General features: G+C 41.9%; 4 protein-coding genes across 7 annotated transcripts; 1 reads left to right on the plus strand and 3 right to left on the minus strand.

Annotated features, from left to right (window-relative positions):
* Positions 1-11,720: 11,720 nt before the first annotated feature.
* On the minus strand, positions 11,721-27,998 carry wapla (WAPL cohesin release factor a). The gene is made up of 20 exons (XM_041947790.1): positions 27,740-27,998; positions 26,671-27,051; positions 25,764-26,463; positions 24,365-24,672; positions 23,775-23,905; positions 22,703-22,798; positions 21,893-22,054; positions 21,089-21,225; positions 20,007-20,118; positions 18,879-19,109; positions 18,090-18,201; positions 17,824-17,921; positions 17,464-17,540; positions 16,791-16,966; positions 16,387-16,502; positions 16,056-16,292; positions 15,059-15,275; positions 14,283-14,371; positions 14,086-14,181; positions 11,721-12,667 (listed from the first exon to the last, which is right to left on the minus strand). Exons 2-20 carry the CDS (start codon positions 27,023-27,025, stop codon positions 12,602-12,604), a joined length of 3,516 nt encoding a protein of 1,171 aa, XP_041803724.1. The 5' UTR covers positions 27,026-27,051; positions 27,740-27,998; the 3' UTR covers positions 11,721-12,601.
* Positions 27,999-30,863: 2,865 nt separating this feature from the next.
* LOC121613791 (serine protease HTRA1A-like) lies at positions 30,864-56,075 on the minus strand. The gene is made up of 9 exons (XM_041947421.1): positions 55,489-56,075; positions 47,919-48,018; positions 46,851-47,055; positions 35,309-35,503; positions 35,184-35,216; positions 34,962-35,076; positions 33,841-33,898; positions 33,575-33,670; positions 30,864-31,500 (listed from the first exon to the last, which is right to left on the minus strand). The coding sequence occupies exons 1-9, from the start codon at positions 55,949-55,951 to the stop codon at positions 31,332-31,334; spliced, it is 1,434 nt and encodes a 477-aa protein (XP_041803355.1). The 5' UTR covers positions 55,952-56,075; the 3' UTR covers positions 30,864-31,331.
* Positions 56,076-59,421: 3,346 nt separating this feature from the next.
* Positions 59,422-77,066, minus strand: LOC121613700 (pleckstrin homology domain-containing family A member 1-like). Of its 4 annotated transcripts, none has more exons than XM_041947289.1 (13): positions 76,939-77,066; positions 72,000-72,218; positions 71,005-71,061; positions 70,834-70,879; positions 68,096-68,193; positions 67,503-67,634; positions 66,637-66,777; positions 66,046-66,114; positions 65,440-65,504; positions 65,240-65,303; positions 64,946-65,035; positions 63,527-63,600; positions 61,168-61,534 (listed from the first exon to the last, which is right to left on the minus strand). In XM_041947289.1, the coding sequence occupies exons 2-13, from the start codon at positions 72,138-72,140 to the stop codon at positions 61,303-61,305; spliced, it is 1,209 nt and encodes a 402-aa protein (XP_041803223.1). In that variant the 5' UTR covers positions 72,141-72,218; positions 76,939-77,066; the 3' UTR covers positions 61,168-61,302. The 4 variants fall into 4 exon arrangements, with proteins under 4 accessions (XP_041803221.1, XP_041803222.1, XP_041803223.1 ...); XM_041947290.1 differs by lacking the exon at positions 76,939-77,066 and adding an exon at positions 62,636-62,710 and having other exon boundaries at positions 72,000-72,445; XM_041947287.1 differs by lacking the exon at positions 63,527-63,600 and having other exon boundaries at positions 59,422-61,534.
* A 20,803-nt stretch (positions 77,067-97,869) lies between these two features.
* Positions 97,870-122,831, plus strand: phactr2 (phosphatase and actin regulator 2). Its single transcript, XM_041947374.1, has 12 exons — positions 97,870-98,126; positions 105,884-106,069; positions 107,071-107,145; positions 107,619-107,759; positions 111,185-111,716; positions 111,944-112,122; positions 113,084-113,240; positions 113,623-113,678; positions 116,552-116,613; positions 117,037-117,174; positions 118,883-118,959; positions 119,412-122,831. Exons 1-12 carry the CDS (start codon positions 98,084-98,086, stop codon positions 119,425-119,427), a joined length of 1,662 nt encoding a protein of 553 aa, XP_041803308.1. The 5' UTR covers positions 97,870-98,083; the 3' UTR covers positions 119,428-122,831.
* The last annotated feature ends 9,109 nt before the right edge of the window (positions 122,832-131,940 follow it).

Here is a 131,940-nt window from a genome sequence, read left to right on the forward strand (position 1 = left end):
AAAAGAGTTATGAGGGTAAAAAAAAATGATTATGTATTCTTCCCCCAGTGCATATTTATTGAGGACAGAATTTTTTTTTTTTTTTGGGGGGGTAGGGGGGTTCAGGTGTAGCTCTGCCTGGACAAGTGAGGATAATCAGAGCAGAGATGCAGAAACTCTAAGTGAACTTTGCAAAGTCTACCAGACTCATTCAGTGCGAGCAGGGGCTTAGGGAGAGCAAGGGAGGCACACATTGTTGCTCTGGATTTACCATGCAAATGTTTTTAGCCATGCATGGATTAAGAACAACAAAGCCACTTTAACACCGGCAACCTCAGTTTGAAATGTCTTCACGCCCGGCAGACTCACCTCAGCTTTTAAAAAGGTACAGAAAAATAGGTGTCAGCGAGGATTATGCTGCCCTGTGCTGATCAATAAAGGAAATACTCTGACGTTGGATAGATAGGTTTAGCTTTACAAAAGAAAAGACCTCCTTCAGGTTGATGTTCACATTCAGTGCAAAGGTTCGTGATCTCCAGAGCTGTTGTCTCTCTGGTGTAGCATTTTTTGCAATAAGGTGAACAGAGACTCTCCACTAAGCTTTAAAGGAAATCACAAATTGTCAATCGCTCACAGAAACCATGCAGATGTATTTGAAATGAACATGCGTGCATCAGGCTGTTCATCACTCTGTGCAGCAGCCACCAAAATCAAATGTGATTCAGCATTGTCTGCTTTTCTGAACTCATTTGTTTCTTTTCCTGCTGCTGCACAGAAACATCCTGATATGTTTTGTGAGTGTGGACGCTTCATCTTTCAAATGTTTTGGGTTCACCAGGCCGTCTTTATTTAATGTGATCATTCGTCAGCCTTTATGCCCGTTGGTCTTCAGTCCAACAGGCATAAAGGTCCCTTCTAAACTGCCGGTTTGGCCCAGAAAAAGCAGTTTTTTGGCCACACTAGCAGCATTCCTCCAGGGACGGCAATGTCTGTCTGTCACCCGGTCCACCACTTTGGTCCAGACTGAAATATCTCTTTAACCGCTGGGATGGACTGCTAGGAAAGTTTGTACAAACATTCAAGGTCTCCCAATGAACACTTCATACAGGTGTTTACTTGACAGTTTATTTTCTCAAACTTTTGAACCATCATAAACATTGTGACAATGTTAGCGCCTTAACCTTGTGCAGAGTCCATCTTAATTTCCGAAGAAAGGCACAGCAGTGCACAAGAGTCTTCAGTATCTGCCCCACACTTTCCCCATAATCCTCTGTTCATTACATCCATCCCACTTTTACCGCTTTGCATAGAGATCATGTGTTTTTAACAGTATAAAATAATTTCCTTTTAGAACAACATATTATAAATGCAAGACTAAAATGACAACAATGTCTGCAAGATAGCTACACTTAGTTTCTCATTATGCTCAATAACACACTTATGGATGCCAATAAAGTCTGTTCAGAACAGTCAACAAACTGGAAATAACAAGTTTTGTACCATGTTTGATGACAGTCTTCGCCTCAACCATCCACAACGCTTCAATTTTTAGTAAAGCGTGAACATTATTTCTATTATCCCTCACTGCCGCAGAGGATGAGAGTGTCCAGAGAGTACCACATGTCACAAATGCTCAGCATATTATAGGTTGTACTTAACTTTTTTCACACTTTCCCCGAAAAATTTCTTGAAGACATTTTTACTTCAGACTTTCTTAGAATGACTTTCAATAACTTGTAGGAAAAAAATGTTGAATTTAGCTGTGGGTTATCATGGAGAAAGAAGAAGGGATATAGACAGTTATAGCACTAATATAATGAGACCAAGACAGTGACAGCTTCTTTCCAATAAAGAAAAGTGAGACTTGTTTTAGTCAAACACTGCATGTCTTCTCAATTGCATCATGGTCCATTAGAGGTGCTGCTGCAGGAGGAGAAACTGGCATCTCTGTTTCTATTATGATGTATTATATACAGTCTGTGGTTGTGATAGATTTCTCCCTGTATGATTGTTGACTGTTGGTGCAAACTGTTGAGTCTAAAAAGAAAATTGTGTTTAAATAACCCTTAAACCTTATGATTATGTTGCTTTAGATGACGGCGAATGCTTTTTCGTCAGTATTATGGCTGCAAACAAAATGTCGCACATTCAAAATCAAGTTAAATTACAATAAAAATGGACTCAGAACTGCAAGCGCATGGACAACAGTTTTGTTTTATAACACCATTAAGGGTACATTTTCCCAGAAGCACACATTTTCATTTGTTTTGCTATTTCCTGCACATGAACTGTGTTTTCGCTCAAAGAATTCAACATCCAGGTGATTTTTTCCCCCCAATACGTTCTCAAGTTTAAATTTTGATGCTACTGTGTCTAAAGAATATGAATAACTAGGTCCAAAACATAAATCTATACAAAATCAGCCTCTGTATGATTTGATTAATTGAGGAGAATCATGTTTTTGCCTCTCGGCGCCTGTATATTAAAACGTCAAATCTTTCTGTATCCTTGAGGAAAGACAGTCGTGTTTGCAAATTTAAATATATAGCTGCTCAATGTTACAAAATAAACATGAATCACTCTTATGTATAATGGGTCTGTGCTTTAATTTTGATGGTGGAGGAACTGTCTCCGGCAAATGCTGAATTTCAAATTACATAATGTGCTCCTGAGCATCCGGTGAAGACTTGGAAATGAGTTACGTGCAGACACAGAAGGTAACAATGCTGAACTGAGGAGGATAACATGCCTAGAGGGCGTTTTATCATCTGTTGACTCCACTCCGGCTCTGGAGAACACACCAGTCTTGTACTTTATACAACTTGTCAGTGTATAATTTGCACAGAAACAAGTTTGTGCTAATTAAAAAACAGCTTCTATACTTTCTTTTCTTTTTCTATACACCTGGAAGACATCTGGATTTTGAAAATAAACCTTAACTCATAAATACACTTATGTAGAGATTGCACTTACTTACAATATAGACAAAAAACACTGTAGATATACTATCTTAGAAATACTGTACTGTAGAAATCAGAATAAGTTCCAGTGTTGTCATGAAGCTGGAAATTGTAATCAGTGCGGCTAAAAGCACAATGCTACACTTGGGAGATAGCGGGCTGAAAGTTTGCCTCGCTCTAAACTGTTAACACTCTCGCGGGGAATTAACTGCTTGTGTGCAAGTGTCATCGGCTTAAAGGAAAATCCAAAATCCAAAACAGGGTCCTGAAAGAGAAAAAAAGTTTCTCAGAGTAAAAGCTCTTAGCAGGTTAGTTCAGTTTAGAGTGTGAAGAAAATCCTAAGCAGTCCAGCAGCGAATCCATTCAGGCAAAATAAACTGCAAAGGAGACCAAACAGTCCCAGATCGATGCTTTCCTTTGTTGAAAGTGTAACCACAAACTGTGCCTCACCCTTGAGGGCTAAACTGTTTTTATTTTATTTTCTAACTGTGAAAAAGTTTCACACTTCCTTTCTTCCTCATTTCCTCCTCTTTCTTGTTCCTCTACCTTTGTAGCCGCGAAGATGCATCTCAGGAGCATCGCAGTCATCCACCAACAAGGAATAGGTTTACCTATATTTCCATTCCATTATGTTCCATAGACAGATTAGAAATGCTAAATAGCAGGTTAAAGTAAAGTGTGAGGTAAAAACAACTAACATTAATAGAAAGCAGGTATCAAAAAAGTAAAATCTCCATGGTTTGAGCTCCCAGACTCGTAGCTCCTGCTCCTTTCCTTTACACATTTTACATTGAAAGGATTCAGCAAATCTACTCCCTCTGTAGTCCTGAGGAGTGCTGCAGTATTCACAACATCTACTTCACTGTATGTGAACGCCTCACATCTGTAGCCTGCATTTCATATTGCATGTTTCCCTGACATGTGGTAACGTAGACTTACTGCTGCTGTTTTCTGAGCCGCGTGTAAGAGTAACCTAACAACGCTGTGGATTTGGAGGAGGGTGTGAAGTTCTGCTTTATTACACCTCCCCTCCATAGTGCCCAGGGTCTCAAGGGCTCTTAAGCCAAACCCTACAAAGCACCATTTAACCACCTTCCCCATGATGCTGAATATTTTACTTGAAGAGGATCTTGGCGTGTTCTCCCCAGCGTGTCTCTGTGTACCTCCCCAGGCGCTACAGCCTTACAGGGCACCCTGCCACAGGAAAGGATTAATATTAATTCCTTCCAAATTACTCAGAGATTCAATTATGCAAGATAATGCAAATACTGAGTCTTTCAGGTCTGTTTTACTTCCTACAGACACACAAAAGACAAAAAAAAAAAAAAAAAAAAAAAAAAAATCTGCCAATTATAGCGGCATTGACACAGCTATTTTGTCTTTTCTACTTAAGTGTTCCCTCAGTGAGCAGGCTTTCTCTTTGTGTTATCTGGGTGTAAGGGTAATGACATCTGGGAGATATTGCCACTGCTAATGTGTAATACAACCAGAACTTTGCCATCAAATGCAGCTTCAGTATCAAAAGCCCTTTTCACCCCAGTGTAGTGCTGCATTGAAGGTTTTGCCTAGCTGAACGCCAGCCTCCAGGGGAGTATCACAGGGGCTATTAGATTGGAAAAAAGCAGGTCTTCAAACTCTTTAAAGAGGCTTGTGCTGCTGATGTTTTGGTTTGCTTTTCTGAAGCCACGGGGGTCTCCGCTCGTTGGGCAGGCGTGCCCTCAAATGCTTCATACTGGCTGATGAAAAGAAGTAAAGGAAAGAGAAGGGAAGTAATGGTGCGAAAACGTGGCTACTGCAAACAAATTTTCTCCATCAATTGTCACTTTTACCAATCTATTATAGTCTGAATATGAGAACTGACCATTTTATTGGTACAGATTGTAGTAGTAGGCCACACAGGCAGCACCAAAAACCTGACAACCGTGCTGTTGGTGTTGAATGGGCCCCTCGCTTGACACCCTTTCTTTCAACTAGCAGGAAAAACAACAGACGATCCCTCATCTCGCTGCTTTTGAACACAAATTCAGAGGAAGCTGAAATTACTTCACACCAGATTAGCTGGCGCCATGTTTACTGACACCCTGGAAATTACAGTTGCGCTTCTAACACTGTTTTATCCTAGCTTATCCTTAGCTCTCTGACTGAACTAGCGTCTCTGAACACTGACACTCATAATAGCAATGATGAACTATGTCGCCCAGTCTGTCACAGTGTGCAACACAGTTTCTTGGAAGGAAAAAGTCATAAAAAAGACATTTACAGAAGAGCAACTGTTTGTTAGTGCAGATAGCTGTTTTGTTATCGACGCTAGTGACAAACTAACAATCTTGCGAAGCAATTTGTACTGTGAGCGACTAAGCTGTCGGCTTGTGGACGCACCCTTAGCAACTAAGATAATTAGCTTGTGAGCTTCGTTTTCCCACATTAGCAACTAAGCTAACAAGCTTGTTAGCTGACGGTCAGCTTATTAACATATTAATGCCATTAGCGACTAAGCTAGTGAGCGTGTAAATACATTTTGTCCTGTGTTTAGCAACTAAGATAAGGAGCTAGCAAATCGTCATTGAATGAAATTGATGTATAATCCTGAGAGGGGAGATTCAAGTGGCTAAAACTGTTATGACTGACTAGCGTGAGAATATTCTGGAAAGGTTAGCATGTTAGCAGTTAGCTCTCCAACTACAGCAGTTCATTAATAGCACAAAGATGGGTGAATGCATTTTGCTTCACCACTCTGGTGTGAATAAAGGCTTTTTTCCTTATCACTTGAACGTCTCTGTTTGCTCTTGCTGTCGGTTGCATTTTAGTCAGTGTTGTATCCGGTGTTTTTGGATCTTAATGCATAGGGACTAAAGGTCAGGATATATTGACCTCTGCATCGATTTTTACAACTCTTTTTAAAACATATGTCTCCTGTGTTTCCCTCAACTCTATAGAAGTGCAGTTCTGTATCACTGGATTACCCCTTTAAAAAAAAGGTTTGCCCCGGTAGACAAAAATAATCTTCCCCCGAAGAAAACCTGGAACTGTGCTGTAGCCTATTATCTACTATCTCCTGTGAAAACAAATGTGTTTCGGTTAAACATGGCAGGATAAATTATGAGTGCAGGGCTGGAGATCTAAGATACCTTGAAGATTACAATATCTAAGATAAGATAGGAACTGCCTGATTCAAATTAGAGCAGCAGCCAGGGCTCTTTGTTGCATGTCGTCCACCTCCTCCTGTAACTATGTTTCCTGCATGTCTGCATGATCACTAGACAAATAAAGGCAAAATCGCACAAAAATAAGCTCAGGCATTGACCGTGTGCAAACATGTGCATAGCTTTGCTTGCTCTAATTTTTTTGTATCTAACAGTCAGGATGCATACAGCGAGATAAATCTTTGCATGTCTCCATAATTGATATTTTTATATTCCATATGTTTCACTACTGTCCTTCCCTTATTATCTTATTATCAACACACATACAGATGCTGTGAATGAGCAAGTGACCATGAGTTTTTTATAACACTCTTACAACCCAGAAAAGAAAAAGGAAAATTCAAAACATCAGAGATAAGTCATTTACCGAACGGCTAATTTGCGAATGTGTGTTGGTGTTTGGCCGTGCTGTGGGGATTCCTCGTGAATGTGTGTGTGATTTGTGCTGCGCATCGAAATGAAACTTCTCGCTGCTCGCCAAAGAGCTTCCACTCGGCATCAGCTGAAGGAGGTTGCAATGATGTCCGCCTCAAATGAACAACACAGACACACACTGCTTCCAGGCCTGATGCACACACACACACACGCAGATGGACAGACATAAGCAGACACATGAAAACAGCCTCCACCCTCCTCGCCACAGACAGAAAGAAGGCTGACTGAGCCTGGGGGTGGAGAATAGCAAAGGGCAGAAGTAGTGTGGGGCAGTAATACTACCACTCTGCTCTGCTCCTCATCTGGCTCGCCCGTGGACAAAGCCCATCCGTTAGAGTGCAGGTCACGCACACCCAGGAATACAGATGGGCTGGTGAGTCTTTCTGCCCTGCCACTCAATGATTTAAGGGGTGAGATTAAACAAGAGGAGCTACCTGCACGTGTATGAGCAGAGAGGGATGTGCACTGGCTTCATTTTGTTAGGATGGGAATGTATTTATGGCAGTGTGTTGCACATGTACCTACTGTTGTGCCTTTGTTCATTTTTTTTTTTTTTTGCACGCAGTTTGCAGGCTTGTGTGTATTTTTTTTGTACACGCCTGACTGACTGTGCGTATACCTGCAAATGTGCATGCGCGTGTGTGCAAACAAGACGAGTGAAAGCATCCATTTAGGCAGCAGAGCACAGTGTGCTGTGGCAGCAGAATGGGGCAGCAGCGGTGGACAAACTGTTTGAATAAATCCTTTGTTGCAAAAGCAAAAATAATCTAAGGCTTGCAGTGTGGTCAAGAGCAAAGTTCCTCATTCCATTGACAGTGTGGTGCTCACGGTTAGCTCTGGGTTCTTCTGCAGTTTCAAGATAATACGCTCAGTTCAGCTTCACCGTTTACCCTCTGACTAAATCTGTCTTGACATACAAATTGAAGAGCACAAGTTGGAGGGAAAGGAGTTGTTCTTGGTTTAACAGCAGCGGTGGACAGTACAATTACTCAAGCACTGATGTTAAGCAGTTACTTGTACTTGAGTACAAATATCTCCTGATGCTACTTTACACTTCATTACTTGATCACATTTCAGAGGTCAATATTGAACAACATTTGACAGCTGGGTGCCAACACAATCCAAAATTGGCTTATTAGCTCCACCCTGACCTGCTACAATATTAAAATACTGCATATATGTTAACACATAAGTAATAATAAGACAACAAAGGATAAGTCTGGCGATTTTCTATGTTTTTCTTATTGTCAAAAAGAGTAAAAGCAACCATGAATTGATCCTCGTCTCTGTAGCCAAAGCCTGATTAAAAGGAGTAAAGGAAAGAGAAGGGAAGAAATGGTGTGAAAACGTGGCTACTGCAAACAGATTTTCTCCATCAGTTGTGAGCTACATCGCAGACAGAACTATTAAAAACACATCAGCTAGCGATACAGCTGCACCGGGTTACTCAATCACCTAGAATATGGCATCAGCAACATAAAAAAGTCCCCAACAATTCAACATTTCCCCTTGTTTGAACATTTGCAAACTGCAACAACAGAAGCCTGGTTGTTTAGAAATGTGTCCTTTTTTTTTTAAATAATTTTAGTAGTTATTAAATATATACAGTATGTTCTCAATAGGAACCAATGGGCTAGAGTTGGAGTTTATGCAGCATTTATGTCATGTTATGCCACTGTGAATTGTAAACAGCAGTCACACCAAGTTGTAGTTGTGAAAAGCTTTTTTTCTGAAAGCTCCAATATCCGAGTTGGACTAAATGCCAAGCAAACACCTCACACCAGCCAAAGTGCCTCACTCAGTGCAATTAAACCAAAATATAGTGGATATAGTGTTAACACACACTATCTTTATCTCTCACATGAGCCGCTCTACAGTCTCAAAACTGTCCTGAGTTGACCTGTGAGTCACTGACATGGGAGCCCATCTTTCCCAGCCATCTGACGTCATTTGAACGCAACATTGAGCAAGAGACAGAAAAGTCTGAAAGTATTGAGACACTTTTGGTTTTGGTCTTTTTGATGACAGTGTGACCAATACATACAGTATACTGTCAGCCTCATCCATTATTCATGTTTTGCTGACAATGCTTGTGGACATTTTCCATAGTACAATTTTGAATTCAGGACTTTTAGTTTTGCTTTTTAGTCAAGAAAGTGCCGTTTAAAAACCTGATTTTCTCCACACCGAAGCACTCCAGTGGATCTTCTAACAGAGGATGGAAAAGTGGGGTGTATCCTTGAAGAATTGCATCTGTTAAACACACATTAGAAATGCTGTAATATGACTAAAGCTTCTCTGTATGGGTGCTTCTGTCATCAAAAGCACCCAGAGCTCTACAGTTGTCAGAGATGAATGGTTCTGCACGCTCCCCTCTCGTTTCATGACTCGGCACGTGCAGGCAGTGAAATGCCTCCATCGTGTGACAGCTTGATTTAAATTTACCGAATAAGGAGTGTTGATGGTCAGCGAAGTAACTATCCAGCCTCTTGCACCGCTCTCGGGGGCATGTGTGTGCGTCTGCATCAGTGAGACGAGGGCATTTATCTCTCCAAAGACAGCAGAGTTCTTACAGCTTGAGGGGAAATCAGTAGGCAACACCACTGATGAGAAGATACTCATGTGTGTGTGCACAGTACACAGAAACGTGTGGGTGTGTGCACTTCACTTCAGCTGTTCAGGCTCTGCGGTCAGAGGCTGAGTGCTCACACCACCTAGTGGCACTCAGGCTTTGTATTGCTCTGCCTTCAGAGAAGACAGCAGGAAGCTGGAAAAGACAAACAAAACAATATGTACACCTGTAGACTAATCTCCCATTCAATCTTTCTATTCACGACGACGCCAAGCATCGAATGGAGTCACTCGGTGTTAAATAGATCATTTTTGCAGGGGTGGATCTCATATAAACAACGCCGCGGGAAGCAAGGAGGTTATGAAAAAGTAAAACAGCATGAGCACAGGGGAGAGGCGAGGCTGAAGTGACAAATGAGTTGAGCCAGGGAGAAGTGTGGACGGACGCAGGCGGAGATGAAAGGATGAATGCCGGGGGAAGCTGCAAAATTCAGCTGCTGTTCTCCCCCTTAGGCTGTGCAGCTTCACTGAGAGGCTTTTGATTGACAGGTGGGCAGCGTTAATCCCCAGTGCTCTGCATCCTTTTCTCCCTCGTTCTTCCCTCTGCCCTCTCTCTCAGCGGAGGACATCCTTTCAATCTTGTTAACATATCGGAAATGCTGCGTTTTTCCCCTCTTCCTGTTTGCTCTCGTCCACACTCTCGCCAACGATCATCACAGGGTGGATGCTCGCCTGCTCTCCGCCTTTGACTTCGTACAACTGAGGGACTGTCATGTATAATGTATAGAGGTAGATGAAAGGCAGATGTGGCTGTCATCTACATACAGGATTCCTGCTCTTTAGAATTCAAATCTGCACGACCTCCGCAGCGTAATCACATATTTGCATGTTGTGCAGTGAGACGTAAAGACATAATTACATGTTATTTGTGCACTGTTTACTTAACGTGTTACCGCGTCTTTCAGATTTAAAGCCCGCATTTTGTCCCCACTTGTTGTATCACGGTTGACACAGCTGTCGCCTGCATGGAATCAGCGTTGCCAGATAGTATTTTCACCACATTCCCCAGGCCCCCCGAGCTATTTGTAAGTTTGACTCTCGGCTAGCAACTGCAACAAGAATCTTTTGTTTCCATTATGCAGCAGTCAGTCAAGCTGAGGGGCCGTGTCCACAAACTGTCACCGCTGAGTGCTGTTAAGTATACCGACCACACTTTGGACTCGCACTCCATCCCAGCCAGTTTGTCAGGGAGACAGATATCTCTCACCACACACACACACACACACACTCCACTTACAGCCTTGTAGGGTTACAGACACAGAGACAAGCCAGAATACAAAGTTAAGCATTCAGAGGCTGCTGCACACATGAATACCAAAAGGAAACTAAGCATCACTTCTGTTTGGTAAAGTGTTTCCCTCCCGTAGCTCTGAATGCATTAAAAGGTTCAACTTTCAAGTCGTGAAATGAAAGAAAACACGTAGGGAATGTACTGAAAGTAGCAACTTTTTTTTTTTTTTTTTTTTCCTTTTTGAGATACAACTATTTACATGTAACCAAAGACAATGTCCTTGAAACGGGTACAAACATTTTTTTTCCTCTTCCTGCGATTTTTCTTTTTCCAAATGACAACTCAGAAATATTGTATAAAATAAAAATATCAGCTTCAGGGAAAAAAGTAGTCTAAGCATTTTAAATGTCCATTAACCGCTATGTACAGGAGTATTTACATTCTAAAATTCCATTCAGACCAGAATTTTGCAAAGTAATTAACAGTAAACACAGTTGCAGTCATGTTCACTGCAGCCCTACAAACCAGATAAAACTAATCTGCTTATACAGGTATGGCTGTCATTCAAATCAGTGATCGTACATGTGAGCAGTACAAGGCGGAGGCAAAGGTTCATGTGCATCATTACAGGTCAAACGACACCACAAAAGAATAAATAAATGGGAGCTTAATGTATGAAACATCATGATACAATGAGTAAAAACATGAAGCTACATGTGGCTGGACATGATGCAATCAGGAAACCCCCCACGTTAATAGAGGCATACAACGGATTATTCCCATTTTATTTAATGCATCAATTATTGATGACATTTTGCAGAAGTTTAAGCCGAAACCATAATTCAAAGCAACATCTGTCAGGTACACGTATTATGTCCAGCCACTGAGCTGTGTCACATGGGATATATTTTAATGAAACATGATGAGAACCCTTAGACACAAATGGCATCTCGCGTGGTGAAGACTTTGCATTTACAGAGGAGAAAGCGTTAAATTAAATAAATCTTTAGAAATTAACTTCATTACAAATTTAAAAGGAAGCACAACCATTTGTTTTTTGAATAATCCATTACATCTGTTATACCTGCCAGGTTAAATGCATAATGCAATTTCATTCGGTTGAATTAACTGAAATTAAATTATCTAAATGAACTAAAACACGACCAAATTGATAATGGGTAAAAAGGAAATCCAAAGTTCACAATGTGTAATTTCCAAGTGCCACTATCAGTGAAAAAAGGACAACATAACGATGTGGGCGTGTCACGCAGTCTTGATGTCTTTAAAAAGTAATTCATAACTTGTTTTTTTTTGTTTGTTTTTTTAGAATGCCCTCAAGAACGAAAAAAAACTAAAAACATGAGAACGTCTACGCAAGTTGCTAAATCGCAGTTTGCTAAATTAACGGGCACAATAAGAACATAAAAATCAAAGCTTAAAAATACTCTTTCCCTTAAACATTCAAGCCAACTGCAAACATGTAAGTAAATGGATGTATGCATTCAAAATTCATTCCACACAAGTTTACACATAGAGACATCATTCTAACATCCATAAAAATGATTGCTTTTTCATGCTGATCAATGATTTCACCCTTGGCTTTGATGTGGATGTGTAGAGACTAAAATGTAATGATCCATAAAATTTGATTCAGAGGTTCACACTCCAGCTAAGCGACCGGGAATCGAGACCAGACAGCAGACAGGAGCTATCGAACCTATTGAGGACATTTCCAGAAGAGATCGTCCTGTGGGACATTCCACTGAGGGTTTTGAAAGTTGACCTCTGCCCGATTCCCAGTAACCTGAGGATGGATCTCGATCGGACTCTGAATGTGGCGTTAGTTGAGTGGAACTGAAGGAACTGCATGTCCGTCAGCTAGCAGGGCTTTGGTTCAGGATGTGCTCCAGAAAGGGAGTGAAACTTTTCTATTTGTGTGTTCACTAACACACACACACACACATCAGCGTACACCTTTATCTGTGAAATTCAGAGTGATCACAGCATCCGGTGATCTGGTGTATCAAGGGAATGCTGCCGAGTCTCTGATGACCCCTTGCAGCTCCTGTCAGGTGGGGGGGGGGGGGGGGGGGGGGGGGGGCACCAGAATAGCTTGGGATCCCTTTAATGTGCAGAGTGTGAGTTCACCGTCTGGCTGTCTGTTAACAGTGCTCCAGGTATTCGATGACCCGCGAGATGGACTTCTGTCCTGTGGTGCCCATTGCACACTGTGTGTGGAGACAAGACCAGGAAAACAAAAACAAGAGTGTGAGAGTGCTAACATGTACAGATGCACAGACAGTGGGTGTTTTTGTGGATGTTTGAGCTTCTGTTCACTTGAAAAGGATATTCATGAAACAGATGGTTCCAGTCTTCAGTGACAGGATGAGTCGCATTCAAAGCTGCTGCAAAATGCACATCTGTGACTCTGTAAATGCTCATTTCACTACTTGAATTATGCTGCTTTGATACACAAGAATCACATTTAATTGATAACAGTACAGAATTTTATAATAGTCCCACTAGAGGCTGCGCAAGTGATATTAGCCTGGCTGAGAAGCTACGGAGGCATATTTTAAATTAGCAACAATAAGAGAGCTTTTTTAGACATTAAGCATTCCTCCATCTGTTTCTATTTTAATATTGTCAAACTGTAGTGACTTGAGATCGCCAATCTGATCATCAGTAGGAGGAGGAGGTGGTGGTGGTGGTGGTGGTGGTGGTGGGGGGTTACGTCACAGCATGCCAGTGAAATGTCAGCATGGACTACTTAGCGTAAGTGTCAAATAAAAATGTAGCATCTTGTGTTTGTGCATCAATATCACAGCATCATGTTCTGTTAAACATTATTATCTATCTTCAATGTCACAATCCAAATCGTATCATAACGTTAACTACTGTTATGGAATAGAGGAGAGCAAAGTCTTGGTGAGAACACCCATGAAAAAGAGACGGCAAACTGCTTTGTAATTTAAAATTCAGTAATCACTCTCGACTGAGTAACGGCACTCAGCGGGCGAGTGTGTCACCAGAAACTTCTCCAAATGCACAGTAGGTTGCAGATTCTGGAGGTAATTTTTATAAAATCTAGTTCCAATCGCTTTAATATCAGCAAAGGGAAACCAATCGTCGATCATCCCTTCAATTGATGCTATACGATTCGATAAGCAATTGCCGCATGCTAATCTGTGTTAATGAATTAAACAGAAATAAAAGCTGACTTTTTCATTCAAATTCTAGGATATTCTCAAAAAGGAGGTGCATGAAGGTGCAGAAGGAGTACAAAAAATGTAATTATATTGAAATTAAAGGGAAATCTGCTGTCAGTGGTTTATTTGATCCAGGCCATAACACTGAACACAAATGGGGCTTTTGCTCTGTGGGTCCAATTAAAGGGCTTTTTGTAACTTCAATACAATTTGCCTCCAGCTAAGGATCACATCAGCATTTTTAGGTGCTTACAAAAAATATGAATTCAGTCAGTATTCACGGTATTTTATCCCATGAAAATTTCCAGAAAAAAATCAATTTGATTTGTCACTATAGTTTTATTTTGATGTAAATGTCTCATTTCTTTTATCAAAACGGAGACAGCGTCATTATGAAATGCAGATGACAGAAGGTGATTCTTGACGCTCATACTCACAGTGAGGTTCATGAAACTCAAGAACTTCTTCAGCATTTCTGTCATGATGGAGAAATCCCCTTTAGGTAGATGCTTTCTCACAGTAGTCACATTTATCTGAGAGGGACAAAAACATGGGTGAGCAACGACATGAATATCTGTGAGTGGGAAAAAGACTCCCCAATCATATTGTGCATGTGTGTGTCTGATTTTCTCACCTGGCTGCCCTGGCAGAGGCAGCCCAGCAGCAGAGCAGTGTAGGAGGCAACAATGCTGTCCTCCATATGCTTGCCTGCATGCTGCAGAGCTACAGTAAAACAAGGGAGACAGAAAAAGATTTGCATTTAGAGAGGCTTTCAAACTCTCAGGGCAGGAAGTGCTGAACAGATCCAAATTTTGGCTGGAAACCTCCCTGTGAGAAGGACTTTATAGCTGTAGTTCACTGCTCGATTACCAACAGGCTGCACCGTTGCTGAGACATTCAGTGACAGTTCCTAACAGTGTCATTAAGTCCTAATTGTTTTACTGTGCTTATTGGAGACAAGATTCAACCACCTGAACAAACGTAGCTATGCAGTACTTGAACTGTTTTACTGTGAATTCATCATTTTATCACAGGTACATAAAAATAAGGACAATCTTTATGTAGATGAGTGTGGTCATTTTGCGTGAAAAATTACAATGAAGCGATTATAAATATAGTTGCAGATTTAATTTTTTTCCATCACTAATCGTCTTATCGTTTCAGCTCTAGCGGGTACGCAAAGCACATACTGAGTTTACAGGCTAAGAATCTAGACCCTGAACTTCCAAATGTATAAAAACACATTCTCCTTGCTCCATCGTTAATTAGTTAAAAAGCTGTTGTCACGCAGTAATCACTGCAACATGAACCACATTTATCAGGATTATGATTTTAGCCAAAGCTAAAAAAAAAAAAAAAAAAAAAAAGAAAATTCAGCAAATAGAACTTCAAACATGCACAAACGTCTACCTTTATTTAGGTCCAACTCTTCATCCTCCTCCTCTTTCTTTTCACCGTCTTTCTTCTCAGTTTGGCTGTCGTTGGTTTCGGCTGCCACCCACTGGATCTCTCCTGACGTCTCCTGCCACTCTCCACTTTGGTCCAGTGCCGGCTTGGGCGCCTCGCTGATGAGGTCGTCAGTTTTAGCCTCGGCCAGGATGGCAGCTCGCTCCCTCTCCAGGAAGAGCTAGGATTTAGAAAGAAATAAACAGCTGAGAACTCCAAACACAAACAAGATTAAATAATTCAAAGGGAAATAAAGAATAGCATTTAAGCATGACCGCCGAAGTATTTCTGCATGGCAAGGTCAGAAAGCAACTGGGTTTACCTAAAACTTTGAAATAAGCCTTTAAGTCTTGAAGGTGAAAGGTAATTCTGAAGTTAATCACTCATTTATTCTCAAAGGTTCCTTTCAGGCTTCCAGAAAACTTTGCACTAATGAGTCAGTTGGAGCGAAGAGTTTAGTTAAAGTAATATCAATAATAAAACCACACATGAATAAAAAGACATTTTTATTCATGAAAATTCAAACCCACAAATGAGTGTGCGATTTACTCCTGCTTATTAGTAAGGGTTCAAGCTGTCAAATGTGAGCAACTTCAGACTTATTTACTTTAAATGCACTGAAGGGTACATCTTATGGTTGTGTGGCGGGGTATGTAGCACAGAGGGCAAATTTGAAATGATGATAAAGCAGTATAGCATCATTCATATTCATGAAAATACCAGAGTGATGTTTCATCTCTCTCCCTGAGAAAACAGGTGAATCGGTGGTTCACCTGTTCATACAATACAAAGTGTTCTTTGAACAGTAAAAACAGATTTTTCCCCTCATGACTGCTCATCACTAACCGTTTCTGCTCACATCCTTGCTTCAAAACTCCCCTGGAGCCAAGACAACCCCCGCCCACCCCCCCCAACAATGACGGCTGAAATATTTATTAATGAGTCTTGGCACAGTTCCTACCTTCACCAGGGCAGCCAAAGCACCGGAGGACTTGGGCTTGTCATCCCCGTCTCCCTGAGTCTCAGCTGTGCTCGGCGGTGCTGACGCTGACGTTGCAACCGTGTCAGATTGTGTTGGGTCAGCAGGCTGCATCAGGCTGTCTTCCAGACAGGTGTCGTCGACACTGTACTCCATGTCAACCAGGCCGTGGCGGTTTCTGGAGCTGTACTCCACAAGGTTAATTAGTAGACCAAGACCCTGGTATACAGAACACACAGAGAGGAAACTAAGTACAGACACAGTGCAAATACAGGTTGAATGATTTGCTTTGTTTTCTTCAAGAGTGCCTTACCAGTACTCGCACGTCAAAGCGCTGCTCCTGGGGAATGTAGCGCGGAACTCGAAGGACGCAATTCAGAGCACTTACTATTAGCTGCTCCTGCTCACCTGTCTTAGTACTTCCCCACTCTGCAGACAAAAATAGCATCGTTAACCTTTGTTAACCAACCATATGGTTAAAGCCTATATGCGCACAATAATAAGAATTTATTCCAATAGAAATAATATATAATCCAACTTATGCTAAATGCAATGAACTGCGCTTTATTGTTATGAATTACATAAGACAAACAATGAGCCATAATACTGAATTATTGCTTTCCTCTAAATAAATATAAATAAAAAGGCTGGATAAAAGCGACAAAGAATAAAAGGTAAAACTAAAGGGAAAAAATGTTTGGTTGTAAATGAGAGTACCATTGTCATGGGTAAGGTTGAGCAGCACTCCTATGACAGCCCTCATGCAGTCCTCCACCGCCTTGCCCACGTTACTGAAGCTGCAGTGGGGCAACGCTGCACCCGACAACGACAGAGAGCTGTTGTTTAACGCCCTGCTGTACCGCTGGATCATATCCTCGCAGTAACGCAAAGCTCTGATGAAAGAAAGATGTCAGAAAAACATACTGATGAGAGAAAGTGAAGAGCAAAGTGAAATTTCAGAAATGAGGCATTTTTAAGGAAACAAGCTCAAGGGTGTAGAAGAGGAGGAAAACCAGAAAAGGAGCAGGAGATTTAAAAACACAGATACTGGGTGTCCTTCAATACAGATAGATTTACACAAGCTTAATTAGATGCAAATTTGCTGACATTACCGCAGCATACAAATCTTTATTGGCTCTGATGCTGATAATTATGGTAAACATTACTGTTCATTTCTTTCAGGTCTATGCTTTATTTATTCTTTTGCTTAAATAAGGCGAAGATGCAAATTAAATGCCAATAATAACCCTGAGGACACTCCTTCATATGATCAGTAAAACGGTGTTACAAGTACAAAGGTAAACTGAATGAACTGCTGTTATCATAGTCGGCGCCTCAGCATGTGTCTGTATCCAGTCAATAATAGCTCCAAGCTGGATCTGATGCTCACCTGGCAGAGGAGACAATGAGTTGTGAGTCTTTGTAGGCAATCAAGTAACCCTGGTTTTCTGGGTTCTGCACTGTCACCTGTTGGCAGAAGATGAAAGTGAAATAAAAATCGATGGAGAGGAAAGTACACTGAAAGGCTCAAAAAGTCATCAAGAAACAGAAAATGCGGGGAGACACTTCAGACTTTGATCAGTGACATTAAGTGAGACAGTTGATTCAGTGTTTTAAACAAAGCCTTTTATCAGGTAACAATAAAAGTTAGCAACCAATTCACAGCTCTCACTGAACGACTCTTGTCCTTGAGGGTCACTTGTGCGACTTTGGTGAAAGAGAGGACCCAACTCGACAGAACAGTACTTACACTTTCAAGCACTCTCAGACACCTCTCAGCCCCCCATAAAGACGCCACGAGGTTCTCCTTGTCGTCCTCTTGGCTCAGGTTCTGCACACACTCTTTCACTGTGGCAACACAACACACACAAGGCACATGACTATCACACATCCTGAAAGCTACATGACAGGCAATAGCTGTGACCCTTGAATGTGGGAAGCAGATCTTTGCACAGATAAGTAAGTGTAGAGTCCTGCAAACCACCGATCAGTCCATGTACTCTGCCTCTCACCTACCTTTGTCTACAATATGGTCCAAACCTCCCAGTAGCCGCAGTTCTTCTTTGAACCAGTCCCCAGCTCTCTTAGAGGTTAGCGAGAGCAATGTCTCCATGGCAAGGTGGCCCGTCTGCAACAGAAAATAACCGCATGTAAAATCTGCAATATCCTTGCAGTGGCTTTCCAAATTTGCATACACTTCTATATTTGGCATGACACCTTTTTTCCCCACTGGGAAACCTGATGTACAATGAGGACATTCCTAATAGTCATTTAATAATACTGCCCTTCATACCTGCATAACAAGTCCACTGTTTCATAATTATCCTCTACATCTAGAATATAAGATAGCTGTTCAAATGCGAATAATGCAATCACTTCAACACAACAATGCCATGCAAAGAGACTTAATTGAACCAATTAATTTGTGGCTCTAAAACCATCAGCACAGTTCAACAGAATATTATTCATGGAAACACCTGCCATTCTTCATAACTTCAAAAATGTGACATTCAAAGATCACAATCGATAGGATAAGTGCATCTCACAAAAATCTTCCACAAACAGGTGCTTAGTAAATTCTTTAACACAAATCAGGAAAAAGTGAAGAGTAAAAGAGAGTGAGGAGCATTAAAACCAAATCAGAATGACATCTTGTGGCTTTTACCAAAAGCAATTTCATTGAAGCTGCTTACGTATTCATGATGTTTAGCTTGTTGGAGAATTATTTAAAAAAAAAAAAAAAAACCCAGAGAAGGTGGTCACTTGTTTGAACTAAGGTACACCCATCATTTCAGTACAACCCACCGTGATGTTCTCCAAGTCGAGGTGCTTGTTGTGCACGGTCTCACACAGCTTCCTGATTTTCTCCTTGACCTTTTCCACCTCCTTTGCAGTGAGCTGATCCTGGTGGGCCGAGTAGTCCTGGTCCAACTCCAGCAGCTTGATCATAAGCTCCAGGCAGGCTCTGTCCAGATCCATGTTAAGACGATCTCGACTCAGAATGTACATCAGGGCAGCCGTGCACAGAGCGAGGTTCTGATAGAATGATAGAGGCCAGCTTTTACCAGGAGGTGTAGGTGTTGAGCATACAGAGGTGGTCTAAGGCTTGAACAGTGTGAAAAATGTCCCGTCCTTTATCACTACAGTGTTCTCTAAGTTGGGGTAACAACTTTGTGTCTCGACAACCAAAGACAGTTCTCACTGGATATTCTGCACATTAAGAAATTGTTGCACTGAAAGGCTTGGACCTGAATATAATAAGAGGAAATGATGTTAAATAACTGCATGCATGCAGGAATTAAACATCCTCTTCAGTCAAATACTGCAGAGATTTTGATCATGATATCAAAACAAACATTATGCTTGTCAAGTTAAATTTAGGAATGTGGTTTCTATCAAGCTGCTCTGTAGCACGCAGGTCACATTGCCATTGGTAGATACTTGGTTAGTCAAAAATACAAAAATACACAGTACAGACTAAAAATGCAGATGTGCATGTCTTGTAAAAAAAAACCCCAACAACTATATTAGGCTGTGCTATAAGAGAGTGAACAATACATTGAAGTGTATATTTGCAGCAGTGATTTGCATAAAAGTGTGAACCTAACAGAAAACACTACATTCAAAACAAAACATACATTAACAAGCGTACTGTGGGGTAGTAGTAGTAGTAGTTGTTATCAGGTGAGCCATTTCTATTCTAACTGTGGAGTCTCCTTATTCGAGTCAGTGGGCAGTCTCCCTGCACTTTCATTACTTTTGAGTTATTCAGTAGCACCAGCTAAGGTTCAACCACATTCAAACCTCTTGAACTGAACCTTAATGAGAATACATTTCCATCTAGGACAAAGTAACCTGCAAAACCAGTCATTTCTCTGAAGAGGCTCAAATATAATAATTTCTGACTACATTTCTCTGCAGAGCTTTACTGACCGGGTGTTGAGGAGCATCACTGAGCATTTTGAAGACCTGTGCCACTTTCCCTCGGGCCCGCAGGTGCATCCTGAAACTGGGCATGGCACACCGTGTGGCCAAGCTGATTATACTGGAGCAGTGAGAGGGAAGAGAAAGAGAAGGAAAGGATTACATAAATGTTGGGTGAAATATTGATCAGTCTTGTGCTAAAAACTGCAATGAATGAGAGAGTGTGGCATATCCTACATCCAAGTCAGTAAAATCATTCGTGATTTCCATGTGCAACAAGTTGTGTTTTGTATTTCTAGTCCGCCTTTTCACCTTCTTCTGTTTACACATGTAAAAACTGAAAAACAACCAAAAAGAGGAGGCTGGACTCCCTGCAGCTTCTTCTGAAGTCAAGGCTGTCTCTCTTGAGTGGATTCCATTTTCACAACAGAACAGCTATATGCTTTATCAGACTACAGAAAAACATGCTTTATCTTGGCATACGATCCCAACAGACGGTGGAAATGGAAGTGAGACGAATAAATAGGAAAAGACAGAGAGCAGATAGAAAGGCTGTCTCTACTGGGCTCATTATTTTTGCTTTAATTTAAAAACAATAATTGTTTTAAATCAAATGTAAACCACAAAAAAAAATCCAGAAGGGGATGTTTTCATCCAGAAATACTAAAACTGTCTGTTAGTTAGCACACTGCATGTGAACAAGTTTTTTGAAGTAAAAACACAAAAATGTAAAAAGGTGTTCGCATTCTCCATGGTCTCTTTAAATACATTCACTTTGTATCTCTCCCCGCTGCTCTCTGTTGGAACAACAATTATTATTATTGTGTTCCATTTAATTAATTAATTATTGTCGCATCTCTTTAATCAAATAAAGCACATGTTCCTCTAATTGATTTGTAAATAGGCTAATAGTAGACAACATGAACACATGTCGCACATCATTCAGTCAACTCAGTCAGGTACTTGGTACAAACCAGGGCCATCAACATGCCGATAGAAAATAAATCTCTGTCAGAGCAGACTTGGGCTTCTGAGTGCTCCCCTGTAGAACGCCACAAAAAGGGCAGCACTAAGTGTTTTATTCCACTTACCTAAGGCATCTTGTGTTGAGTGGCTGGCTGCTCTTCAGCCCTGTCTCCAGGTACTCAAAATCATCTGTGAACTCTTGATTCTCGCCAAACTCCACCACGTCATTGAAGTGCTTCACATGCTGCACCACCGTGTACAGCTGGTGGAAGGGGAACAGGTTAATTACAGCTGACTGGGAAGCAGCGCATCTGTCCAGAGGCTCAGCTCACACAAACACACTGACAGAACTGTTCTCATTGTTAAATTTCTTTATACCCATTCCATTAGCAGCAATAGCAGACTGTGCTAATAGCCCTCATCAATAAAACCTCGGCATGTGGAGTTAGGGTCTGATCAGCAATTGCATGTTTACTGGTATCAACAGTGACGCTGTATGTGCACTCAATGGGCACAGGAGAGAGGACCTGCGTTTGAGAAAACACCAGTGTGTAGTGACAGCTTAGCTGAAGCAATTTTACCTCGGGGGATGTGTGGCTAACAGGCTGATCTGGGGGCCAAAGGCCCGTCTGTAAATGACACAAGCTGTGGGGGAGTTTAAATTAACAGCAACAGTCCACATTGCTGCCGCCATCACAAGCTGGGGTTCAAATAAACAGTACAGAGTCTGACGTGCATCAAATGAATGCTCCCCCTTTACTGGTCAACATCAAATGGGTAAAAGCAGCTTGGCTGGATATGAAAAGCAGAGATTATTTCCTAGCAGCATGCAAACAAATGACATAAAAGCTGAACACAAATAAGCATTCAGCTGCAAAGACAGTGCCCCCCCCCCCCCCCCCCCCCCCCCGGACATCCTCTGGACGCACCTCCTTGTGCTCCTTCCTGCATTTGAGGGCCGTGACAATATCCTGGTTGAGTCGTGTGGGGATGGTCTCTGACTTAATGACTTTGGGCGGCGGTGGAGGAGCTTTGAACAAACCATCATCTTTGTGGGAGTTGTTGTCCTTGCTGCTGCTCGATAAAATGGCCTGGGGAAGAAAAGAGGCAGAGAAATGGCGCTCATACCAAAGTAACAAAATCTGTTTAATGACATGTCCGCAAAATTTACCACAGCTGAACAGTCTGTTAAGCACACAAGTCTTTAATAAGCGTTGTTAACAGATGTCAGACGAGGTTGTGCAAAGTTAAAAACAACTTTTAAATCTCAGTTGCCAGACTCTGATTAGCTTGTATCTGAACAAACACTTATTTCCATGGGGGGAATTCAACACAGAATACACAAGTAAACCCTGGTTCACTTGTCTGGGAAAATAACTCCATGTGAACAGAAAGAGACTAATTAGAGCAATTAAAGCAAACTGTTGACTACTAAGAGACCAATAAACAATATCCTGGATTGTGGACAGCGGGGAATGGGGAATTTCATAAACAAATGGTACTAGTTATTAGCAACTACTTTACATAACACCATGTAATTCTGTTTGCCTACTTTCTGTGCAAAATTAAAGGATAGGATCAAAGGATCAAATGAGAAGCCTAAACATTTCAAATTCATCCTTTTCACACACTGACAGCCAATCATTTTTGGGTCTATTACACTTAAAAAACAAACAAACAAAAACACACGCACACACACACACACAATACCAGTAACCACCAAGAGAGCGATTTCTTACCGGAGCAGTTTGAGATCGAGAAAGTGGAGGCACAGGAATCTCCTCAGGCTCGGGTTGGTTCCAGTGGCGAGCATTGTACACAGCTTTAGCAGGGGACTGGAACCCAATAATTAGAAAAATCTGTTAGTTAGCTAAACAGAGGCACAGCATTAACACCTGATGTAACATCAACTGTCATCAACGCAAAAATGTTCAGACAGCCAAAGCTCAAAGCACTCCTACATGACAAAGACTACACACAAACACTTCATGTTAATCTTCATAAACCATACTAGCACAAACTTTAAGGTATTGTTGCAAATTAGTGGGGCTGAACACATAAATATTGCATACTGCAATCATGATGATAGACTGAGACAACAGCGGCCTCAGAAGTGGAGCACAACAGTCCCCAAGCAGCACAAAACTGAAACTGAAAATGACACATTGTGCGACTCGATTATATATTACAAAGACAATGTTCAGAGTTGTGTCGATGATGTAGAAACGGTAAACACAGAATTAGGAAGACAGACCACAAATAACCCAAAGCCACTGTAAAACATGATTTAGAAAAGCAGAGTAAATGTGGGTATTGCACAATAATGCCACAAATAAAAGTGGAGTTAGTTAGATAAAAATGGGCCTGACCAAGAGGTAATATTCAAACCCCCTTCATACTGGAAGACCACGTAACGCATGCTACTGAACATAAATTTAACCCAATCATGTGGGCATTCAGAGTTTCAAGTCTGCAGCTGTAGTTTGCACACGTTACTGCCAAATCACAGAATTACATAATAATTCAATGGCAACCAAATTAATTTGTTTGCTTTCCCATTCCCTCGCTCAATTTTTTCTCTGATACTCTCCTCTGTGCCATTAACTCGGTCTATTGTTAGTCAAGGTGAGTATTTGGTTATGTAAACATCAATAACATTAAAAGAAATGCCTGTCCAAAGCCAAACAGTGTCAGACCCAAGATCAGTCCTGGTTGAACGCGGCAGGAAGGTCATGAAGGCAAACTGGATGATAAAATTACTTTTAGTAAAAGCAGGCAGAGAAACAGACTATTTTTAGCCTGCTCAGTTACCTTCTTGGGTCCACTGAAGATCTTTTTGAATCCACTGCCAATGTCCTTGGATTTATCACTTGGCTTTCCTGAGCGTCCTTTCTGCAAATCAGTGCCGCCAGGACTGGAGTCATCAGAGAAGTCAAAAGCATCTGTTGGAGAGAACGGGAGAGATGAGCATCAATATGCGAATGGACCAGGGCTGTCAATAAATATTCTAAATAAATGAATGAGAATTAATTAATATTCGATTGTGGAGAAAAAAGCAGCACCACAGAGTGGATCCACCAGATGCACTGCATGACAAACAGGAGTCGTGAAAACAGACTCTGTTGTTCATTAATTACCTTTTCTTTTCTCTTTAAAGTCGGGAAAAATCTGTTTAAAGTCTGACATATTTAGATCTCTCTGGTTATAATGTCAAGAAAATAACGGCTGAGTTAGATGCGAAAATAGCAGCTACATGCTGTTTTCGCTGAATGGTTCAAACTTATGTGCTACTTTAGAAGGAATAATTCAACCAAATTTTTGGCCAATCTTGACAGCCCTAGAAAGGACTGGACTGACGTGGTTTAGATGACCATGTCTCTGTGAGTAAAGGATCAGCTCACCTGTGTTGCTGCTGGCCTGGCTGTCCTGAGAGTCACTCGTATGCGGGCTGTCCACACTGGAGCTCAGAGCAGCTAAGGCTGCGGCTGCCTTTTTGGCCTTCTTCTCTTTGGCTTGAGAGCTCTCCTCATCGCTGTCACTCTCGCTCAGGTCATCAAAGCCAAAGTACTTGATCTTGTAGCTGCTCTTGCCCGCCATGCCACCTTCTGGACCCTCCTCGCCTTCCTGGTCCTCTTTGTCCTCAAAGCCAAAAAACTCTAGCTTGGTCTCAGTCTTGGTCTTCTTGGTCTTTGTCTGGGTGGGTCTGAACCTGGGAAGGCACAGTAGAGGATTTGGCTTTTGTTTGTTTGTATCACTGTTTTTTTTTTGTCTTTTTTACCGAGACTGTGGGACAGACAGGGAAACTGGAGCAGGTCAAGCAAAACAAAAAGCAGCCATTGAAGTTAAACAAATAAAAAAACAAAGACAAAATTCAGAAGTTGGCATCCAAACTTTTGTACAACTCAATGAACAACAAAACTCTCCAAAGTCAGACAACTGTTAACAAAGAAGACAACAGGTTACTGTTTAGAATCCACTAAAACATGATACATAATAGAACTATAATGGACCACAACCACTACACAGGCTAATGGCAGTGTCTCCAAAGAGCTGACCATGACAGTGAAACTAAAAATAATTGTTTACTCACTGTCATTCAAGTCTATCCGTCAGGGTGGGTAATATAACACTGTATGCGATGATATTGATATTTACATACCCATCTAAATGTATACGCTATGTGTATAGGGCTGCAGCTAAAGATTATTTTCATTTTCAATTAATATGCATATAATTTTCACAATGAATCGATTAAGTGCTTAGTCTATAAAACTTCAAAAAAAACTGTGAAAAATGCTCATCACCATTTCCCAGATTCTTCTCTTCAAATTGCTTCTTTTGCCCAACAAATGGTCCAAAACCCAAACACTATTCATTTACTATCATAAATTATTAAGACAGGCAGCAAATCCTTATATTTAAGAAGCTCCAACAGGCAGATGTTTGACATTGTGTTTGGATTGATTGTTGAAGCACTACAAGTCTTTGTGCAATACACTGCATTCCTATAATGAACCAAAGCCTTGCTGTTGTTAACTAACATGTCAAGCTTGTTGTGCCAAAAACAAAAGTCATGTTCATTAAATGTGGCGGGCTCTTTGTAATCTGTGTGCGTGGTAGTAAAAATGTTAATACATCACTCTTGACTCACATGATTCAAAAGTTATGAAATTATATATTTTGTCCATGTCATCCATCCTAAAGGTTGAGAAAGCCAGAGTGATTACTTTCTTTGATAAAATGATGATGAAGACAATTGTTGTCCATGACACAGACTGTTAAGAAATAGAAAAGACTTACCTGGTCGGTTTGGGTGGGGGAGCATCTGACTTCTTCTTCATCTGTCCTGCTTCTCCAAGGTCAGCAGGGGCAGCTGGGGTGACCAGTTCATCAATGCTCCGCTCTATTGAGTCCTGGATGGTGACATTGCACACCGACAGACAGGAAGGGTGCAGAACTGTGTAGTCCCGTACCCTTCCACCGCCCCTGCCTGCGGGCTTGGCTGCTGTTTTAACATTGGCAGCAGTACTACTAGCACTAGCAGAAAGGACACTGTTGGGTTTATCTTGGGCACTCGCTGTTTCAGTGGGCTTGTTGCTGTTATCAGAAGGTTCAGAGGACATTTTGTTAGGCCTGCCAGGCCGCTGGTATTTCTTGCAGTTTGAGGCCCTTAGGGTAAATGGGGAAGGAGGGATGTTGTCCACTGGTTCTGGTGGAGGCTCCAGCTCAGCACTTTTCATCTCTTCTGACGGCAGCCCATCATAAGAGGAAGAGGACAGGAAGTCTCTGCTACCACCTGGTGCATCAGTGGACAGTTGAAGGGTGGTGTCTATATTAGGGGAGGAGGAGATGGACCTCTGTGACGCCGAGGAGTCCTGAGCATCAGAGGGGACTGTGTTTGACAAAGAGGCCACGCATGCAGGTTTTTGGTTGCTATCTGATGTACTTTTGAACCAGGGTAGGTTATTTTTAACAACCTTGACTTCAGATGTTTCCTTGCCTATGAATGGAAAGGAAAATTAGAGATGGTCAAATAGCTAGCAGCAGGTAGAGATACATAATGAAAAGACAGGTAGGCTATTGACAGTAAATTAATTGTTGTGACACAAGATAAACACATACTGTAAGAAAAATAAAAAATGAATGTGTGTGTGTGTGTGTGTATGTGAGAAAGAGAGTGAATTTAGTTTGTGTATCAATTACTTACTTGCGAACTTGGCTGTTGAGCTTGCAGAGCCCTGTGCAGAAGTCACAATTGTGGATGTTCCACCGTCCTGCACTGCAGCTGTCTTCGTCTCATCACCATCACTGACTTTCGACTCATCATCACTGTCAAACCCAAATGGGTCTTCTTCACTGTCACTATCCTCAAGCCTGGGCCTCTTGGGAAGCTCAGACACATCAGGTTTTAGCAGAGGCCTTTTGGCCCCCAACTGAGCCTTGTAGGTGGTCTCCCCCCATTTGGTGGTCAGTGTGGGCTTTTTATTGGAGAAGACCTCTTCAAACTTCGAATTGGCCTCCCCGCCCTTGCGGTTGTATGTTTTACCGAATCTAGATGTCATGGTGGCTGTTTTATGTTACATATTCCCTGAGAAGAAACGTAGAGAGCATTTAACTTAACACTCACGCTTAGAGTATACTGTACAAACGTCAGGCACCGCACAGCTCAACTAATGTGTCTGACGTTACACATAACGCAGCACTGCACCACGTTTTAAAGCTCAAAATATGGGCTGCGTTCCTAAAAAAAAAAAAAAATGTTTTAAATTAAAAAAAAAAAATCACACTGGCAACGTTGGGTGGATTAGCGTGGCGGTAGCTCATAAGTCATGTGTCAACTATTGGTTGATAGCCCATCAAGTTAGCATGGCTAGCTCGTTAGCTCAAGCGGCAAACCTTTCAAATAACATTATGGATTGTATCTCAGCAATACGACAAGAAGCTAGAGCGATTTGGATAAACTTTAGTAAAACTTGGGCTTAATTGCATTACCTAACGTCACACTGACAGGACACTTAACTTACCTACGTCTGTTAACCCTAGCTAGGCCTGCTCCTGATTGTAAAGTTACTATAAAGTTAGCAGTTAGCCGTTAGCTTCAACACCGCTAAACTATGCTAACGTTAATCCCCTGTTTACATTTCACACTTGGTGGCATCAAATATGAGAAGTTGTATATTTAAAATATGATTAAGCAATTTAACATATACAATTGAATACAAATATCAGTGTTTAAAAGTCATCGTGAGTACAAAAGAATAGCATCACACAGTTACCTTTCAACTCTGGCGACTAGCTAAACGTCCGCTTGTTTTTTAGCCAGCCGGCTAGGCCTGCTCTCCCACTCGCGCACAAATCAAGCGGATAAAGTCTGTTCAATGCAGTAGAAACAGCACTAGAAACACATCTCCAACCCGCATATGTCCACAGATCAATGCTCGTTACCGAAGACAAGCGGCCAAAACGCACTCGTAGCTATTATAGTCTAAAAATATCGGATAACCCGGACTTTTTGCATTCTGTAGTGTTACTGGCGGCCATTAAAATATCCCCTCCCTCCTCGTTCCCTGGCAAGACCCCCATGTAGTGCGCTGCAAGAAGGAAATGGCCAATCATCGACAGGGAGGGTTTCCTGTGTTTTGAGACTCAGTCAGCAAACTTGACTCTGATTGGTTTAAAACTGAGACCATAATAAACGATAGGAGGCGCTGGAGGACCATATTAGTGAATTTAAACTTGAAGACGTGCCAAAGAGAAACGGTACCGATGGTGTCATCTGCTTCTAGCATTTCTCGCACACTCTCGTGTTTTAGTAACTTTAACAATAATGTACCCAAATTAAGCATCTTCAGGCAAATATAATAGATATCTTTTAGCTAAAGCCATTATTAGTTCAAATTTAAAAAAAGGACCAAAATAGATGGATTTATAGGATTTCTTAATATTAATTCAACAATTTTAGGTTAAATTAAATAACAGTGTTTATAGGGTCACTTTGCTTCAATCAATAAGCTGTCAACAGTTTTTATAGGGACTATTTCTTCAGCAAAAAGTGGGTCCAATGAAAACTGTTCACAGGTAACCAGGGCAGTTTGATTTTGTTCAACATTTTGCTGATTTTTTTAAAAAAAAGTAGTGTTTTTTAATGTCGTGGGCTCTATAAGTAAGTTTTCTTTCTCCTTCACTGTATTTGTTTGGTGGCATCTTAAATCATGGACAAATACAATAAAAATGCATACCAGACATAAGTGATGTGCTTGTTTGTTTGCGTTTGTATTTATATTTGAGTGAACCAACCCTTGAAACCCCGGAGGAACATGAGGAGCGTTTAGGGATTGAATTGGTCTGCCAAGGGGAAAAAAATGTAGTACTTCAAGCTTAGCTATTTCATGCTCAAGTCACTTTAATCGTGTCATTAAGGAACCCTGTTTTCCACACTATTATTATCTCGATGGCCATATCAAAGCACAATAAGGCATTTTAAAATAACCAATTTTAAGTACACTGCAAGAAAATAATACCTGTGGTCTTAATAAAATATAATGAAGTTTATTTTAAAGATCAATAGAAATGCAATTCTCTACAGCCAAGTTTGATTACTGTGTGCTCACTGGACTAAATGTTCAAACACTTGCAGCATGTTGGACACAGAAAGCACATAGATCACCAACACTGGCACTGGTCCGGGCGAAGATGGTGTCAAATGAATGAATAGTGTGTTACAAACAGCCCGAGTCTGCTGGGCAAAGTGATCCCAATTGCATCAACACTGAAATGATCATTACTCAGCCTAGACCCATATCACAACATCTCCTTCAAAGCATGGAGGTCCTTATGAAGATGGGGCATGGGGCCACTTCTCAGTTCAGAAACCGTGTCATAGTATAGTGGCATAACATGTTTCTTAGTTTTTCAGATGAGTAAAAGTCCTGTTTTAGACCACAATTTACCAAATGACCAAAGGCTTTTACAGTATGAAAAACACTGCATATTCAGTCAATGCTGAACATACAGACTTCTGGTCATCTGCATGTGTTTGGGCAGACAGACAGATTGTCAATCCACATCAAGGTTCAATGGTGGTGAGGTAATACGGCCATGCCCTGGATGACTGATGGCTTTGAGCTCAGGTCTTGGCTCTTTAGTAATAATTACTTCATTTTTAACTTTACAACTTAACTTTACAGAGTCCAGTGCTATGTATACTGCAATTTGTCTGAATGTTTTGCAGTCTTGGAATAAATGAGTCAGGAATCTGTGCCACCGCCAGGAGAAATAAAAACATAGAATTTCAACTGTGTGTGTAACATCCGCCTGAAATATTTGTCGTCGGATGGGTGAATTCAGATGAGAGACTGCAACACTGATACAAAACCATGAGATGGCAGCAACATTTCCTGTCGTGCTTCCATCTGTGTTTTTTTTTTTTTTTTTCAAAATTGCACCTTTGCCCTTTGACCATGAAAGTATGCATCAATTAAGTGTCCAGTATCTGATGATGTTTAACCGAAACAAGTCAAAATATTTTTTTGATGTCCTGCAGAACCTTCAAATGATGTAAATAATGTATGATTGTGATATTTGCCTGTGGGCTGCTTAAAACTTTCCGGTAATTCAGCTTCCATGTGGTGTTTGGGAATGGAAAAGAGATGTGTGAAGGATAAACATTCACTGGTTATTAGGTGGGTAGCCACACTGCAGAATGAGAAAATATGTTCCTCTGTCTTTTAAATGCAAGTTGATGAAGTAGGATTTAATCTTGTTTTAGACAGTGGAGCATCACAGACCTTTGATTTGAGTTACGGTGGGCTAAAATAAAGAAAAACAAAAGCTTCTGCTCAGTTTTTCCCATTGCAGATTTCACTTTTAGTGAAAGTTTTTGTTTTCTTGTAAATCTCAATGCCGTTTGTAGTGTGTGGTGGTTTCTGTAGTTCTCATGAGGTCTGCTTCATCATCTTCATCCAAAATTTATGTGGCAAACAAAAATCTCTACCAAAACATTAAGCGTATTCATGCGAGCCCCACATCTGTGGCCACTGCATCATGGGTCGGATCTCCGTTTGGCTCGCACTCCTGTCTCTGAGGTCAGCTTGCAGAGCCCCTGGCCCAACAATCACACCAGACCACTATCAAGCCCATATGAAGGCAATAAAATCAAATTTAAACCAGATCCCGATTGGTTTTTATGACCCCTTTGTGTGAGCTTGTGTGCACGAGCAATGGTTAAGTAAACTCTGCACACATACACAAAGAAAATATTGTAATGTCAGCCTGGGTGCAGTCCTTCTAAAAATGTGTGTGCGTGTCTGTTTATATGTGTGTGACATTGAGTGAAAGAGAAATGGAAAGTAAAGCGGCGAGCGTCAAAACAAAAGAAGGTAAACCCTTTATTTTCTTCTCAGTATATATCACATAACCAACACAAACATTCTACAGTACTTTTAAAAAAGGGAGTTTAGAAAACAACAATTATACATATCAGATTTGCCCAGCGAGCCTCTAAATTGCTTAAAAGTGCAGTGGAAGGCCAGACTGAGCAAAAGTCCATATTAAAAAAAAGACACAAAAACAAGAAAAAGCAGATAAAAACAAAATGCCAACAACCAGCTTCTTATGTTTGTGACCAAACAGCAGTAGCATTGATCAAAGCATTAAAGACTAAAAGTGAAAACACATGGAAGCACAGCACCGCTTTTAGAGCATCTGTACAGTCGTTCCTTTCAAGGCAAAGCCAGAATTTTCCTGCATGTGTGGTGTCAATGGCCTTTGGCCACAGGGAGCGGGTGCATCAGAAGAAGCCCCTTTCCAATATAAGGTCCACTGGAGATAAGGAAATCATAGCTCCAGCTCCTGCGGAGTTGTGAAGGGTCAAGGGTCGATCTCCATGGGAACAACCGTGAGGATAGCGTCCTCATTTCCACGGCGCACAACTATTCTCAAGTTGCCGTCCCGCTTGATGGCGGCACTGACATCAGTCGCCGACGAGATCCTCTGGCCGTTGATGGAGATGATGACGTCATGCTCTTTGAGTCCACCACTGGAGGAGAGAAGAGGAAGAAGAGATGTCTGATTGAGGGAAAATGGTTCACATTTTGTGGATAACAGGAAAAAAGGATTACGTTACTAGAGTGTTATGATATTCTGGCACACTAAGGAGGTGTATATGAGTGGAAGTTAACACGAGCCAGTGATGATGGCGTCCTGTTGACCTAGAGGTTTAAGATGCTGATCATGTGATCACAACATCGCCAGCTTGTACAGCTCTTCCATGTCACCCACTCCATAACCCTCTGCCCTAAAGCCTGTCAGATCTACTGAGTGTACTGTCCAATAATAGCAAAAATGCCACAAAATACCTGCAATTAAAAATAATAAAAGGCTCACACGGTTCTGCATGTGGTATTGTATAAGCATGTAAGAATTTAAAGATTAAGTCTGGGGGTATGCAGTATTTTAATTGTCAAAAAACCTCATAAAAAGACTGAAAAGCATTATCTGTGTATTAAAGCTTGATGTATTTTATGCTCTTATTCTTCCACTGCTGTCAAAAACGATTAAAAACACATTGATAACCCGCACTGCTGCCCTCAGTAGCATTTTCCTTCATTTCAATGAACGCACTCAGTGTTTTATTTTGGAAAATCCCACATACATCATCCTGGTGCTGAAAATATTCATTAGAGCACCAAATGTGTATTAATCCACCACAGAAAATAGTCCCCAACAAATGCACTATTTACTCCTGTTTGAGTGACATTTGCTAAAAACAACAGTGTCCAATTTTTTGAGAATAATAGAATACATAATGTCACCAGCCTTACCATTTAATGATAAAATGTGTTGGTTTTATGACAGTGTTTTTTCCTCTCCTCACATATGGTGTTACTTTAATTTCCTCTTTAGATTTTAGTAGACAAAATTAAAACAGACGGTTAATTTAATGGCCCACAGATGAAATTGTGCATCGCTGACACTATAAAACAAGTTAAAATCAAGTCGTCCTCATGTGTTTCCAGTGTTTTATACAAACATGTCCAACTTCTAAGCACAATCTGAATCAATGGAACATCTGTTGCTTGAATTTTAACGATTGAACGATCATGATGGCATGATAGCGTAGTGAGTTTAGAGCGCAGAGCAAAAATAAAAACACCCGTAATGAACAAAAACAAACTAGTAAACCTGAAATCACACACAGACCAAGGCAGTAACCAGCAGTGATATCAAAAGCTGACTCTCGATGCAGCTGCTTAATCACAGCCACATGTAAACACCGAACCACCACACCTTCCCTTCAACAGCATCCATTAACACAACTGCAGCTCAATATTCCCCTCATTACACTCAGCTGCTCTAACACCTCCAATGGGGCAAATGGACAATTCTCTTCAGCAGGGATCAAGATTCCCAAAGTCCACAAACGAACACAAAACAGTGTGAGATCAAAAGCTTGAAAGTGCAGCCTAGAAAATAACACTGGATGTAAAAGGAACCGCAGAAATGCTATTATGCAAAGAGCAGGGTGATTTAAGCAATGAGCAAACTCTGACGAGGCCTTGTAGGGGACACCTCTCCGGAGTGGGCTGGGTGAGCAGGCGCAGGAAAACCACAGCGCAGCTAGTAACCTCCCCGCATGAGGTTTGAAGGAAATCGCTGACCTCAGCGTCTCCCAAGCCCCACTCTGCTGGAGTTGTGGTGGTGGCTGATTGGAGTGGGCTGCGACTGTGGGAGGAGGGGGATATTTTAGAGGGCCAAGCACTCCAGGCACGCCGGAGTGAGCCATGAATTTACGTTCGACTAAGACAGCTGTGTAGGAGGCTTTGTGTGTGTGTTTGAGTGTGCGTCTGACAGTTAGAGGAGGGAGATAAAATAAAGGAAGGAAATGAAATATACAGTCTATTTGCATTGCGAGAGGGGAGCGGGAGCTGCTCGGAGAGTGACGAGAATTAAGTGCATGTGTGCAGCATGAAGTGCCAAAGACAATATCCCACAGCTGAGAAAGAGTCCAGCACATTCGATTTGCACTTCACTGAAAACCATGACGATACAGCCATGTTAGACCGAACTGAGGCCACGCTTTTGGAGCCATGTTGGCAAAACATCTCCCTTACATTGCCGCTGGTGTCTTTGCGATAACCTCCATGACGTAAGCTCCAGAGGTGATGTCAGGGAAGTCACGGTGCCGAGTCTTTAGCTCTTTTGCCAGCCTAGAGGTAGAAAATAGGACAGAGAATTTAGTCTTTAATTTTCGTTTTTAATCACAAAACAAGTAATGTAAATGTTGCAATTTCCTTTTGTCTATGCATAATAAAGGGAATCATTTAATTCATTCCTGGTGATATTTCATGAGCGATGCACATACAAGTGTGCAACTTACGCTGGAGTGAGAGTCATCATCCTCACACCAATATACTTCTTCTTGGCAGCTGCAGTCCCTAGAGACAGACAACAATACAAGAAAAATACAATCATTCATCCTCTCCTGCAGCAGGCTGGGCAAATTTATGAGGGTGTTTGTTAACCTTTAAAAAAATAAAAATCCTTCAGGGTATTTTTTCCTGTATGTGAAACCATACAGGAACTATTGTGGCCAGTGGATATACAGATAACAGATAACGGATCTCAAAGGCCAGGACTTCCTCTCCTGTCTGCTGGTCAGTGCTTAGAGTCCAGTTAGCAACTTGACTTTTAAACCCGACAATTTTTCAATGTTTCAGATCATCTGTAAAAACAGATATATGCATGTGAATGCAGATACACTTAAAAAAGGTTAACGAAAAGCTAAATTGTCATCCACCTGCATTCCACCTCTTTTGCTCTCTCCACAGACTGTATATTGCATGCAACCAAAGCCTGCCGGACTACAAACAGAAACTGGAGCATTTCTGATAACAAAACCTTGTCTCTTGCCAATAGATCCATTCATTTATATGCAGATATCTGTCTGTAGAGATAGTCCGTGGATGATAGAAATATTACTTTAGATCAGATGGTGGATCTTGCATGTGTCTTGCAGGACAGTGTGCACATGTGCACGTCTACATACTCCACCTTCCACGTGTTTCATCGTAAATTACGGGAGTCATGTTTTCTTTAGTTATTTCATCATACAGACAAATCAAATCACAAAGCCATGCTGTGCCAAAACACTGCGCGAGTTAAAGGTGAAAAGCAGTAAAATATAGGAACAATCAGACATGAACTGGTGTTTTCGTCTTTGTAGTTTATTTGTAATATCATAATCCTGTTGGGTAATGCTGGGCACTGATTCAGAAAGCTAGAAAGGTAGTGAATATATCTCAAGAGAGCACGCAGAGATGAAAAATAACCACAGAAACAGCGTGCTGAGTTATGTGCTTCTTGACTGTATGTGCACATGGGATTTTGGGCCAACTCTTGCAGCCAATTTTCAGGATTTGCCTCCCACAGTTTGTCTTGGTGACTGAACAGGAGCAATAAAAGGAAAACATAATAAGTTGTGTCAGTGAGAGCTCGTACCTCTGGACTGCCTGTCGTAGGACTCTGCCAGGAACTGTCGAATTTTGTCTGAAGGTATGGCAAACGAGATGCCAGCCGTCACTTTCAACGTGTTGATCCCAATCACCTCGCCATCCTGAAACAGCAAACCTCAGCTTAGTGGTTGGTGAGAAAATTACATGTATTTCAGCATGTGATGTAAAGATGGGTTCTGTCTGCCACCATAAATAAGAAATGGCTCACCAGGTTTATCAGAGGCCCTCCTGAGTTGCCGTACTGTGAACCAAAAAGACACATTGCTTATTATTTTTGTGTTTGTGAGGAAAGCAAAGTGCATAATCACCGATAATGCATCTTAATTCCCTTACATTGATGATGGCGTCAGTCTGAATGTAGTCCATGTCGGAGTTGCGAAGGCCCAGCTCTCTGCCCCCCCGCTGAGTGGTGCTGACGATTCCTGTAGTGACTGTATTCTGGAGGGAAAACGGGCTGCCGATCGCGACAACGAACTCCCCCGGTCTCAGGTCTGATGAGCGGCCCAGCAGCAGTACAGGAAGCTTGGTCTGCATGTGAGAAACACAGAGAGGCACCATGGTTATGTTACAGGAGGCTGAAAAAAGAGGGATTCATGAACGAACAGTCACACAGACCAGTAAGAAGGAACAAATACATACAGCGATAATTTTGTACATTAAAACTACACGAGTGAATGCAAAAGGCACCAGCACATGTACAGAAAAGCTGTGATTATTGCAAGGAGACGTGGTCACGTGTTAAAGGAAACTGGCTGTTCCACAGAGATGGTGTGTGTATTAGGGGAAAAGTTGCCAGCTGCTTTTTATCCCTGCAGCACACAGGAGACCTAAATCCTGAAATTACAGCTGACACTGACACAGTGAAGGGTTCATTTGCAAGAACAGAAATCTCAGTTTTCATTGATTTTCCTAAATCATGTCTTTTTTATCTTATTTTTGTCTTATTTATTTTGTGTTAATATACAATAAAATATTATAAAATGGGATGCTGGGTTCTCTATATACAGTATATAGACACCAGAGAACTACCTGGCGTGTTAGTGGAAGGTGGTCTGAATAAAGGGTTGCACACAACAGGGTCAGACATGGGACAAACAGGCTTTATTCATATATATTCTGCAGGTTTTTTGTGACGATGTTAATCAGCTTTATAGGAAATACATATAGTGTTAATGTCTTTGTTGGCTGTCATCGCAAAAGACAATATTTCAACTTTACTAATAGGTAGAAGAAAATTGCAACTCAATGTTGCTTAAACTGCGATTCCTCCACTGAGCTTCAGGGACTTCTCGTGCTCACATGTTTTCATAGTGGACAGTAGAAAAATAATTACAACAAAACCACAAGTCTTCTAAACACAGCCCACTCGACGCTGCACGGCTACTCTCCCACACAAAAACAATTACTCCCTTTCCACCGCAGGGCGAAAACGACATTTACGCCAAACAGCTCAACTCAAAATGCTAATAATCAAGATCAAAAGCTTAGCTGTTGGACCGAGAGTGTGGCCCAGCTGACAAATCGTTCCTAACAGCGAGTGTGCGCCAGCAGGCCACAGATGCTGGAAAATTGACTGATATACAGTAAATAATGACTACCTTAAGCTCTGGTTAGCCCTGTTACACTGGGCAGTGGAAACCAGGCTACTGTGAGCTGGCTCCTGCAGACAGACACAGAAGAGATATATTTATCCATCCGCAGTGACAGTTTCCTCTTCTGAATGAAATCATCTCAGCCGGACAGCCCGCAGTCAAAGCCCACGCGCCGCCACGTCACGTTGAGTCTGTACTCAACGCCCTAACGGCAGGCGAGCACTATTTTAGAAAAAAATGTCCCGAGTGCTCCTTCTGTGTATCCATTTTGTTTACTCAGGGTTATAAATAGGAGCCACAGGAGTCTGAAAGGTAACTGAGACAGCAACACAAGTTGGCACACGCAGACAAAAGCATCTATGTGAAATATGCCGAACGCTCAGCCAGAGCAGAAATCATATTATTCCCAGTCATACGATAAAACAGAATGAACTGATGGAAGACACCTGATTCATGAACAAGTGAAAACGAAATTTAATTGGATTGTGGGAAAGCTCACTTTCGTTCAACGTCAGATAAGTAGTCGCTGGCGTGTTACACTTTGCGTGAACGATCGTGATCCTTGAGGTGAGGTTATAATTAGAAGATGACAAAGATAGTGACAGCCAGTAACTGAGGAAGAGAGCCGTTCAAGCCTACGTTCCACCTTTCCTCGCAAACACAAACATGGCCGACACACATGTCCGCGGCCGCGGCGCTGCTTCCGACAGGCTGATTTGAGCCCCGTGGGGATGTCGGAAGCAAACATGGCACACACGCAGAGGCTGCAGGAGTGCGTACATAAACCAGGAAACATGCATTTGGCATGTACACCTGACACAGGAGTAGGAGTCTGTATAATCACCCCCCCCCCCCCGCCGCTCCCCCTCTCCCTTCACACTCCATGGGAGATAAGAGTATAACCAGATGGAGAGAGGAAGCTCAGCACACAGCTGAGGGAGAGAGAGGGAGGACATCAGGTGGATGTGAGTCGCTGCCAAGACATTCGGGACTCGTGGCCACCAGCCGGTCACCATGATTATGATAACAGTTAGTGATACCGGTGGTGTCATGGTGACTGTTGCTATCAGGTGAAAACCTTGTATCTCCTGGACTGCACTAAACGAGTTTCTGCTGCTTATAGAGAGTCTCTCCCCATCCCAGACCACACACACTCAAAATCCCAGCGCGTTCAGACAAATCACATGCAAAGGGTGCAAAATGCATCAGCATGCTGATAACCAAACAGCACCTAGATGAGAAGGCAGAACAAACACCGGACACGCAGACGGCCTGAATTTTTTGAAAGAGCTCTCGCGTACATATCACTTACTAATTGTGACTAGTCAGCAATCTGGAATGACTTGTGGAAAATCAGCTCGCCATGTGAGTCCGCCTCTCCTGACCACCCAAGTGACTCACGCTGCTATTTCAGATGAAGGTTACGGTGCGCTGGCACTTCACCCAAAGACACTATAGCCGCACTTTAAAGGAAGGAGGCAAGGTGAAAGAGGGGAACAACACACACCACAAACCACAGGAAGGCAGTCTGAGAATGTGAGATGAATGAGCCAAACGCAGCTTTTATATTACGTTTCATGCATGCAGAAAGTGGCTCGTGACGAAAAAAAATCTTTGGTTTAAGATCCAAGAGGGTTAGAGGATATCTCAGAATAAACCATACGTAGTGTACAAGGATAGCATCCACTTGTTTTGCTGGGCAGGCATTGCCTCATACTATTGCCTTTGAACTTCTGTATCATGTCATAGATTTCTCTCGCTCCACGGTCACAAAGGAAACCATGTTTTCCGAGTTCTTGAGTGTTTAGATAAGAGAGCGATGTGGCGCATCAGATTAAAGGAGGGAGGACCAGACAGCCTTGTTTGTCTGAACCAAAGGCGTAGTTGCACATGGTTCGAAAAATTCCAGACTTTTTTCCATGTTTTGCCGCTGAGCTGACTTTTGATTCCTGCAAACAGACAGATTTTGTCACAGCTGGGTCGCCAGGACACCCAGGGGACAGATAAGCTGGCAGACAAGCAAACAGATCACTTTGAAAATAGCAATAGAGTTGCTATAGAGATCTGTCATTGTTTAATGTTACAGCCTTGGTCGTTTGGAGGCTCATTTAAAAGCCATTACGCTAACTACCGTTTTATGACCAGGGGACCAGGTGCAAACTTTAACTCCACTCAAGCTGGGATGGACTGTGGCTTCATAGTTCCTGAGGCACATGTGCACTTACACGCGCAAGCGAGAGTGAGTAGGTTGCCTGAGCATGAACCCTCACAAACTCCAAGTCTGTAAATTAAAACCCACACACCTGGCACTGCTTGGATATACAGCCAGACCATGTCAAAATATTCAGGCACAGAAGCTGCTTTGGCTGGGTCAGCGCGTGACCCTGAACTGTATACAAGCTCAGCTGCAGACACTTCTGCTCTCCTGTTCCTTTCGTACAGGTGACTTCAAAGCAGGGGACGTGCTTTTGTACGTTCTACAAAATTCATAAGTGCACTAATGTATAGGGTTTTACCACTGATGTCTGAACTGCTGCCCTCAGGGTTGTGCTAATGCAGATAAAAAATTGTGCAGGATCCCACATGCTGATACATAACATCAAGCCAGAGGATCGGGATCAGGCGGAGGGGCTGCAGAGAGGGGACGCTGAGTGTCGTCAAGGCTGGAAGCTCATATCGTGTGCAAGTGGCTCATTTATGGATGCGTGGATGCCTGTTTGTGCATGTTTGGTAGACTGAAAAATCAAAAGCAGATATGGAGGCGAGTGTCGTAACTATGAAGCAGGTCTTTGCTCCACCGAGCACTTCCTCGCACTGTAGGTAACGTCAACATGTTCAAATCACACTGGCTAAACCATATCCGTGCTGACAACGGTACGGAAACCGCTATGGTTTCCATATGTTTTTGGGAAGGTTTTCAGTCTGTATAAGAGCAAACATATGTCTGTGAATTGCATGTGTATGTTCCGCAGTGTGTAGTTATGCATGACAGCTCAGAGGACTTGAGGGCGTCTGAGCTCAGACTAGACACCACAAAACTTTGAACTGAAAAAATCACAATGATGAGAGGAGATGAGGTCCTCTTTGTTCATTTGTTTCAGGAAGACGGCCTAAATATATGAACTAAACCTCTCTTTTACTTAAAGCATTAGGTCAGACTCTTATTTATATATGCTTTGCCGCACTCTGTGATGACTGGCGGCCTCTTCAGCAGCACCACATCTTGCCCGGTGTGTGCTGGGATCATTCCAGTCTTGACCTTGCACGGGACAAGAGGTTTAGAAAATGGACGGATGTTTAACCGCTGGCACTGTGCTTGCAGAGATAATAATGTGTGTGAAACCTTTGACGGTAATACTAATTCCTACAGGCTTTATATGTCTAGGGGAGTTTTTTTTTTGTATTGGAGTCTAGACTATTCTTTTTATGGCTGGGGGAGCACACTGAAACCTCCTCCAGCAGTGGATCAGTGGATCCCAGGATCCCAGTTGAAGGGTTTACAGCCCTGCCTGTATGTGTTGCACTTTCCTAAAGCCTACACCCAAATTGTGGCGTATGACACTTGCAATAAATAAGTTAATAGATAATAAAATGCACAACTGGCTAAAAAGTGAGTGCCTGTTCACTGACATTTTCTCACTTTCCTCTAGTGGCATCGAGCTATGCAGAGAGTTTGGTTTGATTTGTTCAGGTTTTGAGATATTTGCACATCTCTTTCCACACTCTGGATAATCTGGAGAACACACTGTCAAAACTTTTCATAGACACAATTTCTTCATTAGAAAGTAGTTCCACTGAAAAGCCATTTACGCTTAAATCTGTGGATTATGCAGAGAAAATGTTTTTTGTGGAGGAAATGTCACTGCTGATTTATTTCAAACGTCAAAGCCGCGAGGACCACAAACAAAACTCCATTCACTATTCAAGCGTGTTGAATTTCAGAGGAGGATCACAAAACCTGGCCAAATAAAACAAAAACTATCGGCATGACTATGTGCCTCTACGGGTGCAATTGAAAATGGGTTTTTTTTCCCTAACTTTTTCCTAACCTGCATTAAAGGCAGGGTCAGACAGTGGAGAAGAACTCAGATCCTTTACCTTAGTAAAAGTACAAATACCATTATCTACAAATACTCCATTACAAGTTGAATTCCTAAATTTAAAAAAGTACAATTCAAAAGTACAGACGTATTATCAGCAAAATGTACCGACAGCATCAAAAGTAAAAGTACTCATTTTGAGGAATAGATTATATTATCATGTTTTTATCACTAGCAAATACATGTAAGAGGATTCTAATGTTGTACTGCATCAATGTGAAGCCAGTGTAACATAATTTGTATATTTCTGGTTTGCACCTCAAAATTGTATCTTAGTACAGTTTTTGAGTAATGTACTTATTTTCATTCCGCTGCTGGGGTCCAAACCCTGTTTAATTGCATAGTCAAAGATGCATCATGTCTTGTCTCCATTTAGTGCAAACAAGCAAACAACAAATGCCTCAGATACATTGTTGGTTATCAACGATGTCACTATATCCACGATTGATTTGAAACTTTTCTATCGTGCCTCATGCACATGTAAAGTGACGTCATTGACTGGTAAACCGAAACAGTTTTGGGCAAGGCTGCTGCCGGTCCAGCGGGCTTGGAAAACAATTACGCAGCCAAAAAAGTAGGCCAAGAGAAAGTGCATCACGACCAAGCAGGGTAAAAGAGTGTGTGTGTGTGTGTGTTTTCCTTGGCTCTTTCCCAGCTGAACTGCATCCTCCAGCATGGGAACCAGTTTGGTTACAGGGACAAGAGATGAAGGATAGAGGCTGGGTCAGGAGGAGAGGAGGATCTGATTCATTTCCCCTCTGCCTGCCTCTGTAGGGCGACTTGCAGTGTCTTTCCACTGGCAATGGAGCGAGTCCTCCACGTCCCTGCAGTGAGCCATTTAAAACCCGTAGTGCACACACACACAATCACACACACACACACACACACGAAATACCGATTTAAATAATTGATTGCAAGTGTGATTTTCTCTTTTGTCTTTTGGGAATTAGAGACATCTCTGACTTCCTGGGGAAACATTTACCCAGTGTTGCTGATAAATAGATAAAGATAAATGCCGGACCACATGGCTACATGCAGGCACATTCCTTCTCTTTCCCTTCTGCACATAAACACAGACACACACACACACACACACACATACATATTCCAATAATAGCCCAGTCCAAACCAGCACCAGGCAAATTTCCCAGAACGAATGGTTTGATACTCTTAATACTAGGTGATGGGTAACACAGAGACAAACAGTGCCATTGTTGTAGGGATCCATATGGGAAACATGAGGACAGTTTTCTCTGCCACACTGCAACCCTTGAAAGGCTGTTTTTAACATGAGGATTAATGGTTCACTTAGTGGAGTTAGATCAGACAGTTTCAGCAGGATTTAATTCTTTCTGAGGCATCTTTACACCGCATCTGGTGCTACAATAGTAATATACTAATATATGCTAGAGACTTTCCATTCTAGTGGCAGATTAACAACTCAACATCTGCACTCATTTCTGAAACAATCCTCGATTTCAGAAAGATTTTTCCTCATTTTTAGACAGCAGATGTCAGTTGAAATGACAACTGCTGCTACCTGATTTTATAAGCTGTAGCTAGTTAGCTAATCAGCGCCATGAATTGGTCGACTTCCCTGTAAAAGGGGTTTCTAAGCTATGATTGGATAATCTTTGTTGGGGAAGGTCCATTCAGCGCTCACTGAGTTGAGCTGCATTCTCAGGATGAAGCACACAAACTCAAAGTTAATGACTGCACAGGCCAGGCAATGAGACGATCTGGAGTGATATGGAAAATTCCCTCCGCAGTACGTTCAAGTGTTATGAACTCATTCCAACACAACATGGCTGCTTCCAAGTCTGTGCGGGTCAACACAAGTCAACATGATTAAATAAATACCCTTCCAAGTCAGAGTGCGTCCTCCCAGGTAAATCTGGACACGTCCAATTCATTGAAAGTACTCCCAAGTGAAGGCGGCCGCGTCCAAGTTCTGAGTGAGAGAACGAGGTTAATGAGGGGCCTTTTAAAACCTGAAGCGCGATGGGTTCTGTCTTCGTTGTGCCGGTGCCACATCACACAGTGCACTCATTAGCCTATTTGCTCACATAGACCTCCAGACATATGGATCCATTTTCCAGGCCTTGACCGCATCGCTCCCCCTTTCTCTATGCTTTCTCTTTTCCCCTCCTTACTCTCGACACAGGAACAAGTGAGTACTGCAGTTTCCCCCCCTTTCCTTCCCCTCTGAAGTTCCAGCTGCTGCAGACAGACTAATGTATTCCCCAGAGCTGAGGGGCAGACCACAGCCCCAGGAACCGACTGGGCCTTGCTACCAATAAACTCCAATTTCACATAGAAGAGGGAAGAGAAAGAAGAGAGAAGCGAGTCATTGCACTCAGGGAAAACTCAACTTTAAACACTCACACTCGTAAACTGGCACAATTGTTTAGTGATTATCTGTGGAGCAATCAGCTTTAATTTAACAGCGGGAGCGCCGCGAGGAATGGAGCGAGGAGCAGAGAGCGAAGGCAGACGGGACTGAGGGAGGGGAGGACGGGAGATGAAAGAGAGATAATGTATTCAGTACCAGTCCGGACATGTATTTACAAACACACATATGGAAATTTGGTTACAAAATAGCCCAATTCATGCTTGGGGACACGGAGGTTTCTCTAAAAACCAAAACTCTGAGCAGCTTCTTAAACTAAAGCGGATTTTGTGGGCTCACTTAATGTTTGTTTACACTCCTAAATCCAGATGAGCTTCATATTGTTGTAGTCAGCTCTGCTACTTCCTTTTCTCCTTTATCCTCTGTGGATCCAGTTCCACAATATCCCCCAGTAAGAAATTAGGGAAATATTTCTCATTTCTTGCTCGGTTGCATTTGGGAAAAATCCTAAAACAAAAATAAGTAAATAAATAAGACGGCAACAGGCAGGCCTCACACACACACATCTTATCCTATTACCCTTCATGTATTTTATGGGTCTATTTTCATGATTATTTTCAGAAATGATCTGCCAATTATGTCCTCATTTAATTGTTTGGCCTGTAAAGCATCGGAAAACAGTTTAAAATGCCCATCACAGTTTACTAGAGCATGATGTGACCAGCAGTCCAAAATCCTAAAATATTCAATTTACTACAATGCTACCACGAGGAAAAACAAATATTTTTCATATAAGCTTAAACAAGAGAAGATTTGAAATTATTAGTTAAAAACTTACAGAAACGATTGATCAGTTATTAAAAATAGTTTATCAGTTGAATAGCGGATTAATTTTCTGTCAATCAATCATTTGTTAATCGACAAATCAGCTCTAGTCTCAGCTATCAAAAGCTAGTGTTGTGACGTTCACGAACGAACTGGTTCTTTTAAACGGCTCGTTAACATGAACGATGGGAACCGAGTCGTTTATATATATATATATATATATATATATATATATATATATATATATATATATATATATATATAAACGACTCGGTTTATATATATATATATATATATATATATATATATCAATATAAAAATGAGCCAAATGAGCCAGTTTTTTGAACGGCTCTTTGAAAGGAACGGCTCACCAAGATCCAGCTTTCTTCAAAGAGCCATAAATCCCATCTCTATTAAAAGCTGACAAAGTTGACAAAAGGTCCTCAAGGTCCACTTAACTCACTTATTCTGGAACTTTTGACCATAACGCATATTCTTCACTGGCAGATGCTCAGTTGACATAAACTGTAGCTGATCAAACTTTGCATTGTACTGATGCTTCAGACTTAAAGCTTGATCTTAACGGATGATTTGTGACCTTGGAAACAGCAGTAGGCAAAACAGCAAGCAAGTAAGTTGACCACGAGTGAAGTTTGGTTTATCAGCTCAGAAATGAGCTCTCGAGTTTAACTATTAAACCAGCTTAGGGAGGAAAACGTTATTTTTAACAGTCAGTGTTCAGACACCTGAACGCTCCTGAGCTGTAATTTGCTTTCTGAAGACTTGATTTGGACTCCAGATTTTATTTATTGCAGCACTCTGTTATCTATACCTTCATTGAAGTTCCTTACTTAAAGGAAGCATATTTCAAAGCTGGAATTACTCTTTAGGTACTGAAAATAAACACCCAGTAGCTATAGGTGTAGATGTTTTCCCCTTTAAATCTAATCCAAAATGACAACTTTACTCGCCCTCCTGCCCTCTCATTATAACTCACTCGTCCTCTAATTTCTCCCTGCATTAACTCTCACTAGTTGCACACACACACAAACACACCCAAACTCCCCTCATTAGCAGAAATACCAGTTGCATCTAAATCATGTGGCCTTTCCAGAATCACCACAGGTCTTCTGGGGCTTCATCGCTGACTCATGGCCTGGATGCTCTGCTCCGACTTCACACAATGACTTACACTCTGTGTTTTCCACCAGTATGACACCCTGGACACATCTGGCTGTCATTTGATTCCAGTTAATCCGGTTTATTACCATCACCTGTTGTTTACCAGCCAGTTAAGCTGTGGTGTCATGCAGAGGAATGCTACAAATACATTATAGGCGAAAGGCTGGTAGATATTCCTGCATGAACTGTGTGATCAAAGGGTCATGCAGTGATGAAGCATACATGGTTGTTCACCAGGACGATAACACAGTGTTCGTGCTTCCATAACATCAAATACGAGTCATCGCTGATGTGCACACGCCGAGCATGTGATGCAAACAAACACGGGAAGCCCCCTGAATGAAGATCCGCCTGTCACCAACAGACGGAGCAGCTTTTATTATGGGATGAACAAAAACAAAGCGTCTGTCACTGCTCTTTTCCGCACTCTTCGCTCACATTGTCGGGCCGAACAAAACCCGAACGTTTCAACCTCTTTTCAGAATCCGAGGCCTTTGTAACACACCTTGTGTTGCTGTCATGAGCATCTATTCAGCTGTGTCACCCGGCCATTAGAGTGAGCCCCGTAATGCACTCAGCTCTGCTATGACTGCCAGTCAATAGGCCCTGGATCTCTGCCACGCATTCCTCCACGTGACCGTTCGCTGTGATTAACATGTTATGTGGATCCCTCTAGTCCAGCAGACAGAGAAATAAACACAGACAGAAAGGGAGGTGGAGAGAACAAGAGGGGAAATGCAGCAAGCATGTGTCCTGTGCAGCAAAGTGCAGAAAGATATTCATCTCTTTTCCTTTAAATAGCAGCACTGGCTTTAAACTGGCAATAATAAGTGACGCTCGTGAGAAGAGCTGTGAAATATCTGTCAGTTGTTTTTGCAGCCTGGTGTGTCTGAGCACTAACAGGATCTGGACTGACTGCCAACCAGCTGTCTTTTAAAAGCCCGCACCTGCATCCTCACTCAACTTCACCTGCTCTTTGAATAATCTCCAAGATTCAGAGCACTTTCCATACTTCAATCCCTGCAGCCTTCAAATTTCACAACGGTTTTAACTGGAGAATTGCAAAACGGCGGGTTAAGGTTTTGATCTTGTTGCGCTGGCTGAGCGCGCAGAAAACTCAGTACCTTTGCAGATTTTCTCATTCCAACTGGCTCGTAAATCTTTGCATAAAAGCTCATTTGCGAAACCAACTTTTGTCCACATCTATTGTTCTCGTCCTGGAGCCCGGGAAACTCTGTGGTCTATAAAGCGAATTTGGAGGCTTGCTGACGATGTTATTTTTCCAATATCAATATATGAGAAATGATTGCTTGAAATGAGCCAGGGTTATAAGCGTAGTTTGTATTGCCCCTCAGTGGTGGTTGTGACAGGATGTGTAAATAGAACTCTTTCCTGGAAGCTAACAGAGGGAAAGATTAACGTTTAGTGGGAAAGTGGAGGAAATGCAACCTCCAGTGAGTTTCCTAATTAAAACAATCACATCTTAATGAGACTAAGCATATCTCTCTTAAAGGAATAGTGTGTCATCTTATTCTCCAAGCGTTAGATGAGAAGATCAATACCACTCGTCTATGTCTGTAGGCTAAGTGTGGAGCGAGAACCAGGAGGACTATTAGCTTAGCTTAGCATAAAGCTAAGAGACGCTAATCACCTCTTGGCTGTAGCTTCATTTTTAGCAGACAGACATGTCTGCTATAAAAGCTTGCAGGTGTTCAAGCACTTAGTTTGACCAATATTTAATTTCCTAAATGTCAGGACACCTCTAACCATCGCTGTCCTACTCCTGTCACTTCCTGGACTTCTGACTTTCCGCCATTTTGACTAACCGGTGCATCGATCTTGATGAGGGCGATGTCTGATTTCTCGTCCACGTCCTTGATTTTGGCGTCGTAGGAGCCGCCGCTCTTTAGCTCCACTTTCACGCGGTGCTTATTGGCCACGACGTGGGCGTTGGTCACAATCTGGCCGTCCTCTGACACAACAAAGCCAGAACCGCTGGCCACGGCCACCTCCCGCTTGGAATAGGTCATCCTGTGGGAGGAAGGAGAGGGTGGTAGGAGGGAATTAAGTGCTTTTAACGTCACTTTTTTTCCTCCTAGAAAAACAAACTGAGAAACTACACAAATGGACGCATGATGTAACGGCAGTGTAAGATTCAAAAGCTGAAAGCAAATAAAGTTTAAAGCATGAGTGCCTGAACAGATTTTGTGAACGGGAGGTAAATATATAAACAGTAGGCAGGTGAGTATTCAAAGGTGACACGGAGAGATTGAGTTCAGATGACAACAGTAAGAGGAGGAAACAAGCAGCACGAACATGCAGCATGACCTCAGTGAAGAACTGCTGTCACGTCAACCTGAGGCAGCAACAGCGGAAAGACAATAGACAGATCTGAGAGAGGGAAAGATGGAAGAGGCTGAGACAGAAACGTGGGAATCAAGAGAGCTGCAGACATTCAAAGAACCACTTTCCAAACCACAGTGACAAACCGAATGGAGACGACGCAGACGAGGCATCAAAGGAGGAAGAGGAGCAGAGATAAAAGAGCGTGAAAGCCTGTGAGACGATGAAGAGAAAAGACGCTGAAAGACTGAAGTGGAGGGTAAGGTGCTCCGTCAGCTGATGCAGTCTGGTTAAATACACAGGTGGGCTGTAAATTCTTGAGTGTTTCAGTCTGTCCCACACACACACGTGCACACACACACGCACATACATTTCCAGGAGACTTACCCTCCTGCTAACGATAACCACTGCTTGCCAGCCCCTACTCCTAATCTTAACCTTAACCTTAACCTTTACCCAGGTCTTCACATTCTGTGTCTATGCTTGAGAAAAACAAGCACACACGCATGCACACACACACGCACACACACAAACAGGTGCAGGGTTCTTACTTGCGGTAAAGTTCAATGTGAACCACAGATGGAGCAATTCTCTCCACCACGTCGGCGATGAAGTTGTATTTGTGTCTTGGGCTGTCTGGGTTGTCCTGAGCTGGAAATACAACACACACACACACACACACACACACACACACACATATGATGTCAGACATGTCAAAACAAACAAAAAATGCACTGAACTAATGCATGATGTAAGAGCTGTGTGGGAAAACAGAAAACCAACATATAACACAGGCCTTTATCATAACACATCAGGGAAAAGAACAGATGACAGTTCAGTTGTGGTTGAGACTGTCTAGGTCAGGTCAGACACACACACACACAAATTCACAAACACCTACCCTTGCCCATAAACCTTACAAATAAATACTTAACCTTGACCTTTCCCCTCATCTTACCCCAAGGTGGATTATATACACAGACTCTTAAACCATCAGCAGGTCTTTTGTCAACACTGGACCTCACAAGCATAGCACCACGCTCTCTCACACACACTGTCTGACACTGTATGTATGAGGACTGCCAAATCCACTGAATCATCCATCCATCTATCCAGTGTTGGGCAAGTCAGGAAATGTTGAGTGATTTACCTGGCAATTAAGTCTTACCCAGACGACGGTTCAACCGAACCTATGAATCAAAACTCTCCAGCCCTTTCCCTCTGAGCTTTTCATCCTTCCATTCATAAACCCTTGTTTTGCCACGTATCTCAAAGTATTTTGTCTCACAAGGACAATTTTCAGTCATTATATCTCCTCGAGGACAGAATTTTGTGAAAGTCAAAGGCACACGTAAGCCCTGGGATATCACTGATTGCAGTGAAGGGTTAAGGGAAGAAAAAGAGACTTTCCGCTTTAGGTGCAGTTAAGCTAAAACAAGCATGGAATGAGCACCATCTTGCCGTACTGAATGCCACTAAATTATACAGTATGAAAACATTTGTCAACCCGCAGGGGGAAAATTCCCCTTAACGGTTGCTGTTACAGCTGAGGGGTTAGATTTTAACATATGTGGTGATAAATGTATTTGACAAACTGAAATTTTGAACTCATGGTGGCACCGGAAGGAAAGTCAGGAGGTCACTGATGTGATTTCAAGTCATCCTCATGGGGGGCATGAATGTGTGCACCAAATATTTAATGACTATCCCTGCAACAGTTGCTGAGACATTTCACTCAAAACCACAAATGTCAACCTCATGGTGGTGCTAAAGGAAAAGTCAGGGGATCATAGAAGTCACTAGGATACATCCTCTGGGCACCATGAACATCTGTACAAAGTCTGGTGCTGATCCATCTTTTAGATGTTGAGATTTTTCACAGCATAACATTAACAACATTTCATGTCAGTCCATTGAACAGTCATCAAGACTGTGATATTTTTCACTAAAAGCCAAAAATATCACCTTGTGGTGGCGCTAGGGGAAAACTCAGGGGATCACCAAAATCGGTGGGTTTCATCATCTGGGCTGCATGAATGTCTGTAGCAAAACTCATTACAATCCACCTGATTGTTGTTGAGATATGTTAGTGTGAAGTCTACAGGCGGTGGACTGACTGACCGGCTTCTCCACATCGAGATACTCTGCAAAAAATAAACAAATTTGGCCACTTTTCTCGAAATCTCCATGAATATCCTCCTTGTTCAACTCTACAAATCAAACATTAAATGTACTAAACATCTCCCAAGTTCCTCACCACAGTATGAAAGAGAAGTAATGGAAAGGAGTGGAGTCATTCTACCCATGCTAGCTTCGCACCCGAGGGTTTCGTGGTCAGCTCAGATAGGATTAGAGAGAGCAGACCAGTGTCCAGATCTTGTGTTGTTTCTGGAGCGTCCATACGAGCTCTCGGTCTCTTCCACTCCATCATGTTACGATGAGGGCTGCCTCCTCACACACATGCGGAAATTTACTCCCGGAGACACAGCGTAAGAAATCGTGAATCAGAAGTAGTGCATGACTCAGTTATATTAGAGAGCCTGAGCCGTTTTTGCCCGATTTATATACTGTCACAGATTATTTCACTTCTGAGCTGATCTTAGAAAGGCTTTACTGCTGTAGAATTAAGTTGATTTACGAGCCAGACTGAAGAGCAGCTGTCTCCTTAAATGCCAAAAAATTACTTATCCATCCTTAACTTTAAAGTCCTGAGTCTCACTGATGTGTGGAGAGAAAGTCGGAGAGTAAAGCTTACTGATTACTGCAAATCCACATATTACTGCTTTTGTTACATTTTTCCATCTACTTAAAGAGGCTGACTTTAAGACCCACCATCATACAGTAAACAGATGGCTGGCTACACCACAACATGTGCATAATTTACACATCTGCACGTGTATAACAGGGAAAGGAAAGGTGGATGATCATACATTAGACAAGGCAGGTGGTGGTCAGAACAGATAAATCAGACCTTCGGCTGTGGGTGACTGTGACAAATCAAAATACTCCCAGTGCACAGTTGCACTAACTTTAGCAGCTCATGTTCAATATTACCAATGCTTTAAGTAAAAGTTTGTATAATCAGCCAAATTCAGAAGTATGAAAAGTAAAAGTACTAATTATGCAGTAAATAATGGTTCCTGCCAGTGTTTTATTATCATATCTGATATTTTTAGATTAATATTACTGCAGCACTAAGGTGTATTTTGCATTTTACTGCCATAGATGTGCAAGTTTAAGTTAATTTGAACTGCTTTATATACTGTTGCTAGTTTCATCTACAGCAATTCATCAAATTCTATAAGGCCATATGTTTGTACCATCACTGTCCCATGAGAACCATGTATCTCTAAAATCTATATTCTTCTGACATACTTCAGAGTAAATGTACTTATTCAGATTCCACCACTGACTATGAATGCGGAAGCCGCTCATAGTGCAGCTCAACTTCATCAGCATCGTTAGCTACACAGCTAGCTTAGCTACAAAACAAACGTGCTAGCTCATGCGAGCTTTATGAGATAATGTAGGAATTAATTGCTGGTCTAGTGACTGACAGCCAGACAGCAGGTTTCTTAACCTGAAGATAAGTAAGAAAGCTATATTTTTTCATATACTTCAGGACCATTTAAGAGCAAGTGTCATTAAGCCATTCACAAGTCAATAAAACAGGACAAACCCGTACAAAAAAGACAACATGTGTGCAAGAAGGTTTCCAGACACTGTCTAAAGCATTGGAACAGGATGACCAACAGGTAGGCAGGTCAGTAATCCCCTTGAGTATTTTCATTTTATGCTACTTTATACTCATACTCCATTACAATATGGGGGTAAATAGTAATTTTTACTTTGCAGGTACAGATTGTCAGCACAAACTCTAAATCAACAGGTACATTTTGATATATTGCTCCTGTTTAAGCTTCCCAGCAGTATATAAAGTAGCTGAAATTAGCTCCACCTTTACCATCTGCAGCTTAGTGATGCTTAACCATTAATGCATCGATAATTTTAATCCAGAATATAATATAGTTTTTACGAAATTTGCCATTTTGCATAATGACAACTTTTACTTTTAGTACTTAGTATATACTTGGTTTAGTATACGGTGATGCTAATACTATATATGCCCCTTTACTCATACTTAAGTGCAAGACTTTTACTTTCAACTATCAGTGGTTGAAATGCAACCCAAATGTCTGATGACCCTGTTCAAGTGGGAGGGAGGACTTGAGCTGATCATGGGAAAACGGCTTCTAATAAAAGATCCCAATAAAGTCAAGTTAGAGGTCTAAAAGATTGTTTCTGGAGTCAAATCAAGCATCGAATGAGAAGAAACCATTTCACAAAAGGGAAAAGTTCAAATAGAGGCGCTCACACACACACTCACACACACACAAAGCTCCCAAACCCTCATCTCCCCATATAGCCATTACCCCCTCCCCTCTCTACACATTGACCTTCACCACAAGGGTCCCCGCTCAAGATCTCAGCTTCTTTTCTTTTTCAATTTTCCCATACATAGTACCCGCTGTTTTATTGGCGCCTGCAGGCGGAAGCAGCTTTTTCTTTTCTGAGAAAACAAGATGTGAATACAGTAAGGTCAACTCCTCTTCCTCATGCACTGATGCTCTCACTCACTGACTCTCTGCTGTTTGCAAACTGAGCTAAATGTGTGAAAAGGTGGATAAAACACGAGTCCTGTTGATTCCTCTTTGGACTTGAGCGGCTTTATAGTGGAAACTAAGCTGAGACGCTTCTCAGAGCTACATCTTTAATGACTCAACAGAAGTGAATGGATGCTAACGTGTGAGATCGTGACTCACTTCGTCGTGATACGGTTCTGCATTTGTGCACTCAAGTTGAGCTTTGGCGCTTTTTATAACAGTACAGTGACAAATCAGCAGGTGACAGACTGTGAGTAACTAACCTCATTTTTCCGATTCTAATTTTGTTTCAGTTTATGCCATTTTTATTCACTCACAGAACTTTCCATTCACACACACACACATGGGCGAGTCAGGACAGTTTTAGCAGCATAATAACAGTAAAGCAAGAATTCAAACCGTTTCACATTCACACAGGCCCAGAAATTTAGAAGACAATATTAATTAGATCAATTAAATTTAGTGAGATTTGTTGTGGTCCGACAGTGACTACACTGGCAGAACAGACAGAGCAGACAGGAGGTATGGTGGGCGAGGGAAGTCAGAAGAGGACACACAAATATAGCATTTCCATATTGTGGTTAGAATTTGATGAGACACACAAAAGGAGCATAAGATGTCCGTGGAAGAGGCTGCAGCAGAAAGAAATAATGAGCTAGAGAATCACAGTCATCGTGAACAGGAAGCAGAACAGATGAGGAAAACAGACAGAGAGACATGCAGAAACAGCAGGAGAGACAGACTGACACAGCAGCATAACAAAGGATAAAACACATGCACAGAGATGATCTTTTAATATAATGAGTGGCTGTGAAAAGAATGTGCATATTCAGCACGTCACCAGCCGGAGTCACAGAGTGCATTCTGCAGCCCCGAGGAGCAGCGCAGTCAATCAGCTACAAGCTGTATTGCATTTCCAATCAGATGACAAGCTTTGATTATTAAGAAAAGAGCACAAATACCATCTGCATGCTCACACTGTTATTGCATCAAGTCAGGCTGCTGCAGCAGCCCTCATCTGTAACTCTGCGTCAAAAATGGGTAAATTGGAGCAACTCCTCTCTATCCCTCAACACTTTTCCTGTCAGTCTCCCCATTATCACCACCACACACATGAAAACATTTGAAACAAATATGACTCAGAAGTCACTGCCATACTTGGCCTAATTTTCACCGCCTAAACTAACAACCTTGCATAATCAACATCTTTACTGTCCAGACACGAAATGACATCATGCAAAGTGTGCTTGCATATGTTTTCTTAACATGGGGCCGAGTTGTGGGGCAGTCAAAGGCGCTTGGAGGGGGTCGAGTTTCTTGTGGCGGATGAAGTATTCAAAACTTTTGCTTCAGTCAAAGTAGCAGTAGTACAGTGTAGAAATACTCTGTTATGAGTAAAAGTCCTGCAGTCAAGAGTAAGTGAAAAAGCAAAAGCATCAAAATATACTTAAAGCACTTAAAGTGCAAGGACATATTATGCAGAATGGCTCATATCAGAATAATTCACATTATATTATTGGATTACAATTATTGATGTATTTGTATGTATGATGTATTTGTAATTTATTGTTGTAGCTAGTAAAAGTGGGGCTTATCTTAATCCCATTATATACTGCTCGGTTGGTTGTGAATGTACCTCAGGGATCAATAAAATCTAATCTTAACCTATAATAACATAGAATTTATTTGATTATGTTTCATATGATCCATCTGAATCTATCATATAAAGGTTATACAGTTAAAAGTGTATTTCCCTCTGAATTGTAGTGGAGTAGAGGCACACAGCTGCATAAAAAGGAAAAACCAACATAAAGCACCAGTGCCTTGAAAATTGTGCTTAAGTACAATACTTGAGCAAATGTACTTTTCAGTCTCAGCTTAAAAAGCTGATTCAAAAAAAGGAGCGACGCTGCTACAGACAGTATTATTCACCAACAGCTTGGCCTCAAGCACATCTGATGTACCAAATGAAATGTGACTCGCTTTATTGCAGCTATGGAAATTTTCACTGGGTGCCTCGGAAAATCAATAGCGCTCACTCACCGCAGCCTTGCTGTGTTTCAGACATGGTTAGCTGCCTGGGAATGACTTAACCATTTTAGCTGCTTACATGACTGGCAAACAAATGTGGCGATGCAGTCTGCCCTACCGCCGAGCCCGCACGGTTTTTGATGTACATGTAAACCTTTCCCCAAAATATGGGTTGCTAATTCTGTGTTTTCCTCTGCGTCTCCTGCCTGTTTTAAACTGTCTTCGACAGAGGAGGAATTATGGCTCTGAATCAGGGCCAGGCATTCCTTCATGTGACTGTTGAGTGTGATTTATGAGTGACAACAGAAACACACAGGCACTGGGAGGGAAGAGGAAAAGAGAGGAAGGAGATGGGGGTGGCTCTCTGTGTGTGTGTGTGTGTTTGTGTGTGGCGGCAGGGGGGCACAGAGTTTCCAAGCTTTGAGGTAAGTTATAGGTCTTTGAGGCAGCAGGTGTTGAAGCTTTTCATTCAGGAGTTTTCATGTGCACACGTGGTGCACACTTCAGATGGACGTATGTAAAATACAGACACACACACACACACACACACACACACACAGGAGGATAACACAATGTCTTTACCACCTGTAGTCTCACATGTGTGCATCTGACTCCGACCATTTTTCGTGCCTGAATATTCCATCTGTTGTTTTAAGATATATCACACACGTAGCATTAATGAAGATGAATGGCTCACTGGTGACATGTGCACTGGGCTGCACTCTTTCATATGTGCAGAGTGATGTCTGTTTATTATTGAGCTCTGCTGATTAGGACGAAATACTTTTCACATGACACCCTGATAGAGTAAAGGTCCAAACTGATCTGTTATTACAAATATAACACTTCAGTGCTGTTTAATAGCAGCCTATATCACACTTATCAGGCCTTGAATTCCTTTGTGTGCAGCTAATGATGCACTAACAACAACAATCTCAACTCATGTGACTGCTGCTTATGTATGCACAGAAAATCCAAAGGCTCACATCAAGCCTCGCATCAGGGGAGGGAGCTCATGACTTCATTCGGAGCAGCCCTCGGATCAGGCCTAATTGTAATGCGGGAACAAGAGGTGACGCGCCGCTTGAATGGTGGCTCTTGTCGCCCTGAACACATGAGGATTGTGTGCCACTGAATGCAGCTTCAACATCTGTGTGGACCTCAAACCGCAGACGCCCGGCGGGGATCTGAGGGGTCACGCTCACGAGCGAGTTGAGAGGGTGAGATGGCACGAAGGTGAAAAATTTAGCCTGCAGATTTACTCAAGTATGCGCTGCTGGAAAAGGGCGCACGCACACACGGTCTCACACTGAAATGTAAAAAGTTTTCCAGCTGCAGAATAATTTATTTACTTTCTACCAACACCTGAGCTCGTTTTAGGGTCTTGCTGGTTCTGTTGGCCTGATTAAAACAACCTGAGTGTTACCTTTCCCGCAGGCTCCCCGCTGAATGAAAAGAACAGGTGGCTGCTGCAGCTTCTGCGCCCGGCGGCTGACCCTCTTCAGCTCGCAGATATTCCGGTACGACACCCCATCGCTCCCACAAACCGGCTCGGTGGCTTTGCACACGCAAGTCCCACTCTTGCTTCTCCTCCTCACCGTGACGGTGTACGCCACCCCGCCGGACACCGAGCACTCCAGCCCCTCTCCGCACGTCGGGTCCCCGAGCTTCCCGCTGCCGCCGCAGGCTTCGCCCTCGCCGGACCCGCACACCTGGCAGCAGTGGCAGGCGTCGAGGGTTTGTCCCGCCGGGCAGTCCGCTGGCAGCCGGGGACACATCGACTTGTCACACCGAGCAGGACATCCGATGACATACCGGCTGGAGATTTGCGCATCCGCCGGCACGGACGCAAGGCCGACTATTACGCACAACGACAGTGACCAAAACATGATTCAAACTGAAAAAAAAAGTTTTAAAAAAAGTTAAATAGAAAGTTTAAAAGAGGTCCAAAAGTGCGCTCTCCGCTTGCAGTGCTATGGGATGAGAGAGAGCTCAGTAGTGCCGAGGGGGGAGTCACTTCAGCTGGAGAGGCATTTAACAGAAACTCCACCGCGCAGCCAATTACGCGACTTTACGTTTGCGCTGGCACCGCATCAAAAAGCTGCTCACTGTCTAGATAATCACTGCACGCCGGGTGATTGGTGCGTTTACGTGACGTAGTGAGCGGAAAAGCTGGATAAATAAGAATCAGAGGAAAGAGTTGAGTTGAGAGTGAATATTTGTTTCACAGCTGTGGCACAAAACTTTGGCTATTTTAAAGATGCAGCTCTGCAGAAAAAAGTTACCGAGTTGGGCGTAAAATCTCCTTTCTGTTGCCCCCCACAAACGAAGGTTGAGTAGATAAAGGTCATCTAACAGCACCTCTGGAGCTGGAAAACACTCATATTGATTTAATTATTCGCAAACAAATCAAAATAGAGGATTAAAACCCACAGTAGTGGAAGGAGCCATGGAGCCCAGATGTTTTATATGCTGCACAGCCCTCCACACATCCTGCAGGCCTATTTCCTGCGTGTTGTTTTTAACTACTCCCTCCACGAATTAGTCACTCCTGGCATCCACACAAGCCTTATGGCTATTTAGTGGTGGAAAAAAAAAAAAGCTGGGTGGATTTTGGGATTTGTGGAGTTAATGCGCCGCTTTCACGTAGCCCTTATAAACAGCCAAATTAGTCCTAATTGGAAAATTGCAGGAGAACATCATTAATCCATTTATTATGATCTTGTCCCAGCTCTGTGGGTTCTAAGCACCCAGCTGGCGCGGAAACAAACGGCATCTGATGGGAAATCCAATTAAAATTAATCACTGCCTCCCAAGTTAAAGAGTAAATCAATCAAAGAGTAATCGAAACATTACTTTCAATCACCATTTGTGCCACACACTTAACGGCAAACTAACTGTGATTGGAAAATGCCACCAAATAATCTGATTGTTTGTTGAAGTGTCACAGATTTCCAGTATAAAGGGGTCAAAGTGTTGGCAAACAATGACTCTGTCAGGTTTTAGATGTCTGTGGTGAGCTGTAAAAGAGTCCAGTAAACACTGAGCCAATGAATCAGTGTCATAAAACACCTCAATACAATGTGATTGATTATGGGCACAGGGGCATATTAATGGTTTAAATGGCGTGGCTGGGGGAGCAGCTCTCAGAGCTGGTGCCTGGGAATGGATGGACGAGGCCCCCTGTGGTATGCCGCAGCTCAGGCTAACACAGGCCTCTGTATCCACTGGGCAATTAGAGAGGGGCCGAAAGGGATGGAGGGCAGTTACATGCCCTCAAAGAAACAGTAAGAGTGTGCAATGTAGACTTGTAACCAGGAATTCAGGGTAGGCCGACTGTTTTGAGTTAAATTGAAGGGCGCATTCATTTCTGAGCATTTCTGTGAGCTTTGTGTCACTTTGATGGGTAACAATGTTCACTGTTGATGGATCTAAAACTGAATGACACTCATGCAGCAGTAGGAAGACGTTGCAGCGCCATCAGACCCATTATGTGGCAGCACTCTCTGGAACACAAGGACGTAGGCGAGAAATGGTGGGAAAATCTGCAGATGAAAGTAACCTCATCTATAAGGAACACCCATTCTCCGACCGAGGCCAGTGCGCCTAACCAAGGATGGACGCCACTGAGGTCTGTGTGATCTCTCCCCTCCAGACTGCAATGATGTCTTGGCTGTGAGGGAGGCCCTCAGACTCCAAATGGGGCTCGCCTGAAGCCACACCAAAGTCTCGCATCCCTCAATAAGGAGCTGAGATGAGCTATGTGAAGATGGAGTGAAGAAAACTCCATATACAGGAAATCCAAGACTCCTACACGTTGATCATACATCTTCACATATAGCATCCACAGTAGACTGCACATGCAAAGACTGAAGCCCAGAACATGACACAGCTCATTATCAGACTGATTAAAGAGGCTTTACATATTCAGTGCTGCTCCATGACCTCACTCTGTTAATCCATCCACACATAGTGCACGAGGCCAGAGGCTGCATGTGTAACGAGCACCTCATCAAGAGCAGATGAAAGATTACACGTACTGTAAGTACATGACAAAACCATTGATGCTGCAGAGAAAATACAGACTGTATGTGCAGTGGTGGAATGCAACCAAGCACATTTACACATGTACTTAAGTACAAATTTGAGGTACTTGTACTTAGTTGTACTTCACAGGGAAATGATGTCGTTTGCTACCAAGCTTTTGTTTGAAGTGAAGACTAAGATTTAACCTACAAAACATACGATGAATTTAGGAAATAAATGCATTGCTGCAGTGCATAACACAGAAATAAACAAGAGTAAAATTACACATTAAGGCATCAGTATCAAGAATCTGATAAGAAAGACGAGAACATTTGCATTCATAACACTTTTGATACTTTTTGTACATTTTGATATTAATACTTTTACTTGAGTAATATTCAGTGCAGGACTTAGCATTGCTTCTTTTGCTTAAGCAAAGGATCTGAAAGCATCTTTCATGTACACACTGAGAAAAATAGATTTTTCCTACTGATAGTGACAAGTCTTTGGAAAGGAGGAAGTTATTTTTTTATTGGCTTGGTTATTTCTAGAGGTCGTGAGTAATTTTGTAAGCAGAGACAAAGGTCAACTCTCGGGCTCTGATTCAATGGTGCTGTGTTTTAACTTTCCATGGAATCATTTTGTGATATGATCATTCAAAAAATCAATTCAGGCACGTTGCAGTTAAAATCAAACTAATTCACAGCTGTTAAAGGTTGAAAGTTTAATGCTTCGGCCGTCGACTTGATTCTTTTATGCGTGGTTTGTCAATATCTGCCAAATCATGACTTAAATTGTGCTCTGGTGTCAATTACAGATAATGTTTAAAACTTGTAATCTACAGATCACATTTTAATGTATTGGGTGGAAAAAATGTGGACAATAAAGGGAACTAAGAGGCAGAAACGTGTTGTTTTACCTCAGAGGTTTGGTGAAACTTGGTGTGTCCATACTTACAGTAAATCAAATTCTTCTCCTGACCAGTGCTGATTGTGACACTCTGTGAGCTCTTCATGTACTTCCAGTTGCTTTACTCTGCTTCATTCGTCTACATGGTGTTTTTTACCACTGGATTTTATTCCTGTTATGATAACTAAATCATCCTTTCATTAATGCGTTAATGACTTGTGCACAACATTTTCAGCATTATTTACCTGAACCGGAGTGAAGTTTCTTCTCTCACCACAAGAGGGCAGAAGGAGCCTTGATGAGTGATGAAAGTGAGCAAAGTTTCTTTCTCTCCAGACTAAACTAAAGCTCTCATTATACCTTCACAGACTTATTGTGCTGTTCGGAGCTAAATAAAGCACACTACTGAATCAGGAAACCTGAGCACATTTTCAGTGTTTATTTCTTTCAAGTCATCCACATAATAAATAGAGACAATTCAAACCAATTACACCAGACTGAAACAGGGTGAACTAGCTTGAACTTTGTTGGGCTGAAATGAAGCAGGCACTTTAAAAAAAGATTAGTGTGTATTATTTAGCTGGACTACAGTGGGGCTTTGGAAAATAAAACCATGAGGCAGCTGCCTCCTGCTGGGTTGGCAGCACAGGTACAAGGAACACAATCAGGAAACATCTAAAAGCATATAAAAAAATAAATCTGCTGCACACAGCTCTATTCTGCAAACACACAGAGTGGCCATAGAGATGGAAAAACTAAAAACCCAAAGACAATCTGAGCAATCAGTAAATGTTAACATGCAATTGAAGTGTCTGAGCTTGAATGTTTTTTGTTTTTTTTTGTTAAACCATGATCCAAAATGTTTGCATGGTGTTCATACAGTATAATCTTCAAACAATGGACTGCAAGTTTGGTTAACTTGCGTGTCTGTCAGGACATGAAGCAGGTCTATAACTAACCTGTTGTTGAAGTATTTATTACTATGAATTACAAAATGTATACAAGTGTACTCCTTGTACCCCATCTTTACTCGCAGCGCTGTTGTTCCTTTTCCCACGTCGTCTAGTAGCATAAAGTGAGTCGAGTACGCTGAAACATGGTCCACAAAGAGGATGATTCCGGTTATGAAGTGATGCATGGAACGTGATAGCTTAAAAATGTTGTTTTTCTTATGTGCTTCTGCACAGTCAAACTCTCACTTTACTACCAGAGGTGGATTAACTGTAAAAACTATTCACTGTAGATGTTCATGTAAGCTGCTTCAGCTTGTGGTTAATAACAGTGATTATGTCAATACATGATTGAGCAACTTAACCCTCTGATATAGTCATAAATAAAGAGAAATTTAAGTCAAAGGTTTGGCAACTGTTAAAAAAAATCCTTGCTGTAATACATTTGGTCTTATTATTATTATTATTGTTATTATTATTATATGCACCGTGTCCTACACTAATATTTTCAACATTCTGCATCTAGTCCTAGACCAGTCCAGAATCTTTGAATTAGTTTGCATTAGAGTGAGGATTTGATCTCAGACTAGGCTTGACACATATCCCTAACACTGGCCAACAATAGTAGACAAATCCAGGTTACAATAGTGAGTGTATGAACAGACCACACAGTCTAAATAAGTAGATTAGAGAGGTGATGAAAAGCCAGTCCTCAGTTCGAATGCTCTTTTCAGACAAGAGGAAATAGCTTGCACTTGAAAGCTCCCTTATTTTCTTGGCACAAAGTGGTTTACAAACGTCCTTCGCCCACCAAGACCACTGAACACATCGTTGTGCCTGTACAGGTTAAAATAAAGCTCTCATTGAGTTCAGCACAAGAAAAGTAAAATTTGTAGTTTTGTTTGACAACATCAACTCTTAGTAAATAAATACAGGATTGTAAATGCGACAGCAGGCAGGCAGAGGGGTGTGGGTGAAGACTGGGTCGTCTTTGGCACACGAGTGCAGTTCAGTGGTGACCCAACTTGTTTGTCTAGAACACTGACGGCACTGACGCAGGAGCTCAAAAGGTGAGTTTGTGATGTTGTACTCATGTCATCCGCCAGCAGCCTTGGTTTGAAAACCAACGCCTGCCCTTTTAAACACCTGTTGTGCACTGTTTCCTCCTTATCTACGAAGTCTCCATCCAGATAAACACGTTTTAACGTCTAGTTCGACGGCTCAGACCTCGCTCACCGGCAGGTCAGCGTCATCCAGGTCCAGGGGCGGTTCAGGCATGTGGGGCTCAAAGCTGCTCCGCCGTCGCCACGGTGACTCCTCAGAGTTACTGATGGTGGTCGCAGGCGGTTCGCAGGTCACTTTGCCAGGCGCGTCTCCTGCAGGGAGAGGCGTGCTGGCGTGTGGCTGTGACTGGGCCGTGGCAGCAGGCTCATGAAGTGCTCGCTGTCCCACGCCAGGCTGCGAGCGTGTGCCGCACGTGACAGCAGCCCCCCACTCTGGGTAGCATGGTGGCATGGCAGATATGGGCGAGCGAGGGACGGGGGGACCCGCGGGGCTGCGGTAGAAAGTGGAACGGCTGCCGTGTTCCTGCAGCAGGACACAGAGGAAGCAAGAGTGTGGGAGACAAAACGAGTGGTTGTCAGTAAGAAAAGTGAAATCTTGGCATTTGTAGTTTATATGAGAAGCACCGGAGTGAGTTACAGACTTGGAATTAACACCAGCATGTGGGGCCTGATGCAGCTTTAGCAGAGTTGGTACTGAAGGTTGTAGGTGCTGAAGAATGTAGCATTGCTAGAGAGTGGAGATGGTGGTAGTAGCAGAAGTAGTAGGAGTAGCTGTAGGAGTAGTAGAGGTTGCGGGAGTAGTGGTAGTAGTGTCAGCGGGTTTTAGTTTTGGTAGTCTCAACAGGTTGCAGCGGAGGAGCAGAGTGCCTTAGGAAGCAGTGGTTGGTTGTTGCTCATTAATTCACAGCTTTTCATTGTCAGATTTCAATCTCTGAAACACAAAACAGAAGCATGAGAAGAAAGAAAAGACACAGCAGAGCTGGTGAAAGCAAAACGAGGACGCCTCTGAGCAGTCGGTGAAATGTTGGTTAGAGAAACATCCCAGGTATAAAGCATCAGAAGACCCCAAGAAGAAATATCTGTGTCAACCTCAAGATCCTGTATTTTGACACACACACAGCAGATTACCCCCCACGACTTTGCAGGCTTGTTCTACAAAGTATCACGATCAAGGTTTAAGAGTCAGTTTCGTAGCACAAACATGCCCAAATAATTCAAGTGGTAGCCACATATGTATTAAAAGATGCTTTATGCTGATTCCAAAGGTCCCAAATCAAGTTTATGCAGAATTTTAGGGGCCAGATGGTCAGATAATCTACCACACTGAAGACTTGGGAAATTGCCTTCAGTTCACTGCCTACTGATTAATAGAGATTATCACATAACATGGGCATGTCCCATTAGCCTCTTGACCACTGTATTAGCTCTTACAAACCCCTCATATTAATAGTTTAACAGCATGTTTGCCTCACAGTTTGTGACTGTGGACATGTGGATTCAGCAGCAGTGGGTTCTTGTTTCAAAGCTGTTAACATGTTCAACATGTAGCGCACAGAGGTATAGGAAGTCAACATGGAAACAAGTATTGTATTATCGTGTGTATGAGAAAGAGAAAAAAACATACAGGCAGCGAACAGGAGGGAGGAGGAGAGACAAGCAGGATGTCACACATCTAAGACAGGTACACAGCTGCAGCAGACTGCAGAGATAACAGAGCATGAAGGGAAGAGAAACAGAAGGTGTGAAAGACACATGTACCCAGTAATAAAGACAGAGATAGAAACAGGCTTCAGGTATTCATAGCTGAGCTGGTCAGTTAGGTCATGCAGTGAGTGTCTGCTTGTGCACAGTTTGTAGATGAAGTCATGTCTGTTTTTATTTTATACATAAAAATGGCAAGAACAGATGGAAGCTGTGCGAGTGAAGCTATAAGGGAGAGAGGGAGGCAGTGACTGCAGGTCTTTCCGATGGTTAGATGGTCATATTCCAGCTGTTTAGTCATTCTATACCCTGAGCAAAATATGACATTTTAGCATTTGAACGACTTGACGTGCGCTTGATTTCAGTTGCCATGCTCGTGGCGACAGACATCACATGCGAGAGAAGCTATATCAAGCACACCTCGAGTCTTAAAATTCCTGAGATAAGATTTTCTTTTTTTTTTTATATGTTTACCTGGGGACAATCTGAGCGCACTGAATGAAATGGGCTCAAACTTTGAGCTGAGCTTGAAGTGACAGTGCAGGAAAAAAAAAAAGAAAAGAAAAGCAGGAGAAGGGGATGAGGAAGCAGCGAGGACGAGGGCGTGAAGGGAGGAGTGCTTGTTATCATAGCCATACTTAGGATGTGGTTGGTTCTTAGGAAAAAAAAAAAAAAAGGAGCATCAGATGTGGCGCCAGATCTGATCTGCTCTCATAATGTCTACAACCACCAAGGGCCAGCCAGTGAGTGGAAAACAGTATTAAAAAAGATGAACTTATAGTTTAAAAGGGGGAATTTAGACGAGCTGACATACGTGCTGCTGCACTCCCCGATTCGGGACGTATACCTCTGTATACAGGGGTTCGACAGCCGTCTGGCCTGCCGCATCTGCAACAACACAGTGCAAAGCAGTATTAGAGCAGATGGGCCGTCTGCCCACAGGGAGAGGACGAGGTGGAGAGAATGTGAGAAAGACAGAAAGAAAGGGGGGGGAAAGTATAGAGAGAAGAGGCACAGGAGAGGAAAGAAAGAGGTGAGAGAAAAAAAACAAGCGAGAGAGAAAGAAAGACACAGGGAACTGTAGAGAGACAGACAGCGCAAAGGTGTTGAGAATGATTCCGGTCTAACCAGAACGGACCAAGTGCGGCAGAGGACACTGTCTCCTCTGCAGTCAGGACTGGGGAGCTGGTTTACTTCTCACCTGCCAAGTCTAGCTGCCTGTCTCTATGCATGTGGGCAGTTCTAACACTCAGGTAGTGTGTACTCACACTGATTTTGTGGTCTGTGTGTGCGCCTGTCTGTCATCGCTGGCTGTCTTACATACTGAAGACCTACTTTAGTTAAAAATCAGTACTGGGGCACACGGTGGCTCAGGGTTTAAGGCGACAAAACTGAGCCACAGCAACGTCCCCAGTTCGCATCCAGCTGGGGACCTTTATTGCATACTAGCGCCCTTCTCTCAGTCCCCTCATTTCCTGTCATCTATCAGCTGTTGATTGTCTGATAAAAGGCATTACATCGCCAAAAAAGTACTTTAAAAGCACCTGAAAACAGTATTTCGCAGTTGGGTGGTGATGAGGAGAGATGTGAAAAATGCAGAACAGGCTGTGCCACGTTCAGGGTAAATACAGTAAAAACAGCTCGTAATAGCTTATAAACTTACATAACAATCTGATTTTTTGGCAAATCACATTTTTCCTTGTGGCTTGGTAGCAAAAGTCCCAAGGCTCTGTATCAGCTCCCCAGCTTGGGAGTTGAGAACTACTGGTGTAGACAACATAGAGCAGAATTTAGCTTCATCAATTTGTTTACAGACTACATGACCACAGCTTGAACAGCTGGGGTTGATACTGTTAAAATAAGAATGATATGAAGACGGTATATTCATCTGAAACATGATGCCAAACTACTGTTTCTGCTACTCTGTAGAAATGATTTCCTTTGCATCTCTGTAGCTTGATGGTGTGTGAGCTCTTGTGAGAGAAAGAAGCTGCAAATAACAATCAATAAAGGGCATGAAACAACAAACACGTCTTGTGAATCATTGTGACTTGACTCCTCATGCCACCAGATGTCACTCAGAAGGTCTGAGTTCTGCACATGGACGAATAAGTCAAGTCTGAAGTCATTTCCCTTCTACAGGTGCATTTGACGTCTTGACTTAAGTCTACATATAATGGCTTGAATCCATACTGTAGTGGCATTGTGCGGTACTGTAGTGCAAGATACATACTGTGGCAGCAGACCTCCCAGGCCCCCGCTGGGCGACAATGGCCCCCGAGACAGCCTTGATCCAGCTGTGCATCTCCTCTGGGCTGTCCGCCTAGTGGAGACGTAACAGAAAAGGACAGCGAGTGACAGAGAGAGGAGAGTGAGACGGTGCGGACTCCAAATCAAAATGTGAAAGCGATGGAAAGAGAAACAGGCTGTTTGTAGACAAACGAGAGAGCAATCAAAGTGGTTTATGAACACTGTGGAGGGTGAAGGTTTGAGTGTGTCATTCCGTTCACCTCAGAAACCATCCTACCTGTATGTAAAATGTCCTTGATGTGGTGACGACTTCAAACAGATTATCTCTCATCATAATGTCACTACATCAGAAGCAGAAAACATGTCAGATCATATTTATCTCATGTATATCGTCTAAATCAGAGAAGGTAAACACCATCCTCCTGGACAAAAGACATTTTTCTGTACAATGGGAAAAAGCTGGGACATGTTAAATACCTCTGTTTGCACTCCTGGACTTTGTGAACTTCCTTCAGTGGGATCATTCTCAGAGGCTCTTTCTCCTAAAGACAAGGAAATAACTGTTAAGGAAACTACTGAAATACACAGGATAAATATGACCATTTCCGTGCATATTACAAATGTTTGTTTCTAGAATGCTGGATAAAAACGAGGCTGCCTTGTTCCTTTAAGTAGCAGAGTGCAAACTAAAAACCCTGATGGTTGTAACTTTCTCGACCCGGCCATTTGATACAGCAGACAGAGAGTCTGTGTCCTTGGGCCTGTTGATAGCCAAATAGACAGATAAAGCTGTCAAATACGGGCAGACCCGGACAAGGACAGGGTACGGGACGTAGAGTATTATCCTGAGGACAGTATGTGTATGTGTGTGTATGTGTGTGCGCGTGTGTGCACAAGGCATGATCGGACATGTGAAGTGAAGGCACTGAATTCCTCAGACTGCAGATAAAACATGTTAGAACTCAGGACTGTCTGTTTGCTCTTACTCTGCCTCAGACTGTTGGTTTGAATCCAATCCACATGCATCGTCAATAAAAACATTCCTTAAAGACATCACATAACTTACAAAACAAAGTTAGTTACCAAATCTGACTTGAAGTAACTCATTGAGTTCTCTTCTAGTAGGAAATATCTCCGTTTCCAGTTCCTCATCTGGGGAAAAAAGGGGAAAAGACGTCCAGATCTTTTGTACAATTTCCAGTCAAAACATGATCTGTCACCTTTGCTACAATAATGAAACCATCATTTTATGTCTAGTTAAAAGCTTGTTCCCACATGTTTTACAATGTCTATATATAGAGGGGGAAGTCCATTATCCCTGGGCATTTATAAAGTACAGAGTTGTGCACTCCTCACCATAATCAAGCTGAAATCTCATCATCTCTCATTCAATACGCCATAAGACTTTACATTCCCTCCCACATGAAGGTGCTATTTATTTTTGTTGATGTTAACTCTAACTGTGTCATTAATCATAAATTGTGCTGCATGGCTTGCTAAATACAGGGGATTTTTGAGGAAAGTAAGCTGTTGCACTGTATATGCAGAATTTTCAAAGACTGCGACTTGTATTTAAGTCCCATTTCCTATTGTTGAAGAACTCTAGATGGTACCAGAAGGCAAAGTGAAACCAACTCAACCCAACAAAGAACCAAGAGAGCGGCAGGCACTCACCACAGCTCCTTGCTTGACGCAGTAGCCTGATTTGATGACCGTGTGCTCCTGAGTCGGCCTGCCCAGGAAGTACGGCAGCTGGCTGTGGGAGCGATGCATGGCCTCACGCTCCGCTCTGTCTGCACCATCACCTCCTTCATGCTTGAAGGTCAAAAGGTGAGAAAGGACACCAGAAATAATGTAACTGCAGGTTGCGACAATATCTTAAAAACACGGACAAACACAGATTTTGTACAGTCTGACGGCTAATTCATGCTGTAGTTTCTAGGACCATAACAGACGCCAGCCACAAACGCTGTTTAACAGAATTTTAAGTAATTTGGCGGGATATGTGCATGCTCATTACTATAAACAAACAAAAAAAATTAAACACAAAGGATGTTTTTCCTCACATGTAAACACAAATCCATAATGCTTATAGTAAAAGCTTCTATTAACCTCCAAAAAATAGTGGAAAATGCTCATCACAATTTCTCAGAGGCCAAGATGATGCCTTCTACCCAAAGACATTCAATTTAAAATGATACAAAAACAGAGGAAAACAGCTAAGCCTTGCATTTACTAACCTGGAAGTAGTGAATTTGGTGCTTTTTTATTTGGTAAATGAGTAATCGATGATTAAAATGGTTAATCAATTAATAATCTCAGCTCTGATATCTGACTGTTGGAGTTCTGTTTAAATTCCCAAGAGCATTTATGGCTAAAAATATGTTTCTCAAAATAATATACATTTTGCTTACTTTCATTAAAGACACTATTGTCACTTAAAGTCAGTATGTAGTTTTAAACATGGAACGTAAGAAATGACAGCGTGCTAATGTGCATGCATGTAAATGTCATATGTGGTGCAGTACTGGTGTGTTTACCTGTGTCTGGGTGACAATGGGGACTCCTCCAATAATCTCTGTCTTGTAGGAGACTTGTTTCTTGGGCCCTACGACATCTGGCAAAGCCTTCTGGTTCTCTGCATTCTGCTGCCCATCAGACAACTTTGGCACCTGAAGAAAATCACAAATCAGTAAGTCAACAAATACACTAATATTAAACCAGACAGGCGTTTTGTGGAAATCAGCTGGGGGATGGAAACATCCCCCAGTAATATGATCGCTTCTGTCTACGTGGTTATGTGGTTATGACAGTATGTTACTGTCATGTATGTAGAATTTCACAAGCCTTTAACACATTTAATATCCATTTCCTCTCTGGATGGTTAAGGCTTCATGGAGAACAATGGAAACAGTCCTTTATCCCAGCACTCAATACAACAATACAGCATCCTGTTAGTCATGCTCTGACTCACTCCTATCTAGTTACTTGGCAGTTCACTCATTCATTTCTACAGAAGAGGAAGAAATGAAAGTTTCTCCAAGTGATAAAACATGAGCCAAAAAGAACAGATTAGCACAACTGAATCAGGGATGGACTGTTTGTCTTGTGTGTGTGTGTGTGTTTGTCTCACAGTGATCTTGGTGGCTTTATTGAGAGCGTTGACCCAGTCCACAAGATCCTGCTGGTCATTGGCCTGCAGGAAGAACTTCCTCATCCCAGCATTGATGACTAATAGATCATAAAAACAGCAGTGGGAACAGCAGAAAGAGTGAAAGTATAGTCAGACCTCGTCAGTCACTTAGACTACATTCTCTACACTCCATCATCTGATTCACTACAGTATGTTCAGTGTGAATCACATGCAAATAAGCACTACATGTAAAAGACGTACTACGAAGCGGGTGTGGACTTCTGGCCTCCTTGTACATAAAATATGATGGTGTCAGGAGAACACATCCTCTGCCACAGATTTCTCTGGGAGTGAAAAGCAACTGAGCCAAGGGACTCTCCCACACACTACCAGCAGGACTCTCTCTCCATGTGGATGATGACCCAGCTAGATCCAGCTGCCTCAGTCTGCCACCACCTACCCACTTCTAACCATGACGGAGAGAGAGAGGGGGGGGGAAAAGCCCACTGCTACCAACCACCAAATATCCTTGCATATTTTCACACAAGAGCAAGAGCAAACCCCGTTTTCAATCACAAAGAATTTTTTGGGCCAATACTGATTAGCTATGGATCAGGATTTAGGAGCTGAAAGAACTGAAGTCTCTCACTCGCTCTCTCTACCATAAATCCTTCAAATTTGCAGCTCCAACTGTCCTTGTGTCTCCTCTATTTCCTTTCGACACCATGTGAATACATTACATTAAAGCTGGACTGGTAAATCTGGTGGGGGCGAGCTGTAAAAGGCACGGAGAGCTCAAACTCTGTGGCACAATAAAGATCATTCTTCCTTGTTCTGTGTCTTCGGTCTGACTCTTAAGACACATGCAAGAACTCACAGTCTCTCTCTTTATCCAGTTCCCAGGAAATAAATCTGTCTGTCTGGTCTCATTCAGATCACCACCATGAATTAATCCACCATTCAAATGTGTCCACTGTATGTCTGAGAGAGTTAAATTGCTTGGTAGTGTGTCTTGGACACTGGAGAGTTATATGGAAGGAGGGTATCAGATGTGACTCATAGTTACACATGATAAAACAATGTGTGCTGCTAAGAAATGCAACCAAGCACCAAAGTTCATACAGATGCACCAGTCTTGATCTCTCACCCCCACGCACAAGGCACAGAGCCATATCCATCATCAATCACAGACTGCAATCAAGTCTCTACTTCTTACTGTGAAACGATCTGTAAATGTGATGGCCATTTTTTTGTTTTTTGCTAGATCCAGGAAAGGGGGGGAGCACCAAGATTCATAGATATCAGCATAACATGTGGCACACAAGGGGCAGATAAAAATAACATCATACATCTCTGCATCAGATTCCGATTAGGATGTCGGCTTCCTGTCGAAACCTCAACAAGGCAACTGGTGCGCACACGCAGCCAGATACACACAGTCATGGCAGTCAGCACGCTAGTGTTTCCTGCTATTGAAGCGGATGGAAGAGGAGGAGACAGTGTAGTCAACAATAACAAGGAATGGAGGTTTACTCATAATAACCTGATGATGGTTCATAATTATGCAACATTTTTCATTCCTGTCTTGGTTGCACAGGGTGGGAAGACAGGAAGATATACCACCATGTTTGTTGCAAACTGTTCACTTGTAGGATCAGCAGAACTGGCTATCAGACAGTTGAAAAGCTTCAGAAAGTCCTTCCTTGACAACTCTCACTGTGGCATTGGGGATACTGTGTCCAACCATTTCTGTAACTTCCTGAAACTGACATTTACTCCTGCTTCACACTGTGCATGACCAGCTGTGCAGAGGTGAGAAAGCAGCCGTGGTTCTCTCCAGCTCGAGTGCAGCACTATAAATGCCATCCAGGAGAGACTGTCGGAAAATGCACGCCATTATTCCCAAATTTAAATGACATGGCATCTCTTCCCTCTCTATGACGGCAGGCTTTTCACTCTGCTCACGGATGTGGGAGTTTGGAATAAGTATAAACACTGATTTCCAATGTGGTGGGACATCAAATCTTACAAACCATTTCTTTTCTACTGCAACTCGGCCACTGACCCACGGTCAGTAGTTTGAAACCACAAACAAATAGCTGTGACAGATAGAAACAAGGGCATTTCAACTGAGAGAAGCTAAGTCAGGTTTCAATTAGCAAATCTTTGCAATTGTTACTGGATGTGTGCATGTTTTGTTTGGTGTCTTTTCCTCAACATAGTCTGTATTACTGCATTTATTATGGTGTGCAATACAAATGATGACTGTTGAGACAAAAGTCTCATTCCGGAGCCAATGAATTTATCAAATCTAAAAAAAAGAAAAATGATCCAAGAAAACTTATCAGGTGCCAACTCAACCACGCTGTAGCCTCCTGCATCGCTGTGTGTTGGCTAAACAGACAATGCTGAACAAAGCTGCCTGGTCAATGGTGGAGAAAGTATGTGGAGAGCAGTGCTTGACCAAGATTAGAGGGCAGAGAAGGACAGCAAACATTCCTCTCGTAGGTTATAGAAAGTGTACTCAGCTTTGTCAACATGTAATGACGATGCTTGCAAAGCACTGCAGGGATGTTTTAAGTTCTACACTTTTACAAGATGTAAGTTGGGTTACTGTGTAATATGATCAATACCAAAAGAAATCATGAATTATTTCTAAATTCGGTTTATATTTTTCTGTGGTCTTAGTCCACCAGTAAACTACCACAGCAAGAGTGTGATGATCAGTGTTTTCTTACCAAAGCAGAATTCTGCCTTAGGCCTCAGCTTTGTGGCATCGCTGACCTAGAGGTGAACAAAGCTCAAAACTGTTAGCATCCCAGTTCAACCAAATACTGTAAATGGATTCTATGTAAAGATCATCTTACTATGTTTGTGTCAGAGAAGCTTCAGTGGCAATTTCTTTTTACCTTAGAGATGTAGGTGAGCTTGAGGGAGCCAACACAGTCTGTGCCAATAGGCAGGTTCTGAGGGGCAATGGAAAAAATAACAATATGTGTAAAAACAGAAAGCTAAAGCTAACCATTCACCATTGTAATTAGGCAGGAGTCATAGCTGAGGTGGGAGAGTGAGGTCAATTTCTGTAAAGCAAGTCAATATTACAGAGTACACAGTATACTTGGAATGTACTCCATGATAGTTAATTTCGGTTTTGTGCTGTGCTTTTGAAACGAGGGGATCCAGATTTAACATCATTAAAATTTAAGCTTTTTCAATCTATAAAAAGAAAGGGACTTGCTGAATTATTTAAAATCTCTCCTGCACTACATGATTTATGAATACTTCATGTAACAGCGCGCTTTCAAATACAGCATCTCCAAGCCAGCATGATGTACAAACCATGAGGAGGGTTACACTTTAAAAACTGTGACACCAAGGGTCACAGAGAAGAAATCATGACCACCGTGGCCAATGCAACTGTCAAGTGCTTTATACATTCACTTGTCCAGATGACTGGAAGGAAAAAAAAATGAAACCCAGGTTTCTGAATTAAACTATGAGTTCATTCTGAGCTCATTCAAAACACACACACACATTTAGCCCTGACCTACTCCTACTGCTGTGCCTGTAATATGTGCTTCCTAATTGCTGTCAACTGGAATTACATAATACAAGTTCTCCCGTCCTTGTACGGCTGTCTGGCAATGGAAACATTAAGCCTGAACTTAGCTTTGTGTTCATAATGAATGAAGACAGTTTAGCTAGAAGTGGCCAGCAGTTAGCCTGCAATTGCATGAGAGCTGATCCTCCACACTAATAGCTAACATTAGCTGGCATGCAGTTGCCTGTAAATTGACCAATTTACCATCAACAAATTGAACACTGGCCTGTGCAGTTACCAAGAGGTTTTTTTTCCCCTTAAAATAAAGCTAAAAGCTAAGCTAACACAGCCCGGGGTAATTACCTGTGGGTTGTCCATGAACCACACCAAGCTTCCCTGCTGCGTGTCCAGTATGAAGTAACGACGCAGGAACTTGCCACTGCTCTCGTTCTCCTCTATGTCCAGGAAGCCACAGATGCGGTTCTGTCGGTCCACATAAGGCATCTCGCCGCCGGGACATTCCCTGGCCTGCTGGGGCCGGGACTGGAGAGGAGCGGGGACAAGTGGGACCGAGAAGAATCCCTAAAGGACAGAGAGAAAAGAGCGGGGAGAAAGACGTGTGAGGAGGGAGGGAGTTAGTAAGGATTTTCAGTTGTCTTTGTGGTGAACCTTGCTAGTGTGTCCCGCTCCCTCTTTCTCTCTGTATCTACTGTATCTCTGGTCTCTCCACCACCTGGAGCTCACTAGGCTACAGCCTGCCAGAGGATCATGTGACAAAAACCACAACCCCGCCTTTATCCTTTTATATCAGCCTCACCCACTCGCTCTCCCTCTTTTTTCTCTTGTAACACACTGTCACTCTCTTCTACCTCCTCCACCCACCCTGTCTTGCTCTCTTTCTTCCCTTCTCCCTCTTCTCTTGCAGTCCTCTCCTCTCTCTCCTTCTGTGCTATCTCCTCCCAACTGCTCTCTCATCCGATTTGGCAAGCCTCTGGCCAGCCCCTTTTATCCCCTCCCTCCCTCCACAGCTGAGCACCCACTTGAGCACGATTTAAAAAAAGAAAAAGAAAAACGAAAAAAAAAAAAAGCCACCGAGCTCAGCCATGTTCGACACAAAGAAATAACACAGACGCCCACGGGAGCTGCGCAGGAGAGAATGTGTGATATTTAACCTGCTGAGGTCTGACACATCCCTGAAACCTACAGCTCACTGGAAGTCAACAAAAAAAGTAAATGATTAGAGTGCATCTGTTTAGTCCTACGGGTGTGAAAGCACGCATGTAACTGTCAAACCGTGTGTGGGTGGGCGCAGCATTACTGTAGGCATATTGTCGTATTAGCCTGTTTAAGCTGCTGTCTTTTTGGGCTGAGCCTAAAATATGTGACTGAGATGAGTCTTTGGAAAGCAGAGATAAAGACGCTCTTTCTCCAGGACATTATGAGCACTGTGTGGGTGGACGGGGGCAAAGCAGGGACAAAAGGTCCAGTTGTTGTGCATGGACTCTGAGATGAGAGCATCTCAGTTAGCCCCTGCATCCACCCGAGTCATCCCATTTGCCACACAGGCACGAGATAGGAGCAACACTGGCAGAGGCGACTGTCTCAACACTGCACAAACAGTGATTGTCATGTGAGAGTGAGAGGCGTCTCTGTCGAGTTTAGCGATCATGTAAATTAGGTGTTGTGCACAAGTTCATCTGCATGCACGCTTGTGAATTTCAGTTGTGCAGAATAGACATTAAAGGTGGTGCAGAACAAAAGCCCAACACCGCCAACCGGGTACACCATGTAGGCTTTCCATTCAAACAACACAGGCAGGTAAAATGGTGGCTTAGTGTCAATGACCATGTGGAAAAAACAGGTATGTTAGCTATAGTAGGGCCAATACTGGATTTCTGAGGCAATATTTAGAGTTTCAAACTGATGGCAATAAAAAAAAAATCATTTTAAGATAATCAAATAACGTTAAGAAATATTTTCAATACAGATCATTTAAGCTATTTTCTTTTTAAAAACTGAGACCAAGATTTGTACATAATGGGATATTTTAAGTGGCTATAATCAATATTTCTATTATTACAATGCAGCAAATGTGAAAGGGGTCACTCATAGTGATGAACCTACAGAGAACTATCACCTGAATCTGTCGTTCCCCTCAGCTTTTCAGAGATTTATAGTGAGTTTCAGCTCACTATCTGGCAACGTAACTGTTTTGATTCATTCTCATGGCTCTTATACCCCTGTTTTTGGCCCTAACAGGTTGCTGTTTTCAGTAAAAAAGCAAACCCACTGCAGACTACTTGCGCAGCATCAGATGGCAGAAAAATGCAGTGAGCAACTAGCTGCTGAACATGGTGGTGAAATTACCAGCTAAAGAGTCAGATACTTCCGTCAGGAGATGAAAAAAAAGAGCTAAAACAGAGTGAATATTACACTTACACGTGACAGGTGGCCAGAAATTCCACATCCAAATGAATGACAACATTGCTCCATACAGTCAACTGCTGGATGCATAAATAATTAACTTTTGCTAACACGTTTGCTCTGTCAACTGACCATAAGTAGCCAAAAAACAAAGAAATAAGTTATTTTTATTATTATTACAGGTTTAACAGTTGAAAAATAAACTTGGTCCTTGCTCTCTCATGGACAAACTATGTAACAGAGAGACATTTTCAAAATCATCTAAACACATCTTTGACATTTCTGCACATTGAATCCTTGTTATTTACAATCTGTCAAATTCAGAGACACCAACATTGCAATTGTCTTATATTAGCTGCAATATAGGATCGGGCTGACATATTATATATTATTTATATGAATATCTAATGCTAACCCAATTCACATGATGTGGATGTTTAAACTCAACAAATTTCTGCTAAAACAACCTATGCAAAGACGAAGAGGCTCCTCAGATTGGGTGGACTCTGCACTCATGTTTAACCACACTGAGCATATTTACATGCAGTATGCCAGTTTTGATCATATTCCAGATATAGTATTGATGGTGAACACGAGGAGCCTGGTCAATGATATTTTCCCTATATACACAGGGTCTCAACATCATGCAGGTTTTTTTGATTTGATCGTCAGTCATTGCAATCTTACAGGCTGTCCAATTTGTTTTCCTACCTTACCGCCAGTAATTAAAGAAGAAATTGACCATACAATTTATCTCAGGCCCTGTTACACCTTGCATTGAAATGCTTTTTGGGTGACTGCAATTGGAAAGTGCTTAACCGCAGGAAAATGCAAGTGTAAATGCACCCCAGATGCATCGACTTAATTGACCAAACCACCTCTCAAGGTGGATGCTCTCCTATCAGTCTTAACTGCATTCCCGCGTCCAGGTTGTCCTCTGGATAGTGGTGATACTGACCACAGCTAAAATAAAAGCAGCTGCATAAATCAGCTTCACTGATGGCTGAAATCTTGATGTGTTTTTTTCTTTTTCTTTTTTTCTTGCACCCAAGCAAACAAAAGGATGGAAGGAAGAATAAGAAGATGGACAGAGCGACTGGATCTAAATCAGATCTAAATGTGGACACTGGAAACACATATCAATACCAGGTGTAAATGTAATCAAGTGCTATTTATCTGCATAACTGTGCCAGACTCTTATCTGGTATATAGATTACCACTGGATTATCTATCATCATCATGTATTGTTATTTTTTACAAAATAATTACAGTACTTGTGTAATCCAGCATTGCGTTGAGGACAAACACGCACAGTATCCCAGTTTCTATTTGAGTTATCCATGTAGCATATTTGGGTTTCTGAAGACAGGACATGATATTTACATGATCAAACACATAACCAGGATACTTCAAACACAGATTATTGCCAGGATACTAGTGCACATGTGTAAATGCGCTCATTCTGCCTTGGCTCACAAGTGGGAGGTTACAGAGCTGGGCTTCCTGTGAAATGTGTGCAGTACAGTAAAAAGACTGCGTGACAGTGAACAAGAGAAAGTGAGAGGGATACGCTCACAAAATAAATGAAAATGTGCAAAGTAAGAAGCAGAAAGCAGCACATGCCAGTTTAAAGATCTAACTGGATGGTTGGATAAAACTTCATGATATTAGTTGGCTTCTTTCTCTGTCAAACACTCCCTGGTAAACTTACTCTTTACATTTGCTGAAAGGCTTCGTCCTCCTCACATTGGAGACAACTGGTCACACAGGAGAAGCCATAAAACAACAATAAGGACCAGCTGGAGAGCCCAGTAGAGGGTCAGTATTTTCCTTTCATGTTCGTAGACCACTGTGGCATCATTGAAAGTGACGCAACAGCTGTAAATACAAACTGTGGAGCAGAAAGATCTGTGCTGGGTTGTCTACCAACCTATGCACATACAAACTAGGTGTTGAGAGGTTCACATTTTATTATCCATTACAACAGCAGTTATGCATTTGGTTTCAGAAGGGCCAATGAAAGACATGAGAAAAAAAAATTGAGGTACAAGTACTAGTGGACCAGGAGCAATCTAGGGAAAGGGCTGGGACATAATTGGCTCCCTACAGGTCAAAGGTGGGACAGGTCATTCCGGTTCAGTTGAAAAGAGTAATTTCTGGTCAAAGTCTGGCTCTGAAAGCAGCACAAAAGGCCGACAGGTTTGACAGGCTTTGGCCTTCACATTTACCCGGTCAGACAGGGTCCTGTCTGCCCCCAGCTGAATGCTATCGTGGGTTCATGTGCCTCCAGAACAGGACACAACGAAGATGCTCACTAGGTAATGCCAACTGGTAACACTGATTAAGTCCCGAGTTACTAGAACAAACGCCTTAGTTAGCCAACGAGCATCCAAATGCCACGCAGGCTAACGTGAAAATAACACTTTACGTTACAAACACAAACAGCTAGCGTTAGCTAACGTTAGGCACGTCAGATTACCACAACTGTTACTGTGTTAGCAGCATCTGCGACTCTGGCTCGCTGGCCTGAACTTAACTGGGAGACATGGCTCAGGTTAGCCTGCTATTAGCAACTACTTTACACCACAGACTTACATATTTAAAATACATCTCGCTGACTTTATATGAAATTTCCACCTAAAGAAATCCTGTATTTTTGGGCCTGCTACAAACAGGAGCGCTTCACTTGCTAGTTTTATCCGACGTTGTGGCAAAGAAGTTTAGCGTTAGTCATACACGATAACCTAACCTAGCTAACACTGTCGACTCGTAATTAGTCAGACTCGTAAAATATAATTGGCAACTTTAGCTGTAAGAAACAAAAACAACGCGTTTATTAGTATTAACTAATATTATTCAGCGTCGGGGGTCAACTTACCCGAGTCTTCCCTTCTGTAAGTGCTGCACCCGTCGGCTGTTTGGCACGGTGTTGTCGGGTCCTCTCTGTCTCAGCCCATCTCCACTGATCCAGGACAGAGCTCCAACGCTGCTGCTGGTGAGGGTGCAGCAGAGATCGTCTATAATGAAGAGGATCACTGTGTGTGTGTTTTTTTGTTTTTACAAAAAAGCGAATTGTAGTAGTTGTTTGTAGTTTAAACTCACGGAAAACACTCGCTTGAATTCATGCCAGGCACAATGTATTCCAGACTTTTCAGAGAAAGCAGAAAGAAAAATAAAAGCTAAAAATACAAGTTGTTTTAAAAATGAAAATTGACATGGAGTATCATTACCACACTCTTGTTTTCTCGCAGAAAATTTTCAACCTTGCATGCTCCATTCTTGTCTGTATGTGGAAACCTGTGACAGTAGGGTATATCATTTTTCATAATAAGCCTTGTGCAAGTGCAAACAAAGCAAAATCTCTTACCAAGAGCAGTCTGATGCTTACATGTGTGCATATGCTAAAGTTTAATAAAATTAGCATTGTTTGCAACTGAGCACACACACACACACACACACACACACACACACACACACACACACACACATATTAAATTGACTACCTTGTTCATGTCCACTAGCTGAAACTACCAGCCAGCAAAGTCAGTAGTGCAGATCAGTCCATACAAGAAGCAACTGTGCAACATGATGAGCCACATTATTATATAAGGTGACCACAATTACAACACGTATAGCGGTGTTGTGATGATACATGACAAGCAAACCTAGAATATAATCTGCCTCATTCAAACATCAAACTTCTGAATCATCTGCCAAATATATTTAAATTCTGGTGCTCGAAAAAAGAGGCCAGAGTGAGAGCTCCTTCTTTTACCACCTCTCGGTATAAAGTATGGGACGACCATTGGGTGTCAACACACGGAAAGCAGACTGAATACACCAGAGTGGTGATTCAGCGACATCTAATGTTCAAAAGCTGCATCCACTTTAGTCTATTTCCATGATGTTGCGTTGACGCCTTCTCATTGCGCAACATTAAGATGGTAATCTTTACTTAGCAGTGGAACTTGCTATGATGACTTAATATTCACAACTGATTAGCTTTAATTTTCATATGGTTGTGCTTCCTCTTCACTCTATTTTGACGACAGGACGTGTTTTCATGTGTTGTTTTTAATTTCAAGGACTTGGATTACTACAATAATCAAAGATAATATAAAATATTACAATATAGGCCACAATATTATATAATATTATATTTAATTTTGAATGCAAGCAAACCAAAAATTGCTGCAAAGGGCATCATGATGCAAATTCATGCATATACACTAGACTAAAGTTACATACGCAACAAGCTATGTGTATTTCAATTATCCTAAAGTGTTCAGCCATTGCAACATTTAGCCTAAACAGGTTTAGCAGTCAGTCAGATAATGGGCATAGCTACTATTACATGTCACAAGTCCTCACTTAGTAGTTAGTTCACATTTCAAACAGTCATTACATAGGCAACCTGTCTTTCAGAGGCAATGGGCGTTAACAAACACAAGAACATACATACACACACGCACACACACACGCTCTGCGCTCTGCAGTAGGAGCAAAGTTTGAGTGTAAGAGAGGAAGCAGGAAGGCTGATGTTCATGAGATTCAAATGAGGGTTGGGGGTTTTTTTGCCTTTTAGTCACTGTGAGTCTGCGACCCCTCTCCTGTGGGCTAACAGAGGAGGCAACCATGGAAGAGGAGGGGGACACATACACAGAGATGAGGCATTTCCCTCTGCTATGGCCTCTCCCCAGGTCCCGCTCCAAGAGCGACACCTCTGGATTTCGTTCCAGGGTGCTGTGCCGGCTCCGCGGAGCCCGCTCAGGTAGGATAAACCAGCATGTTAATGGACATCCTGTGCAGGATCATGAGGGTGAGCTAACAAACTACATTTAGCCAAACAATGCTGTTTTATTCATAGAAATTAAAAAGTGTAAAGCATTTTATAGCATTCAGCGGAGACATCAGTACTGAACTGCCTCTGTCTTTCATTACTATTACAGAATGTTTCAGGTTATACTAGTTTCTTCAGTGCGTCTCGATATGACTAATAAAGCAGCAGTGGCTTCCTGCTACTTAGAAGAAACTTTCCCCCTCTCTCCCTCTTAGTTTTTGCTCTGAGCAAGCAAACACTCAAACTTTCTTTCTTTCTTCTTACTGTACTTATAAAGTCTTTGTCTTCTCTTTTGTTTCACAGTTTATTCTTTTGCAACACTGAATCACAGTCACAACAGTCCTAAATACTCCAGTTCATCATAAAAAGCAATAATTAATTGCATAAATATTTACTCTTTAACTATGACACACCTGCCTAAATCATTGCTGGTGCACGCAGCAGCTTTTACAAGCCACATAATAGCTTGAATGTAAATTGCCTATGTGTAATTAAGGTGTGACAAGTAATTTTAGGTTCAGTACTATCCAACTACTGGTTTGTGAATCATGAAAGCACAGGAAGAAGCTGCGTCCAACCAGGAAATAGTGTGCAATCAATAATTTTGTGTCTCATATTTGTACCAAGTTGTGTATAAATTAGTTCTTTGACATTAAGGGATTTTCTGTGGATTAAGTGTCAAAAAGTTGTACAACAATGAAACATGGTGGCCAAGGGGAGAGGATGAAACCTTCTCACAGGCACTGCAAGACTTTTCGCCACAGCGTTAACCAACTGTGTCCTCAGCATCTTACCTAAACATCAGTGTTACAGTTTTACTGCTTGGAGGCTTTGGCTGTTGAGCACTGACAGGCTCATATATTGTTTCAGTGGTTAGAACCACTTCCTGTCTACTGTCTTCTGCGTTTTATCCCCGAGCTCACAGCATACCTATACTCACCATGACCTTTACTGCACACATAAAGTTTATTATTACTCTGCCGTTGCATGAGGGCTGTCTTGTTCTGCAGTCTGATTCATTGATTACGACACTACAGTAATATTTGTATTGGACGTTGCAGTTATCTGGCTTGTCTTCAGCTGCCACAGGAAGTGTTCTGTGTTTATGGTTAAGCTGTAATTACAGGAAACAATCATGAAGTGGAGCAGTTAGGAAATTAGATGTCCGAAGTTGTTTACGTCTCCTGCCAGTTTGCATTTCGAGCTTCATGGTTTGAACCGTCTTAGATTAATTTGTCTTAGCCTTAAAATTAGACACTAGAATTGACTGTGAGATGCTCCAAATTTACAATCTTCTTATATAAAATCTTCCTATTATCTGTTTTTTAATCATAATCTTACATGGGATGGATTGAGACCACAGTTTTAGATTTGACAACTGAATAATCACTCTACATTGTGATGCTAAGGAAAATGAACTATTCGTAAATCAAGCAACAGGGGGAGCTAACCAACCGTTTTTACAGGGATCCTGAAAAAAAAAAGAAGTGCAGTAAAAAGGCACCGCACACACGAACGTATGCTGATTCCATTTTTCACATCCATCCCACAGGGCGAAGCTTCAAAGGCAGTCAAATGTGGACTGAGGGAGAGCATGCTGGGCTCACTTTGCTCCGTGTCTGAGATGATCTGAAATGTGTCTAAGATCTGGCACGAAGCTCCAAACTACAAATGACACAGTGTTTCTCTCTGAAAAAACGTCATTGGAATTACAGCATTTACCTTTTTTTTTTTTTTTAAACTTAAAGGGGTGCTCTAGCTGATGAGAAATTTCTCTTGCCAATGGAAAAATGCCCCTGTGGGAAATATTACCAGGATTAATGGCAGAAGGGAGGGATGTCTTTTTCAAGTCTGTCATTTTTTTTAACAAACTCTTAGAAAAAATGAGATTAAAAAGCCCACAGAGCTGAGAACATTCAAGTCAACAGGAAGCATGAAGAAATACAAAGTAGGCCATTTTAGGTAAAAGTGAACTCTCAGCTGTTTGATGAGCAGCAACAGATACTGTACATCCACACTTCAGTCGTTTCTCCTCTCTGTATGTTCACGTCATTTTCAGTGTTATGAAGGACTTGAACTCAAAAACACAGATGAAACTTTGATCTTTTGGAAAGCTGGTGCATTTACTGAAGCTACTGAATAAGTCGATTTTTGGCAGCAATCATATCTCTGCAGTTAACCATGTCTGTAAGTTCCTCGGTTGATTTTAAAAGCAGTTCTTGCATGTAAATGATTTTTTTAAAATCTGCTCCTCCTGGATAAGAGTACAATGTTAGGAAATATCAAGATAGATGTTTTGTTGCAAAAGTTTGCAAAGCAGGATATTTCCTCTCAAAATTATACAAATCAATTGTAATCAAAACATGCAAGATATTGATAGACATTTAAACTCCACTTTTGACCGGTTGGAACAACCATTGACAAAAATAATGTCACTACAGTTTCACCATCTGCTGAAGACCATGATGTCCTATGATCAAAGCTCCAGAACAGCTACTGTGGGAACCATGTGGTGAAATTTCACTTGTCAATTGTCAGGAAAGTCAGGGTTTTAAGGGGGAACTAAGGGGTTGAACCCAAATGCAGACACAAGGGGGCGAAGATATAAATTAACAAATTTATTTAACACAAAGAAAACCAAAACTCAGGAAACTAATAAACACTAGAGTAAAGGGTTTACACAGAGAACGAAGACAACACAGGGAAACAACACACAAACACAACTCACCGGGGCATGGGTAAAGACAAAGACAGCACTAGAGACTTGCTAACAAAACACATGGCATGACTAAGACTGGTTGAATCACACATACATGAAACCTGGCATGACTAAGACAAGACTAGAAACAAACAGGGACTGTGGCAAGGTTACTACACAAGAACACAGGACAAACACTTAACATGAAACTGGGTACAGACAAACCAAAGACAATGGACAAACACTTACTGAAGGCATGGGGCAAAGGCAAGACAGACGCAGACAACACTAAAGAAACACGCTTATATAGACTGTGGAACAACAAGAGACAAAGACAAAACTAGAAACAAACTTACATGGACGGTGGGAAGGCTTGGTAACATGGACAATACAAAGGACGCAGGACAAACATTTGCACAAATGCAGCAAAAGCAAGAACAAAGACAAACCAAAGAAACACATGTAACACGACACGGACATGAACAAAGACAACACAACGAAGAACACTCACTAAAGGGCTAGGGCTAGGGCTAGGGCTAGGGCTAGGGCTAGGGCTACGGCTACGGCTACGCAGACAGCAAGGTGACGAAGACAACGACCCGACAAAGACTGGGGGTAAGACACGGACTTATATACACAGGGCAGGAACACTAATGACACACTGGTGAAACACATCAGACAATCACAAGGGTGGGAAAACACAGGAAGTAAAGTAAACAAAGAAACATAACATAAACCTTCAAAATAAAACAGGATGTGACAAAAACCAGACAAAGACGGGTCATGACATCGAGTGAAGGATATTGAAATTTCTTAAGCATCCAACCCAAGAATGTTATTGCTTACATGCTGTTAATTAGCCGCATGTGTGTTAAGTTTATAAAAATGGAGATGATATGTCATTTTTATGCTATGTTCTATCACTTTTCTAATAAGAGTATGAGAATGCATGTTAATGTTTGCATGTGTATGATCTTGAGCACTTACTATGTGCATTTCTACATGTGAAAAAATCAGTTTGCAATAATGTGTAGGCTGAGATGGTCTTTGCTGCCGTTGTAAATAGCATGCAGTCCTCCAGATGGGTGCTGCATGTACTGGTCTTGTAATTACACGGGCAGAGAACAGAAGAAAGAAGAGGGGGATAACAAGGGCAGAAGAGGCAGAAAAAGAGGAGAACAATGGAAAGGAAAGCCAAGAAGAGACATATTAAGACGTAAGAGAAGAATAAGAGGAGAAGAACAAGAGCCAAAGAAGTTAAAGGCGATGAGGGGAAAATGATGAAGAAAGAGAGGAGGCAAAAGGGGATGCAAGGACAGGATGATTAAGGAGGAGAGGACAGATGAAAGGTTGAAGAAAAGAAGAGGGCAGCAGAGGAGTGTCAGCTTGCTGGTACTCTCTGCTCATTGTGGGTACTCTCCTCGAAATAACATTGATTACAGACCCTTTTAGTCTGCAATAACTACTTGTTAAAATGTACTGTAATGCAGCGAGCAGCCCTTCCCCCTTCACTGCCCACACACTCTCTATCCTCAGCCACTGTTGTAGCAGCCACTGATATACCCCAAAAAGTTCTGGTTCTTTAGTAAACACCTCAGTAAAGGCTCTATCTTCAGTGTAATTGTGTTGTAGTTTGAACTTTCGTCACATTTAATAGCACCTTCAGCTGTTGCTTGAGAAGTGAAATCTCAAATTCAAGGTGTAAATATTGCAGGATAGAGTTTTACACTTATTTTTGCAGATGGCCCAGTTTGTGAAAGTGGGAGATAAACATGTGCAAGGAATTGCTCTGTGGTTCATTTGATTTGTCACCTGGAAGCTTCAAAAACCTTTTAAAATTCACATTTTTGCAAAGAAAAAAAAATGAAAATAAGGTTACAGATTTGACCATGTATCTAAACAACACTGTCTACAGCTATTTCACTGGTCCAGGAGGTTGTATTCAGGTAGAGCTGTGCCTTAAGCTAAATGCTAACATTAGCATTTAGCAGTACACACAAACTTGTTGATGACATTCATGATAGTTTATGTCATTAGTCTGTATTCAGTCAAAACCAAGTTATTGGACACACTTAAATTTTGGTCTGATGATGGTGCTACATGAAAAGCTAAGGGATCACCAAAGGTATTACAGTTCAGCCTCTGGGGAACATGAATGTGTGTAACATATTCATGACAGTCCATTCAGCAGTTGTAAAGACATTTCACTCAAATCATCAAATGTGAACCTTATGGTAGTGACGCAGGACAAGTCAGAGGATCACAAAAGTGACATGGCTTCATCCTCTGGGGACAGTGAATATCCAGTCGGTGATTTGTGTAGTTTTTCAGATACTTCAGTCTGAACTAAAGTGGTGGATTTACTGACTTGCTATCTCTAGAGCCACACTGCTCTGTTTGTTGGTCAGTCAAAATGTTCCCCACCCTTTAGTGGCCACAGAGGCCCGAAATTCGGCATGGAGGTCAAGTGTGTGTGTGTGTGTGTGTGTGTGTGTGCATGTGTGTTTGTGTTGATGCCAACTGGCTAAAAACTGGGCATGGCAATGGGAGACGCTTATCAGAAAAAAGGGCCATAACTTTCAAATTGATTCACGGACTTACAGAAGATTTTGTGGAAAGGTTGTTCATACCATGTGAGGCTGTGTGTGTGTGTGTGTGTGTGTGTGTGTGTGTGTGTGTGTGTGTGTGTGTGTGTGAATGCACAAACGCGTGGATGAATGCACGTTCATGGTCGCAGCTATTGCTAATTCGTGGTTGTTTGGTCATGTAGCATAATCACATCTCTAATAATTACATAACTACCAATAACCATTGAATTCATAGAAGACCCTACTTGCCGTTTCAGCATATCCCCAAAAACAACGTTTACGTTGAAGTCACAGCGCCCTCTAAAGGCTCTTGATGGATCGGTCAACAAAATATCTGACTTATATCATGGAAGACTGCAATTTGTCATCGTGCTGTTGCTAACAGCTAGTGTTGGTTTATTTCAACCATGACCACAACCCTTCCCTGACCTTAACCACAAGGTTATTATTGTAACCATGACGAAGGCTCTCTAACCATAACAAAGCAGTGGATGCTGCCTCTTGTTATTCTAACGCTTCACCACATGATTATACCGGTATGCAAACAACAGGTGATTTTATCCAGTAATTGTAGTCGATTGCATAATGAGACGTGTTGTCTTGATCGTAAATACCCGGCTCTCTTTCCTCTTCTTGAACATATGTATACTGTAATACTTTTGAGAAGTGACTTTCTCTTCTTCCTCTCTCTTACAGTCGTACTCTCAGTGATGAATGTGAGTGTATCTGCCCGGTTTTGGGTGCACTGTAGGTGTTGTTGTCACATTTAACGGTGAGAAAAGAGGGTTCGACTGCAAACTACCAGGTGACCTCGTGAAGTACAGGCGCTTATATGTTTCCATCTAATTAGTTTGTTTTTTGTGCGATCTCTTGTGTATGTGTGTGTGTGTGGGTGGGTGTTGTTGGAGTTGATGAGCCAGTTGTTTTTCTTCTCGCTTATTGTGAGCCGTTTCATTGGACTGCATATAAAGTCAAAGTCTCACTTTCTCCGTCTCTCTTTCCTCCTTCCATCTGTCTATCAGTAACTCTGCGCGGTTACTCACTAAGCCTTTAACTCTATTAATATTTGTTGAAACGCCTCAGCAGCAAATGGGCAGGATGTTAACATTACGCTGTACGGCCTCTAACAATGCTGTGCACATACAGTGAATGTATGAGTGTGCGTAATGGAAATTTAATAAGCACTTTGAGCTGTTGTGTTAATCAAAAAGTGATGCATAAAGCACAAACATGAGGTTTTCACACGTTCGACAGTTCGTGAGAGGATGAAAGAGGACAAGAGCGAAGTGAAAAGGGAGGAAAAGCAATAAAACATGAAAACTAGATTGTACATGGCATAATAAAATAATCTGACAGGAGAGGGAGGGAGCACTATACCATATGGCATTATGGCAGCTGCTCTTATGCAGTCAATAACGTAATGGCTGTGTGGACATTTGCGTGTGTTTACGTTACACACACACACACACACACAGATACACATCTCTCACTTGCAGTCCATCAGCGTATTTCATAATGTCCTGCTCCACTTATTCTTTTCACAGGTGGAACTTCACTATCAAAAGAGATTCGTTTTATAAAGGAAAGGAAATTAAAACTCAACTGTCCTTGATACACGGTGTGTATGAGTGGGTATTTAAAGGAGACACAATGGACCTTCACTGGCATACAGATGACAAGAAAATGACCATCTGTCTGCACTCTCCCTCTGTCTCTTTGATTCTTTTCTCTCCTCATGTCGATCTCAGAGTTTATGGTATTGATTTATTTAGCACTGTGATAATAACTGGCTTTAATACCTGCATTGTTTTTACCAGTGGACAGTCACTGTGGCGCCATGCTCTTCAGGTGTGTTCCCCAGTCTGCAATTTACATGTAAAGCCCCTGAAAAAACTTGGCCTCACATCTGATTGAGTTCTCTCTAATATTAACTGTTGTTTTACTCAGCAACAATCAAGGATAATAGGTATTATTTACTGAGAGGTTAACACAGAAAAACAGAACTAATGCGCTCCATCCAGACTGTGTGGGTGCGGTTTTATCAGATCTCATAGACAGCGACTAACAGCCCACCAACTGTCATCACATCCTGATCACAGGAGCCATGAGAGACTGCAGAAATCTGACAAATAACCAAACGTACTCTAACTGTGGCATGAAATTGTGTGTTTGTTTTTGTGCGGAAGATCTCATCACATATTCCAGTACGTGAAGAATGAATTAAAATAGATAAAATGAATCGTCACACTTTAATAATCGATTAGTCATTTTTTATGCCAAACATTCTCTGATTTCAGCATCTCAAATAGGCACATTTGCTGCTTTTTGCTGTTTCATATAACTGTAAATATAATATTAAGTGATTTTTTAACCTTTAATTTGACATTCAACAACATTCTGGCATGATGGGCATTTTGTGAGACCTTTTTATAGATTAAACAAATTGAGTTAGATTAAATATTGTCAACAGATAAATCAATAATGGAAATAATAAAATAGTGAAGCAAGTTCAAATTAAATGAAATAAAGTTAAAGCTGCTGTTGTTGATCTGTTTGCATGACTCTGCTTTGTTAGAATGGATTGACAGAATCGCACTTTAGACTCATTATATAATCAACATGGCTTCTCTCTACCACTTTACTACTGTATTGATAATGTTGCAGTGAGGTCTGGTCATATTTGCTGAAGATGACCTGCAATAAAAACACAGATGAAGAAAAGTGTGACACGGAAAAGTAAACGCACTCAACACACATCACACCTCCTGCTTCCCTCTTTCCAAACCTTCACCATTAGCAGTGACTCCTCATCTGCATCCTCCTCTTCCCTCTCCTCTCTCTCCTTATTACCTACGTCACTGTGGGACCTCGACACAGGAGGGAGACTGAAAAAAGAAATGGGTGAGACTGGAGCCAGACTCAGCAGCCAGAGAATGGAGGAAAAACTTGACAGGCAGCGAGATGGAGATTAATGCAGGAGGAGACACAGATTGGGAGGGAGAAGGAGCAACTGAGATGGAAACAAACATTAACTTTTAATGTTCTTTATTGGAGCGAGGGGAGGGAGGGAGGGAGGAGGGGTCGAGTGAGTAGCAGACAGTGGAGAGAGACTGTGGGAGGGTTGAGCGATGGAGGAGGGAAGTGGACAGCTAGAGAGAGAGAAGGGGAGGGGAGAGGAAAAGACGGCAGACACTGAGAGAGGGAGGAGGGGGAGTCAGTGGGGGGAGGGAGGGAGGCAGAGAGGTGGTGTGTCGGGAAGAGGCAAGGATCAACTCACACTGCTGATAATATTCCCTGGGTCAAGTCATGGAACATGACGGTGAGCTTTCTTCTTATCTTCTGCGCCTTTCTCTTGCATGTGTTGTCTCATCTGTGTCTGCGTTACTGTAACAGAAGGAACACACAGATTCCTTCCACCACTTCTTCTTCTTCTTCTTCTTCTCCTCGTCACACGCTGTCCTTACATGTAGCTTTACTTGTCACCTGTTAGCCGGAGATAAAGCACACACACACACTATACAGGCTGCGGATCATCAATCTGTGTTAAGTGAGTTATTCAACCAGCCTGCTCACATTGCCTAGCTTGAAGTTAGCTTTGTGGAGACCACTCAGTTAAAAGGGGGCTCATGGTGTATTTAAACGTGCACATGAGTCAGTGTTCCTATGAGCACCTGACCACTGTTGTCAGAGGTCATTCGGCCGGGTGGCCGCATCTGTCTGAGGAAGGCAGAGGTGGAGTGAGCTTTTCTAGTACTTCCTATAATCCAAAATAAATGTGCGGCACAGAGCAATGACAACAACACACAGTCATGCATTATGTACAGGAACACTACTTTAAAGACACAAGCAACCACACTGTGTGCAATATTAATAAGATGCTAATGCTGCAAAGAGAACACTTAATAACATTGACGCTGGCTATATCTTCACTTAACCAGGCTTCTGCGAGTGCCAGTTTTGGCAGTGCTCATGAGGCAATGATGACTGTGTGCTTAACTTTAAAAGCAGTTATTAGTTTTGTAAGTCTGCCCACAGTTGCATTATAGCATTAGAGTTTCTTATATAATTAAGACAAAGCCACATCTTAATGGCAGTAACTTTACTGTCAGTATTTCTACAGAGGAAAGAAAGCAGACCAGTAATTCCAGGTGGGCTTGGCTAGTAGCCATCTTTTATTAGACTAAATGACAATGATATGTCGGCGCTTTGGTTGGTGTCACACTCTGGAGTGGAGGCAGGGAGGCTATATCGGGCCCATGTTATCTAATATAGTTTAATTAGGCTACTGTTTGCAGAGGTTGTCATAACATATCACAGTATTTAATAGGCAAAAAGCCATTGTTGCAATGTGTCAATGAAGAAAGACAGAAAATTAGGGCAGAGATGATGATGTTTAGACTCCTGTTGTTTTTTCTCTCTATTATTGTCTCAGGTAAGCTTTACAGCAATAAATTCACTTTAATCTGTGCTCCTTCATGCGTGTGTGTGTTTGTCTGCGTTGGTGGAGATGTGGGCTCGGTACTGAACGAGTGTGCAACAAATTAATCGTTGCTTTGAGTTTGCGCAACAGCATTTTGCAAGGCAAAGCAGCATCTGCTCGTGTGCACACTTGTGTATTGTTGTGCGATATGCGTGTGTGTCTGCAGTGAGCAGTGGCAGGTCATAATGCTCTCCTCTGTATTTTCCCTGCTCACTGTTGATTTCATGTGTCGTATTTGAGGCTAATTGTGTGTATTTGCATCTGCCCATTTGACTAAAGAAATGTACTCCTGCACATTGGGGTCTGTACTCTATGGAGCCACTGGACTGTCATGCTGTTTACATCCTGCTCGCTGCACGCCCAACTCTTCCCTCAGGGCGACGCGAGGTCAGTCCTAAATTCACGTATGCTGACGTGATAAATGCTGTGAGTCAGTTTTGTCGTTTGCAGCTGTCTGTGTGAGATTTGTCTGTTTATCTTTCTCTCGCACCCGGTAAAACATTTCTCCAGTCTGGCAGATGGATCTACTTGTCTGACAGGTAGATCTGTCCAGCTTTTTTTTTAAAAGCAATATCCTCATGTCAATATAATGATTGACTGAATGGCTTCTTGACTAAGAATTACTATCTCAGTCAAGAAAATGTTGGTAAATCTGTAAATCTGAGTAAGATTGCTCCTTTTATTAGCTGTGATTGTTTGAGAAAGGCTAGCATGTGGTGCTGCTACAGACTCCTCGAGCCACACTGTGCTAACAGACCTCAATGCGTCAGGTAAAGCCGAACAGTTCAGTTCTGGACAGTGATTTTCCCCCTATACCCGAATGATCAGACCTTTCTCCTGCACTGGCACAGTGCTAAAACAAGGTGTGGAAATACGTCTGACTATGAGAAACTAGCTGGATACTGGCCAAAGAAACCATCATCAACCAGTGGCAGTGTCCTGTAAAACAAACCATGCTAAGCCTCAGTAAGAGTAATAATGTCCTGACTAACAGCCACAGGACACAACTGAGCAAACATGACTGACGTGCTTCAGACAGCTGTTTTTGCAATTGACAGTGGCTCTCCAGTAAATCTGTACAGATATGGCCTTATATAGTTCGAATGCTTAGGTGTAGATATAAATGCTGGCTGTCGTTTGTTTACGTTCCCCATTTGCTGTCCTCTTATGGTCTCGCATCAGATGCTTTTAAAACAGTCATGGCTTGTGTTTCCTTTATGAAACAGTGCTTGTAATCTGATGTTGCTATGAAATGTTCCTGCCACTGTGTCCTTCATCCTGCAGTTCTTACTGAAAGACCCCACACTACAGTATCAGTCTTCTCTCCGTCTTTTTCTGTCCCGGTCTCTCTCTAGAGCTTGCTTTCTTTTTAAACTCTCTGGCTGCCCGTCTGGCAGGATGTCAACTATTGATTTATACAGGCAACATTTTAGCAGTGATGGCAGCTTATGGGCTGTGCCAAACAGAATACAACAAACAGGAGATCAGGTTTCAGCCAGGCTGGCAGGCATATGTGAAGAGGAAGAGAGATGACAGTAACCACTACTGTATTGGCAAGTTAATATTATAAGGTAAATATCCTCTTTAATAGGGACATAGAGGGCTATGAAGGTGCAGAGAGGGGACATTCTTGTTTTTGTGAGGATGAATAATTCAATTGAATTTTGGCTATTTTTAGATACTGTATACAGGCTTCCTTTCTCTGTGTGGACTCTTGTGCAGGAACTAATACATCCATTAGTGAATACGATTTTAGATTCATACCAACAAGCCACAAGCATCGCATACTTAAAACATGGCTGAAGCGAAATCAATCATGTGATCACTGATCTAAACCTTTGTATGGAACCAACATGGAGACTATGTAATGTATATTTTGTATGATGTTCTTTTATATGTGTTTTGTTTTTAATTGTTTGTATTGTATTGTTTGCAGTGCACATTGGTTTTTAATATCTTCCTGTTCAGGGACCACAGATGTAAATTAGCTATGCATATAGCTAACTCTGGCTCCGCGGTGTTGTTGTGCATGGCCCTGCACAGAGTTTAGGACTGAAATGATAGTGTGTGTGTGCACGTGTGTGTGTGTGTGCACGTGTGTGTGTGTGTGTGTGTGTGTGTGCGTGTGTGTGGTTTGATCAAATTTGATTAACACTGACCAAACAAGCCACCAACTGCCATCAGACTGTGGTTCAAATGCTGCAAAATTCTGATTGGTGCACAGAAATATGTGACATCACATTTTTCCTACTCAGCCCCGCCCACATCAAACTAGTGAGAGGAGCACAGAGAAAAAAAGAAATGCAGAAAACTTAAGTTCTCACTTTTAATTTCATTTCTTATGAAGTGCATTTTCATCCAACTGTTTTTATGCACATTTTTTAGTTTGCACATAAAAAACAAACAAGCAGTAATGACAAAAAATGTACGCTTGGCTGAGGTGGAAAAGTGACATGTGAAAAGTGCAATGGAAACAAATGTAGCGAATATATTGTGACATACATGAAGCATGTGACTTAAACGTCCACTGAAGAGACAAAAAATGTCAGCAGATGAAAACATCAGGTCTGTTTGGAGCGATGAGGAGGCTGTAACCTTCTTCAAATAACAGGCTTCATGAAACAAACCCGCCTTTTCTACACTCCACACCTTCGTTTGAGGTTTGACCGGTGCTCTTTTTATTATGTCATTTTGTTGCTTCTCCTGCAATGATTCAATGACACCCGACTGGAGAATTCAGTCAACTTCAACTTCCAGTACTTACATAGCAGTAATGGATGGACACAAATTTTATTTAGCATATTTTCTGAACATTTGGTCAAAATTAAGGCAAACTTTGGATGGAAATTTGACTTAAGTAAGAAGCTGATTGTGATGCAAGCTTTCATCAATATCCAGCATAATACATAAAGCATGATCAGTACATTTTATCATTGACAAAACAATCATGTGACTGATTACAGACAGGCTATGATTCGGGCAAATGAAGCATCACAGTGCTGTGATGAGATCTGACCGGTGGTGCACTGACACCCGTTAAGAACAGTTCCTCTCAGCTCGGCTCGGCTTGCTTGGATAACAGAGCCTGTTCTTTGCTGAGTCACACTCGACTGTTGTGACAGTTTGGTTTGGTTTTGCAGAACGTTGTTGCGCAGAGATAGACGTCCAGTCTTTGACTCTTGCTCCGTAACATGGAAAAAGCCATGGGTGTAACATCACACACTTAAATGCACATATATTCTCAGTCCTTTGGACATGACAATATCATGAGACTGTATCCTTGTGGAGGAAACTGAGTTTAATAAATAAATCAAGGGCAGGGGAGAAAGCCTTTGAAAAGTAGCACTTAAACAATTATTACCTCCTTGTTCCGCTGAGGCTACTACTTAATATTTGATGACTCCTTTCCTTTCTTCTGGCCCGTCTCCTCCTCCACCGCTCCGTTTTTTTCTTTTGCTGTTCTGGTCAATGGAAAGGTCAGGCTCCCTCGGTTGATCTCTGTCACTTAATGTCAGGACAAACTGGACCTTGTTCATGAAAAGTGTCACCTTGGGGCACAAATTCCCATTCTCAGAGGGATGCACTCTCGACTTTGAGTAGTGTACCCCCAGAGATCTCCATTTTGGATATTGTATTCTTGCACAGATTTACAGTAAAAGCATCAGATTGATCTAAGATAAATCCAGAGGGAGCTCTTCCCTGCATTTGGAAGATGCGAGATCAGTAACATGAGTTCCCAAAGAAAAGATGTGTTCACGCTCAAACATATTGTCCTTTTCTTTGGGCTTTCTGTCAATAAGCTGTGACTTTTTTGACCTTTCTGTGTCTTTCACACACACACAAAACGTACACATGAAGATCATTTTGCTTGACATGAGAACTAGTGAGCCTGTGAAAGTGTTTTTATGTCTTCTGGCTCTGAAGGGAGAAAAATTACTCCACTGATGTCATCAGGGTTTTTTGTGCTTGGGCCTGGAGCTGAGTGAAGGCTGGGTCCTTATCATATTCAGGTAGGGTCCTGCTGCAAGCAGCAGAAGATTGTACTTCAAGTATCAAAGTAAAAGTACTCACAGTGTACTAACATGGTGTCTGGGAGTGTTACTATCATGTATCATATTATTGGATTATTCATTTTGGTACATTAATGTGCATGTGTACGTTTTCTGTAGTTTGTTAACTGCTGGGTAGTTTAATCTACACCAAAGCACGTATTTTATTAACTGATTGCAGAACAAGTACAGTATTGAGACCACTGGTTAATATGTGTGATTCTCGCTTATATCAGTGATCACATGGTGATTTATAATCATAGAGGGGGCAAACTGTTGAAAGCCCCTGAAATCTCATTGCATCTTGAAAGCATTGCATTAAAGCTGGAGTACATCCAGCTCAGTCATCTGTGGTTGAAACAATCATCGCCCACTAATATCACAGTATATGGCAGATTGATCAGCTGACTCATCCTGAGAATTTAACAATTCTATGGCATAAAAGAATTTCTCATCCTGCTGGATAGACCGGCCTCACCTTTGGGGATCTCATCTTATCTTTGGGTCCGTCTGTGGTGGGTCTAAATGTCTTTCAGATTGGGTCTCTTTCTTTTTGAACATTAATTTATGCATAGGTAGATTGGGTCCAAAATTTATGCAAAGACATCTATCTAGACTTTTGAACAGGAAGGCTGCAGTATGAACTGTGAGGTGTTTGAAAGACATCAGGTTACATAATTTGAACTGCATGATCCTTCATTTTTGGTCCACTAGTTTGGTCCTCTTGTAGCTGCTTGCTCTGGCTCTGTGTTGATCTGACTCATATCTCAATACACTGAGCATCATTTGTGCTGGGCCAGTATGTCTCCAACAAATTCAGTGTACGTTGCAGATACAGTACATCAAGTTGATGACATTACCCCCCATCAATGCTAACGCAGTCATTTTCCTCTGTTAACTTTACTAAGTACTTCCATCCTCCTGTCCTGTCTTATCCGCCCACCTCTCACTGACCTCCTTCCTGTCTCAATTATCTGCCTCCATCTTGCTCACTAACGACAGTCCCGTAAGACTGCAGTTATCTCAGCAGCTCCCAGGTATGAATGCACACAAGGCTTACGCACAAAACTGGATTTGTGGTGTTTGCAAAGGCCCTCAAAATGCTCAAATATCAGCCCAGCCGGCAGAATAAAATGCCGCCGTTGTAAGTTTCTGCAAACCACAGATACAACAAATTTGTGTGTTTCATATGCATCATATTAGCATTTCTACTATAGATATCAAAGTGATGTATTGAGATTACCAGTAAATGTATATGAGCTGAGGAGGAGGAGGGGGTGGTGTGACAGCTAGGCGAGATGACCGCCAAACAGCAGACCACTGTGTGAGTGTTTGTGGCTAAAAAAACAGACATTTTTGACAAGACGTTCAGACGTTTTTCAGCCGTTTTTGTGGCAACAAAACCGGTATTTTAAGCCATCTTTTCCTAACCAAGTGGTTTTTGTGCCAAAACCTAACTAGACCTTAACCACAGCATTGTCACAACATGAAACTGAAAACTTTAACACAACACTTTGGTTGAAAGTATAGACTTCCTTTTACAGGTATTTATGGATGATGCATGACGAAAGTAAAAAAAAAAAAAAAATGCTACCAACCTCATAGTACTGTTTACTGATCAAGGATGAGTCAGATGACTATTAAGAGGTAGTGAATAAGGCTGTGAAAACATTTTAACATCTTTGATTTTCACGCACTGCTGCAGGAGCCAGACTCGCAGCTTTGTTTTGATCCCCTTGATTTTTCCTGTGTGAAAGTGCCAAATTTGTTTTGTCCAGAGTTTGCTGCTGGCTTTATTTTTCCTAGAGCCTTGAGCCACAGCAACAATGTGCTCTCTTATGAGATTATACACATCTTAAGACTGTTTGTGGCTTCTTACCCTTTAATGGAGAAAAGGAAAGACGTACAGCAGGGACACAATAACAATGACAAACACAAATCACCTTCAGTCACCAAGTTAACCCAAGGAGCGGTCAGCTGAGTTGTGTACGTAACACTAGATGGCAGTCTTGGCCTTAATAGACCATTTCACTTCCAGATGAGACAAGTTTGATTTGGCAACATCTCTCTCTCTCTCTCTCTCTCTCTGTGTGTGTGTGTGTGTGTGTGTGTGTGTGTGTGTGTGTGTGTGTGTGTGTGTGTGTGTATGAGAGAGAGAGAGAGTGTTTGTGCTTCTGTCAAGATGGGATCTGAAACCAATCAACTGACACTTTGTTGACAGTGATGACAGATAAAGCTCTCTCTCTCTCTCTCTCTCTCTCTCTCTCTCTCTCTCTCTCTCTCTCTCTCTCTCTCTTTCTCTTACACACACACACAGACACACACACGTTACACTCTGGTTGACTACTCAGTTGAGACTCTGAGGGAGGAGTGTTGCTTGGTTTACTGCAGTCATCAGTGAGAAGTGGTTTGAGCTTGACATGTCTACTATTAAACAGATACCATTTCTCTGTCCTACTATTATTTTTAAAGCTGACAAACGCTGACAGATTTCTGTATTTTGTCCCCTTTGACCAGCTCAAAACAGGATTACAGCTCACTGTCATCTCCTTTTTTTCAAAATAAATCACCTCAGGGGCAGAGATTACTGTAGTGAACCGCCTCTGGAGCCACAGACACTGTCCAGACCCTGAACTCTTTATTCATCATGAGCTGTAAGCTTAGAGTATTGTGTCACGCTTTGTTTGGTTTGTTGATTTCCGAGCCTGCTCACACAGACGCCTTTAAATGTTTCATTTTCAAGCCAGATTTTTAAAATGCTGTTGTTGTCTCAGTTAGATGCAGTGACGGTGAAACCAAAACTAATGAAGTTCCTCTTTTTTTCTTTCTTTTCACTTCTTTGAGGCAGGTGATTTTTTTATACAGTACCAGTTAAACCCTTGGCTGCCATACCATAACATGCCACACAGGGTGTTAATGCTGCAGCTAATTGTTGTCTGTCTCTTTTTTAGGGGCTTTATCAATCAATCATTTGGTCTTTAAAAAAATGAAAGGTGTCCATCAGATGTTCCCAGAGCAGAAAGTCACATCTTCAGATTATTGTCTCAAACACACTCAGATTATAACAATAAAAAACAGAGAAAAGATGCAATTCTCACATTTTTGAAGCTGAATGAGCTTGACAAATGGCAACATTGCTGTTGATTTATTTTTGTTGTTCAATCAAGGCGTTATAATATATGATAATAAACAAATGTGGCGGGTTTTGGACTGGTGTCAGCAATCTGATGGCATCATGTGCTTCAGGAAATTATGATGGGCATTTTGAAATTTTATCAACCAAACAATTAATTGAGAAAATAGTCTGCAGATCACTCAATAATGAAAATGATTTGTCGTTGCAGCTAATTTACTTGCATTGCACCATGCCTTTTACCCCAATAGATAGTATCATCCCACTATCCCCTCATATCTCTCCCTGCTTCAGTAAGGGATAACGAGTGAGGTCTATTTGTAGATCTCTGTGACATCCAGGCCAACACCACATATGGACGATGATCTTACTCACTAACTAGAGCTAACTATACAGTTAAGTACTTTTGTCTAGTGGTTTCCAACCAAGGGGTCAGGCCCCCTCGTAAACATCGCCAGATACATTGTAGGGTCAGGTGCTGATTTATCACACAAGTCCCTTATTTGGAATATTCTCTAATATATTGTGAAAAAATAAATAAATAAATAATAATAATAATAATAATAATAATAATAATAATAATAATAATAATAATAATGAAAGCCAAAATAAAATAAAGCCATCTGAGAACAAAGCAATCATTTACAGCTGAAATTTGGCAAAAAGCCCAAAGTAGACACTGCGTTTTTGTAAGGAGTCAGAAGCCAAATGGCTGCGAGCGTAATCTTAACAGTGTGTTTTATTTCATAAAGTCATCATGTGATTTCTGATATGTAAAATCTAAATCTGCAAAATAACGACTATCTATACCTGTCAAATAAATGCAGTGGAGTAAAAAGTACAACACTTCCTTCTGAAATGTAGTGGAGTACAAGTATAAGGTCACCACTCTTCACTTATCTATCAAATCCAATAGTGTTCATCAAGACTTTTGCAGTAGTGGAAGATATATTCAGAACCTTTAATTAAAAGGAGCAATAACATAGTGTAGAAACTATTACAGGTAAAAGACCTGCATTCAAAATTCCAAATCTCTCATAAGAAGTACAGAAGTATTGGCATCAAAATGTAATTTAAGTACTAAAGGTAAAAGTATTCATTATAAAGAATATATAAGAATATATAAAATATTTTATATAGAATAATTATTTCAGAATAACACATAGTATATTATATTTTTAATTTATTTTTTTAATTTTATTCACTTTATTGATCCCAAACTGGGAAATTATTCTCTGCATTTCACCCATCACTGTAAACACACACATGCACATGCAACATGCAGTGAACACACAGGAGCAGTGGGCTGCCACATCAGGCGCCCGGGGAGCATATGGGGGGGTTAAGTGCCTTGCTCAAGGGCACATCAGCCGGCTAATGAGGGGGGGTACTCCACCACACCCAAGCTTCTCTGCCAGTCCGGTGGGGGGAATCGAACCGGCGACCCTCCAGTCACAAGCTGCTTCTCAGCTGGTAAAGGCAGGGTTAGCTTCAGCTACTTTATATACTGTCGGGTATTTTATCTATAATATCATAATTTATTAGCTGATTTCTATTTTGTATTAACATATTGAATCTAAAATGCATCTAATGTTGTTAAATAAATGCAGTCGAGTAAAAAGTACAACACTGGCTTCAAAAATGTAGTGGAGTAGAGGTATTAAGCCAAGTTACATTTTATTTATAAAGCCCAAAATCATAAACATGCACAAAAAAATGACAACTTCCCTTAGGTCGCTTTACAATCTGTCCAGTGTAAAGTTGCATATAATGAAAGTAAGTACCAGCAAACTCCAAACTGGACTGTAGACTACTGATGTACTAAGTTACAATCCACCACTAGTGTTTTGCCCACAGTGAGTATGATCGCTCTTTTCAACCCTCCAACCCCTAATTTTCTAATCTTGGCCAGTGTAAACTAATGTCTTCGGGTGTCGGACCCCGCCACCCTTTGACCCCAGCAGCGCCTTTAATCTGCCTGGAGGAATGAGAGGCATTCTTCAGCCGCTCACAGGGGGAGGAAGAAGAGGTGGGAGGGGAAGTTACGACGTAGTAGCGACCCAGTCAGACGGCGAACCAAGTTTCCAGCGACTCAGCCATCACGGTCTGAAGCCGTTTCTCTCTCGAAATGAACTCAATCGGCGGCTCCGGGCGGGATTCGCGCGCTGACAGAAGGCCGTGATCGTGGGGTTTTAGGGGGGCTCGGTCCGGCCCGCTGCTCCGGAGAAGCTGATTATGGGTCAGACCGCCGTGTCTGCCGTGTCTCAGTCTACGAGCGGTGAGTGTGCGTCCTCCCTCCTCTCAACTCCCTCTCACACACATTCCGCTATCTGTACTCAGGATGTCTGCTCACATTTGCCGTCTTTCTCTCGCATTTCTCGCGGATTATTTACGGAAAACTTCCGCGCAGTTGAGCGCAAACAAGGCGCCCAACGGCTCCATGCTAATGGGACGTTAGCTAACTTGATGCGATGCGTTAAACTAGTTCGCATCATTTCGCTCCGTGACTGTTTCTAAACGCGTCGCTGGTTGTGTTACCCAACAGTGAGAAAACAGCGTTAAAGCAGGATGTGTTGTGTAACCGAAGACTTGTTTATAAAGCTGCATTGTTGCTGCTGGCTAAGAGTGCGCTGTTTGATGAGAGTTTATGTATTTAGCAGCCGGTTTGACATGAGTCCAGATGAGCAGCTTAGTTTTGAACCGCTTTGTTTTCCTCCAGGAGACCAGAGATTGAGCAGATGACTGTCTGAAGCCCGTCCGGCTCAGCGGATTCACACTTAATTCACCCATTAACCGAGACAACATCATGTCTAAGTCAACAAGTGGGCATGTTTATCTCTTTTAAAGCTTCACAGGGATTTTCAGCACTTTTGGTTGAGGTTTTGACAGTTGCAAAGCTCAACAAAAAACAATGCTGTTCACGTTTTCTCAGATCCAAAGATGCTGTTATCAAAAATAACTAAAATATTCAGCGTGCAATGATGCAAAATAGAGAAAAGCAGCAAATGCTCACAGTTGGAGGGGTGGATCCAGACAGCTTCAGGCATTTTTTTCTGCTTTAAAAATTACTTTATTCCTGCATGTTGTCTTCTGTTGAGCGATGAATAAGCTAATCTGGGCCTCAAAGCCACAATTATTTTCATTATTCAGCTCATTACCTTTTTTCAATTAGTCCATTAATTGTTTTGTGTGATCTAAAGATATTCAATTCATTGTTGCATGAGAGAAATGAAAATAAAAGCAGCAAATCCCCACTTGAGCCATCAAACGTTTGGCATCTATGCTTGAAAAATAATCATTGCAGCATAACAGCTCATTATTTTTTGCTTTTCAGGTCTAGTTGCCACAGTTGTGTAGCGCTCTCCATTTGGGTGTTTTACACGTACGCACGTAGCACAAGTAAAGTGTTAAAACTCTCACATCATGTTTGATGTGTTCTTAATCTTAGTTCCTGTAATCGAGGGTTGTGCAGGTTTGAATCTCACTGTCAAATCAAGGGCTGTATTACACCTGCAGCACAAAGCGACTGCAAATGACTGCAGTTTACCACTTGATGCAATAGAAAACCAGCAATTCAATACGTGCCATATGACTATGAACCACTGCTTCAAGAGGATCAGCCAAGTGCAGAGATTGGTGACAAAATAGAAGTAAAACCTGCAATGAAGTGGCAGCGTCACTTCTCCCCGCCACAGATTCTCCAGCTCTTGGAGGGTTGAACTCGAAAGATTTCTCTCATGTGGTGTTTTGATGATGGTGGTAAAGACGGCGTCCTAGCATCAGTCCAGAATCTCCTTCGCGTTCAGGTGGATTACCTGTTGGCCTTTAAGGTCATGATTCTGAAAAGCTTCAGTGACCTCTCATGTCCTGTGTTGTGCTGAGTAATCAACCTGAATTCTTGACAGATACTGGCTGCAGTGTGTCTGTTGCACACAGCATTGAGAACTGTCAAATGGAGGAAAGTTGGCATTGACTGCTCTGCTTGTTTACTACTTTGTTGACTGGATATCTCCTAATTTAAATCAAAATTTTGCCAGCTGTCAAAAACCACTCTGTAGCTGTCCTGGAGCTTTTGATCACGTGGTCTTCCTCTGCAAATGGAGTGGCCCAGTTGTCATATCCATGACTCCACCTGCTGAAGATGATCATATCATGTGATTAAAAGCAACTAAGTCGAACTCGCGGTGAGATTTTTCTTGTCTGCTGATGTATCCAAGCATCTGCAATCGTTATGTTTCTCACATTCAGTTCTCCTTTTATTTGTCAGCAGCCTATTGAAAACATCGCTCATCATACACACACAAACTGAACTAGCTATTAAAATAGCAAATGTATGGCTGCATGATGAGCTTTTTTTCACGCTAATGAAGCTGCGCGGATCGCCATAAAGCCTTAAAAGATAAAACACAAGAATAAGAAACGTGCTGTACCTCCATACTTAGAAATTGTTTTTTCTCACCATCTGCAGTCCTCAGTCTGTCCGTGAGCCATAAAAGTAGACATTTCACAAGTGCTTTATGGGGACAGTTTTAGGCAGCGAGGTACAGGAAGCGATAGAGGACTCCGGATGAAAACTAAAGTGGAGCTCACTTTTTTACAACGCTGTCAGCATTTAAAGTAAACCCCAAACTGTTGTGGAGCTCACTTAAGCCAACATGCATGCACGCATTGGAACCCGGGGCTGATGATCTCCATGCTCTACACGGCTGCGTTACGAGCTACATAACGATTTTGTGATGTGCTTTAAATGCTGAGTCTACAGTACTGAGATCGGGAGAGGGAAGCGGCTCTGTCAAGGTCTTATTGAAAGATCATTGACATCAAAGTGATATCATTTGAGCCTTAGTGAGCTACGACCGTGTTAAGACACTCAGAAGCTGCAGTTTCCTGGTCGATCCATTTTTGAGTTTTTGCTCTTGACTTAATGCGAGCTGCCAGGTCCTGTGAGTGTCATGAGTTGAGCAGAACTGTGCTTCTCCGGCCTGCTTTGGAGGACGATTTGGAAGAAATGACCCAAGTGTTAAAAACTGCAGCTAATGCCCAGCGTCGCCCCTCCCTCCGCTCCCATCCAACACCTCATGATGTTGCCTTTTTTTCGTTCGTCTTTCCTTCCCCTGTTTCTGCCCTCCTTTTTCTGTTGCCCCACCTCAGTTTCCACCTATTCCCTTCTCTCTCCGTCCTCTCCTCTCTTTTGTCTCCCTTTGCCTCTTTCTCCCCCTTCATCCCTCTTCCTCTGTTCGTGACGTCTGGTTCTTCCCTCCCCGGTGACTTGCAGTGAAGGAAGGAAGCCTCTCCCTTTCCCCTCCTCCTCAACACATGTTCCTGCTATAACGTCTGAAAAAAAGAGAAGCACGATGGCTATGTCTCAATCAAAAGCCACTTTAACCTCACAGTGTTGTACCGGGCAATATGTGCCATCCACAGCAGGAAATGTGTAGAAAACTGAACAGCTGTGTCACCACTTTAGCACATTTTTCACGGTGTAGTTGCCCTGCGTGCCTTGGAACAATAATTACAGCTCACGGAACAAGTTCTGTGTGGGATTGCTTTGTTGAGATGTCTGCTGTGTCTCAAGTAGTTTTTCAGATGATCCCACTCATTTCCACAGCTGCTGTATGTCCAAATCCTGACTCACCCTTCTAGCATGACATTGCGAGTCATCTGTTTCAAAATAAAACGCCTTTGTGTGAAATCCAGAGTGGAATCGTGGAGCCGAGTCAGCAGTTGTGATGCATAAAACCATCCCTGAGCTAACCTGAGGTGGATCGGAGCCACGTTGGTGCAATTAAAAAGCTGGAGTCAGTGTTGTTTCGGTAAAAATCTGTTGCTTTTCTTGGACGGATGTGCTGTGCAGCTGCAAACGTTTGCATTTCTTGTTTGTGATGAATGGATTTTAATTTTCAGAATTGACCCAGGTTTGCTTAAACATAATGCTTACTGTTGTATCATTCAGCAGATTTTGAACTGCTCATTTCCTCTCGTAGTGAACACGTTTGTCTTTCTGAGGCTTTGATCTCACTGAATTGTATTCATTAGCTGTCTGTTTACTGATAGTTGTTCATGAAGTGACTTCCTTTGTTCCTGACACTTGATTTCTGCAGTTATTTCTCACGGGGTGGAACTGAGGGTGGGCGGGGGAACATGATGTTGCCTTGTAGTTCGGGGTTGTGGTGCCCCAGAAATCATCAACAAATCACTACAGAAAATTGAATCAGCTTTATAATGTGACACCGCTGCGGTTAAGGTTTGGTTAGGTTTTGGCACAAAAATGAGTTGGTTGGGGTGAAGGAAATATCACGGTTCGGGCTAAAACAAGTACTTAGTTAAGGTTGGGGTGTCTTTGTTTTCATGGTAACACGTGGTTAAGGTTAGGGAACGGTCGAGCTCGTGCCTTACAAAAACCAACACTGACTGTCAGTTGGAAACAGGAAACAAGCTGTGGTCTCTTGTGTTGAAGTCTGATGCTTTACTGACCCTCTATCCACCCCGACCTCCTCCCCACATGGTCTTTGTCGCCCTATAACAGCGTCACCTGACTTCCTCCTTTGCTCCTTGCATGTCTCTCTGAAATTACCTTCTTGGGAGGACTGTCTCATTTTTGGGTACCGTTCGTGATTGCTCATTTCTTCCATTGTTATATTTCAATCAATGTCGCTTTGTTTTTTAATGTAGTGAAAGATTATTTATATGAACATAAAAATAATTGGAATAAGCAAATCTTGGCCCGCTTATAGAACGGGGCCAGGATCAATTGACAGTGTAATAAAGTGCGTGTAAATGTGACGTGTTTGTGAATGGACCCTCTCACTGTGAACGTGCGCCACGCGTGTGTCATATGAATGTAGGCTGAGTAAAATAGCCATTTCCTGTATTGCTACATGACACGTATGAGTCTCAAATCTTCCCTTTTTCTGAAAGTACCCAGTTTGTCAGACCAGTGCAAGTGTTCCTTGAGAAAGAGGTGAAGTAGATGATCAGATGTTTGCCATCTCTTTGGTTGGATCTTGTCAGTTCACTATCTCTTTCTCTCTCTATTCCCGTTTTTTTTCTCCGTTCTCTAAAGTTAACAATAGTTTCTCTTTCGCTCCTCTCCGCTGTATCTCTTTCCATCTTTCTTTCTCTCTCTCGCTTCTCAGTTCTGCAAGTAATAAGTCCATCCATTGTCCCTGTTTGGTTCCCACTAGAGGTTTAATAGTTGGGCTAATGGTGATGATAATCGCTGTTACTGATTTTCCCATCATTAGCAGCACAAAGCAGCTGCTGAAATGCACCTATTGTTGCGATTTGATATCAACACAGGAACAGGAAATGAGTGTGTGTGTGTGTTTGTCTCTGTGTCTGTGTGTGTCTGTGTGTGTATGTATGCAAGAGACAGAATTAAATTGGTGTCTTGGGAGAGCATGTGCTGCTGCATTTTTCCCATGTCTTCACTCTTGTTTTTTGTGTTCTTAATTGCAATATTTTGTATGTAAATGTTGTTGTTGTTTTTTTTTTTTTTTGCTGCATTCCTCAGCACTCAGAGTCATACGGTGAGCTGAATCTGGATGAGAGCAATCACACCTGCGCAGCTTTATGTTGTGATTTTACAGTGAATGCTTAAATGAAAGTAATGCTGCAGTAATTGCATCCATTGGTTCTATTGCTTTTCATTATTGGAGCCTCACTTTTTAATTTAAGATGATGAGACATGTTAACTCTCCTGCAGACCACCAAATGCCTTACCTTTTAAACAATGGTTTTGGTTCTATTGGTCAAATGGCGACCTAACTAATAATTCCTACTGTCAAATGTGCTGAATATCTGCATCATCCGACCAACTTCGCTGACATTTTAGCTCTGGTTTCTGTGAAATCCGGGAGATTTTCTTTTGCTGACAACGTTGCTGCATAAGCGTCTTAGATTAAATTGAAAAGCACTGCACTGTTGCCTTTTTAGCCAGCCTGTATTATATCTCTGTCAGTGGTTATTGAGAAGGACACGAGCTGAGATCAGTTGGTCTGTAAGAAGTTGTGCTGATCTTTGACCGTCACATCTTCACACAGCTTCAGCAGCCACAGCAAACATCTACAGTCACGGAATCGTTTCTGTGTGTGGTCACATTTTAAACAGCCTGGTCCATGAAGGAAGCATGAATTAACACTCTGATATCTAAGATATGACGAAAGCATAGTTTATGTGCACAAATGAGCAAAACAGAAACATCAGTCACACCATAAAATACACTGAAAACTGTGTTTATCCAGAAAGTGTACACATGCATCTCAGTCTAAAATAGCTAAATTAGTTGCCCTCAAAGATTGTTCATGATGTGACCCCATGATGTGCAGCTTCTTTTTGCATCAAATGGCACAGCAGCATGTCTGTACTTAACAGCCACAGCTTGTGAGCACAAAGTAAACCACGGACGCTGAATCATTGTCTGATGTTGCATCGAAACGATGTAAGAGAGATGGACAGGACAAGAAAAAATGGAATTAATGCTAGAATTTAAAGGGGAACATAAAAATATTACACACCAAAGTCTATTTTACAGGTCTTTGGAGCTACTGCTGCAGAAAAGTCAGGCCAGTTGAAGCCTGGCTGCTGAGATCAAGCAGCTAGCTGTCACTCTAAGCGGCCATGCCCTTAATTATGCGTAACTTTGTTATAATTAATTGTTTTTTGCACCAGACTGTAAACATGTTTTTTTCTGCTTTAAAGTTGGCTGTAAATTTTAACATGGCGGCCTGTGGAGATTGACTTGCTTTTGGAGCCAGCCTCAAGTGGCCATTTGAGGAACTGCAGTTTTTGGCACTCGTAGGTTGCCACTTGTCTAAAACACGGATCCTAACCTGCTGTTAACTGACCAGACGAGCCGCAACAACTAGCTTCAGTTCCTAGCCGCTACAATAACTTCCCCTCCCTTTGAGGGAACGAATTAGTAATTCAGTGGCAAAAAAGAGATTCAGGAAAAAATTACTTAAGTTTGGATGCAGGAATGATAAACTTTTGATCCCTGCTGGGCTCCTTACTGTCAGGAGGCTTCAGCAGCAGCTGTTATGTAGCTGAAAAAACAAAAACCTTCCTCTGCTTGAATCTGAGGAATCACACACCACCTCTTTTTCCTCTGTAAGGTTCTGGCATCACACACACACACACACACACACACACACACACCATTCACACACTGTCTGCAGTATTCCAGAAAGTTCACAGCGCTTATAATCTTCCAACAGGAAGAGGAGGAGTTGTGGAAGGACATGGATCTAGCCAAGACACACACACGCACACACGCACACACACACACACACACACGCACACACACACACACACACACACACACACGCACACACACTGCAAATACTGTACAGACAGTTGGAAAGCCATTGAAAGCTGAGTTGTGAAGTGAAGTGACTGATGCAGCAGAACAGGGCGATATAGTCTATGACAGTAATTCCAAGCCTTTTTTGTAGCTTTTGCTTACCCCAGTCCTTTGAAACTACACATATATTGAGCGTGTACTGTGTGTATGAGCGTTGAGCCATTAAAACAAAGAGGGGTCTTTAGCTGCTCAGATTGTTTCAGCTGAGTCATTCATAGACTCAGAAAAAAGTCCGAAAAACAAGCATGTTTTTTTTGTGCAGCATCGTGTTAAACGGCTTAAAAGGGTAAATCTTGTCCAACCACTGCTGTGCTGTATGTTAGAGACACATTGAGATGTAAATAAATTGCAGGGTACTTTCATGACATGTTACTGTGGGAAGGATCTTCTGATACGAGTGTATCAGAGTTATTGCAGTGTGAGCGAGTGAAAAGATGGCTTTGTTTGAGCACATTCAAGTCTGCTGGTCAGCTGTTACCGCCATACTTTATGTTTTTTTTTTATATAATCCAATGCATAAATAGATATGAAGCATCAAGTATGTGTGCTATCTCCATATATCGCAAGACATAAACCTTCTGGTGCATATAGAGAACTGTAGCGCTCCTGTTTGGAGTTTGTATCATGATCTTTGATGCTATATATTTTTTTATTCCTGCATGTGTGTCTTTTAGTCGATGGGTTGGAGAAATCATCATCACTGGCCAGCTGTGATGTGGTGGTGGACAGCGCCACCAATACCCAGAATGCCCATGCGTCACGGCAGCAGCGAGGCAAGCTGTCGTCGCTAGGAAAACTGTTCAAACCCTGGAAGTGGAGGAAGAAGAAGACCAGCGACAAGTTCCAGGATCTTTCCAAAGGTAGGGCGTCTTGTGCGTGTCTTAATGACTCTGTATGAAGAAGTGGTGGGTGAGTGGCTTCTGATGTGCTATCCTCAGTCAACCTCGTGATGTGGATTTTTGAATTTATGCTGAATGTTAGATATGAACAGGAGCACTGTCGCTCCCCAGAGGAGCTTTAAAAGGAGAAGAGTGAACGGTTTGTTTGTAGCTCTCACTGATTCATTCCTCAAGTGTTGGCTGGGAAATCAAAAAAGGAAAGAAGTAGATACAAAAAGCAGAGGCTGTTTCACAGCTGCCAGGTGCATCTGACCTTCTCTCCATTAAGTATCTGTATGTTGGTTTCATGCCTCAATGTCCCTCTACTTGGTTTCAGGCTACTATCCAGGTGTGAAGTGGAAAAAAAAATCAGAATCTTTTGGACATCAGAGTCTGGGGGCAGCTAGAGCTTGTAGAGATTCAGTGGTTGAGCTTCTGCACCCTGAGAGTGTTTAATGTTTCCTCCTCTTGATCAGCTTCCTCTGATGAGGATTTTGATTGCCAGTAATCCCTTGCTAATTCGTGCTAAGTCTAATGAGTCTTCTCTGACAATCTACAAATAGTGAAAAACTATTATTATTTCCCAGAGCCCAAGGTGATGGCTTCAGATCCCATGTTTTATCCAACCATCTGTTCAAAATACAAATATATTCAGTTTACTATGAGGTACGACGAAGAAAAGCAGACTGGAGACAGATCTCATTGTGAACAAGGCAGATTGACTCCTTCTGAAGAGGTTTAAGAGAACAACAGCCACAACAGTTGTAGCAGGGTGACGGAGTAACTGTAATTCCTCATCTGTGCCTCGATTTGTGGTCCCGTCTCGTGCAGTGCCGGGTGGGAAGTTTTTGCAATAAGAGGAGAAAAGTGGCTGCTGCGCAACTTTTTCGTAGATTTCTGTGTAACTTAATCGCTGTAGCCAGATGGATTGATAAAAGACAAGCAAATAAAATCATACACTGACCGTGATTTACGTCTTTCAGTTTTGGAGAGAAAAATCTCCACCAGGCAAACGAGGGAGGAGCTCATCAGGAAAGGAGTTCTCATCCCTGACCAAGGTTCGTCTGATGATTCATTGGCATGTTTCTTCAGTCGTTTATTTATTTCCACTCCTCCGATTGTCAAACGTAAAATCTCAGATATTAATATGATGATTCTGAGGATAAGAAACAGGAAAATTGTACTGCTGTCCAGCATTTAAAATGACCCTGATGATGTGGAGGGTGATGGAGCTGCAGTTACAGCTCAAAACATTTTGGTTACTCATAAACACAGATGGAGTCTTTGTCATTTGTGAGATTGAACATCTTAACTGCTTCCTCAGTGGTTCATTTTTCATCAACTGAATACATTTTTCTTTCTGTTTTTCAGTGTTCTTTACACTGAAGTCAACTGGGATAAACTGTGCCTGTTGTAGTGCCAACAAAAACAACTCAAAATACAAATTTGAGCTTTCAGCAGCTTTCAAGCAACTGCACATTACTGAAAGGCAGAGGATTTCCATCACAATAACGTTTTTCTTATCTTCTAGATGAAACAATCAGCAGTGAAAATCTGAATGGTCATGCCACATCCAGTGTGACATCAGAGGAGGTCAAAGTTCACATTGAGTCTCCAGAAACACAGCTGGAGGAACAGGCCCCCGGGCCCATCAGCAATGAAGACAAAACAGGTAACATCTGGCTCTAACGTGAGCTTTTTTCATTCATTCATTGACATTTGGATCTGCGGCTCCAGACCTGGGTTAATTGTGCCTCACTGGCATGTTATGAACTTCAACAGGAATGACCTTTGCTTCGTGTTTTTTTTTTTTTTTTTTCCTGAATCTGACGAATCCCCTTCTTCAAAATTAGAAATGTCTAATAGTCACAATATGACTACTGGCACAGTTATCCCAGGCACCACACTTTGGCTGAAGCATAAATTATCAAGCAGAAAAGCCATTAGAGATACTGATATTTGTACGATGCTTGTTGAATAAAGAAATTGTTCTACACAGAGAAGAAAAAATAAAGGGGACAAAGATACTCGGAGTGCAGAGAGCAAAAAAAAAACTTACAAAGAGGGTCTTTCACTCTCATTGTAATCATCATGAAGCTATTTACGCCTCAAGCATACAAGTGTTATGCACCAAGTTTATAGTTTTTAGTTCTGGCGCATGGAGATACTCTGAATCCACAGTAGTATTAATGTGTCCTGTAGGCAACAAAGATGATCCTTGAATCAATTTATTTGAAGAAATGTACGTGCAATTTACGATTGACTCCTCCAAAACAGAAAGTGTAGAAGCATGTCACATTAAACAGGAATGTAGGACTTTCACAGCCTTTTTGCAGCCCCCTGTTTATATGCTCGAACTAAATGCTGCAGCTTTTTTTAGACGGCTGCCCTGAAGTCTTCCTCCTGGTCATAGAGTGAATTTATATCGGCTGCAGTTTTCTGGCTGACATTGAATCCCCTGTGGGATCTCTGGCCAGGTCTAATGTGTTCAAATAGATATTCCCATTATATCAGCCTGCAGCAGGCGTTCGTAGTCTGAAAGGGCGGTAACCATCTCCTAATGCCTCCCTCTCCCTCAGGAGACAGGCCACTGTTCTTCTGTCTGATGCTGCTTAAGCGTTGTGCTGTTCTCGTCTCAACCCTGTTAGCATTGAACTCAGAGCCATTTGTTTGTTCATTTGTCAATAATCAGAAGGCCCCAGGCAACAAACACTGCAAATACAGGAGAAGAACACACATGCCTTCACAGTAGAGGATGGGGAAGGTTAATGGGTACATTTTATTTGTGAAATCCCAAGCCTGATATTGTGATACAAAAAAAGCTGCTGAAGACTAACAAATCAAACATCATCCCTCATGATTATTAGCTCACCTCTTTGCTTGTCTGCATGTCCGTTTGTGCATCTGTTTGCAGAGCTGTGCGCCTTTGTCTTGCTTTCAATCTCTATGTTAACCCCTAAATACCACACTCTTCTTTCCTGCTTCCTCTGATCTGCTCAGAGAGGTGTGATACTAAACCCCTCGCCCGGGCAAACCAGGTGCGACCTCGAGACGTTCAAGCTAAAAAACAACAAAGTGCCACTCTGCCCGCCTCTTCCAAACCTGCAGGTGGCGCTGCAGCCACAACCAGGCACAGAGACGGTGCCTCAGGGACTAAAAAGGCTGCTAAAACCACAGGCAAGACAGGCTCATCCACTCAAGCTAAAGCTAACCCGCGGGGCACTAACAACGCTAGTCGCGGGATTGGTAAGTTCAGCTAGTTTGGACTGAAGCCAGTTTGCCTGCCTGCCTCCCTGCATGGAAAATATGCTTTTATCACTGTTTGAATGGAGAGAAGATTTGTCATAGAGTCATCTGCACACATGCACCATGGCTTCAATGCACACTCCCTCATGAAGTGTTAGTCCATTTTCTGTGAAGTGGCTACATTTCCCTGTTTCTCCCTTTTGATAGTGTCCTCTGCTCGTTAGAAGAGATTTCCAGTCAAGTGAGTAACTGTAGGAGTGGTTTGTTTATGATCTCTCTCTGTCTGTTTTCTCAGAAAGCAGAAGTGAAGATTTATTGAACGTGTCTAAATGCCTCTGCAGTATAACTTTGTGTGTGTATGTGTATGTGTATGTGTGCGTGTATGTGTGCGTGTGTGTGTGTGTTTCTTTAACCTACAGCATAGTGAAACTAAGCAACAGAGCTCAGAATGTTGCATGTGATGCTCTGTTTATGTAGAGCTGTTGGGAAAGCGGGACAAAAGTTGTTTCATTACTCTTTTCAATTTTTTTTTTGTAAGTTCATCCCTTTCCTTGGGCTGCTTTTACTTGCACACAAAGACTCTTCACAGACACTTAAAGGAGCATTTCAGTCTGTATTATCTTAGATATTCTATTAGTGGTCGCAGTCAGACAGACACACTGGTTAACAGCCAGCTGCCTGCTGCACAACACAAAAACCACAGACTTGGAACAACAACCCACATTATCTGTCGTGCTGAAGTCTCCTTCTTATCTAACTTCTAAACATGAACACACGTCTTGTCCTCAACCTTAGCTTATTGAGCAAACATTCAACAGGGAAAAGTGAACTGCTAAAATTCTCCAGATTAACTATTAGAGAACTATAGAACCTATTCACATGCTGATTGTTATTTTATTTATTGCTTTTGTTTATGCACCATGCTGGTAATTTTAGTGCTAAATCTATTTGATAGGTCGATAATTTAACGGAGGAAAATAGCTCAGATGTCATGAGTTTCTCTGATTTCTGGCGTGAGTGTGTTGAGTGGGAGAAGTGTGCGCATCTCAATCAGATCGACCACAAACATCCATGCATATCTAATCTGTAGTGTTTCATTCACTCACTCATTCAGTGTTTAGGAGAATGTTTCTCCTACCTCTTTGTCTCTGCGCCATTTTCTCGTCTGCTTCAGAAACTCTTGTCTTAACTGAAAGGGGAAATTCTTTGAAAACGTCATCATTTTGAGAATTTTCTCAGAATTTTGTCACAGAGAGTACCTCTTTGTACTAGGAAGCTTTATGAATGTGAAACCTGATCTCTGATGCATTATTAGTAATAAGAACAAACTTTTTTTCTCATGAAAACTGTGATTATGTTGTTATCTCAAGATATTAACACGAGACCTCGAGATAACGGCAGAAAAAAACCCCAAACAAGAGCCTAATTTGCTTTTTTCTTTTTTTCAAAAGTTTGCTGCAAATTCGCTTGACAGTTAGATGGAAACACAGCTAATATCTGCACCTGACAAGTTTATTGACTTTTTTTCTCGTTCCCCCGCTGGGGCTCAGCCTGCAGGCTGCTGTCAATCAAACACAGACAAACCCATTCATCCAGCTGAGACAAAAAGGAGCATTTATGACAAATGACAAGTTTTCTTCCTCATTTTAACTGCAAGAAACATTAACAGTGTATTTAGAAACACGTTGACAGTATTTGTGATTGTGAAAAGACATGCCTAAATGTAATTTCAGAGTTTTTGTTTATGTAACCTGAGTGTCTGCAGACTGTGGGAGGAAACTGGAGCACCTGCAGGAAAGAATAAGTCTAATTTTCCCCTTATCTGTTTTTCCTCCTCTTGCTTCTCCTCAGCTAAATCCTCCCATCCAAAGAAGACAGGATGCACAACAAAAACCACTCCAGCCTCCGCCTCCACCCTTCGTTCTCGTGCGTCTAAGGACGCCGGCGCTGCAGCACAGACTGGTGGGACAGATGCAAAGACCAACCAGAAATCAGACACTCCCAAATCTTCTTCCATACCTCAACAACCCTCTGCAGAGACTCCTAGCCAGCCTGGGGAGTTAAAATCCTCGCCCCTTTCCTCGGACACCAAGTCTGCCTCACCGAAGGAGACGGAGGGAACTCAGGCTGCTTCTCAACCTGGTCCAGAGCCTAAATCTGCTCCTAAGGCCTCTGCTGCGGGTGAGGAGACCCACAAAGGTATAGCTCCTGAACCCACTGTCCAGTCTCCCCATATCAACACTGCGACAGAGGACACTTCCTTCACAGAGGGAGAGACGGACAGCGGCTTAGAGGGGGAGAAACAGGGGAGTACGGGAGGGGAGGGAGGAGAGGAAGAAAAGAAGAAAGGAGAATCAGAGTCTGCTGTGGAGAACAGCCTGAGGTAAAAATCTTGTGAAGACTTGAGAGTTAGTGAAGCATCCTTTGTTACATTTACATGTCACCACATAGTCACACTAGAATCACAAGTGCTGAAGCGATTAAAGCAATGAGTTGATGGACAATAAATGTACAACTTGAACTTTAACTTTACAACTCTCAGGATTTGGCACGTTTTAACAAATGCGTGTGCTCATTACATCTTTTTTTTTTGTTTTTTTTGTCCTGAAGGTCAGCGGAGCGCCAAGCTGAGAAGCCACAGGGCTTCAGCGTGAACACGGAGCAGGCGGAGGTGACGGTGATCCCTGATAGGCCCAGAGACAGCCAGACTAGTGACTCGGACTCCGACGGACCAATCCTGTACCGCGATGAGGAGGAAGAAGAGGAGGAGGAAGACGAGTACACAACCAGTATGGCATTAGTTTTAAAACACATCACACAGTGACAGATCTACAGGAGAAGGTCAGCAGCCGGGCTTCCATAAACGTGTTTGTGCGCATTTCACAAAAGAGTTTTTACACACAGCTGAGGTGGAGTTAAAAAGTAGTTAACGAGCTTAATTGGAGACAGAAACACCTTTTCCAAAGAAGTTCTGATGTAATAAACTCATGTGACTGAAGGAGAAGGAGATCTGGTCTTTACTCCACACAGATCTGATGTGACCTTCCTCACATTAATACAAGGAACTATGATATTTAAGTAGATCTGCCTGACCGCATCTGGAGGTAGTCTGGTTTGCGTTGTGTTCACATCTTAGGTGGGTGTAAATGTAGTCCGTCCAACATGCTGGCATCTATACAGAACATAATGATGCTACAGGCTGAAAGAGACGTGCCTCTGATTACTGATGATTCGTCTATTCTGTGCCATGAAAGTGCCAAAAGATGCATTATTCAACAGAGCTGCGTGAAAGTGTTACGCAGTGCACACTTCACTCATCTGAGTATCTGATCTGCTGTTAACAAGGCAAATAATTGATCCAGTTACAGAGCAGCCTACACACCAGTACTGCAACACACCAAAACAAACTGACGCAATATGTTTTATCCTAACAACGGAATAACTTTATGTGTTACATTTGCCGGATTTACAAGTTCCTGAAGTTTCCTCTGTCTCAACAACTCTTAAACTTAAATAGGCTGATTTGCTGCCACTGCAAAATCCTCACGCACACATTTTGTTCTGGAGGACAGACACCCTAACTTAATGAGGACAAAGAGAAGGAAATAAAAATACCAGGTGTAAACACAAAGGCAAGACCGGATCATTTATTATCCAGATAATGTATCCAGATACAGATACAGTTTTCATACTATGTGTAAATACGGTGTCGTGCTGTGACTAGCTCTTCCTGTCGCGTCTCTGTTCCAGGCTCTCTGGCCATTAAGATCCGCCGACGAGACACCCTGAACATCAAACTGGGGAACCGACCCAGCAAGAAAGAGCTGGAGGAGAAAAACATTCTGCCACGGAGCTCCGAGACAGAGAGACATGAGCTCCGCCAGCAGATAGGCAGCAAGCTAGTCAGGTACACACTCATACACACACACACACGCTCAGCATGCTGTGAAAATGTAGCTAGGTGTGAATTTTCATCGCAGATTTGGCGAAGCTGTGGGGCAATTTCTTGGTGTAGCTGTGGGCGGTGTACTGGCACAAATAATGCACAATAAAAAAATCTGTGCTGAAGTTTCTCGTTCGGCCTTTTCTACCAGATGAGGCCGAGAGGCTGGTGGCGAACAGCCTTTGGATTCACACCAAAGAAGGGTGTAAAATAAAAAAGAAATGCCTTTTCACAAATGTTACTGCGATAACTCTTGGTGTTTTTCTGGAGAAGTCAGGGTAATGTTTAAATCATTTCCTATCTGCTCCTTGTAGAAAAGTATGTGGACAAACTTTTCTCTTTCCAGGCGCCTGAGCCAAAGACCCACCACAGAGGAGCTGGAACAGAGAAACATCCTCAAGCGTAAGTTTCTCAAATACACAATCAAACTGAGAGGTGATGCGATGCACGATGCGCATCGTGAAAAATCCATAGAAGTACGTTGCACGGAAATGTGTGTGCAGTTGCAGCTACTTAAGTCTCCAAACTTGCCTAAATTGTTTTCACTCCTAACAGACTTTAAATATAAAACATGCTTAACAGTAGCTGCGTTTCCATTACAGTTGCTCGCAAAATAAAAGCGATATTTCTGAAATTTCTGCAAAGTTCGAATGCAACTTGCAGGTGTTTCCATTGAACAGTGTTTTGCGAACCAGCCGAAATTCTCGTAAGTTCTCGGACGTCCCGTGAGATGTGTGTGCGTGCTGTGCGTCGGTAAAACTTAACACAAAGCCCTATAATTAAAAAGCACATGCTGAAGGTGAAATAAAGAAATTATCTGTTGACTTTGAGTGATCACTGATTTTAATGGCCTATTATTTATCACTTTGTTATTACGCGAGGCTCGCTCTGACAGCGTCAGCTCGCGCCGGCGGAGCAGCAGCAGAATACAGGACTGTGAATTACTGAAGTGTCCTTTGAACATATTTTCTATCAGCAATTATGTGTAAATATTAAAGTTAATGGCGTGCACGCGTGTCTCCCACATAGCTGAGGTGCACACACTCATCACAAGTTCATCTCACGATTAATGAAAAAAGGAATGATTAGATTTTGCAAAGTGCGCACAGGACGAGATCACAGCTGTCGGATTGTCTTTAACAGATCAGCCAGCATGACAGCTGGAACAGCTGTAGTGTTTTTGTCTGCTACTTATTGAGATCCAGAAAACATGCAAACACTACAAAATTGACAAGACGTTATATCTGACTGCATGCGGCCGTCCCGAAACGGGGAGTCCGCTCACCTCGGAGACGTGTAAATCCGAGTTTCCATTACACTTTTGCGATACACCTAAACATCGACATGGCTGAAAAACCACCTCATGAGAGCGTAAAAATGTTTTTGCGATATTTGAGAGGATTTTCGAAATTTAGGTGTTTCCATTACCGTTTTTTTATTGCGATATTTAGGATTTGCGCATTTCTAGGGGCAAGGGAAACGCAGCTAGTGTTGCCCCACCTTATCTGATGCGTGGTGAGGATGTGTACACATGGCAGTGACATTTTTAGTAACAATGGGTCGATATATTAAGCACTGTTATACTACACAGCCTTGGTTCATCTCTCAAACTTCAAATAAGTGACCTCCTGCTGTAGAATTTACTCAGAAATTTGTCAGCCACATTACTTCAGCTATAGCACCTCACAGAGAGAGAGCAGAAGCACTGTTGTGGGATTACAGGTCCTAAAACTGACATCTAAAAATGACACTTCAGATGTAATTTCCTGTGAAGCTGTATTCATGTCCATTTTTATTCTTCACACAAAGAAAAGGCCCACATAGGTCATAATTGAGACATTATGTGCCTAACATAAAGTAATTGATGTACCTGGTTATAACAGGTACCATGGCGTTCCAGCTGTCCAGCTTTAGAGGCAGAACAGCTTGCCAGATACAACCGTGTCTGTCTCATTAATCAGATAGATGAGACAGATACGTCTGTCTAGGTTATCAGTTACTGTCTATTAGAAGCTTTGTGTCTGCTATAGTGAACTGATTATTTTACTGCCTCAGAATCGGTCCGATAGAGCCCTTACTTTGGTCATAACATTACTAAAAGCTAAGTCAGGTCGGTTAGTTAGGTTGAATTGTGCACAACACACACGCTACCCGCTAGCCCTGATTAATATTAAATGAACTCTGTCAAATAGTCAATATGTTTTGCAGGCCATGCTACCAAGCAAGACTCAAATCATCCCGCTGGAGGGTTTGCTAATTCGCCTCTTGTGCAAACTTTGCATTTCAGAGGCATTTAAGCTTTGGATATTACCATTTCAGAGTGGTTTTGCTGTCGGCCTAACTGAACCAATTCAAATGGCTTTTTATCCTTCGGAGGACTGCACAGCTCTGTTGACTTTATGTTTAATGGAAAATAATAGCAAGCAGCCCAGTTTGTATAGCGTGGCTACAACACAGGAAATTAACATTAAAACTCAGGTGTCATCCAATCATATGGCAAATCGTAGGTGAATTGTACCATAGCACAATTACAATAATAGTGTAACATGACTACAAAAGAACTTAAAGTTGTCTCACCATTGTTTCTGACCACGTTCATCCCTTTGTGACTACAGTTGATCTGTGAGAGGATACTGTCGGTTCTTTTAGGCTGTAATTAAATATACAACAGCTGTCAGACGGCTAGAGTGAACTTCACCTTCACAACTGAACGGTGTAGCGATACTGAGACTGATACTTTCTGGTTAAAACTGCAGCAAAAACTGTGCAGGGCACGTTGGCTTGTGTGTGCCAGCATTTTGAGATAAGTTTGGTTTGTGTACAGCACCAAGACAAAGGCGACTTTTCATTTAGAAGGAAACACAGAAAGAAAGAAGTAGTTCTAAACAGTTATCCTGATTATCGGACAGAAGATTAAGGTGACTGGTTTCTGTTCTGTGAATCCCAAACGGCTGATATTTCAATCTCCAATGGGACCACAAGAGGTCAAGAAGTTTACCAGCCTCTCAGGCCAAGTCACCCACAAGTTGTTTACACACATACTGTATATTCATATGTATATTGTACATCCTTGAAGATGCCACAAGGGAGAACGCATCACAGATTCAACTCAGATCATTCGTTCCTTTGCTTTTGTTCGTATTAAGGCAATCACACCGCTCCACGACAGCGGAAACGCTTTAACATGGCAAATCACGTGGCTGTTATAAATCGAAGCAGTGGCGTGTTGCAGACACAGAAGGTGTGAAATGACTCTGTTGGTTCTCTGCACGCAGAAAAGAATGAAGCAGAAGAGCAAGAAGCCAAGCAAGAGATTAAAAGGAGACTCTCCAGAAAGGTGCAGTAAACACCAACCACACACACACACACACACACACACACACACACAGCCCACATACAAGAGGAAACAGAAAACAGAAAGGAGTCTATGTTTAGCAGCTAATATGTTTTGCTCCATCCTTGTGAGTCATGTTAGGATGCTTTGTGTGGAGACATCAGTCCATCTAGTGGAGGCAGATAGAAACTGAAACTTGAGAAGTTGAGAAGTAGGGCGTTTTCTGTCTCTTTAGCTGTTGCGATAAAAGAAAACATATGCTTCCTGGAATGTTTTAAAACAATGAATATAGGGTACGGTAGTAACATGAATATACAGTATGTACAGTATGTTAGACTTTATAACTTCATACCAACATTCCTGAATTTTGATGTTTATTTACTGTTTCATTTCTGTGTGTGTGTGTGTGTGTGCGCGTGTGTGTAGCTGAGTGTCAGGCCTACTGTGGCAGAACTCGTCGCTCGCAGGATCCTGCGCTTCAATGAGTATGTGGAGGTAACAGACGCCAAAGATTACGACCGGCGGGCAGACAAACCCTGGACACGGCTTACTCCTGCTGACAAGGTGCGACAGTTAATACGCTGTAAAATCTTGATTTAGATTAGATTAGTTTGATTGAATGATTAGCTACCTTTTTTTTAATTATGTTATCATCTTATCAGCCTGTTACTAGTTGGTGCTGCATACTCTTTGTATCGTCACGTTTAGCTTTGTATCAGCCTGAAAGGCAAGTGAACAACAGCGGTGAAAGGATGTCAACTTAGCCTACACTGCATGGCCAAAAGTATGTGGACATCCAAAGCTTTACACCCGTATGTGATTGTTCAATATTTTATTTCTTGCTATAAACAGCCTCAGCACAAATTCCAGCTGCATGGATTTGCTCCCATTCAGCCACAAGAGCATTAGCGAGGTTGAGCACTGGTGTCGTGCAATGAGGTCTGGCTTTCAGTCAGTGTTTCAGTTCATCCTAAAGGTTTTGGATAGAGTTGATGTCAGGGCTCCGTGCAGGCTAGCTGGCTCCACATCAAACTCAGAAAACCTTATTTATGCGCGCTTGGTTCACAGGGGCATTGTCATGTTGAAACAGGAGAGGGCCATGCACAACACAACACTATTGTCTACAATATCATTGTGTGCTGAAGCATTAATCTCTTAACTGGAACTCTGTGTCCTAAACTGAACCAAGAAAAACAGCCCCAGACCAAAAGTGGTGATACAGAAAGAATATAAGTGCATGTATGTACCAGGTCCACCGTAAAAATGTCTTCCATGTCTTCATAAAACCTCCTCATAGAAAGAGAAACACCCTCAGGGTGTGCTAGGAGGCAGTTTCTGTATCAAGTCTGCCCTCTGCTGTTCATGTGTAGAACCACACAACACACAAAAATCACAGCCCCCCGAGTCCATATTTTCACCCTACATCCTAAACATGAAACCCTCACAGACTTTTTATCACCTACATAATCAGTACATGTGCTGTGTGAGGAAAGGGACAGGACGTCACATGAACTGTAGCAATCAAATGCAAAGTTCACTTTTCATACATCGTTTAATGAAACTAAAAGTTTGTCAGTAGCTTTCTGAATACAGTAATCCCATTTTTTAATTTTAATATTGTTTGTAAATAACAGACAGGAACAAAATAAGCATGTCCTAAGAAAACAAAGAACAAGACACGTTTGTTGCTCTGTGCATGTGAACTTGTTCTTGCCAGCACTTCTTAAAGTCTTGGTCTGCCAACATTACAACATTACACTATGAATTGTGGGTAGTTCTCCAAGGAGTCTGCAGCAGTGCTGATTTATGGAAAGGCTGATTAAGAACTCAGGATGTCCAAATGAGAGCCGTGTGTGTTGTGTGTGTGTGTGTGTGTGTGTGTGTGTGTGTGTGTGTGTGTGTGTGTGTGTGTGTGTGTGTGTGTGTGTGTGTGTCGGACGAACAGGTGGCCTTGTCGTGCCAGGTGCATTTTTATCATCTGGTCTATACGTGTGTGGACGTTTATTACTCTCGTTGCGGGACATAAATCTGTCCACACAGTCACAGTGTGGAGACTCGTCCGATGAAGCTGAAATTCGGGCCTCTGAAATGAGTCATGTGGCTCAAAAGTCGGCTCAAATCGTACAGCGTATGCCCAGCTTAAGGTTAGGTTTAGGTCAGGGTTCGGTAAGTCACCAGGAAATGAATGCAAGTCAATGTAATGTCCTCTGAATTGATTGAAAGACGATGTTGTGTACGTGTTTGTGTGCATGTGCGTGCGTCTACCCCTCAGGCTGCTATCCGTAAGGAGCTGAACGAGTTTAAGAGCCGAGAGATGGAGGTTCATGAAGACAGCAAACAGTTCACCAGGTACTTTAGCAGTCGATGACCTCCACCATTGAGCTCAACTCTGACCATAACTTACGCTTCATTAGTAATTTATCACTGTAAATCCTGCTGTTTATTCGCTCACATTAATCAGTATTTATATTATTCTGGTTTCCCAAAGCCATTTCCTCTAACCACATTAAAGTCATGATATATCTTTGGGTCCAGTCCAGTTCTTTAGCCTCAGGCAGTGATTGTCAATAAAGTCCAGGGCCACTTGCTTATATATTATTAGATCTGTAATTTCTACAGTGTAGCCGTACAGAGTGCAGAGAAAATTGAACTTGTAACTTATATGGATATGAATGCAACCCATGTAGCCTAACCGTAAACAACATTGTGCTTGTACATTTTATTTTAGCAATTTAATCAGAAGCATTTTTTTGAGATCCAACAATATTTTTTTGTGTTTTAATGTGTGTTCGTGTTTCCAGATTTCATCGGCCCTGAGTGCTGTCACTGCCAGCTGGACGTCAGCACCACAAGCTCTCCGGTCCACAGCTCCCAGCAGTCTCCCGGCCCTCCAGACCCTCAGTACACAGCTCAGTCCACTTTGCTTTGGGATCCTCTTGCACCTGGTGATATGTATTTCTGTCTATAGTGACAGCTACAGGTGTGTCTTAAGGCCTTGGCCGATCAATGGACACCAGTGAAGCATTTGCACATATTTATAGTCAGAACAGTGGTGTGTCTCGCACTCTGATTATAACCATTTATTTATTGTAGATGGCCAGGACCTGCTGGTATGTGATGCTATATGATGGTAGTTTTTTGTTTTTTTGATCCTATGGCCTCGTAATGAGAGATTCCAGTGAGGAAAAATGGGCAAAATTACCCTCGTCGTAGTGGCTCAATTGTGCTAAAGAGTTTTTGTGCCTGCCAAGGTATGCCTTGCCATAAACTGCCAAATGGCCATATATGGGCATCCTCCTACCACAGGAAATGGGAGTGATTGGTTTGTTCCTTGCTGATGTCAGTGCCCATGTCATAGACCAGAGAGGAGGAGAGGCAGTTTGTTCTGCTCTGATGTGCCTGTTGGAGTGAATCTGAAGAAATGCAGTTCATTTTAGATATATTTAAAGAATATTGCCACTAGAGGGCATTATATCATAAGAGTTATCGAATGTAAGGATGAAGATGTATATGTTGATGAACAATAACCTGCGAGTGTTTATATTTATAACTGCTGATGCTGAGGGTTCGTTGGACACCTGAGGCTCTAATAGTGAAGTGCAATGGAAATTACACCAATTCTAGCAAATTCTCACCCCTCAGCACTCGACCTGATGATGCACGACCATCACGTGCCATCATACATCCTGCTGAGTTATTAAGCGCAAACCTGTGATCACAAAGTGCTGGACTTGCTGTGTAGAGGGCTTTGACTTCAGGTTTTCATTTTAGGCTTTTGGCCAAAGAAAAAGCAGGAATTTGATTGGATGCTGGTCTTCTTGTTTGAAAGTTTACAGGTTTGGTTTTGTTGACTTCATGGAGGCACTGAGAGTTGCACCACGGAAGCAATCAAGTGGCCTCTTGAAGAATGGAGAAGTTTCTTATTTTTCATTTCCTCCAACGTGCTTTTGCAATTTATTCTGTCAGCCTGTGATAGAAACAGAAGGGGAGAGCCTTTTACACCGTGTAACACACCCCTTCAATCCAGATCTGTTTTAATCATCACACAGTTTGAATTTACCATCAGAATTTAAAGGAATTGTTCAACTTTTGGGGCAATACCCTAGAAAAATAATTAAATTAATTGATTTGCCTATTGAGAGAAAATTAATCTGGAGCTATTATAATAATAATTTTATAATTTCAGTAATTATTTATGCAAAAATCCCCTCAAAAATGTGCTGTTTAGGTGGAGATTTTTTTGTCATAGGTGCTGTTAAAATTAATACATTTGGGATGTGGACTGTTAAATAAATAATATATAAATGAATAACATTAACGAACAAAAAAATAAAATAAATTAATTAAAATGTAATTCAAATTGAATTTGAAAACATCAATTGTGGAAAAAAATTCTAATGGGCATATTCCACTATTGTCTGACATTTTACGGATGAAACTATCAATTAATAAACAAAATAATCTCCGGATTGATTATTTTGCCTGTTGATTAATTAGCACCTATGCTAAAATGCTCCACTAGCTGTTTCCCACCGTCCCAGTCTTTATGCTAAGCTAAGCTAACCACCTGCTGGTTGTAGCGTCATCCTGCACAGACACAGTGAGAGTTATATTGATCTTCTCTTCTAACTCCTGGCAAAAATGTTAATTAAATCGTTTCCCAAAATGTTGAACTGTTCCTTTAAGACTGATATCTGTTCTAATACGCAGCGGCTATAAAAACATTGCTGATTTTTTTCCTCCCAGCATATTTTTACTGTTACGGAGGATTTGTCTGAAAAGTGATTGACAGGTTGAGCTTGCTGGCGTCCGAAGGCTCGTGTTCTCATAATAGATCTCCAACCTTCACAACACTCGTCATTCTCACAAAACTTCACTGAAAAGGACAGATTTATTCTTCCCGCTTCTGACTGCGCGGAGATTGTAACATGAATGATGTACAGTGACGGAAAAGAACCAACAGTATTCAATGATGTCAATGTCTATGTTGTTATATATTGATTATTTTGTACAGAATGTATATTGAGCATGTGCATACATTGAAATCAATTTTACTACCAATATGATACAATAGAATTTTGATGTGAATGTTTTAAGCTCTGATTTTAGTTGTCTTTATTTTTATCATCCTTAGACAATGATAATGGAATTAAGAGCTCAGCACACATATATGTGCTGTTTCTAGGCGGCATATCAAACACAGTATGTTAAATAATTAAAGTCATGTCAAACCTACCTGATTCCTAAGCAGATCGTGGACATTGGACAAGACATTATATAGGTGGAAATGAATCTCTCTCTGGTTATTTCATTTTCTGTACCAACTCCACTATAACTGAAGTCCACAGGTGCAGTGCAGCAGGTATTTCATGGATGGTGACTCAGTTTAAAAACAATGTGTAATCCTTTCTGGACCTCACTTTTATGTCTTCAGATGACCACAGTTTACCCTGCACAAACTGGACGGAACCTGAAACTCTGACATTATCACGATACACATGCTCACATTTTAACTCCATTGGTTTAGGTACAGGATATATCATCTAGTAGGTAAACATGCACCAACAGCAAATACTCTAACAAAGGACCAGAACGGTTATTTAGAGACAAATTAAAACTCTGATCCCATCATGTCTGAATAAACGTGAGTTAGCTGCTTGCATCTTTTAAAAAAGACAAATTAATCCAGATAACATATAACTTGTAACAATTACTTTTACGCAGCCTATTTAGCATTTATAAGCCGTATATAGTCAGAGAGTAAATGGTTATGTACAGTAGGTATAAGCAGGTATTAAGACTACAGCCGCTATTTTTACAACAATCTATCAAATGACAACATGAAAACAATGTGATGAGGTGAAAGGGGTCTCCCACAGTGATGAACCTGCAGACAATTATCACCTGACTCTGCAGCCCCCCTCAGCTGAATGGAGCTTTAAAGTGAGTTTTAGCTCATTGTTCATCCGTCCAACCTGCAACTTTACCGTTCTGGTTCACTCTCATGGTGTTGTTTTCCACCACAGCAGGCAGCTGTTTTTGTTGAAAAAGCTCAAAACACCCACGGTAGAGTACCTGCTCAGCAGCGAACAGCAGACAGACAGTTCGTGACGAGCAGTAAACGTAGTGAAGCGTTTAGCAGCCAAAGAGCCAGGTATTTCCCTCAGGATCTGGTAGAAAGAAAAAAAGGGAGCGAGCACCCGAGCTGCTGGATGTGGAAACAAGCAATTGCCATAACAGCTAAAAAGGTGACAGGATGTCCAGTGGCCAAACCCCCCCCCCCCAGTTATCGCAGGTTTAAACTCCATATGTGAAACATCCACATTTGCTGAATAAACATGAAGACTCTGTAACATATTGTAATCTTAGATAGCAACGCCTACATATTTATAAATAGTCTGTGAAGGATTTGTACTTCTGTATGAATGGTTAATGCTTAATAACACTAAGGATTAGTTACATAATCAGTCGGTCATCAGTCATTCGTTAGCTGTTTATACTTCAGTTATGGATGCATCTGAAATTGGAGACGTTATAATTGGCGACACTCCATAAATAAAGCTTAAAGATGTCTTTATATTGTGACATTATTATGCATATAAAGCATTTATGAGGTGTCTATGTGCTGCTTATAGATGCTGAATAGAGAGGTTGAAATAAATTTACCTCACAAGAAGCTTTAGAGCACATTGTTTGTGAGAATCCTGGGAAGAGCTTGGTCTTATTTCTTTTAAAACAGATGACTGTCTAATACTGAAACTACTTAACGGGAGACCTAATCTGGGTTGTCATCACGTCTACATCAAAGGTTTATTTTTGAGTGTGTGGAGGAGCGTTGGCGGTCGGTGTTAAGTCATAACCAGACAGTATTAATCTCAAGGAGCAAGTCCTGTAAAAACTTTAACGGCTGCAGTCTGTTTCATCTCATCTTGTGTGGAACTAAAACACAAAAAGCCTTCAGAGAGACTTTCACCAGGTCATGAGGACGTCTGCTGCTGTAGTGGCGCTCCAAGCTTCCTGGATCACTTCCCCAAATCAGATCAGAGCCATAATCAGCTCCTGCTGCTGATCGAAAGCCTTTTCTCTTCAACTTGTAGTCTTTTCTCGATCCTGTGAAATTCAGGTGATTCGCTGTGGATTCACACTAAAAACCCTCCAACTTTACACACATTGATTTTTTTTTTCCACACAATAGCAACAAAGGACCGGATATTTCACATGGAGTCTGAGCCGCTTTACTGATTGATCTCTGAAGTCATAGGATGATGTCATATATCCCAAAACAGCTACTGTTACATCCAAACTGTGTACACTGTTTTTGTATATAAAGAATTGTGGGAAAAGATCTGTCTTGTCTTTGTGCGTTTTCTTTCTTCCATTAATCAGTTTAGTAAAAAACTGAATTGTGCATATTAAGACAGGAATGTATCTGTAAAGATGTGTGTGTGTAATATGGATGCAAACAGCAGCAGAGCTCCCTGAGATGAAGACAGAGGTGGGGGTATTAGGAAAATTATGGGCGATTATAAAATGCCAGCAACATTTTAAGCTAGAAAAACATGGCGGGTGCACAGGAACAGTTGGACTTGTTTAGAGAGAACAAAGCCCAACTAGCATGTAAGTTAAATTTTATTGATTCCCCCGTCTCTCTTTTGTATCATTGTGTTATTGCTGGTGCACTCCTCAGAGCTGAGTTCAGAGTCCTTGAAGGCCACGTTTCCTAATTCACTGCTCAGAGACATGAACAGAAAGAGCAAGAAGCTTAGTCTCAGTAGGGTTTTATCTTTAAATACATTACATCGTTCCTTGCAGATTTCCTGAACTGATTAAAAACTGAGCCAATTTTTTTTATTTCCACTGAGGTTCCAAGGACAGCTATGAGAGAAATTTGCAGCCTATCAGGAAACCCAAAATTGTAGCCATTAGTGCCAATTAAGCCTTTCTAGGATATTAGAAAAAAGAGAAAGCCTTTAACAGCTTTTCTCATCACCTTCCATGTGCCCTGAATTAGAAAAATTGTCCATGATGACAGCATTAGTACTCTGCAAAGTCTTCCTTTATGGCTCTCGCTGAGCTTCTTCTTGGGTTACAAAAGGACAAAAGATCCTGTAAAAAGTGAGATGATGCATGTGTAATTTTATTAGACAGCTAGCGGTGCGGCTCAGGGGACAATGGGTCCGTTGGTGTGTCCAGACTGAAATATCTTGACAACTATTGGATCGATTGCCATGAAATTCACTACAGACACTCAACGTGCCCAGAGAACAAATCCTATGGACTCTGGAGATCCTTTGAACTTTCCTCTAGCGCCCCCCATGAGGTCCACATTTGTGATTTTGAGTGAAAAGTCTCAACTATTGGATGGATTGCTGTGAAATTTCACAAAAGAAAAAAAAAACAACCTGAGGATTTAATCTCGCGCCACCATCAAGTCAAATGTTTTTTGTAATTTATGACTAAATACCTACAAAATCTACTGCCATGCCTGTCAAGCTCAGCTGTGCTTTGTGTTTTTAGCGTGAATTAGCAATGCTAGCAATCTCACTAGTTAACATTACACCTGCTGAACATCGACATTGTCGCTGTGAGCATGTTAGCATGCTCATTTTAGTGTTGATCTCAAAGTGCTGGTGTATCTAAGTACAGTCTCACAGCTGCTGGCATGGCTGTAGACCCTTTTCACCATGTCCAGTCTTTCCCTCATCTTGACAAATGTAATGTACTTAATGCTTGTATACAGAAGTAAAATAAGAGCGTCAACACTGATTAACTTGGTAGTCTGCTCATGCTTCTCCTCCCAGGTCTTTTTACACTTGAAGTTGCCTACAAATAAAACCAAGTGCAATTACCTCAGTCTAATCAAATGCTGTCCATGTTGCAATACATCAGTTTAATTTGACAAATGCAAAATAAGACCATCCCAGCAACTCTAATAGCTGCTTCCTGAATAGAGAGTCGATTTTCAAATGCATCTTCGCATTACTCTGCCATTAAAACTACATTTTGCCGGATAGATGCAGATAAATGTGAGCTCTGTGAACGTGGCTCGCCTGTACTGTTTCGATGCGTGCTTGCATGCAGCATTTCGTGACCTCAGAGTGCACATGTGCCTCTGCGCGAGTGTGTTTTTGCAGCGTTTGTGAGGTTCCTACGCTGATGGCCAGTGAAGTATCCAGTTTCAGGCTCTGTTCAGCCTCATCAAGAGTACGAGCCTGCCAGCTTTTATAGAGGATGTGGGCGTAATGGAGTTGGTTCTTAAAAAGAGGACAAGGAAATGAGAACTAGAGATTGAAGGAGACAAGGGATGAGGAGAGGCGGAAAGAGATTGCAGAGACAGAGATGGTAGGAAATGACAGACTGTCAAAGGGAGGCAGGCTTCTGTTCAATTACCTGTGGCTTTGGAGCAGATTTCATAGTACATGTGTGCTGCAGCTCGGTGACAGGAAGGGTGTAAATTGTAGTTTTTGATTTGCTTATGCTGCATGCCGGCTTGATGACTTTGCAGCTCCCTTGTTCAATATATAAATATATATATATATTATTGTGACAGCGGAGATTATTGGTTTGATAAAACAAAGGAGGAGATAACTGTAGCAGCTGGGGCTTATATCTGAAAGATGCCCTCCTGAACCACAGAGATCGTAAACCTCCTGCTCACACACGCCCACGGCCATTTTTCTCACACCTGAACTTTAAACCTTAAATCTAAAGTGAGCCCCTTTTTTCAGGCTCCTCCAAAAAGCTTTTTTAGCCCTGTGAGTCTGTTGTAAAAAAACACACACACACACACTCCCCATGTTAATTAAGTTTCCCAGGAAGGATGGGAAGGCAGTTTTGTCGCTGGCACGCTGCCTAGAGGTCTAGCTGTAATGCAGGTCTGCTACCCAAGTGGAAAAGGGTGGATATTAATCATGACTCTAATACCCTGCAAGGCTAGGAAAAGTGTGATCATTAGCAGTTTTCTCCACCCTGTCATACTGTTCATATTACAGTCATTCAGTTTCTTGAATTACATGCACTCTTTGCAAGTGAAAGGTTATAAAAGAGGTGTGGATGATAACCTTTATTTCAAGAAGACTCACGTTGTTCAAAAACCACATTTGTTAACCGAAGGTGATTTTTTTAGGTGAACTTTCATTGCAGGAAACTGCTTCTGACTCACTCAGACACTCATTAAGTATTTTGTCATAAAGGTTCAGCCTTTTTTCATTTCCCTCCTCTGAGTGCTCCTCAGGATTTCTGTTTGCATTTGGTTTGAGTAAAAAATGCCGGGCGCACTCGTGCATTCCTCACAGAAAATATTCATGCATTTGTCTCTGCTGCAGAGTCGGTCCTTGTGTGTTTTAACTCGAAGGTTTCCACTCCACTGGTATCTGAGCATCGTTAATGGAGAAAGAAAGAGGGAACAGAAAGAGGGGGAAAAAGAGGAAGAGATGAGGTTTAAGGGAGGGGGTGTGCGCAGTGAAGAAGAGGATAGTGAAGAGTTTAGTGGAGGAGAACAGTGGAGGGGAAGAGTTTAGGCAGATAGATGGATAAAACAGGTGGGTGGCAGGAGAGGATAATTGGATTGCGGGAGCATTTATATTTGACGAGGGCGAATGTGCTTCCTGGCACCGTTTGGCCGAGCTCCTGTGTAAACAGAGGAGAGAGCAGATGTGAACCACCGGCCAAACCAGACACTCACATCAGCATGAACACAGAAAGGCCAAGTGGCCATTACCAGATGCCATTCATAGTGTCAGGCACCATTTAAAAGTACAAACACTCCAACGGCGATGCGTTTTCCAGTCTAACTATAGCTTTTACAGGCTCACGTGAGGGAACAGAATGAACTACCGAGGCACTGCGGGGCCCTGAGTGGTTGCAGAGGTGAGGTGATAATGAGCTGCCCTGTGAGATTAAATCGATTCAGTGGGTGTGAGGCTACGAGGTGTTGAAGTATGCATTTGCTCACTGAACTCCGTACCAATACGATGGAGCCTCTCATTAAAAGAGCTGAAGTCAAATCTTTTCTGTGTAGGTTTCAGCTTGAGCACCTCTGGAGATTAGAAAAGTGAATTAAGGTGAAGTTTTGTCCAAGGTGATTATTAATTGCACTATAATAAACCAATGCAATAAGGACATATTCTTTGAGAATGATCGAGTCTGTTGAAAACAAATAATCAAAAAGCTGTTTTTATGACTAAAACCTTGTAACTGAAGCCTGAATAAAGCAAACACTGGGCCTCTGTTTCTTTCTGACAACATCTACACTTTACAGGACTTCATGCCACCGTTACCGAGCAGGCAGGAGAACAATAACAGGCAGCATGAAATGAGACTAGAGTCCACACAGAGTACGCTGTGGCTCTGTGAGGCTGCACAGCAGCACTAAGGCAACACAGTGATCACAGTGACGGTGCTAACAAGTTCAATAGGGATCATGTTTCCCGTGTTCACCATCTTATTTTAGCATGTTTAGCGTGCTGATATTTGGTAATTAATTAGCACTAAACACAACGTGCAGCTGCGGCTGATGGGAATGTCGTTAATTTATTAGGCAAATTTAGTGCCTGTACTGAATTTCATGACAGCCTAATGGCATCCTTACAGCCACGCTAGTGAAAATAGTCCACTGGCGTGATCCTCTACACCAGCATGTAACAAAGGTATACATGCAGCGGGGATCAATTATCAAATCTAATTCTGTATTTGGGTGATTACTCAAGCTCTTAGTTGAGGTATCGAGTCAAAATAAACAAGGACGACAATTTTATACTTTGAGTTTGACTTTGCTTTTTTTGTTTTACAGTTTTTACTGTAGATAAAGGATTATGAGAGTACAGAACAGTTTTTATGTCCCTGTGCTGTAAAAGTCTTTATAGTGTGTGTATGTGTGTGTGTGTGTGTGTGTGTGTGCTGGCAGGCAGGACGCAGTATTTATAGTCATTGTGAAAGACGCCAGAAGGAATCAAGAAAACAGAACAAGCTGTTTCAGCCACACTGTTTTTCACCTTTGCTGCACAAAAACTGGGGACACTTCCGATGAAGACCACATCTGTAGTGCATTATGAGCCCTTTCAGTGCATTCATAATGCTTTAGGACTACACTCATGAACACGCATAACTTCAAGTGCTGATGCTCTTCACTAGTTATGAACTAGAGGTTGACTGATGGGGTTTATAATATACTATGAGCACCTATACTCACCTATAGATGACTCAACAAACGACGAATAGTCCATGCAGAATCACAGGTTTTCATTGCATGTGTTGAGTAAAGTACTGCTGATGCATAATGCATGCTTCATTATAGTGCTTCATTGTTGGTGGTAAGTAAAGTGTGATGCACTTTCATGCATTTAAAAGAATCTATGCTGCATCATTTGTGATTATTATCTAATATGTCAAAATGCAGAGAATTACAATTTAAATTTGTCTGTTTTAGGAATGGACTTTAAGGTATAAAAAGTTACATTGTAGCTCTTTACTTGCAGAATGGAAATAGTTAAAATACAAACAGTGCCGCATAGTGTTGCATAATTCTCTACTATGGGAAATAAAGCACAAAGAAATGCATTCATATCTATACAGTAATGCAGGGCAAACTAGCTAGGCTAGGCTTAACTCTTAAAGAGGCTATTTTCTGAACAGGCTGAGTACTGAAACAAGTCTTTGTTAACATTACAGCAGTATAATAAAGACAATTAGACAATACAACATCTTTAAATACAGAGAGAAAAGTTACACAAAGCCCACACTGCCAATGTTAGAATTTACATCTTCAGTCACACCGGTAACGACGGCAGACACAGCAGAGAGGATGAGTGGAAAAGAAGGAAGTGGGCAACAGTTACAAAAGACAAATTCTACCTGTAATTCTCTCATTTTGGCTTCTGTCATAATACTCACTAATGATGCAGCATAGATTCTTTTACTTACTGCATGGACCATCACAGCACACTATGAGTCCTTACTGCAGTTCATTATCAAGGTGTGTATAGGTGAGTGTGTAGGTGAGTATAGGTAGTCATAATGTATTAGAAGTCCAATCATCTACACGACACTTGAAGTTATAATTCATTATAAGTCTGTAATGTTTTCTGTTCATATAGTGCGTCAGAAAGCATCATGTGCGTTCATGATTGCAGTTCTAAAGCATTATGAATGCATAATTCATTACGAATGCCCCTGTAATGCACTGTGGATGTGGTCTTCTTAGAAAGTGTTACCAGCATATTTCAAGTCAGGAAATATCTCTGGAAAAAAAACACATTAAATGAACACAAAGTTGTTCATTTAATGTGTTTTTGATCAAGCTTTTCTCCAGGTGGAGACTGCAGGTGCCTTTTCGCTCTTTACCTTATCTCAGCTGCAGGTGATTTTCTCAGTAGATTTTCAATAATGCTTCCATTTTTTTCTTGTCTTTATTAGAGAAAGATTAAAAAAAGGAGTTATAGCTGTACTTGAAAGCCTATAATCAAGGAACACCCACCTGCAGGCCATTTTTTCCTGTCTATTAAAGTCTGTCTCTAGCTGGCTCCTGAGCAGTATACATCTATTTATGTGCTGTTGTGTGTGTGTGTGTGTGTGTGTGTGTGTGACAGCACATCAACGGACCTCACGTTGCTTTCACGCCTGACTTGGCAGCGCCGTCTCCACGACTCACAGCGAGGACAGATGGCAAGGACTTACCCCACCAAGAAACCCTCCAACACACACACACACGCCCAGACATGACGTGCAGCACAAGAACTTCCTTGGCGCCCACTGACTTGTGTCTCAATCCAACAATGAGTCATGCATAGCATCCTTCTCCCACCAAGCGCCCGCATTTGTGTGTGTGAATTTGGCCGGCAGCACGCTTCAATAGATCACCTGAGGGCAGCCGGTCGAACCACAGCGCCTGCTGCTCTCTTGTAGTCGCACATCTCACTGTGCCTGCTGCCCACTTCAGGCCAAATAAAACTGACTGCTGCTTCAGACATCTATTCTGCTTCAACCGCCCTGAGACAGCTTGCATGATAAAAACATTTTCCCATCTCTACTAGCATATTGCACTGACACTTCAATTCAAATTCAGCTCTTAATATTCATGGTAGTTTTTAAGCAAGTGCCACAGCTTGAGATGTTAATTTGCACTCTGAAATCTAATTAAAGTGTTTTTCAGACACGTAAAGTACCAGAGCTGACTATGTTTTCACTACATCAACCATGAACATCGTATATGAATCAGCCACCTCTTACAGACACGTTCTTTGACTTTGTCCTTCAGTGATAGACTGTTCATGTGGTAATGACGATCACACAAAATGAGGCACAGCATTTCAGGCGGTGTTTAGGTCACGCACAGCTGATCTGCATGCACTCAAATGAGTGGGTGTATGACTGGGTGCGCTTCAGTGTGCTGCACGTGCCTGTGTAGGTGGATAACAGTTCGTTGAATCTGCAAACAAAAGAAATCAACTGCTGAAATGTAAGGCTGTTCAGCACATACATGCAGCTTAGAGGCTTTATGTCCATATTGGAGGTTATTGATGTTCTAGCTCGCAGTTTATTTTCCAAACTGACCTCAAACACTTGTCTGTCTGGAGGTTCATTGTAAAATATTTCAGTGCAAATAATTTTACTCATTTACTACAACCACATTTCCAAAAAAGTTGGGACACTGGGACTTTTGATTTGCAAAACACTGAAACTCCATATTTAATTGAAAGAAGTACAAAGACAACATGTCAGATGTTGAAACGGAGAAATTTCGTTATTTCAAAATGGTATCCTCAGTGAGAATTTGATGCCAGCAACAGGTTTCAAAAAAGTTGGGTCAGGGTCATGTTCACTGCTCTGCTGCATCACCTCTTTCAACAACACTCTGTGTGCGTTTGGGAACTGAAGTGACTAACTGCTGTCATTTTCAAAGTGGAAAGTTTGGGTAGTGTTGACCCTGCAGTGATGAGCCGTGTTCACAGACGATGGTTTTTGGAAGCGTTCTTGAGCTCATGCAGTGATGTTCACTGCAGAATCGGGTTTGTTCTCAACGCTCAGCGCCGCCTGAGGGCCTGAAGATCACAGCAAGCCAATATTGGTTTTTGGCCTTGCCCCTTCCGCACAGAGATTTCTTCAGATTGAATCTTTTACTGACTTTATGTTCTTTCGACAACGCAATCCTCATTTTCTTTGCAACTTTACACTGTGAAACGTTATCCTTAAATTGTTGCTGTCACTATTTAGCAGCTCAGTTTTTTACAAAGTGGTAAACCCCTCCCCATCTTTACTTCAGAAAGACTCAGCCTTTCTAGAGGCTCTTTTTATACCCATCATGTAACTCACCTGTTGCCAGTTAATTTAATT

The sequence above is a fragment of the Chelmon rostratus genome, chromosome 11 (assembly GCF_017976325.1).
Source record: "Chelmon rostratus isolate fCheRos1 chromosome 11, fCheRos1.pri, whole genome shotgun sequence".
In the NCBI taxonomy this organism is placed as follows: Eukaryota; Metazoa; Chordata; class Actinopteri; order Chaetodontiformes; family Chaetodontidae; genus Chelmon; species Chelmon rostratus.

Excerpts from the sequence above, each read along its gene's own strand:
- LOC121613791 (XM_041947421.1), bottom strand. The coding sequence starts at position 55,951 with ATGTTTTGGTCACTGTCGTTGTGCGTAATAGTCGGCCTTGCGTCCGTG. Across the intron at positions 35,077-35,183 it reads GAGGGCCTCTGATAAACCTG|GATGGCGAGGTGATTGGGAT; the intron begins GTGAGCCATTTC and ends TTGCTGTTTCAG. Across the intron at positions 33,899-34,961 it reads CTACGACAGGCAGTCCAGAG|GGACTGCAGCTGCCAAGAAG; the intron begins GTACGAGCTCTC and ends GTCTGTCTCTAG.
- wapla (XM_041947790.1), bottom strand. The coding sequence starts at position 27,025 with ATGACATCTAGATTCGGTAAAACATACAACCGCAAGGGCGGGGAGGCC. Across the intron at positions 19,110-20,006 it reads GTGATGCTCCTCAACACCCG|AACCTCGCTCTGTGCACGGC; the intron begins GTCAGTAAAGCT and ends TCATTCTATCAG. Across the intron at positions 16,503-16,790 it reads CAACCTTACCCATGACAATG|AGTGGGGAAGTACTAAGACA; the intron begins GTACTCTCATTT and ends TTTTGTCTGCAG.
- phactr2 (XM_041947374.1), top strand. The coding sequence starts at position 98,084 with ATGGGTCAGACCGCCGTGTCTGCCGTGTCTCAGTCTACGAGCG. Across the intron at positions 98,127-105,883 it reads CGTGTCTCAGTCTACGAGCG|TCGATGGGTTGGAGAAATCA; the intron begins GTGAGTGTGCGT and ends TGTGTCTTTTAG. Across the intron at positions 107,760-111,184 it reads CAGCAATGAAGACAAAACAG|CTAAATCCTCCCATCCAAAG; the intron begins GTAACATCTGGC and ends GCTTCTCCTCAG.
- LOC121613700 (XM_041947290.1), bottom strand. The coding sequence starts at position 72,140 with ATGCCTTATGTGGACCGACAGAACCGCATCTGTGGCTTCCTGGACATA. Across the intron at positions 67,635-68,095 it reads ATAAAGCCACCAAGATCACT|GTGCCAAAGTTGTCTGATGG; the intron begins GTGAGACAAACA and ends GATTTTCTTCAG. Across the intron at positions 63,601-64,945 it reads CTGGGAGGTCTGCTGCCACA|ATGCGGCAGGCCAGACGGCT; the intron begins GTATGTATCTTG and ends GTGTTGTTGCAG.